Source organism: Mytilus californianus, unplaced genomic scaffold, assembly GCF_021869535.1.
Source record: "Mytilus californianus isolate M0D057914Y unplaced genomic scaffold, xbMytCali1.0.p SCAF_9, whole genome shotgun sequence".
Classification (NCBI taxonomy): Eukaryota; Metazoa; Mollusca; class Bivalvia; order Mytilida; family Mytilidae; genus Mytilus; species Mytilus californianus.
The window spans coordinates 71,044,605-71,188,783 of NW_026262745.1; the positions used below are offsets into that span (position 1 = coordinate 71,044,605).

At 31.5% G+C, this 144,179-nt stretch overlaps 3 protein-coding genes across 7 annotated transcripts; all 3 read left to right on the forward strand.

The window, feature by feature from the left end:
• Positions 1-2,306: 2,306 nt before the first annotated feature.
• Positions 2,307-52,599, forward strand: LOC127715045 (stromal interaction molecule 1-like). Of its 3 annotated transcripts, XM_052221062.1 has the most exons (16): positions 2,307-2,596; positions 13,899-14,020; positions 20,402-20,516; positions 23,461-23,572; positions 25,257-25,375; positions 26,333-26,507; positions 27,950-28,040; positions 28,790-28,876; positions 32,220-32,384; positions 35,499-35,599; positions 36,100-36,230; positions 37,866-37,958; positions 39,818-39,871; positions 43,789-43,878; positions 47,379-47,604; positions 49,267-52,599. In XM_052221062.1, the coding sequence occupies exons 1-16, from the start codon at positions 2,476-2,478 to the stop codon at positions 49,598-49,600; spliced, it is 2,136 nt and encodes a 711-aa protein (XP_052077022.1). In that variant the 5' UTR covers positions 2,307-2,475; the 3' UTR covers positions 49,601-52,599. The 3 variants fall into 3 exon arrangements, with proteins under 3 accessions (XP_052077022.1, XP_052077023.1, XP_052077024.1); XM_052221063.1 differs by lacking the exon at positions 43,789-43,878; XM_052221064.1 differs by lacking the exons at positions 39,818-39,871; positions 43,789-43,878.
• A 10,298-nt stretch (positions 52,600-62,897) lies between these two features.
• On the forward strand, positions 62,898-93,049 carry LOC127715048 (uncharacterized). Of its 3 annotated transcripts, none has more exons than XM_052221068.1 (3): positions 72,212-72,257; positions 74,262-76,200; positions 92,906-93,049. In XM_052221068.1, exons 1-2 carry the CDS (start codon positions 72,251-72,253, stop codon positions 75,830-75,832), a joined length of 1,578 nt encoding a protein of 525 aa, XP_052077028.1. In that variant the 5' UTR covers positions 72,212-72,250; the 3' UTR covers positions 75,833-76,200; positions 92,906-93,049. The 3 variants fall into 3 exon arrangements, with proteins under 3 accessions (XP_052077026.1, XP_052077028.1, XP_052077027.1); XM_052221067.1 differs by lacking the exon at positions 92,906-93,049 and adding an exon at positions 84,977-86,702; XM_052221066.1 differs by lacking the exons at positions 72,212-72,257; positions 92,906-93,049 and adding an exon at positions 62,898-62,943 and having other exon boundaries at positions 74,262-75,832.
• A 43,792-nt stretch (positions 93,050-136,841) lies between these two features.
• LOC127715047 (uncharacterized) lies at positions 136,842-138,664 on the forward strand. The gene has a single exon (XM_052221065.1). It carries the CDS (start codon positions 136,934-136,936, stop codon positions 138,566-138,568), a length of 1,635 nt encoding a protein of 544 aa, XP_052077025.1. The 5' UTR covers positions 136,842-136,933; the 3' UTR covers positions 138,569-138,664.
• The last annotated feature ends 5,515 nt before the right edge of the window (positions 138,665-144,179 follow it).

Sequence of the window (144,179 nt, forward strand, 5' to 3'; positions counted from 1 at the left end):
GTTGTTGAGCACTGTATGTTGCCCCCTATATGTCTTTTTGGGGTTGGGTTGTTGTCTCGTTAATTCACATGGTCTTTAGTTTTCAGTCATAGAAAATAGAGGGAGTGTAAAAAAATTAAAAGCAATTTTATTTCATTTGTCTGATCATAAAAGGTAAATTGTTTTTGTTGTTGAACAAGACAAAGACAGCTTACACGACACGTGAAAGATCGTTAATGAGAATATAAAAATCAATACATTCAATTTATTAATTCTACAGCTATCTTTCAGTTATTTTCTTACTATTCATAGCGCTATATTTCTTATATTTATTAATGTGTTAAATAAATCATATTGATAGTTCGATCCTCTTTTGACTTGGAAATAAACGTAAGCAATCAGAATGTCATTATTTTCAATTTGTGTGGAATTTTAGATAAGTTTTGGTAAATATAAAAAGAAGATGTGGTATGATTGCCAATGAGACAACTCTCCACAAGAGACCAAATGACACAGAAATTAACAACTATAAGTCACCGTACGGCCTTCAACAATGAGCAAAGCCCATACCGCACAGTCAGCTATAAAAGGCCCCGAAATGACAATGTAAAACAATTCAAACGAGAAAACTAACGGCCTTATTTATGTACAAAAAAATTAACGATAACAAATATGTAACACATAAACAAACGACAACCACTGAATTACAGGCTCCTGACTTGGGACAGGCACATACATACAGAATGTAGCGGGCTTAAACATGTTAGCGGGATCCAAATTGTGTTGTGCCGTTGCCCTACTGTTCAAGGTAAGGGGAGGGTTAATTGGCGCCTTTAAAACAGTCTAAGGAGGATAAGGAAATCAGATATCTATGTTTTAATTAGATTGGTTTAACCCTGCAACATTCTGTATGTGCCTTTCCCAAGTCACGAGCTTGTAAGTGGTTGTCGTTTGTTGCTGTGTAAGGCATATTTGTTTTTCGTTAATGGCTTAATTGTTAATAAATCAGACCCTTAGTTTTCTTGTTTGAACAGTTTTGCATTTATCATTTCGGGGCTTTTTATAGCTTGCAGTGTATGCGGTATGCCTTTTTGATCGTTGTTGAAGGACGTACGGTGAGGCTATAATTGTAAACTGAGTCCACGTCATTTGGTCTCTGGTGGAGAGTTGTCTCATTGGCAATCATACCACATCTTCTCATTGAAGATAACATGCAATGTAAACTATATGCGTCAGCGTGACTGCTGCCTCCTCAGCATGACCGAGGGTCTGAATGGGGGTCCTTCGTTTCTATGTCCTTAAATTTTTATTTTATTTTATTATCTTTATACATTTTATATGGCTTACCCATTATTCAATGTTCTTTATATTTTAGCACCGGCCATTATTTTCTTTTCTTTACTTTTTTATACATTTTGCTCTATTCTTAATATTTTCGCATATCCAGATCCTCATGATCTTGACTGAACCATGCATGATGTAGAACAAAAAACCAATATTAAATATAAAAGTTATAATGAATAGAAAATTTATCATAAAAAAATACCCCAAATCTGAGATTATTGTGTTATCAAGTTGTACTCTCAGCCGAAATCAACTTCGATCAGTACCGATCATGATCCATTTATCTCTTGACACTCGAAAAAGAACAGAGGTTCTAATTATTCTAATTAGATGATTTGATCACTTTTGAAAAAAATAAATGTATCAATATAAATACACCTTTATATTATATACTAAATTAGTATATAATAGTCCCAGATACCCCGAAGGATTGGTGGCATTTAAACAGTCTGAGAATAAAATACATAAATACATATAAACATCAACGTAGCATGTTCAAAAAGTGAAAATCAACATTTCAAATCTTATGAGGTGTGGAGCCTAGCTGGAACCGTATTATACTAATTAATAGTCCCAGGTGGAGCCTAGACCAGGGGCGGATCCAGGATTTTAGGTTAGGAGGCGCAAACTTAAAATTTTTTGAGGTAAAATTATCGAAATATTCTTTATTAAGCTGAGGACAACCCATGCTTTGCAAATTTTATTGGGTGCACGCCCGACACGCCCCCGTCTGAATCCGTCCCTGGCCTAGACGTTTGCTAACTACTGACGTTTTGATAAATGGAAAAGTAAGATACATAATTTCATATGATGACAAAATGAAATGAAATATATAATTCTTAGTTGATTATATAAATCCTGTTACATTGTATGATCAATATTATGATCAATATCATTTTTAAACTACTCTCACGTTAAGATTTATTAGTTTGATAAAATCGGTTCATCGGTTCAACTTTTAGCACTACCCAATGTATCAAATAAACTTCCGGTTGAAGAATGATACGTATCATCATCACTCGAATTCTTTTTTGAATTTTCGCACTATTTAAAGGATTTGTAATGAATTTATATGAACAAATACCGGATTTAAGTGCCAAAGATATTAATGTATTGCAGGATAAATATTAGAAATTACCAGGAGGGCAAAATATGATAACCAGAAGTTGGCTTAGATCGCCGGTGATAATCACACTGTTTATTGTTGTAACAGTTTTGTTGAACTCATTTTTGATTGTATGTGATAATTCAGACCAGGAAGGAATCAAAGAAGGTACAAAACTTTAAGGATCGAAATCTTTCTTACTCACAAACCCATACTCTGCTTCTATTATTGGCCACATCCCACATGCATGACATGCACTATTAAATTACATGATAAAGGAGGTTTTGTTGGTCCTGTTGTATAATAATGTATAGTCGAAGAATACAGCACATTAATGCTCAGGGTTCTCACTAGGATATCTTTAGGTTGAGTCCTGGTACTGGCCACTTTTTGAGATGTTGGCAAGTAGGAGAGAATGATTACGGGGAGGGACTGAATTTTTAGGGTTACATATATATATATATGCATGTAGGTGAAGACAGGAAATTTGAAAAATCAATAGTGCTGAGGTCTGTCCAATAGCATAGGGCTGAAATGAGATAGTGTTGTGATGCGATTGGTTAGTGCTACAGCAGGGTTCTCACTAAGGCAAGTCCATGAGTCCTGGACTCATGAAAATCTGTCTGGACTCACCATTTTCAAAACTGGTGAGTCCAAAAATGCATCAAGATTGTAATATTTTGTATAAACTGAACACACATATTTTAAAGCCGAAAAAAATATACATGTATGCTAGTTTCCTACCTCCGGACTGACCCTAAGTTTGATCGCTGACCCTTGAATATTTTATTTCCTTTCTTAAAACTTATTCTAAAAAAATTGTTAAAGAGCTTTCTTATATGACTAAGAATCCGATTATCACTGGATTATTCACTCAAATTTGTAATAATATTGTTATTATTCAAATTTAGAACTTGTCAAACCATCATGTGACCACTTATGCGCAAATTCCCAGATGCATATAAACATTGTAAGTGTAAAACGGGACCAAACTCTGAGAAAACAGGATTTTTTTTCAGATTTTGTTAAGATGCAAAAAAAAATATAAAATGAAATTCGACTGACCAACCAAAAATGGTTGTAGGCAGGAAACAGACTTTTTTTTGCATAACGAGAACATTCAAGTAATAAATTATCATAAAAATTTGGTAAATAAATACATGGAATATATTAATATTTTATCAAATTTATTTTTTAGCAAATAAGAAATTTAGGTGGCTTTATGGAAAACATGTACATTGTAAATGTAGGGTAATTCACTCTGAAATACATCTGTCTGCATGCATGTACATATGTACATGTATGTTTGGGTTGTAAATCAAAGTGAAATATCCTCCAATGATCTAATCACCTGTAACAAATGTGTAATCACCCTGTTTTACAGGTAATCATGTGATTTTTGACTGAATCACATTGTGTATATTCTGTAATATGTATATTTTTGGAATGGAAAAAGTATGTCATCCCTATGGTCATGATGGTCATGACATACATGTTCATGTATATCATGTAGCAAATTAGGTTTCAGTTTTATATGTCATTTATTATATCGATTACTAAGGATAAAAAACTGTCATATAAACAATGCATATTTAGAAAAATAAACATGAAAAATTTTTGTCAGTCTTTTAGGAAATTAAATACTGCATAAAATGATTGTAATGTTAACTATAGAATAATGTTAATGCAGGAAGTACAATAATCTATGTTATTTTTTAATGCTTCTTTAAGCTAGTTAAAAATATACATGTGCACTATATATACATGTATATAGATGAGGTGGATTTGTCATTTTTTACTGTCCTTTGAGCTCCCACTCCACTGTCCACTGTAGAATGGACAAAATTTGTTGGTGGTTAGCAATGGTTAGAAATGCCTTGACACGCTTAAGCTGTATAAGTAAGACACAGTATCATGATTCATGAGTATATTGTACAGTATCCAGTGTTCTCCCCAGGGCCTTTTACCATCATGGTAATGTGATGCTATATTGCTTGAATGTGATACTATCATGAGTGTATTGTACATGTACATTTGTAGATACATGTAAAAGTCCAACTGATACAACAGTACCAAATTGTATATAAAGTTGAAAAATGGGACCACAAATTATTCTTATGATTGAGATCTATACAAGTCATCATGTTCGGACTGACCATTTTAACTTTCAAACCAGATTTGTTTCTTCTGTTTGAGACAGCTTTAGACTTAAAATATCCTGAACTTTGATAACAATTCTATGATAAGACATCATGTAGGACTTATACATGTATATCATACATGTCATGTGAAGATTGGAATAATAGATTGAAAATGCTACCTTTTTATGTTGTACATGTACATGTAGTCTACAAAATCATTCTTTATTTTGATTTTTATGCCCCTGTCGTAGGCTATGGGGGCATTGAGTGTTACCCTTGACCATTCTGTCCATCCGTCCCATTTTCGTTTGTTTGAAGCTTGAGGGGGGGGGGGGGGGGGGCATTTGTGTCCTCAGACACACTCTTCTTTTACTTAGGTTTTAATTTAATCCATCCTTATACATGTTATACATTGTACATGTTGTATGTACATTTTAACTTTATAACTGTGGTGTTTCTGTTCAAATAAAAAATGTTTAGACTTTTCTGGTTTCTATAAAGTTCTGGAAGGTTAGCTTGTTTCTTCATGTTTGTATATCTACATTTGTGTTCTTAAAATATACTTTTAAGACATAATCTTCTGTGTAAGAAATCGAACATAAAAAGAATATATAATCCCATGGTTTTAAAGATTTCAAATAATCAAAGGCAATCTATTTGTGTAATTTCCATAAAACTTATTGATTTTTTGAATTCAAATGCAATATCTTAAAGGCATACATTAAATCTGAATGCTTTCTCATTAGCTCCACATATTCTTGATACTGGATGCTGGTAATTTTAATATATATTTTTAGGACAACAAAAACACTTTATCATGTTTATGTATACTAGACAACAAAAACACAAGAATAAACAAAAGAGTAATAAATTTAAATATACTATAAACATGATAAAGATTTAATATCATAATACAAACAATCAATAACTACAAATGTACTTATGTAATCTTTATTGTAATCTTATACATGTTATACACATGATATATATATACAGTAATCATGGTAATAGACAATGTGAACATGTGATAAAAAACCAGGATGAAAATGCACAGAAATGTAGATAAAAAAATTGAGAAGTGCCCTTTCACAACCTTAAAATGTGCCCTGCCCTCCACTCAGACACCATGCCCCTTTCAATTTCTACGCTTGAGCACTGTCAAAGAATATATGCTAGTAGTTACCAAAAACATGCTAAAAGTTCCCTAACCTATATATATATTGATATGAAATCATGCTACCCATTAATATTACTAACATTAGTAGCACAATAATACATGTACATGTATTGATGGCCGTTACCTTCAGTGTAGATTTCAAAGTGTAATACCACCAAATCATAGTTTGTCACAACAACCTGTTGCATACAAAAAGGGTTGGAAAAAAATATTCCCTTGAAACTGACAGTTGTAGGAAATTAATCCTACATTTCATTAAGTAAAAAATTTCTGAGTCATCAACATATATCTTGGGTGTTTCAAAGCACCATTCTTTTTTTTTATTTGGTGTTTCTATGAAATATTTTGGAAACTTGAGGTTACATGCATATGGTTACTAACACTTGTAAACAGGAAAGAAAGGGGTGGTGATTTGATTGGTTAACTTCCAGTGATGGTTATTATCTTATATGCAATGAAATGTTATGTGAAATTTTGTCTGTAGTACTGGACAGGATAAAACTTTTCTCATGTCAAGTATTTCTTTATTTGAAACAAAGATAAATTCTGCACAATTTTAACAAAGACTAATACATGTAGGGGAAAAACAATGGTGGTATTACACCTCAAACAGTAAAATTATAAACAGTGTATGAAAACGGTATCTTGTTCAATTCTGAACAGAAAATTTGTTTGAATTGTTTTACATTTGTCATTTTGGGGCCTATTATAGCTTACTATGGGGTATGGGTTTTGTTCTGACATTGTTGAAGGCCTTAAACTGTATTGTTGTTAAATTCTACATGTTCTATATATGTCATTTGGTCTCGGGTGGAGAGTTGTTTCATTGGCAATCATACGGAATCTTCTTACTTTTATACTGTACACAATTTTAATGGGAAAAAGGGAATTTATGTTGTGCTGTAACACCTATGTCCCAGGTTAGGGGGAGGGTTGAGCACTCACAAACATGTTTAACCCTGCCACATTCATTATGTGCCTGTCCCAAGTCAGGAGCCTGTACTTCAGTGGTTGTAGTTGATTCATGTCTGTCATATTTGTTTTTCAGAAATTGTTTTGTTATGAATTAGGCAGTTTACAGTTTTCTCAATTGAATTGTTTCATATTTTTTATGTCAGGGCCTTTTATAGCTGACTATACGGTATGAGTTTTTCTCATTGTTGAAAGTCATTCTGTTGCCTTTAATTGCTTACAGACCTAGGGTCAATTACATGCCAAAGTAATTGATTACATTTCAATTACATTGATTTTTAAATGTAATTAATTACATCACAATTACTTTGATTTTCAAATGGAATTAATTACAATACAATTACATTGCCAATGTAATTAATTACATTTCAATTACTTTTGTCCAAAGACCTGTAAGAGATACATTGTATATCATATAGGATAAAATCATAAAAATGACAAAAGACTAGAATGAAACTTTTATTCATGCACTATTTAACAGTGATCATGAAAACATTTGTACAAGTTTTGATTTGATGAAGTTTTCAAATTTCAAATGTCTTTGCTACATTTAATAATCATTAGATTTTTCTTATTTTTATGGAGAAAAAAAATTGTAAAGATATAGATATATATAGATACAAATGAAATATTTTTTATTCTTAATAAACTTTTTCTTAAAATATTTAAGTCTACTTCAAATTTTTTTTGATTTTTTAAAAGGTTTCTTATTTACCTCATGTGAGTTACAAAATTTAAAGTAACTTTTAAGCTTCTATTTATTACAAAAGAGCTTTTACTAAATTTTCAAACTTGTCTTTTGTAAAGTCAAAATTGTCATGTATATTGGACTCCATTCTTGTATGTTGTGACTGCTTTATTAAAATTTTGTTTGAAGAAAGTGTTTAGATAATATCCATCTGAACAGATTTTAACATAAATATATGATGGTTTGAAATGAAAACTGCCCATGGCATTTTAATCAAGGGATATAGATTTGTACTTTAAAATTAGTTAAGTGAAAGGAAATATCCTGAGGCTAAGATTATTATTAGTTGTTAGAACAGCATATTTACAAATTACATGTCAATCATGTCAATAAATTGGTATTGTTTTTAATTTTAAGATTTTTTAAGTATGCATGTGAAAAATTATTTAATTGATTAAATACAAATTAAAATGATTACATGCTATAATCATGATAATGATTATAAATAAAGTATTTGGGAATCATATTTTTTTCAACACATTCAAATGTTTATAAAGTATAAAAAAAAACAAAATACCAATTAAATAAACTAAATGTAGGGAAAATACAATTTACAAGTGCATGATGTTTGAGTGAATCAGAAAAGCCAAAAATGTTTAAAATTTTCCAGCAAATATCTAAATTTAATTGAAAGTAATTGAAATGTTATTCATAATCACATTGCAAAAAGGCAATGTCATTAATTACTTTCAATTACATGTAATTGAAAATATGCTGAATTACACATTGCATTGAATTACTTTCAAATTTGTAATTAGTTACAGCTGATTACAATTACATTATTAATTACCCCAGGTTTGATTGCTTACATCCACTTCATTTTTTAACTTTGGTGGATAGTTGTCTCATTGGCATTATACCACATCTCCTTATTTTTATAATGTTAGTTTGGCTTTAAATTGTATTTTAGAGAATTGATGTTCATCCCAAAAATATCAGACTTAATGCAAGACAGTCATGACAGTGTTATCACAGGGTCATGATGGTTATTGTTGTTTAATCAATACATATAATTATTATAAATATTAGAATGTGGGTGTGAAATAACAATGTTAGTTAATCTTGAGGTGAAATCACACCTCCATAATGAATCTCCAATCCTGCAAAAAACACTTGGCAAAAGCCTTGAACAACCCATGTGATATGTATCATGTACATGTATACAATGTACATGTACAAATGTATCATTGCTGTAAAAAAAAAATTAGGAATGAAAATTATGCATTTTTATACGCCCGTTTACGGGACGTATTATGGTATACCGTTGACCGTCTGTCCGTCCGTCCGTCCGTCCGTCTGTCCGTCCGTCCGTCCGTCGTCAACATGTCGGACATTATCTCAAAAAAGCTTTAACCAATATGCATGAAACTTTGGTGAATTGTTAATATCTATTGACGTGAGCTCCCTTTCGTTTTTTATAAATTTCAGATTTACCGTTTCTGAGTTTTGGGGTTTTATTCATTAAAAAAGGGGGGATTTTCCAGTTTTCCGACAATAACTCAAGAATGATTTCACCAACTTGCAAGAAATTTTGATGAATTGTTTATATCTATTGACATGAGCTCCCTTTGGATTTTTATAAATTTTAGATTTTACGTTTCCGAGTTACAGGGTTTTATTCATAAAAAAAGGGTGATTTTCCAGTTTTCCGTCAATAATTTAAAATGCTTTCAGCAGTTCTCATGAAACTTTGGTGAATTGTTTATATCTGTTGATGTAAGCTCCCTTTAGAATTTTATAAATTTTAGATTTTACATTTCTGAGTTATGGGGTTTTATTCATTAAAAAAGGGGGGATTTTCCAGTTTTTGGACAATAACTCAAAAATGCTTTCAGCAGTTCTCATGAAACTTTGGTGAATTATTTATAGCTATTGATGTAATCTCCCTATTTATTTTCATTAATTTCAAATATGACATTGAGAAGAAATTGAACTTTATTTGTTTATAGTCTGACAACAGATTTACTAAGTATTGCGCAACAGCACAGTGTATTGCACAACAGCAAGAAATCTTTAATTGAATATAAATTCAATTCATATAACCAATTTCAAGTTCTTTGACTACATTTATTCAGAAACCTATAATATGTCAAATATTTAATTACAATCCAAATTCAGACCTGTATCAAGCTTGAATATTGTGTCCATTTTTGCCCCAACTGTTCAGGGTTGGACCTCTGCGGGCGTATCCAGCTGCACTCAGCGAAGCAGTTTATTAAATCTTTAATTGCATGGTGTTACATCAGGGTTCTCACTAAGGCAAGTTCATGAGTCTGGAATTCATGAATACCTGTCTGGACTCATCATTTTCAAAACTGGTAAGTCCAAAGATGTATTAAGTTTGCAAAATGTTGTATCAACTGAGCATATACCCGTACAAGTATATCAACATTTTAAGACAAAAGTTTAAAGATTAATCTAAACCTAATGTTATTTCCTTGCTTTATTTTATCATGAAGACTGAAAGGATAAATTATATAGCAATAAAGGTTCATGTTTGCACTGTTGAACTCGCCATGGCCAAAAATGATGACATAGTACTCGCCTTCAAAACTCTGTAGTGACAACTCTGTTACAAGAAAATACATATACATGATATAGGGAACAGGGTCTCTAAATATAATTTTGTTAGCTTTTCTTAAAGGACAATGTACCACTACATGTAGTTCGCTTAGCAGCTGTTTTACTTTTAAGTCCTATATTTGTACGCGGTGTTTATGAACATGATGAAAGGTGTTAATTTTTACAAGTGTGGGAAGCTTGAACATGTTGAACAACATGATTTTACAGTTTATTGTAATACCAGTGAAATCATCATCATTTTTCAGTCATTATCTTTCAAATAATTTGAACAAATTAAGTACATGTAATTGATGACGTGTGAAATAGACAATGAAAAGTATTATACATGTATATTTCATCAACATATGCTTATGTTCTTTGGATGATAATCAGCATCATCACTAATTTGCAAATACTTTATCAACTTGTCAAGAAGCTACAGAATGGTGATAATGGCGTGCATCGTTTATCTGTTTTCATTATCCGTGAGTACTTGTACACAATGTTAAGGCCAAACATAAAAGAATACGGGGTAAGGGGGAGGGGAAGGAAACACATTTTCCATCTAGTGAACAAATATGCCATACATTTAATATGACAAGTTAACATTTTTACATGTTTGCATGGAAGCACAATGGCCTAGTCCAAAATTCATTAACCTAAGCTTTCTGAGTGAGGCCCCTGCTAATTTTTTCCCCTGAGTTAGACTTTTATATTTAAGGAGTATATAGGTTCCTGAATTGTACGGACATTATCATGATTATATGATTTTCAAATTTTAATTTTGTTTTTTCTTTTTCACTGACAGTCATTCCCAATGTCGCCAGACATGGTTTGGTCCAGTTAAAGTCATTTGAATTACTGACCAAATGACCAGTAACATTTTATGTGTAAATGTCCTGTTATTAGGAGAGTCTGATCCAGTTACAAATGTAAGAAGAATGGTTTCTGGACCAAATGTCCAGTTGATTTTTCAATGCCTGGGGAACAACTGCACTGAAAAAAGTTGATTGGTTTAAATATTCATGAATGCACTATTACAAAAAATATATTAACTAAACAAAAATATCTGTCATTAGGCATTTAAAGAGTAAAACATGGTTAACCCCGCCACATTTTTACGCCTGTCCCAAGTCAGGAACCTCTGGCCTTTGTATGTTTTTTTAATTTTGGTTCATTTATATGTTTCGGAGTTTAGTAGCTATGGCAGTCCATTTTCTCTGAACTAGAACACATTTTTGTTTAGGGGCCAGCTGAAGCCCGCCTCTGGGTGCAGGATTTTCTCGCTGTGTTGAAGACCCATTGGTGGCCTTGGGCTGTTTTCTACTCTAGATCTTTGCTTGGGTTGTTGTCTCTTTGACACATTCCCTGTTTCCATTCTCAATTTTACATGTAGTGACAGTAGCTTAGGTAGAATTTTTTTGGACCTAGATTAAAAAACAAGAGGCAGACGATAACAAAGGTAGAATGAAAAGACATAAGTCAAAGAGAGGCTGACAAAATAATAACAAAAAACCAAAAAGGACAAACAAAAGTCTACAATGCAACATTAAAAGTCTGTGCAACACAAACCCCACCATAAACCTGGTGTGATTCTATTGTTGCCTTTATACCATTTTTAGTACCAATTTCAGAACCAATTTTTAAAGTTCTGGAAAAAGTCTTGGTTAGACCTATACATGTATAGTAGGGAAAGTTTATTAAGCATGTTCAGTGAAAACCTAAACACAAGTATTTTTCCTTTTGGCCTATGCATATTGAACTAATTCTCCCCTTTCTAACCTACACCAAGTAGTTTTGTATAAAAACTGTTAACATAACTGTAACATGTCAAGATGAACAGAGCTTATATACATTTGAGCATCATTCATGTCATTACTGGATTAAACTAAAAACTTGCAAGCATTTTTCTTGTAAATGGCCCAAAATTATATATATATTTTTGGTTTTCTTTAATGAAATAAGGCCTTGAAAAGCATGTAGTTTTGCTATAAACCCAACGTTTGACCAATCGACCCTTTTTTTAAGTGCAGTCTACCTTACTCGTATGATTTTTGTCTTCTTGAACAACTACATGTACATGTATATAAGAATTCAATGACGACATGCCACTCCTTTACACTGATTAATTAAGTAACTTTAATTTAACTTCTGAAATACTATCTACATTGTATCAAAAAAGATATGAGAAATGAATACTTTGGTACCCCTTGTTCGTGTTGTTATATCTTATCAAGACTGTGTACCAAAGAGTACCAATATTTAATTTAAAAGGTAATTGATTTATAACATGCATTACATATCCACAAGAGAATACATTGAATATGTATTTTGATACTTTATATATCATGAACGTGAAGGGAGCAATTTTACCATGTTTACATTTATTTTCCAGATCAGAAATTTTTTTTCTTTCCACATTACTTGAAAGTGAATTTTAAATGATTTTTGTACTTTCTGATTTATAGTCTGCCTTTTCCACTCTTCCCCTCTTTCATCAACTACATTTAGAGGTCAACATATGTTCTTCATCAATATAGACAAAGGTCGTAAATGTCAAGTTCTAATTTGCCACTTAATATGCATCTTGTGAAATGTGAAGCTGTATATATTCTCTTTAAACATTTTTTGACAAACTAAATGTAGCCAAATTAAGCAGCTCTTTCTATAAAGCAATACATGTCTGACAATAATAACCACTAGCCTGGATAAATATTTACTTGTCTGGGCCGTCAGGGTTGAGAAAAAAGGTGAAAACTGAAAATCAAGTCCTGTTTAACAACTGCTGATTAAAAAATGATTTATTATCCCAATAAGAATCAGAATTGATTGCCCTAGGTCTTATAATGTACTTGTACATAGGTAAAATAGATATAGATTGAAATTGATACAGTTGTAATATATTACTGATATTTTACCTTGTTGTACATTGATTCAAGGTCGTCAATTTCATATTTATTATGTCAAATGGAAAATTTCAGTTGTAGATTCACAAATGTCAATTTCATATATTTATATCAAGAAAAAAGTTAAACATGTTAAAATGGAATATATTTCAATGACTACTAAGTTCAAAATGTAACAAACCAAAATTTTAATGTTTTGTATACAATGTGCCAATAAATATGTATCTTACATCATACATGTATATTACATGTATTTAGATAATACATCAGTCAAAAAAGATGTGATTATGTTCTTTTATGTTCTTTCACACGTATTAAATTTGTTTTATACATTTTATATCTTCTAACTGTGTAATGTTTTTGATTAAATAGTTTTCTTTGACAAAATACAAATAAAAATTGTAAAATTAGACATATTTTATTGGTTGAAAAGATTGATCTGTCTGTTTTGGTGAATGTGTGTTGTTCAGTTTTATAGTGTCCACTTTGTAGCTAGCCTAGCTGTCCTCTGTGTCACCCAACTGACCATGCATTTTTAAATTCCACCTTGATAATTCCTCCTGAAACCAGGAAATCAAGTATCCATGGATAGAAAACAGTTGTTTTCCTCAATCCACGAAAATTTGTTCTCACGAAAATAAAATAGCCACAATATTATAATTATACAACTATTAATGATTTTTGGTGCAGAATGATGCTTGCTTGTTGCATTAAACCATGTTTAACACCTCTAGCTACAATGTATAAATTGAATCTAAATTTAGAATGTTGCATATAACACCACTATAGCTAAATACAGATAGCGTGATAGGCTTCAAATTCATGAGGGAATTTTTTGTAGGTAGTAAAAATTTCTGTAAGCTATTCCAACAATTTCTTTCTCATATTTCCTGTTAAAAATAAATTTTCTCTGATTCTGTTTAAGAAGGAAAAAAAAATGTTGACATATAATTTTCTTTTTCAGAATGTGATGAGAAAGATCCAACATGTAGTACAGATAAACTGAGTTTGGAAGCCATTAATGAATTGCACCATATGATAGACGATGACCAAGATGGCAATGTGAACCAACAGGAAAGCAAAGGGGTAGGTTATAATTGTGTCAAAAGACTGAAAACTGGGAAAGGGGGGGGGGGGGGGGGTAGAGCCTTCAACTAATAACAGCATATGATAGACGATGACCAAGACAGCAATGTGAATTAACAGGAAAGCAAAGGGGAAGTTTATAATTTTGTCAATAGACTCAAAAGATTTCAAACAAATGATTTCAAACACACATTTTTCTGAATTTCGTCTGCTGCAGACAATCATATATAACATATATATATAAGGGAAGTATTGGTTTAGTTTATCTTGTACACAATGTTGTATGAAATGTTTGCTGAAAAATTGAAGTTATATGTATACATGTAAATCTATATTTTACAATCCCACTTGAAAATCTCGGGTTCACATTTTACACAATGTAAGAGTTTTAAATCCCTTCAAATCATTGACTTGTAACATCTTTACAGAATGATGGAAAAATGTTACCTTTTAAAACATCATGCACCCAATTCAAATCTAATTTGTCAAATCTATTTCAAATTGTTTATTATTGAATGCTAATCATGCATTAATCAAGAAATAATTTAACGAGGTGTAAATTTCATTTACATGCATTAATCTTAATAGGTATATGAATATATAAAGTTGTAAAAGTAATAAATATTGAATATAAATCTTATCAGGAATTAAGTACATATATATTGTGGTGTTATCAAGATGTGTGGGAATTAAGGGAGGCCAGGTGAATATATTGAATAATTGATCAATGTTTGGTGGAAGAAATTGACCATAAAATCCATGGCAAAAACATCTGAGCTTTATTATCACACACTAATTATGCTCTCAATTTATAACAGTTTCATATACTGTAAATTCAGAAATTATTGCAAGGTTTTGATTAATGCCAATGCAATAATCATGATAATCTGAGTTGAGTATCGCAATACCATGAATACTAAAAAATCACATTAACCATGTTAACAATTATTTGTATCTGGAATAATTAATAAGAAATGTATGATGAAAAATAACCCAACAAAATAAGGTTACCCATATCATGCGCGCATGGCTACGGTTAATTTTACTTTCACTGATATTTCAGTCTGAACTAATTATACTAACCCCCTTAGCCATGCATGCATGGCTAACCCTCCTATATTGGGTTAGTTTTCATCATACATTTCTAATCAATTTTCCAGAATTCAAAATTATTCCAGATTCAAATAATTACTTGTTCATTCTGATATTCATCTTTATTACATACATGACAATATTTATCTGGCTGCAGGTTTTCATGAAATCACAATGATTTATCTCTCATTTTTGTCCATTCTTTAGAAATCGCAATTAATAAATTCACACAATAATTTCTGAATTTACAGTATACATACATGTATCATTAGAAGTAGAATCAAACCTAAGTACATGTCATTCAGATTTGGTTGTCCATAATCAGGTTTTTTTTTGTAGTAATTCCTTTTCATAATCTCATTTGTTGTCCCTGTTTCCGCAAGATATTTAAAAATATTACATTTTAAAAGAGTATAATGTGAACTTGTTGATAAATATTCCGTATCAACTTCACAAATAATACACGATGGTCTTGAAGTATAGATTTTGCGTACTGACATTGTTTATCATCTTAATAATGTGTTATAGTATTCTTTTATTTATCTTTATTAATATTACTTTTACTGTTAAGTCTGTTTTTTGAGATATACATTTGACGTGACTCTGTGCTTATGTATCCCGTCATACTTTGAACGACAAAATTATTTTATTTATTAATATTACTTTTACATGTTTACTGTTGAGTCTGTTTTTTGTGATTCACATTTGACGTGACTCTGTACTTATGTATATCGTCATACTTTGTACCACACAATTATTTTATTTTATTTATTAACATCTCTTACTGTTAAGTCTGTTTTTTGTTATATCCATTTTACATGACTCTGTATTTATGTATCCTTAAGCTGTCATACGACAAAATTATTTTATGTCTACCTGTGCAAATTTCAAATGCGCGATTTTACGCCAGTACTTAAAACCTTCCATCCTTTATGGGTGGATTTTACATAGATAAATAAATTGTATAATTTAAGCAAAATGAGGATGTTAAATTTGATGTATGCCTTTTTGTGCTTCTTCGTTACATTTGTTTGTTTTTATAGTGATTAAGATGATAACACAATGTTGACTGCTGTACCCCTATTTTTGACATTTTTACCTATTGTGTCTGTTTGTTTTGTTCACGCATCGTTGTCAATATAATGGAATTTGATGCGACTGTCATACAAGAGAGAGGTTTAGCTAACTATAAAACCAGGTTCAATCCACCATTTTCTACATAAGAAAATGCCTGTACCAAGTCAGGAATATGACAGTTGTTATCCATTCGTTTGATGTGTTTGTTTTTTTGATTTTGCCATTTGATTGGGGACTTTCCTTTTTGAATTTTCCTCGGAGTTCAGTATTTTTGTGATTTTATTTTTTTCATAATAATATAAGATATTTCAATCATTTTATTTTTTCAAATAACTTGAAAGCAACTTTACATTAGTCCTTCCTACCCTTAAATGTTTGACACTTTTTTTCTAAGATACTGTAGATCAGAGCTTCATGAAATTTAACATCAAGCTTCATGTGAGCACGCTATATCATGTATATAGTGTGATTCAGTTTTAGACTCATCTCTCAACAACTTTCTACCGCCTCAGAGGTCTCGTGGTAGTGTGTTCACCTCAATTGTGGGAGGTCGTGGGATCGAACCCTGTGCTGGTCAAACCAAAGACTTTAATATTGGTATTTGCTGCTTCTTTGCTAAGCACGCTACATTAAGGAGTAAGAGCAAAGACTGGTTAGCTCGGAGTCAGAATAGTGTGTCTGGGTAAGCTAGGTGACATGTCTTCCTGCGGACTGTTACCTTGTGAACTAGCACGTTAAAAATCCGGCTCGGCATGTTGGTCTAGTACAAAGCAGGGCTATATTTCATATTATATTAACATGTTCTTGTCCTGAGTATTCATATTAATTTGCCGCTGGACAATAAGGAGCCACCCATCATCTATCATCATCAACAACTTTCTATTTAAAATTAATACTTTTATATTCTTACTCATACATTGTACATGTGTCATAATGGCCATGTATGAAATTTTTATTGCATTTTTCTCAAAAGCTACAAATCAGGCCTTTCTGAAATTTGGAATCTAGCTTCATTCTGAGGATGCTATAATGTGTGAAGCATTTTTGTCAGGGTTTAGCAATTCTTTTGGTCTGTGTTGGTTTTATCAGCTCTTCAACATTTGTATTCAATTTTGGATTTTCAAATTTATGGAGTGGGCTGCCCACGCTGGAAAGTTGTGAATGACAAACTTTTAATGAAGGTGTAGTACAGGCTAGGTGGTTTAAGACAGTTTAATGACATACATTCAACATTAACATGATTAATGACATTTGGGCTCAATAAAATAAACTGATATTTTAAGAAAGTTCAGTGATAATTGAGCCTGATAAAAATCCATAATTTTATGCTTACTGAAATTTTTATTTTTTTCTTCTTTAAAGCCCTATATCAGCATGATCAGATGATTCAAATCGGGCATGGATCCAGCCATTTTTAAAAAGGGAGTTCCAACACATGTGCAAGTCATATGAAAAGGGGGGGAGATTCCAATCATATTTCCCCAAACAAAAGCATTAGTTGTCGAACAAACAAACAAAAAGCTTGGAACCCCGCGCCCCTCCCCCTGGATAAGCCACTGCTAAATTGATTTTAGAGGTAAAGTAAAAGGTCCAGGACTTTTAGTTTTAGGATTTACAAATTACAAGTCCACTTTGGAAAGTGAAAGGTCAGGTGTAACTCTCGGGAGTGGAGGGACCAAGACTTTTAAATTTCAAAAGATAGATGTCCAACTTTGGAATAAAAAGGTCAAAGACCTTTGGACCTCTGTTTATTAGTAACCCTTCACATCTCCTTTTTTTTTTTAGATATTATATAAAATTGTGTCAAAACTTATATATATATATAATTAGGATCTGTTGAGATGATATTAAACTTATATATGAAATGGTTTCCTGATTTGTTTTAAATTAGACCGTTAGTTTTCTCAATTGAATTGTGTTATATTTTTCATGTCTGGGCCTTTTATAGACGACTATATGGTATGGGTTTTTCTCATTGTTGAAGGCTGTACCATTGCTTATAGTTGCTTACATCCACTCATTTGATCTCTGGTGGATAGTTGTGTCATTGCATTGGCAATCATACCACATCTCCTTATTTTTAAATTCTTACTTGTATATCGTCAACTTTTCAAGATAATATAGTGTATCCATTAACATGATTAAAAGGGTGTGATATCTTATTTAAAAGTGTCACTGTAAAATTGTCAGTGCACCCAGTCAAATTATAAAGTGAATCATAGACGACTATACGGTATGGGTTTTTCCTCATTGTTGAAGGCTGTAACGTTGCTTATGATTGCTTACATTCACTCATTTGAGCTCTCATTGTCTCATTGGCAATCATTTCACAAAAAATGTTAAACCCCGCCACATTTTTGCACCTGTCCTAAGTCAGGAGCCTCTGGCATTTGTTAGTCTTGTATGTTTTTTAATTTTAGTTCATTTATAGGTTTTGGAGTTTAGTATGACGTCCATTTTAACTGAACTACCCCCGGTAGTACACATTTTTGTTTAGGGGCCTACTGAAGCCCGCCTCTGGGTGTGAGATTTTCTCACTGTGTGGAAGACCCATTGGTGGCCTTCAGCTGTTTTCTGCTCTTCGGTCGGGTTGTTGTCTCTTTGACACATTCCCCATTTCCATTCTCAATTTTACTATATGGTATGGGTATTTCACATTGTTGAAGGCCACCAATGGGTCTTCAATGCAGCCAGAAAATCCAGCACCCGGAGGTGGTCCTCAGCTGGCCCCTAAATAAAATTGTGTACTAGTTAGGTGAAAATGGACGTCACACTAAACTCCAAAACATATAAATGAACTAAAATTAAAAAACATACAAGAATGCATGTATACTGGATCCATTAAAACATGTAAAAGGGTGTGATATCTTATTAAAGTGTCACTGTAAAATTTTCAGTGCACCCAGTCATATATAATGAATCATTGTACATGATACAGTCCAGGGCTCTACTAAATCACATATATAACATAACAATGTACACATATAGTCATCATGTGTACATAAAACGGAGGAGTCTTAATTTATGTAAATAAGCTGTCAATTTTATAACATCAATCAGGTAGTATTTACAAAGGAATACCATTATGAATTATGAATTATGAAATTATGAAAATATTTATAAGTTGGAGTATGAAAAAATATGTGTACATAAAACGGAGGAGTCTTATTTTATGTAAATAAACTGTCAATTTTATAACACCAATCAGGTAATATTTACAAAAATTGTGACAAATGAATACCATTATGAATTATGAATTATGAAATTATGAAAATATTAAAAAATTAAGAGGATAAAAAAATATTACAATGAATTACAAACGAAATGTAAATGTTTATTTGAATACATCCATAAATGCATTATTATATATGTAAATAGAAATCATATATAGGTGTTATTGAACAGATGGTATCTATATATATAGCATGTCAATACATTACATATGTAACAGATTGTTTTCATATACATGTACGTGAGTTAGGATAAGTACATTGTATAATATGTAATTTATGCAATTGGCCTTAAATGATAAGGTATTTCAAGAATGTGGAAAATTTCCTTCATATATATTACTAGTGGCTCAAATCAAAGAGACTGGAAATGAATGATCTACATGATAAACGCTTTTAGCTCTTAACAGATCTTCATTCAAAATTAATAAATGAGAGCCTTAAATCAAAAATATTTCATTCAAGTTCATAAACCAATGCTAACTGTTTGATTGAACCTTAAATCAATAATATTTCAATCAAGTTTAAAAACCAATGCTGATTGTTAATTTGTATTCCAAGAATTATGCCCCTTGAAAATATAAAGAAGTTAAAAAAAATTGGCCTTTGAGCAATTTCACCCTTGCAGTTCTTGACAATTTGGATAAAATATACATCAACAATATCTTGACTGTTCTTGAAACCAATAACGATCATGACGATCAAATCTTATTTGAGTTATGCCCCTTGAACATATAACTTATGTGAAATTGATAATTGTTATATACAGTTAAGAGGTCTCTTTTTGGTTTGGAAACCAGTGACAGTTCATTGTTTTTAATGAGTTTTAATTATGACACAATACTACTCAACTGCATTAATTTTCATTTTCTTAGAACAACCAGTATATCACCTAAACAATTGTTGAAAAAAATTGCTCACATGCATGTATAATTTGAAAATTGGAGTCTTCAAAATTGTTAAATTTTCTGTTTATTTTCAGTTTCTGAAAGAAGAATTACAGTACACAGGAGGATCTGAACGGGTGGCTATATTCCATAATAATGATTCCTTGATCTCTGTGGATGATTTATGGAAAGCATGGATGAAATCAGATGGTGAGAATATGGTGATACAACATTTATGTACAGTTTACTCAAAAATCACTCATGGGGGTGATTTTTCATAGTGAATGCCTTTGATTCACTTTGAAATATATCTCTTCATATCAGGGTTCTCGTTAAGACGCGTATGTATACGCGTCCTGAATGCATGAAAATTGAGCTGGACGCATCATTTTTAAAACCCTTGAGTCCCCGGGACGCGTTTGTTGTATCCCCTGAGTCCCAAACTCATCTTTTTGCCAAAAATATTCATGATTGTCGCGTTGTTTTGATAGGAAACTAAAACGGAAGTCAATGTTGAACAATTTATGTAATGCGTAGATGAATATTTTTGTTGACTGATAACTATTTTTTGAAATTAAACGTCTTTCATTGATGATCCTAAAATATATAATTCTGTTCAAACTGATTAATAAATATGTAATAGTTACTATTACAATTAGTTACCGATTTTTTTTAGAAAAATTTAGATTTAATATTTCCACGAGTTGAACTTCACGTATTTATCCAAAGAAAGTAACAAATTTTGAGAACTTGAAATGAAATGATATAATATTTCATAACTGTTGCTTCTATGCATAAAATACATCGTAGAACAATATTGATTTGAAATTTTACGGATAAGAATAATTCTACTGGTCTTCGAATGATTTAACATTTTTCTCGTATTGTGCATGTTGAACATCGGGATCGTAAACAAGGTGAAGAATGAAACAAATCCGATTAAAAACTGATTAAAGAATAATTACTATTTAGCCAAGCTCAATATTTTGAACAGTGTTCACTTTAGATTTGCATGTTTTTATATACATGAAATGCATGTATCTCTTCTTAAGTATCAAGGGACTTGTTATAACAATATTTTATTTTTTATTTTATTGCCTGTATTATATACTGTGGATTCATTATTATTCGTTGGATACCAATTTTCGTGGGTTTCGTGGGTACCAGTGAACTACGAATTTAAATGTTCAACGAATTACAAATTTTATATAGGCTTATATGAAGAAATTGACTATACCACGAAATCAAATATCCACGAAAAAGGAAGTTTTCCTCAATCCACGAAAATTGGTGCCCACGAAAATAAATGAATCCACAGTATTTAACCCGTAAGTGGCTGTTTTTGGGTGCTATGTTCAAACATTGGTCTACTGTCTTTCTACCTCCTTTTAGGTTTGCCTTTTGATATTGATAAAAATTATGACTTGAAGAGGAATGGTTGTAGGGTGTCATAGGGAATCACTGATTCACAATGAATCACTCCTCACAAGCAATTGATAACCTTTGATAATCTGTAATACCTTAAGGCATAAATTTGCCTTTGGTTGCTTATAACTTAGAGTCAAACCCAAAGACTTTAAAATAGCTAATTGTTGTTAATCTATGTTTAGCCTTTGACAGTTGGGATTAAGAGAAAACCAAACAGCCCACAGTCAGAGTATAATTTCCAAATAGATATAGGAAGATGTGGTATGAGTGCCAATGAGACACTCTCCATCCAAGTTACAATTTATAAAAGTAAACCATTATAGGTCAAGGTACGGCATTCAACACAGAGCATTGGCTCACACCGAACAGCAAGCTATAAAGGGCCCTAAAAAATTACTAGTGTAAAACCATTCAAACGGAAAAACCAACGGTCTAATCTATATAAAAACGAGAAACGAGAAACACGTATGAACTACATAAACAGACGACAACTACTGTAATCAGATTCTTGACTTAGGACAGGTGCAAACATTTGCAGCGGGATTAAACGTTTTGATAGTACCAAACCTTTTCCCTTTTCTGAAACAATAGTATAACATCACAACATAGAAAAACACACTATAAAATATCAATTGGAAGGCTTAACTCAATCAAAAAACGTAAATTAACACACAATGAATGAATAAATTTGACCTGTGACACCTGAATGCAAATACACAGTTAATAAAAAATTACAAGGGATAAATAATTAAAGTCAAAAGTAAATAAACAGGTTTAAACAAAGTTAAAGTATGATATCACTGTGAAATTTCAAACAATTTATAGAAAATCATCACTTTTGAAGAAACCTGCATCATATTATACACAGGTAAATGAAAATAATTTTGTTGTTAAGTATACTTCTTCTGTGTGTATAAAATCTTCCATTTAGGAATACCAAGAAATTTCTTTAATATCAATAAAACTTATCTAACACTTGGTACATATGGGGTGAATATGGTTACATTGTCTTCCTTCCCACTGCTTTTTGTCAGATAGGGCAACATTGTCTTTCTGCACACTTGTTCCTTGTCAGCTTCGAATTCTGATTATTCTTGATCCTTTCACAGTATGCAACTGGACAGTAGAAGTAGATGATGTGTAATATGCTCTTAATATTATTTTGTTTTGTGTTATCAGATTACAACTAGAGAGTAAATGATGTGATCTATTGTTCTGATTTTGCATATAAAAATAAGGTGATGTAGCTATATATAGTATGATTGCCAATGAGACAATTATCCATCAAAGTTCAAATAAAGTGGATGTAAGCAATCATAGGCAACCGTCCATCCTTCAACAATGAGTAAAACCAATACTGTATAGTCGATTATAAAGGGCCTGATATAAAAAATACGAAACAATTCCTTTCACAGTATGCAACTAGAGAGTAGATGATATCATCCATTGTTCTGATTTTTCTTGTTCTTTTCACAGTATACAACTAGAGATGTAGAGTAGATGATGTGATCCGTTGTTCAGATTTTTTGTGTGTTTTTCACAGTTTACAACTGGACAGTAGATGATGTGATTCATTGTTCTGATTTTTCTAATTCTTTTCACAGTATACAACTGGAAAGTAGATGATGCAATTTAATGCTCTGATTTTTCTTGTTATTTTTACAGTATACAACTGAACAGTAAATGAAATAATCCCTTGTTCTGATTATTCTTATTCTTTTCACAGTATACAACTGGACAGTAGATGATGTGGTCCATTGGTTAGATTCACATGTACATTTACCACAGTACAGTGCTACCTTTAGGGCACATAATGTGAATGGACGTTCTATGCCTAGGTAAGAAATCTGCATATTTAAAAAGATCTGAAAATACAATTTTGTCATACAGAGCTTAATAGAGTATTGATTTAAGATTTCTGTTATTTGGTTAGACCTAAATGTTTAAATATACACCAGTACACTGCTGCACATTTCTCAATACAACATTTTTTATTGAATACTAGGACAGAGAAAAAAAATTGTTTTTTTTGCATTGATGAACTGTGGGATGTTAATGCTTAGAAATAAATGTGTCGTGTCATATGGAATGATTTCAATAAGACAACTAAATACCAGAGTTCATTTGACGAAGATATACGCATTTATAGGTCACTGTACGGCATTCAACAATAAGAAAAACCCATACCTCGTAATCAACTATTAAAAGCCCTGGCATGAAAATGTGAAACAATGCAACAAGAAAACTAGTGACCTAATTTATAACAATACAATTTACAAAAAACAAATATGACAAACATGCATGAACCAACATGACCAACAAGTACTGAATTACAGGTTTCTGACTTGGGACAGGCATAGAAAGAATGTGGGGCGGGCTAAACATAAATGTTTCTTTATTGAATTCTAATGATAAGTTTGATGATAAAATGTTATAACTTGTAATAGACAAAATTGGTAAAAGTAGTTTACTGTCAAGCTGTTGTCACATAAATTTCAAACATAATATGCACATGTACATTAATTGTGAGGATAACTTTTTTAAATTGTATGCCAGATTATGCTTTTGACATACCACTTCACAGTTCACTAAGGAAGGAAATGTGATAGTGTGAAATCAGTACATATTTTCTCAGGTTAAAGTTTTTGGTTAAGTTTGTTACTATGAAATTTTGGTCTCATTAATCTCACTTTTCATATGTTGTTCATTTGAAAAAAAATAAAATTTCACCTGCTCACACTTTTTTATTCTTCAAAAAGTTAAAAGATCAAAACATTGATTTTGGTGTGGCTTGCTTCATGTATTTTGGGCTGTCACAATTTACACAAATACACAAATTATATAATCTTCCCAAATTCTAACACCTCAGTGGTCTCATGGTAGCTTGCTCGCCTCGAGTGCTAGAGGTCATGGGTTCAAACCCCAGCCAGTCAAACCAAAGACTTTAAAATTTGTATTTGCTGCTTCTCCCCTAAGCATGTGGCATTAAGCAGTAAGAGCAAACACTGGTCGGCTTAGAGTCAGAATAATGTTTCAGGATAAGGTAATATGTCTTCCTGTGAACTGTTACCTTGTGAACTAACACATAAAAAATTTGGCTCAGCGTGTCAGTGTAGTACAAAGCAGGGTTAATCAATATTCATATTACATGAACATGTTCTCGTCCTGAATATGCATATTAATTTGCCGCTTGACATTAACATGATAAATTAAACAGCCATCCATCATCATCAAATTCTAACAATCCACTACTGTGGATTCATTATTATTCGTGGACTACCAATTTTTGTGGATTTTCTGGGTACGGGTTAACCACAAATTTAAATGATCAACGAAGTACAAAATTTCCATAGGCCTGTATGCAGACTTTGGCAAAACTACGAGATCAAATATCCTCAGAAATACAATTTTCATCAATCCATCAAAATTGTCATCCACGAACAATAAATGAATCCACACTATATTGTATATTTAGAACACCCAAATAAACATAATAAATTGAAAAAAAAACTATATTTTCAGACTTGCTATCACTAAAGGGACCAACACATTGAAGACAGAGTTAGGAATCAAAAATGGAATTCACAGACAAAAAATATCAGTTCAGGCCATGGATTTGGTCCTCTTTGGACCTCCAAAAGGTATGTGCAATGCTCCAGATGACATTTGTAAAAGATATACCTGAAGTGCTATATGCATAACAGCTTGTTTTATTAAAACATATGGTGTTAAGGGAAGGTACATTGAAGATGGGGTAACGGACTACAAGGGCAATTTTAGAATTTTGTTTCTATTTTCAATGTTCCAAAGAGTATACGACACCCATTCATAACTCATTATTCTAAGTGCAGTTGCAGTAGATTATTTCAAGCAGAAATTAAAATGCAACTTTTGATAATTACTAGGTTCATCAATCACACAATTTTCATATTAATAAACATTAGTTTATGATTTTACATCACATTTTAATCACTTTTCTTATCGTTTGACAGTGTGCATTTGCAATAAAGCCCCACATCTTTATATTTGTCAATGGAATACTTCAAATTCATATTGCAAAATAAGTGCACAAATGAAACCTTTGCCAGTAGATTATTTCAAGCAGAAATTAAAATGCAACTTTTGATAATTACAAAGTTCATCAATCACACAATTTTCATATTAATAAACATTAGTTTATGATTTTACATCACATTTAAATCAATTTTCTTATCGTTTGACAGTGCGCATTTGCAATAAAGCCCCACATCTTTATATTTGTCAATGGAATACCTTAAATTCATATTGCAAAATAAGTGCACAAATGAAACCTTTTACTTTGTAGCAGAGGTTCATTGTATGTTTTGCCACCTTTAAGGTATGTGCTATACACAGCTTCAGCAAGTTGATTCTACATTTCTAGATTACCATATAGCTTGATTGGCTATTTAAGCTCAATTATGGCTAAAAAAAATTATCTCCCTTTGCACTCTCTTGGGTCAAAAACAGGTATTGATACTCCGACACCATTGACACCTTTAAAATGAAAAATAAATTCCAGAAATGGTAAAACACTCAAGTCAATAGACATATTTTGTTTGTTTGTTTGTTTGTTTTAGATGGTCACAATGTGTTGAAAGACATTGCTCTGATTTTGTCCACATTTGTTGTGGTGGGTGTGTCCTGGTTTGCATATTCACAGAACAAGAGGTCAAAATGTCAACTGGAGAGGATGCTGAGAGAAATGGAGATGTTACAGAAAGCTGATGACGAACTGAAAGATGTTCAGAATAAGTATGTTTTTGTTAGTCCATTACAGTCACACAACTTTCGAGAACAATTATCTTACTCAGACTTAGAAATCATTAGTCTGTTTACGGTCACACAACTTTCGAGTACAATTATCATACTCAGACTTAGAAATGATTAGTCTGTTTACGGTCACACAACTTTCGAGTACAATTATCATACTCAGACTTAGAAATCATTAGTCTGTTTACAGTCGCACAACTTTCGAGTACAATTATCATACTCAGACTTAGAAATCATAGTCTGTTTACGGTAACATAACTTTCGAGTACAATTATCATACTCAGACTTAGAAATGATAAGTCTGTTTACGGTCACACAACTTTCGAGTACAATTATCCTACTCAGACTTAGAAATCATTACTCTGTTTACAGTCGCAGAACTTTCGAGTACAATTATCATAGTCAGACGTAGAAATCATAGTCTGTTTACCATTGTTTACGGTCACACAACTTTCGAGTACAATTATCATACTCAGACTTAGAAATAATTACTCTGTTTACGGTCACACAACTTTCGAGTACAATTATCATACTCAGACTTAGAAATCATAGTCTGTTTTACGGTCACACAACTTTCGAGTACAATTATCTTACTCAGACTTAGAAATCATAGTCTGTTTACGGTCACACAACTTTCGAGTACAATTAGCATACTCAGACTTAGAAACCAACCAATCACAATACTAGATTTGATGTTTTAAGCACAAATTTTGTTCTCCAAATACTGAGTAAAGTTTAAATACTGACAGGTTAGATCAAGTTCATCTTAAACTTCTTGGATTTCTATGCACAAATGATAGAGGAGATTTTTATGCAATTAAATACTACTGTATAATGTGGATTCATTTATTTTTGTGGGAACCAGTTTTTCTTTGATTGCAAAAATTTACATTTTCATGGATATTTGATTTCGTGGTTTAACTGAAGTCTGCATATACAAAGGGTATAGAAAATTTGTATTTCTATCTACATTTTAATTCACGAATCAACTTTACCCACTAAATCCACTAAAACTGGTATTGTTTAATATTTGTTTAAATAATAGTGAATCCACAGTATTCCATGTTTTCATTTCACTACTTATAAATTTATAAGGTCATTCTTAGCTCACCTGGCCCAAAGCGCCCAATTATTCTCTGTTGTTAATTCCTTTGCCAACTTTTCTCTATTTTAAATATTTTCCTCATTATTCTCTAGTATTCTGTAATAAAGGGTCCTTTATATATTTCAGTTTAACTGTGATTTACAATTTCATTATTTCCAATGGACCATCTCAGACATGAAAATGCTATATGGGAAATTTTCTATTTTGGACTTTCTGATTGGTTTAGATGTTATTATTTACAATGATCCTATCAACTGAAAATATGAGGAGAAAAATAATTTCTTAACTAAAAAAAAGTAATTTGTTTGTTTACCCATAGATTAAGTGAAGCAGAAGAATTACAGCAGACGGTCACACAGGAGAAGACAAAGTTAGAAATGAAATACCAGGATGAAATAGAAATGGCTAAGGTATGTTGCAATGGGAATTGGTCAGTAGTTGTGACTTATACATAATTTCATGCTTATGTTACAGCTAATGATTGACCAATGCGATAATTAGATTGTGTTTATTTCTTTAGATAACAGAGTCGAAGCTGGGACAAATCCTCAGGTTTTAACCATATATGAAATACAAATTCAAAAATCAATTTGTTTTGTGTTGACTCGCTAACAATTTGATTAAGATCGATTTTGCAAACCTCCTGATCATATTTGATATGGATATAAAATATCTTTGTGATATCTTTTAACATTTATTTTAAATTGGATTTAAAAATTGTGAATTCTTGTACAGTTTAAGGTAAATACCCAAAAATCCTACCTCCTCAAATTTTGAAGTGCCAGGATGTTTGTAAATATATATGGACCTAGAATTTCTGGGAAAAACAGTTTATGAGATTCCAGTGAAAAAGAACCATTATTGTTTTACTAAATTATATTAACAATTTATATGGTGTAAACATGGTAAAGGACCTGAAAGTAGGGTTCATTTTTGAATCTTGGAAAATGGAATTAAGCTTTCTTATTCAGTAGTTTTACAAAATTTTGGGTTTAAAACTTTTATTCTAATATAAATAAAGGTTTATTGGAGTTTTTGCAATCAATATTTTTTAGTTGCACTGATCTATCACCAGATATGAAAAAATGTTCCGTTGCTAAAAATGGAATCATTAAAATGCTTTATTTCTGTGAATGCAATGATTGTAATCTGTTTGCAGAAAGAAGCAGAAAGACTCAAAATAGCAAGAGAGGGCAGTATTGAGGAAATATCTCGACTTAAACTGGCTGAAGAGGAACTTGTACAGGTACAGGCTGATTTTTATTTTTTATACGCCCGTTTAGGGGACGTAATATGGTATACCGTTGACCGTCTGTCCGTCCGTCCGTCCATCGTCAACATGTCGGACATTAACTCAAAAATGCTTTAACCAATAGGCATGAAACTTTATTGAATTGTTTATATCTATTGACGTGAGCTCCCTTTTGTTTTATATTAATTTCAGATTTACCGTTTCCGAGTTTTAAGGTTTTATTCATTAAAAAAGGGGGGATTTCATAGTTTTCCGACAATAACTCAAGAATGCTTTCACCAACTTACAAGAAATTTTGGTGAATTGTTTATATCTATTGACATGAGCTCCCTTTCGATTTTGATGAATTTTAGATTTTACGTTTCCAAGTTGCAGGGTTTTATTCATAAAAAAGGGGGATTTTCCAGTTTTCTGACAATAACTAAAAAATGCTTTCAGCAGTTCTCATGAAAAGTTGGTGAATTGTTTATATCTGTTGATGTAAGCTCCCTTTAGAATTAATTTAAGATTTTACATTTCTGAGTTATAGGGTTTTATTCATTAAAAAAGGGGGGATTTTCCAGTTTTTCGACAATAACTCAAAAATGCTTTCATCAGTTCTCATGAAACTTTGGTGAATTATTTATAGCTATTGATGTAATCTCCCTTGATTTTCAGAAATTTCAAATATGACATTGAGAAGACATTTAACTTTATTTGTTTATTTACTTAGTATTGCGCAACAGCACAGTGTATTGCACAACAGCAAGAAATCTTTAATTGAATATAAATTCAATTCATATAACCAATTTCAGGTTCTTTGACTACATTTATTCAGAAACCTTTAATATGTCAAATATTTAATTACAATCCAAATTCAGACCTGTATCAAGCTTGAATATTGTGACCATTTTTGCCCCAACTGTTCAGGGTGGGACCTCTGTGGGCGTATCCAGCTGCGCTTAGCGAAGCAGTTTATTTTGGTTTTTTGGGGGGGGTCCAATGATAATTTTTTTACTCGAACATAAGCTTTTACTTCCTGAATGTTACATTAGAAACTGTATTTTAAATAGATTTCTTTGGACTGTCCTATATATTTTTGAAAGATTTTTTTGTGGCTTCTATATGGATATTTTGTTAATAAATATTCTCGATGGAATTCTGGAATTGAACATAGAGTTATTGAATTAATTTCTGTGAATAAACAGAAGTTACACAACTGAATCGTCTAGTACCTTCTTCCCCATGCAAATTTTATACATACATATGAAGCAAACAAAATATTCTGTACAATTAATTCCTTACAATTGAAAGATGGAAAATGCAATACTGTTTCATCTGATCATTTTTGAAGAAAATATCTATGTGAAAAACGCTAAGTATTACTTTGTGTATTTAAATCTTGAAAGAAATGAGGGAATAAAGTATTGTAAATTCAGAAACTATTGCGAGGTTTTTATTAATGCGAAAAATGAGACTAGGTGACTATCTCATTATAACTCTCATTCTGATATCTGTTACATATATCTGTATGCAGATTATCCTGATATCGCAATAATTAATCTCTCATTGTTGTCCATTCATGAAAAATCGCAATAATAAATGCACGCAATAATTTCTGAATTTAAAGTACTGTGGATTCATTTTTATTCGTGGGATATCTATTTTCATGGAATTCAGGGATAAAGGTGAACCACAAAAAAAAATGTTCAACAAGTACAAATTTACATTTTAATGTTTATCATGTTTATGCAGAAATTGGCAATTCCATAAAGTCAGACATCCATGTAAATACAAACTTTCCACAATCCATGAAATTTGGTACCCACCAATATAAACCAATGCACACTAATCCAGTATTTTGTGTTTTTAAGTGTGAATATCTTGAAGAAAATGTCTAGTATGTGAAAAGAACTGCATTATGTCCATGTTGAAAATTAACTGTTAATATTAAAGGGAGGAATTTTTTCATGTGAAAATGTTGAATTAATTTGTAAAAATAGTCCAGAACTGTTTCGTAAGAAAAGTACCATATAGCGGGTTATTTTCATGGGGTGTTTATTTTCGGTTATTTTAGCGGACAAATGAAAATCACGAAAATAAATTTGATGAAAATTTATGCATACGTTCAGTACATTCCAATCATTTGCTAATAGCTATATATCATTTTGTGAATGATCTATCTTTTTCCAGTCGGGGGGGGGTCTCAACATGGGATTTTGGGTACAGTTGTGCAGCTGGAATTTAAAAAACACCCCCATTCATATATTGAATAATTGTGAAATCCCTACCTTTACATATATTTCACAGGGAAATCATAACCCATTCATATATTTATCAGCTCAAATAGTACCTATATGCATATACAATATATCACAATTAGTCAATTACTACCTATTGATATATTTCCTCGGTAAAATTGCACCACATTGATATATTTGACGTATCAAAAAAGGGACCCATTCCAGTGGCACATATGTATATACCTTCATATAGGAAGAGACCCCCCCCGTGTTTCCAGTCAACAGGTCAATAACTGTATTTGTTTGTTTGAACAACATTAATGCCAAAGGGCACGTTACATACAAGTATTTTATAAAGGGACATCATGAGTGCTAATTAAACAATGTATATGTATACCCTTTATGTTTAGTGTCAAATAATTGTAAGAGAGTAAGGTACTTTCAGACTGTTAGGTATTTTACTTTTCTTAATTAGTGTCAAATTATATATATAACAGTTGTAAGTCACTCATGGTAATTTTATAACCTAATTAGTACATCAAAGGTCCGGTCAATTTCGTAACTTTCGTAAAATCTATGTCACCGGTATTTTATTGAATAACTGTAACTGAATATATTCAATAAATAAGACGTCATTCAGCAAAGATATGTTTAACTGTTTTCTGCCTGCCACTTTTTTACAACTTTTTAATAACCACCAATTCAGTATCCGCCAAAATATTTAATTGGAAATTAAGAATCCACCAAAATAAAAAGTTTCAACTCCCTACAGCAAAGTTGGTCTTAGATGGATTTGGCTACTATTTTTAGGTCTTTTTTTGGTCATATAGCTCTTCAAATGTTTCGGTTGTTATACATCTGTACATCCTTGGCTTTCAAATATTTTTCTTTGACTGTTCCTGATAAAGGTAAATCCAGAAAAGCCCTTTAGATGCAAGAAATTTATAAATATAAAAATAAGAAAATGTGGTATGATTGCCAATGAGACAACTCTTCACAAGAGACCAAATGACACAGACATTAGCAACTATAGGTCACTGTACAGCCTTCAACAATGAGTAAAACCCTTACCACATAGTTGTATTGTTTTCATTTTTTTTTTGATTCATTGACAGGTTAGGGGAGCATTAAAGAGGGCCGAGAAAGAGTTGGAGCGATCTCAGTGGGCAACACCAGCAGCCCTGAGAAACTGGTTACAACTCACCTATGAAATAGAACTAGATTATTTCAACAGGAAGAAATTAGCAGCTGATGTACAGTTCAAGAGAGCAAGGGAAGAGGTATGAAATTTTGCTGATACAGTAGCTTAACCTGTTTTCTGTTTAAGAGAGCTAAGGTAGACATTTGATGTTTTGTTGATACAGTAGCTTAACCTGGTTTTCTTCAGTAAAGTACAGTCTAAGAGAGCTAGGGTAGATGTTTGATATTTTTCTGATACAGCAACATAGCCTGGTTTTATCCAGGAAATAACAGTTTAAGAGGATTAAGGAAATAACCCATCATATATACCAGGATTAACATTTTGTATGCCAGATGTGCGTTTCGTCTACAAAAGACTCATCAGTGATGCTAGAATTAAAAAAGTTAAAAGGGCCAAATTAAGTATGAATTTAAAGAGCATTGAGGACTCAAAACTCTGATAGATTTTGGAAACAGTTTGATATTTTGTTGAAATAGTAAGACAGCCCATAAACAGTTGTTAGGACTTTTTGTTTTGCTATGCATATAGAAATTTAGCTGACTTTTTCTTCAGTGTTTAATGAATTACAAATAAAACATGTCTTTAAATCCCAATCACCTTGTTCTCATGGAATTAAATCTGTTGAAATTTGCCATCAGACAAGGGCATATTTTTATAGTTTCCAGATATTTGCATTTAGAGTGGTTAGAATAATATCCTTTTGGTTAATTGCATAGCTTGACTAGTATCCATTTGGGTAATTGCATATCTTGACTAGTATCCTTTTGGTTAATTGCATAGCTTGACCAGTATCCTTTTGGTCAATTTGCATAGCTTGACTAGTATCCTTTTGGTTAATTGCATAGCTTGACCAATATCCTTTTGGTTAATTGCATAGCTTGACTAGTATCCATTTGGGTAATTGCATAGCTTGAAAAGTATCCATTTGGTTAATTGCATTGAAAAAAATGGCATCTAGATATGCTAAACTAAAATTTGACAATGTTTCACTGAAAAGGACAATTTAAAGGTAAGTAAATTTTTTGTTATAAATTTCACAGACAATGTCAATGTTCTTGCATGATCTTGCATGCATTCATATTTTTGTGTTTTATTGAATTTTCATTTCTATGTTGTTTGAATAAACTTTTAAAAGTTAAAGGCCAATGATACAGTGTTAAGAGATCTAGATGTTTTCAATTTTATACGAAAGTCACAAAATACAAATCTATTCAAATAATATTTGTTTATAATCTTTATTGAAATTGTAAAAGCACAGTCCTATTATATTAGACATATAAATCAGTTGGAATTCAATAATCTACATTGGAAACATTGCTCTTCATCTTCTTGCGAGGATTTCCTTTTCATTCGATCAGGTACAACTCCAGAATCCATGATTTATGATATAATATAAAATAAGGAGTTGTGGTATGATTGCCAATGAGACAACTATCCACCAAAGTTCAAATAAAGCAATTATAGGCAACCGTACAGCCTTCAACAATGAGGAAAACCCATAACACACTGTTTGCTATAAAAGGCACAATATGAAAAATGTGAAACAATTCAATTGAGAAAACTAACGGCCTTATTTATAGCATAACAATTTAAAAAAAAACAACAAATATGACAGACATGAACCAAAGACAACCACTGAACTACAGGCTTCTGACTTGGGACAGGCACATACATACTGAACTCATCAGATTGGTACAACTCAGAAAAACATCTAACAAAAACACAGACTAGACATGGTAGGGTATTTATACATCCCTAACAACAAAAAAGACACAAAGAAGGGATCTGAGAATACTGAGTATAATCATACTCCACTTATTTGCATAATTTATTCTGGAAAGTGGGCTATGCAACTAACCAAAATAGACTGCACTGCAATCACCTATTAATTTAAATTGGTAGAGGAAGTCATTTTCTCCCTTTGGATAATGGGAACTTTCTTAAAAGATGTCTCCCTTTAAATAATGTGAACTTTCTTGAAGATTGTCTCCATTTAAATAATGTGAAAATTCTGAAAGATTATTTCCTTTTGGATAATGTGAACATTCTGAAAGATTGTCTCCCTTGGATGATGTAAACATTCTGAAAGATTGTCTCCCTTGGATGATGTAAACATTCTGAAAGATTGTCTCCCTTTGGATAAAGTGAACATTCTGACAGATTGTCTCCAATTGGATAATGTGAACACTCTGAAAGATTGTTTCCTTTTGGATAATGTGAACATTCTGAAAGATTGTCTCCCTTGGATGATGTAAACATTCTGAAAGATTGTCTCCCTTTGGATAGTGTGAACATTCTGAAAGATTGTCTCCCTTTTTATAATGTGAACATTCTGAAAGATTGTCTCCCTTTGAATGATGTGAATATTCTGAAAGATTGTCACCCTTGGATGATGTAAACATTCTGAATGATTGTCTCCCTTGGATGATGTAAACATTCTGAAAGATTGTCTCCCTTGGATGATGTAAACATTCTGAAAGATTGTCTCCCTTGGATGATGTAAACATTCTGAAAGATTGTCTCCCTTTGGATAAAGTGAACATTCTGACAGATTGTCTCCAATTGGATAATGTGAACACTCTGAAAGATTGTTTCATTTTGGATAATGTGAACATTCTGAAAGATTGTCTCCCTTGGATGATGTAAACATTCTGAAAGATTGTCTCCCTTTGGATAGTGTGAACATTCTGAAAGATTGTCTCCCTTTTTATAATGTGAACATTCTGAAAGATTGTCTCCCTTTGAATGATGTGAATATTCTGAAAGATTGTCACCCTTGGATGATGTAAACATTCTGAATGATTGTCTCCCGTTGGATAGTGTGAACATTCTGAAAGATTGTCTCACTTCAGATAATGTGAACATTCTGAAAGATTGTCTCCCTTTGTATGATGTGAATATTCTGACTCCCTTTGAATGATGTGAACATTCTGACAGATTGTCTCCCTTTGAATGATGTGACCATTCTAAAAAGATTGTCTCCCTTTGGATAGTGTGAACATTCTGAAATATCCTACAGACAAATAGAAAAGCTTGATGAAAATATTTGTATTTTCAAAATTCTGAATTTCTCTTCCAGCTAAACTATACTTAAGGTTCAATGTAGAGATTGCCATAATGATTTGAACACAAGAGATGTACAGTTTCTACCTTTTAAATGATCCAAGCTTAATTTTTATTGGCTTTTTTTCAGTGTGAAAGAATGAGTAAGAAGCGAGTAGGAATTTGGGGGTCTTTACGGGTAGCTACCAGTAGCAGCATGGATGAAATGGATCACCAAATAGAAGAAGCCAGGTATTTAAATGTGTACTTTTAGCCTTTGATCTCATTTTTAGGTTAACTGCATATCTGTTAGTAAATTACATGTTAATATTGGCTGAGTTCAAACATTTTAATGGACACTACTTCAAGTTTTGTACATAATATAAATGAAGTTTTATTTTCTGTTGATGTAATACTTTAATTTCAGAATGCTTATAAAACATTCTGTTGACATATATATATATATATATACAGAGTTTTTTCTCCTACGTGTTTTTAAATGCCTTAGCAAAAACAAACTTTAATATTTTATAGCATTCAATTAGTATGGGAATGCCTTATGGAACTATTGCCCTCTTGTGACTTGTTTACTATTTGTTATTTTATATGTGGATAAAAATTGCAATAACCATGCTAAATATATGATAAAAGCAAAAAATAAAAAGTGGATGAAAGTGTTGTTTAACATATTTTAACACAATTTCTTTTTGAATTCATTGATTAATTCTGGCCATATTTTTTTTTATTTCCAGATCAGCATTAGAAGAAGTTAAACTTTGTTTAGATGAGAGATTACAAAGATGGCACAATATAGAACAGATCTGTGGCTTTCCTGTGTGTACGAATCCTGGCAAAGAGAAACTTGTACAGTTGTTACAGATAGGTAATGTATATATATGACTACCAATAGAACATATGAGTAACAGATACTGTGGATTCATTTTTAGCTCACCTGGCCAAAAGGCCAATGAGCTTTTCTCATCACTTGGTGTCCGTCATCCATCGTCCATCGTCCATTGTCTGTTAATTTTTAGAAAAATCTTCTCCTCTGAAATTACTGGGCCAAGTTTAACCAAACTTGGTAAAAATCATTATTAGGGTATCTAGTTTAAAAAAACGTGTCCCATGACCCCGGCTGTCAACCAAGATGGCTGACATGGCTAAAAATAAAACATACAGGGATAAAATACAAGTTTTGCCTAATATTTGAAACCGCTATAAATAGAGAAAATCTGACAATTGCAAAAATGTTCAGAATGTTGAGCTCTACCTATTTTCCATTTAAGTAAAAACTGTCAGACAACTTCTTATAGGAGTTATTGCGCTTAAATGATGAATTTTACCATTTTAAAAATGTTTTGCCTATTATCTCGAAAGTTATAATAGATAGATAGAAACTTTAAAAAGCAAACAATGATCAGCAAGACAAGATCTATAAACAAATTAACCTGACCAAAATCGTCAGACAACTCCTCATTAGAGCTATTACCCTTTAATGATGATGTTTACCAATTCTCATCACTTGGCATCCATCATCCTTTTTCTGTCATCAGCTCTTAACTTTAACAAAAATCTTCTCCTCTGAAACTACTGGGCCAAATTTAACCAAACTTGGCAACAAAATCATCACATGGGTATCTAGTTAAAAAAATGTATCCGATGACCCTGCCTGCCAACCAAGATGGCTGACATGGCTAAAAATAAAACATAGGAATTATAAATAGAGAAAATCTGCAGTTTCATTGATTTGTGAATTGGTGGTTTTGTCAAAGTTTGCATGCAAGCCTTTTAGAAAATTGTAATTTGTGAAACATTTAAATTCATGGTTCGCCTGTACCCATTCTGTGGTTTATCACAAATAGTAATTAAAATCCACAGTGAACAAACATGTACAGATGTTTACATACAGATAAGTTTACAAATGTTACATATGAATTATAAAAAAAAAAACCCAGATGTTACAGATAGGTAATGCAAATATAGAAAGTTTACAAATACATGTATTATATAATTACAAATCATAAATAAATATGTGTAGAAAAACTTGTACATATATTACATTGAAATAATATGTAAATATAATGTATGAGATGATGATGAAATATGCCAGAGCTTAATGAGTTTGTATTTGAAAGACAGTTTTTTTTACCCCCCCCCCCCCCCCCCCTCCCTTACAATATGAGAGGGGCATTATGTTGTAAGGTCTTCCTCTGTCCATCTGTTTGTATGTTAGAGTTTCTCCCTACCAATAATTGGCATCCCACAAATATTTATGAAATAACTTTTAAAGGGTTTTCACTGATCATAGACCAATAGACAAAAATAACTTCATAAATTGTGTGTGTCTAAAGTGGTCATCTTGACCAGGAAGCTCAAACCAAAATATTTGAAATCTAGGCATAACTTTTATCATGTTAATGAATATATTTTACATGGTGTTGAACGTAATTAAACAAACAAACAACATGTCAAAAAGTACATTATTTAAATTTTGCAAATTTTGAAAACTGTATTGCAGGAGTTCCACAGAATATATCAGTTGATTTAGGATTTAGGAATGTAGACGAAGGAGAATTAGATGAAGACATTCCCCCAGGTTATCCTGGAACAGGTGAGTAATCTCTCTTATAAAGTGGGTGTGGTTTAGATAGGAGGAATGTATTTCAGAAAAGGGGTGGAGTTACCTTATAAAGTGGGTGTGGTTTATATAACAGGCATACTGTAAAAGCAGAAATTTTCATGGAGGATTTAATTTCGTTTATTTCGTGGAAAGAATATATCCACGAAATTAAAACCCCAACGAAAATTTAACCTACATATAATATCACTTCTATTTACTGGAAACCACGAAATTAAATCCCCATGAAATATTATATATAGACCAAACCATGAAATTTTAACCCCACGAAAAATAATGTTTCTACAGTATATTCCAGAAAAGTTATGGAGTCGACAGAGCTTTAGATTTCATTGTTTTATAGAAGGAAGAGCCAAATAACAATCATGAGACTTAAGTTCAGAATACTAATAAAGGGTTCAGTTATGTTAATGCATACTTAGTATGATATTCCAAAAAGATTTTTGGTAGATAGAAAATATGTGTCTTGTAGTTACATATTAGTTTAGAAGTAGTGTATATTAGATTTAAATTGTGGATAAATCATCATTTTTTTGCCCCCGCCGTAGCGGTGGGGGCATTAAGTTTTACCCTTGTCCGTCTGTATGTACGTACGTACATCCCAAAATTGGTTTCCGTTTTCTAACTTCTAGTTTTAAATAACTCATTGCACTTGTTTTGGTAATTTATCTGTGCAAAATTCAAATGTTAAAAAGAAAATTTATACTTGGAAATGAATGCAGGCAAGTTAATGCTTTTAAAAGGGAAAATTTCTTTTTTATTTGATTTAAACTAAAAGTGCAGTAGATCTTTTTCATCTGTTTGTTGTAAGTTAAATATTTTCACAAAAAAATTGTTTTTCTGATCATTGGACATTATAAGGGTCATTGGTAGAAGGTACTTATCATTTAGAACAGTAATAGGTTAGTAAAGATTATAATAAAGAAAGAAATACATTCATATGTTCCTTTATAGGTTCAGGTATACTTGTAATGCATGCTTAAGGGATAAGGATGTAAATCAAAACAAGATTATAATAAAGAAAGAAACACATTCATATGTTCCTTTATAGGTTCAGGTATACATGTAATGCATGCTTAAGGGATAAGGATTAAAAAAAAAAAACAGAAATAGAGAAAGGAATTAGGATTAGATATCTGGGCCATAATTAACCTCATGGTTATTTAAAAAAGCAACTTATTTTCTATTTAATGCAAAATAGCAGAAAACGTCAAAAGAATTATTCATCTGGAAAATTTCTAAGGATGATTTAAAAAGATTTTATTGTTTTACTTTTAGGAAACATAATATTTGTCAAAAATAAAGTAAATATTAAAAAACATTTTATTTGAATTTTCTTTAAATAATTATGAATATTTTGATTATTGTCCAGATATCTAAAGTAGGTTGTGGAAACAAATAAGAAAATCTTGCCAATATTTCATAGTGAATCACATATCCTTTTACTCATACAGCAGTCCTGACACTTGTACATGTATCCAAAGTGTCATAACTTCAAATTTCCAACACCAAAAAATAGTCATATCATATGGGAGTGTATTTTTGATGGACTATATATGAGCTGCACAAGTTTTTTCTAGTAAGCACACTTAATAGATTATCTTCCCTAACAGACAGTCAAATTTGTTGTGAGCCATTGCAAGATTTTCCTATTTGTTTCCAATTATACAAAAAGTAGCATGAACATTAAGTGTTTGTATATTACCAAAATTTTACTTCTTTTTTTCAGATATGCATTTGTGTAAATATTATATATATTTTTACAAAATTATATGAAAATTTATGTCACATTCAAAGTTGATAAAATTGCACATTATATATTTTACTGGCAGTTTTTATGCAGCACACGGTAACTAATGGCATGGTTCGCCCACCACCGTACCCAGGTAGGCAACTTTACACTGGTTAGCATGTGGTGTTCCCAAAAAAGAGCGCATCTTTTTTCTGTCTTTGTAGCATTTTAAATCCACTTTTTCTAAAAGAAATCATTTTTGTTTTCTTAAAGGAATATAACACATCTTTGTGGTTTTTACCAGACTATTTTGTATGTGTATGTACTATGCTTTTTTTATGGCATCATTTATTATGCTTGTATAATTGTCTGTTATTTTTAAATATTTACTTGCTCACACATGGCTTCAAACAGCTGATATAATTTTAAAAGTCCTCAGACTTATGAAAAATAAATAATAATAAAAAGTGGTTAATTTTTGCAAACTTTGTGATTTCAAGGAGCAAACCTGCTTGCAAAGTTTTATTTTTGCATTATTTTGTCTCAGATTTTGATCATCCTTGACATGTTTAAAGATCAAGTTAACACAGGGTTAACATTTTCAATATTTTATCTTGATTGTGAAATAATTGAAAATTTACCCATTTTACTGTGTAGTCAAATTATTATCATAAATTGAATCATAATTTGAATAGTTTGAGCTGTAATCACTTAAGCTTTGATCAATGAATTGTTCTGCTCTCAAATAGTCCCTTTAATTGGCAATGAAATCTGTGTAAAAAAAAAATTAGATAGAGGTAATAGACCAATAATTGTGAAAGTAAGCTTACAATTAGTTGTTCCTGAATCCTGTATTATAATGCTGCCACTATACAGTTGCAATTTTGACTTCATAATTGCAGTAAAAAATAGTTTTAGTTCATTGCATCTTGAGGTTTGTCTGTTTATTTGCAAATCTCAAAGCTTTTATTATTAATTGCATTTTATTCATTTGTTAGAAATGGGGGAATATTTGAATTCTGGGAATTAAATTTATGAAATAATTTGAATTCTTGGAAATAAATTTATAAAAAAAAAAAAATTTTTACACCCTTTTTGTATATTACGATGATATGTTCAACTATTTTTGCACTTTTTATACTCTTAAACTTAAATATTCTTATTCACATATTACATGTTGTTGTCTCTATCTATCGTCCATTCATCTCAAAACACAAAACTTATCTCATTAGTTAGTCCTTCTCCATGTGATGTAAAAAGGAGACTTATTTCAAAATTTTTGCTTGCCATAAGCAACACAAGGAGTAAGGAATTAATAACCTTTTTAAGACACATGAGTTCGACCCAAGGTTTTGGTGAGGTTCATGTTGCTTGATCTTTTATTTTTTTTAAAGAATGTGGTGTGTTGTTTGTCTTTTTGTTGTTTTTCTTTTTGGTCATGGTATTGTCTTTTTTTGTTTTGATTTGTGGTTTTTGATTGTCCCTTTTTAATGAAGACAGAACATTCTGAGAAGTTAATTTTGCATAAAAATAACTGGGACAAGTCAGCCAGAGACTTAAAAGTTTGTATTTTCTGCATTTCATAAAGATCTGCAGCTCTTTTCACATAATATCTTACCAGTTTAAATACTTGCAAGTTATGAACATTTCAGTATAACTTACAATTAATTTTTATCATAATATTTTTTGTGAAACGAGTCTCTTGGCTTTAGGAGTTAGAGCACAGCTCAGAGTCAGAATAAAATATCTTGATTGAATGATCAATCATTCTGGAGACCTGTTAACTATTGTTATTAGCAAGCATTTTAAAAAATCCATCTCAGTATGTTATTCTTTTTCAAAACATGGTTCTTATTCATACACTATTTTTACAATTATTGGTCAGCATACTGTCTTCAACAGTATACTATAGTGTCTTTACAATATGTCAAGTTGTTAATTGACCCAATGGCCCATGTCCGGGAAAGTACTACATAAATTTATCAGAGACTACTCAAGATCTTACATAATACCAAATTCCCTTAATCACAAAAATAAATTTAAGGCTTTTATTATACTATGTAATCCACTTTAACCGTGATTGAATGTATTTTACCTCTTTTTTTGCAAAGCGGATTCATATGAATAAAAACAAGATATCGTGTATCAATAAAAACAACACAAAAAACAAAAAAACAAAGACATAAAGGAAATGTATATGGGTCACCATTCAGTGTTTAACTAAAGACTACCGTTAGTTCTAAATCTTATATATGTGTGCTTTTAAATTTATCATATAGTGTTATAATTTGAATGTAAAATTTAAAAAAAAGGTTAGTTAGTAATGGACAACAGATTTATAACTTTTAAAAAAAAGAAGAATATTTTGAAAAATTGCAGTCTGGAGCAGGGCTTCCAAAAAATATTTGAGCCAGCCGGACATTTTTTGTCTTATCCCAATTTCAGTCCCTTAAGACTTAGTAACAAAAGGCAAGTATTTTAATCAGTTGGGCTTCATATTAACAATGATTGACGCAAAAATGATTTTAAACTTGACTTTTGATATAAATTTGATGTTCTGACGTGAACTGTTTAATTGACGGTGCATCATTCGAATTGTGCAATATCAGCTTACTAATATCTGCCTTAGACCTATTTGTGGAAAATTACGCTGTCAAAAACTTAGCTTTCGATTTTAAAAAACACATATTTCTAATACCGGATATTGACTTGGCAATGGTAAACCATGGACCAGAGACGGATACGTAAAATCAGTGTACGTTCCAAAATGTATTTATAAGTTGGACAATTCTTGAAGATCATTGTATAGAAATTGAGTAATTTCCTTATTTTTTTTTAGTTGCTATATCTGGCATTTTAGTTAAGGTTAATTGCTTTTTTCTAGAATTTCAAACTGTCTGTTTTAGAAAAAAAGTGTGAACAAAAAGGTTTAACGAGGTTGATGGAACATTGTGTTTGCGCTGTACTTTACTTTACTTGAATTGCAGAAAAACATTTTATAAACTTTTGCACCAGAATCATCCCAAAATAGTTTTATTTTATTTTCTATTGAAAGGATTAGTGTACTTGATAGATATAAGAAGATGAGGTATGAGTGCCAATGAGACAACTCTCCATCCAAGTCACAATTTATAAAATTAAACCATTATAGGTCAAAGTACGGCCTTCAACATGGAGCCTTGGCTCACACCGAACAGCAAGCTATAAAGGGCCCCAAAAAATTACTAGTGTAAAACCATTCAAACATGAAAACCAACGGTCTAATCTATATAAAAAACGAGAAACGAGACACACTTATGAACCACATCAACAAACGACAACTACTGAACATCAGATTCCTGACTTTGGACAGGTGCAAACAATTGCAGCGGGTTTAAATGTTTTAATGGTACCAAACCTTCACCCTTATCTGAAACAATAGTGTAACATCACAACATAGAAAGACACACTATAAAATATTAATTGAAATGGCTTAACTCAATCAAAAGACGTAGTAACACAAATGAACATACACAGAATGAATAAATCTGATCTATGATACAATGTAAATACAAAATTAATAATAGTAAGGGATGAATAATAAAAGTAAAAGTATAATACCGCTGTGAAATGTTAAACAATGTCAGAAAAACATCAACCTTGAAAAAAAATTCCGCCATTTGCAATAATTTTATACACAGGTAAATGAAAATAATTTTGTTGTATTGTTGTTATCATTGGCAGTTCTCATGTCCATAGAGATTATTTGGCCATGGTTTATTGACATTGAATGTTTTGCATGGTTTACAGGTTATTTGTCATTTTAATTTCAATATTTACATGATACATTGTACTATCAAAATCATCCCTACCATGGATTTGCCTCGTTTGACCATATTTTTTAAGGGTAACAATTTGCGCTATCATGCTCTCGTGATCAGCCATGTGTTTTCTGTTAATGGCCTTTTTTATGAATATTTAGCAGAGGTTTTCAATACATATAATTTAAGTTTCATTTTCAAGCTTGTGTTAATATTAAACTGATTTTTTTTTAAATAATTATAATATCTTATTAATATATTATTGAAACAGCTGTAAATTGCCAACCAGCCAGAACAAATACATGTAATAAGAAAAAGTTGTTCAGAAGATGGTCAGAAACTAATATGGTGGCACAGCCAAGTAAGACTGGTTTCTTGTCCTACCAGTATAAGCCTTGCATTATGGGAAAGATGGCTTTGATCCTACCATTTTTTTTACATTTCTGTTTTTTTGGTATTGGAATGACATCTGTTTAAAGCAGCTTGTTTTTATTTAAATTTTGATACACATTTCCTAATAACAGGGAATTATTTGAATCTGGAATAATTTTGAATTCTGGAAAATCGATAACAAATGTTTGATGAAAACTAATCCAACTAAATAGGGTTAGCCATATGTGCGTGCAAAGCTAAGGGGGATTAGTTAGTTCTTACTGAAATATCAGTGAAAGTAACTTGAACCTAACCATGTGTGCATGGCTAACCCACTTAAGTTAGGTTAGTATTCATCATACATTTCTTGTCAACTTTCCAGAATTCAAAATTATTCCAGATTCAAATAATTCCTTGTTTAATGATTTCTTTGCCTAATTGTTTAGTTATATTTGCTTACATATTTAGGAAATGCTGCAAGATTTATTGTTTCTTCCTCTTTGAATTACCTATTTGTTTCTTGTTCGCTACCAGTTTTATCTTAAATAGCTGTTACTCAATAAATTCAACCCAAAGGCATAGCTTAAGTTCAATACAATTGTTGTGATATTTAAATGAATAATGAGTACTGTAAATTCAGAAATTATATAATTGCGAGGTTTTTATTAATGGAAAAAATCGGACTGGGATGGTATGGCAATGATAAGAACTTGCATTCTGATATCTGAAACATTTATCTGTATGCAGATTTTCGGGTAATCTCAATAATCAACTCGCATTTTTGTCCATTCTTCAAAAATTGCAATAATAAATGCACACATCAATATCTGAATTTACCGTATTCCATGAACAATGAACTAGAGGAATGATTATCGCATTTGCAATTATTTTTTGTATTGACATTCCTGTTCACAACTGTAACAAAATGATGAGATAATTTCAAAAAAGCATTAAGGTGGTACCAAACACCTTGACTAAATTTAATTTGGCTCGTTTAATTTTCGTAAATTTTTGACAAAATATTTACTTTGACCCTTTGACAAAAATATAAAAATTTCAAAAAACTTGAACCACAAACTTTATTGGAAAAATTTCATTGGATATATAGCAGTTTGACAAACACTAATTTTGACCATTGTGAAGCTTAATATTTCCTTAACCGTAGAACTTGATTAAAACGTTCAGCTGATTTTAAAGAGTTATCTCCTTGTAGTGTTATGTACCACCTTAAAAACAATAAGAAACAACACAGTGGTCAAAAATGACAAACATCAGTCCACAAAATACATTTGAAAAAAGACAAAGCAGCATGAACCTCTTATTACAAAACAGGTGTGAACTCAGTAATCCATAAATATGAACAGTTCATGATGAACATTTAACTTGCATTATTATCCACTGTTAGTGACTGTAACAAATAATAACAGTCTTTTTTTTTTGCATTTATCTTTATTTTCAAACAAATTGACTGTTACTTGAATTTGGCACTTATGGTTTTTCATAGTGATTTCAAATGTGTTCTCAAAAAGGGAAGTAGAATAAGTACAGAATCTATGTTTTACTTATAAAAAAATGTTACTACCTAACCAAGTATCCATATCCATTCAGGTGAAATTAATTATACCTAATACTAAATATAAAAGTATATAATAATGATGATATTACCTAAATCTGTTGAAAAATCAAAATAAGAAACTTAATTGATTTAATCAATTCAATGTTATTTAATTTTTTTTCTTTTTATTTGTCTATACTGGAAATTATGGTTTTACAAATCATTAGGTTAGTGGATACTGTAAACTCCGAAATTAATGTGTGCATTTATTATTGTAAATCCTTGACCACTGGCAAAAATTCGAAATCTAAATAATGCAATTGCAAATATTTTATGAAGGAAAATTACAACTGAAAATTTGAATGTTTTTATTATAGCGAATCTGATACTGTCACATTTTCCTTATTAATAGAAACACCGCAATAATTTCTGAATTAACAGTAATTGTTTCCTGTCATTTTTACAGAAAGCTCTTCATGTCTATTCTAAAAACTTTATATATCTTTATTCTCATACAGCCAATGCTTTACATTGGTCATGTTGGTACAGAGAAAAACAATTGCATATTCAGTATACCTAATATAAATACAGTGATGAGAGAGGCACAATTAAACTAATTTCATCTGATATAACAAAGCTTAGCAAGGAGGACAAATAGTATTATTTACACATTTGATATACATACAAAACTTCGTACGATCTTTATGATGACAGGACTGAAACATTCATGTGTTGAAGACCCATTGGTGGCCTTTGGCTGTTTTCTGCTCTTTGGTTGGGTTGTTGTCTCTTTGACACATTCCCCATTTCCATTCTCAATTTTATAAACAGAAAGAAGATATTTTCATTCTAGATTGTAGTCTCTAAAAACAATCTTGAATAAAAGTCATGAGTTGTTTTGGAAGCAAAAGCATTAGAGGATTTTTTTACGCCTGATTTTTCATTTTCCAAGGGATGACTTGGATTTGTAAATCCAGAAAAGTCTTGGGCCTTTCATTCTTGAAATACATTTGAACCGCTGATTGGGATCAATTTGTGAAACTGATTGACTGCAGATTTAAAAATAAAACGAAATTGAGCAATGAATAAGACATGTTTGCTAAGTGTTAATGTGATTCTCTTGGTGTTTTTTTTAAGTGTTAATGTGATTCTCTTGGTGTTTTTTTTTATTGTTAATGTGATTCTCTTGGTGTTTTTTTATTGTTAATGTGATTCTCTTGGTGTTTTTTTCAAGTGTTAATGTGATTCTCTTGGTGTTTTTTTAAGTGTTAATGTGATTCTCTTGGTGTTTTTTTTAAAGTGTTAATGTGATTCCCTTGGTGTTTTTTTAAGTGTTAATGTGATTCTCTTGGGTGTTTTTGTTTTTAAGTTGTTGAAGTATCTATGGGTCTCTAGTTTTTCAACTTGAGGATCATATTGGTTTTATTTTTACTTTTAAATCCATTAATATTTTAATTCAAAAATTAATAAAAAGATAAGAGAGATGCTACCATGAAGGGGGCATTCAAAAGTCTCAAGTCCAATAAACAGTTTTAAGGCCCAACTTCTATTTTCTTTGCTGCATTTGAAGAGTGTACCAAGCTTGATGATAAGAATTTATTTCTTTTCCATTGAATGCCTTTCTGTGTGTGATGTAAAAAGATGCATGCCAACATTTATTTTTTTTATTTTCTACAAGTCATTTTTTTCATATTTAAAATGATTTAATACCTTGATTATCTAAGAATCAGTTCTTGATAAAAAGTTGATGAAAAAGCCTGCAGGAATTGAAAAAAAATCAATGTTTTGTCTTAATCAAGTGAAGATATTGTAAAGTGATTGGTTGTACAACATAGAAAAAAAATATATAGGGGAATTTGAACTGCAAACATCTAGTTTTCATCAACTTCAAAATGTAGTTATTTTTTCATTATGTTTTATTTTTTTATTTTCAGGGTACCCTGTTCCTGGAACCAGTACACCAATGAGACCACACAATTTACCAAACAATCTGAAAAATTCTATGGGACATTTGGGTAGTTGTAACTCATTACCAAGGTCAAGGACACCAAAGAAGAGACATTCTGATGAATCCCATCAAAGTGATGACCAGTCTAGTAATAGTATGGAGACACCACCAGATACCAGTATACAAGATAAACCAGTCTTTCATTTAGACAAGTATGTAGTTGATTTATTCATCACAATGAATGAGGCTCCAGTAGGATACCCCCTTAAGTCACAAGATTGCTTTGAAAAGTTGCCTCTGGTCACTTTCAAGCGTTTTTGACAGGTCGATGTTTAAGAATAAACCTGTGTTAAAGGTCACAGCTCCTTTTAAGTCAGGTGGTAATGCCGACTGTCAAAACCACCAAGGTGGTAGGTTAGATTTGATCATTAAGCCATATGAATATGTTGTAAAATTAAAGTCTTGAGCATCATTCACTGAAATAAAAAAAAAAAATTTGTTTCATTAGTCATTAGTTTCCATGGTTTTCAATATTATCAACATAACACTGTATTTTTGTGGTTTTATGCCCCACCTAGGGACATTATGTTTTTCGGACTGTGCAGCCGTTCTTCCGTCCATCCGTCCGTCTGTCCCGCTTCAGGTTAAAGATTTTGGTCAAGGTAGTTTTTGATGAAATTGAAGTCCAATCAAATTGAAACTTAGTGTCCATGTTCCCTATGATATGATTTTCTAATTTTAATGCCAAATTAGAGTTTTGACCCCAATTTCACGGTCCACTGAACATAAAAATTTCGTCTGTCCCGCTTCAGGTTAAAGTTTTTGGTCAAGGTAGTTTTTGATGAAGTTGAAGTCCAATCAACTTGAAACTTAGTACACATGTTCCCTATGATATGATCTTTCTAACTTTAATGACAAATTAGAGTTTTGACCCCAACTTCTTAGTCCACTGAACATATAAAATGATAGTGCGAGTGGGGCATCCATGTACTATGGATACATTCTTGTTTCATAAGGTTTACCCATAATTACTGCTAATTCAAAAATGTGTGTGTGCATTTATAATTGCAATTGTTGAATAATAGACTAAAATCAAAATTTGAACTACAAAATTATTTTTTTATGAAATATTTACAGTTACAATTTCTGCAAATATTAAAAACATCATTAAATTTCTGAGTTTATAGTTTCAGTAGTAATTCTTTAGTATGGCAAATACAACATTTTAGAATTGTAGGGAATAACTGTGGCCTCTTTTGTGCTTTTCTGAATTTACCTTCATTTGGAACGTTAACACTTAAAGCCAAATATTTCAAAGCCACGGAGGTATAAATACATAAAACAGCCGAGGAGCTATATGACCAACAAGGATATAAAAAGAAAGCCAAATTTATCAAAGGTCAACTTTGCCTGAGGTAGTTGAAAACTTAGTTTTTGAATAATTTATTAATTTTTTAAACAGACAATTTTAAAAAATGTTTGTTATAAATCATGTCATTTCCAACAGTGTGCATTCACAGGTTAAGAATCTCATGCTATACATGCTTCACATTCCATGAAAATCCAAACACAGTCAAAACATCTGAAAAAAATACTATTCTGACGTTTTATGATCTAAGTTATTTAGGAACAATTCTGATATTTAAAGTTTGTTAGATAAAAGTCAGTTGATATCACTAGCAAAGTGAAACATAGCAGATATTTTATCAATTTTTTTATAATCTAAAGCTGTCCTCACAGTTATGAAACTATATTACACATTTTTAGTCATGATATACCCCTTGATTTTCTTTCTCCTTTTGACAGCCTGATCAAGAACCTACTCTAATTATCTAACATGGTCCTCTTTAATCACTGATTCTCTGTATTTGTAGCAATTCATCTTCCCCAGAAAGTCTGATTGAAACCAGGATACAGCAGCAGCATGCACCACCTTGTTACCAGCCCATGAAGGTCTCCCAATCAATGAATGTAATTGGGAACAGCAGGCATTACAGTGATACTATAGGAGGACTGGGTTATATACAGAACCAAGATGTTTTAAAACAGACCGTGCCTTTTGGAAAACGTAGCCAATCAGATGCAAATTTAGAAAAACTGAATAGTTCCGGTCATTTGCATACAAATCATAGCGTTGAGGAAAAGACTAAACCTAAGGACAAAAAGAAGCACGTGTTTAAATTCTTTCATAAGAAACATAAATCTTGAATCGATGATTTTTAAAATAAATTTCTACAAAGAGGTTGTAATGTGAGGTTCTGTAATGTATTCTGTTGTAAACCTGCCTCAGGCTTGCCTCAGTATGTGCTACTTCAAAAACTGAAGGATCATGGGTAATTATATTGTTTGTATCAGATAATGAAAATGATGTTACAGCTTCTGGTAAATATCTGCTATTTGTAATGTATTGAACCAATTGCTTGCAAGTGTGTTATGTTTACCACAATGCTTTCTTTTTATTTTATATACAAATAAGTAATTGTTTACCCACAATGCATCCTTAAAGCAGTATGGAGGCAGCATGAGGTTGAAATTTAGCATTTAGATAATGATATTGATTGGTTTCTTTTAAGGTAAAAAAAATCTTACTAGCAGATTTTGGATATTTTTCAAAGTGAATAAATGAAGATGCATTTTGAAGGATGAATGTATATTTGCAAATTTTGGTCAAGCTACTGAGAAGTTTAATTATTACTCTTATTCATTGGCTCATCAAAGGTGATCTCTATGAAGAAAAAATCAATAATTTTCTATTAAATGGTTTTTAGCTTTTTATGCAGTATTGTACAGTTTTTTAAAAGGAAGAAAAAAATCCTCTGCTTTTCATGAAAATGGAACAAAGTATATCTTTTTAATGATGATAATCCCTAAATATAGAATTATAGAAAAACTATAACTGATTAATGATTTTTTCAGTGGCAGGATTGAAGAATTGGGCATTAAAGTACACATTAGTAAAAAGCTTAAACTCTTGAACTATTTTGCTTAATCAATTTAGCTTTATTCAAATATGCTGAAAATTTTCTCAAATGCTTATCAATTTATAAGATCATAAGTCATGGAAATAGAATTTGGAAAACTAAAATAGTTTCAATTAGAATATACAAAAGTATTTACCTTTGCCTTCATAATATATATTTCATGAAAACTATGCTATATCTGTAAAATGCAATATCATGTTACATTTAGAGCTTTTGAAATTGAGTTATTCCCCTTGTGTTATATTGGAGATTCTGGTTTGGATTTTATTGCTAGTCTAAGAGAGCTTAATGTAAATAGATTTTGTAAATTACTAGTTTGGAATATATTATATATAATATCTATATATCTAATTTATTAGATTTCAGTCAGTAGAAATAAAATTATATATATCAGTTTATAGGAAGATTTTTTTTTAAATAGGGCTCATATTTGGTGCAACCAAATGTATTTCTGTGCAGTTCAATGTTGCTTAATAATTTAACATTAAGGACATAAAAAGTTAATGGCTTTATTGCCAAAAAAATAATAATTTGCTTACTAGGCGAAATAATGTGCTGGTAAAGAAAATTTTTCCTTGAAAAAAAAATTTGAAAAATGTTGGTCTTGGTCAATGTTCTTTGTTCTTGTGTTATTTGTACCGTTGATTTTTTATTACCAAAAAACCTTTGTTCCAAACATGAATTCCTGAAACTCTACCTCTTTTGTTGGTGAGATGAAGAATTTGTGTTATTTTGTGATCTCTACTCTGAATAACGAATTTTAATGTTTTAAATCTTTTTTCCTTCAATTTGAAATTCTGTTTTGATATATCTTGATAGAATTTACTGGTTATATTGGAAAAAAACGATTTGAAACATTTTGATATGTTTTGTCTGATTTTCATCACAATTATAGCTTTTTCATTTTGTATTTAAATTTTTCAACTTGAAGGAATAAATAAGTTTTCAAATCCATTATATAAAACACAAGTTGAAATAATAAATTAAAAACCAAAATTCACAAAATATAAATGAACCACGGAGACATTTTGTTGTAACCAAAATTGGTCCCAACAATCTAGACCACGGATTTGTTGTCTTTTGCTTTTTGCAGGGGTTCAGATATGTTGTAAGTTATCAAGAATTTTCATTATGTTAAAAGTTTTTAGTGTTGAAAAATAAATTGCTCAGTTGAAACATAGGTAAAATTAAGTTACCTAAGGCCAATTTCAAATTTGAATTGACCTTTTGCAAAAAATGGGTTAACACATGCAAGGTTTTAAGTTATAAAATATTTACATTTGCTTCAGGATGGTTTGATATAATATGCTCATTATGTATTGTTTGTCTGTTTGCAAGGAAATCTCATCACATTAAAAATATGTAGAAATGTGAAAAAAATTTGTAGAATTAATAGATTTATTTATATAAAATTAATGAATAAATGTTTTTTGAATATTTTTGCAACAACAGCATAGTTATCAACAGAAGTAATGTATATTATTTATTTTGTGACTCAAAATAATTTTAAGAGGAAACTTGAGATAACTTTCATTTCATAGATTTTGTTAAGATAGAAAAAGCATTAATACCCTAGTCTTTGATGAAATATGTTTTTTTTTAATGCATGTGTAATACAATCATTGTTAAAGGCAATATTCTTCTTAAATATATTTGCAGATGAAAATTCTGAACAAATTTATAAATTCTAAAATTTCAGTGTTTGGACATGCACATTTAATTTCACCAGCTAATACTCTTTCCAAGTAGCTTTGTCACAAAAAAATATATGTAAGACAGAAGCTCTGAATTTTTTTTTAAGTGAGATTTTTAACATTAGAAAATTTCATGTTTATGAGTATAGCCTTAAAGTAATTTCAACTGGCAATACTGCCAATAGTTTAGTTCAGGATCATTATTGGTTTGTAGATCAATATTATTATTTACAGGTATGATGAAATCTTTTTTTTAGGATTACATAAGAAACTGATTAAATGTAGTTACATTCATGAAATTTTGTTTACACTTTTACAGTTAGGTTTATATTTTCATGCATATATACACTTTGAATTTGGATTGTTGGAGCTTGAACATTTATTAGCAAGCTTTGCTTGTTTTGCTCAATTCCACCATTGATACTAAATCACATGCATGAACATGATAATTTTGTAATATTTACTAAGTAAATGCTTGCATATAAGGAGACAAATGTCAACTGAAAATTTAGAATAAATTGATTTATCTTTGCATAGTTTATATTTCACAATTTCTAGGGCAAAACATGTTTACAACTTTTATTTCCACTTTTTCATGTCCTATATTCTGATCTATTTAAAGATCTTATTTACACCAGGGGATGTTTTGGGATTTTGTCTTAATCAAGGAATTACCAGAAAATTAAAATCCTTCCAAAATGTTCTACTTTTATACAAGAGTCAATGCATTTACATAGTAGTTAGTTTTTTATATGGTTGGCTATATAACTGTATGATGCAAAAAGTATACTTTGTGCAAATACCTTTCTGCAACTTTGTGGAGAAATAAAAAGAATTAATAACTTTTTATAAAAAAGCAGGAAATATTCCACAGTTTATCATGCACATTTAACTTTTCCTTATAAATGAAATATATATGTATATCTGTTGTTCAGTTTATCAAATCACCATAAAAATTCACTTGAGGCAATATGACATACTTTTATTTTTTTTTGTCAAAATCATGAATTTGGGGAAATACTCCTTTGGTTTATAATTAGAATCATAATTTTGTGTTCATCTTTGTTTAAAGCATTTTTTTTCTTAGAAATTTCTTCTAAAAGTTTAACGTCTGTGTGTAGTGTTATATATAGTAGGAACTATATTCCTCTGAATGGGTATGAAAATTCTGTACAGCTTTAGTTATGTGTAGAGAAGTTGAAAGACAACGAAATATGTTAATGAAAATGAAATTGAAATGTTATATGCAATAGAATGTGGCTCAACGTGTTGTCTTTGGATTCAGGCTATGAAATGTGTACAGTAGTTGTCTTAAGTTATATCAATGTTTTTTTCTCATTTAAGGACATTTATGATGAGGGCAGATCATTTGTCGTCTTTTTTATTCACATCTGTTCTGGACTCCATGAAATTTAGGTCTTGACATACAGTATTTATACTTTTCTATTGTTTAAGACCTTAGGTTGATCTCTAAATGTTTGTTGGTTTATTTGGGTTGTTATCTAGTTGACACATCTACTTTAAACCATAGTATATATTTGTGGGACATTTGATTTTTCAGAAGGTATTTAGATGTTGAGTCCCTTTGTTTTTTTTCATAATTTTAATAAACTATCAAGAACTATAATAAATTAGAAAATCATCAAAGTAAACAAGAAGTAATATTACTTTTAATAATGTTTTTTTTTTTTCAAAATAAGAGAAATAAAAGTGTTAAAGAGTTTTTGGAAAAAGATAAACTTTTCTTCTGTGTGCTTTATAATAAGCTGATTTATTACTTGTTTGTTGATATTTGAATTTATGTAACATTTTCTGAGTTGACTTTTGTCTTACAATAATTATTATCATTTTCAATTTTTCAAAAGCACAATCTTCATTAAGAGTTTAAGAGAATCTTGTTTGGCTGTCATTCGGGTCTATGTACAATCTTCTGTTTAAAATATCATACTTGTCATTCATGAAAAAACACAAATTTTGAAACAATGTCGAAAATAAGTGTTGTTATAATTTTTTCGGGTTTATTGATAACTTATGTCAGATTCTGTTATTCATTTTGTAAGTTTTTGCACAATATTAGCTTTCAGCAAAGAAGACCCCCCCCCCCCCTTTTTAATTTTATAATTTTTAACTTGTGTCCTTAAAAATTTAATGGACTTGGTTCATTAGAAATAAACAGTTACACTCTATTTAAGTAAAAACAGTTATCTCCCTTCGTAACATTTCCTTCTTATGGATGATTAGCTAATTAGCCATGGAAGCTCGTCAATTGATTATACATCCTGCAAAATTTAAAATTTGAATATTTATAGTCTTAATAGTGATCTACTGTAAATTCTGAAATGTTTATGCCCCACCTACAATAGGAGAAGGGGCATTATGTTTTGTGGTCTGTGCATCCTTTCGTTCGTCAGTCTGTTCGTCCGTCCATCCGTCTGTCCCACTTCAGGTTAAAGTTTTTTGTCAAGGTAGTTTTTGAAGAAGTTGAAGTCCAATTAGTCTATTTATCATTGTGATTGTTGAGTGTTATGATTTTGAGATTTCAAGAAATGCTGCGTACAAATGATGCTTATAAATTTTAAACTGCATCTTTTTATTTTTGCAAACCTATCTTGTCGCATTGTAGGCCATTGAAAATATGCACTGCAAAATGTTGCCTGTTGCATGATTGATGGAAGGGAAACTACCTATTTTTTCTACACAGATAAAAAACAGTTTGTGTTTTGTAAATAAATTTGATTTAAATATTTAAATGTATGGAAAGTTCTTCTTTTTAATCAAATATGAAAATAAATATTTTACAGACAAGTGATATTTATTCAAAATGACAATTTTTTCTGTGATAATTTCTTTCCACCTTTTTTCCTTTCCTTTTTTGAATTTTTCATGTAAGTGTCATTCTAATCATTTTTTACAAAAAATAATCATGTTTGTTTAATTTAATTGTATACTTATCATTAACATCCCTTTTCACGGATCATTATCATTTTACAATCAAAGCTAACAAAACTTGTGATTGCAGTTGGAATCTTGATCTTGTTTTTTTTCATGCAATATTATTAGACAGTCTTCCTTTTTGATGTTTCTGTCTTCTCAAAAACTGCAACTGTTTATATAAAAAATCATTCCAGTCCTTTTTTTTTTAGAAATTGTGTAAATGGCTTCACATATCTTTCCTTTAAATATTCAGATATGTAGAAAGCTTTTTATAGCTTATAGTGCATCACTTGATATGTGTTTTGGATTCATTCATTAACTCGATTGTAATTTTCAAGTGTGTTCCAGCTTAAAGAATCATCATGTTTAGTCCCTAGATATTGATATATAACTTTGTTTGTGGTATCGGGAATAATTTATTTATAATAACCAAAACTAACCATTCCGTACATTTTGTTTATACATTCATCCTATTTTTCTACCAATTATTTTGTACAAATATATACTTGAGTAAGATTTTCTACTGTGCAATGTGATTTTGATATTTGCATAATTAATGTTTTTTTGTCAGCTAAATTGTAAAATGATGTAAAAAAATGTTGAGTCTTTTTTTTGTTTTCAGGACAGATAAGTAATTTCAAACTTTTGTACAGAATGCACCAATCAGCACTTTCTTCATTTTTAGGACATCTTAAGAAGATAGAATTACATATAGGGACATAACTCTGAATAGTTATTAACAGTTTAGGTCAACCATTTTGCATTTTTACATTCTAAGTTTTTTAGTAACACAGATTATTTTAATTCTGTTTTTTGTGAATGCTTAAAAAGCAATGATGAAACTCAATATTTAAAACGCATTACTGATTTATAAAGAGTTATCTCCCTTCACCATGATTAATACTGTTGATTGAACAACAAAATGTTTTGTGATCACAAGAGCAAATAATCGTTGCAGATAGAAGACTTCTAAAGAAGTAACTTAACTTAGTTATTTAGATCAGTGTATTTGACTAAGTGATGGTACTTCAATACCTGATAAAATGTACTACAAAATCTGAAATGTTAGGATAAGTGAGTTGATAGGTTAATTCTGTCAGTTTTGTAAGAGGTGTCTACTATGTAGAATTCTAGACAGTTATGTGGCTCCAATATAGTCAAATCTAACCTGTGACCTGAATACAACCTGACATCTAATTTATGAGGACCTGTGACCTTTAAAAATGTTAATAACGACGAATCAGATCAGTTTAGAACTGTATAGTTTGCTTAAAAGTTACCTAGTGACCAGCGGCAATTTTTAAATGTGACCTTTTGATCGATGTGTTGTCAATTCCATAATTTTAATTTGTTTCCCATTTTTTTGTGTACCATGCTGAAATTGCTTAGTATACATGTTTAAAAATGTCATTGAACGTTGACTGTCTTGTTTTTTTCTTTCCACTTTTCACCACCCATGTCCATAGAATGAATAATGTGGTTTTTTCATCAGTAATGGACAGATGTTCTATTTAGGTCAATTTCAAGTTGACCTACAAAACGTGGTTTAATCAATTATAAGTTTGTCAGATTGTTTTGGATTTATGAGTATGTTTGTCCCTTTGGTTTTACTTTTTGGTATCTTTCGCCTCTCTTTTATGGACAATAGGAACTTTATACCATAAAAATTAGGAGTTATGAGCGTTATCTATTTATGTTGATCAAGGTTATTTTGACTGTGTATGAGGACTAAACTTGGAAGACCTACTAACAAACTGAAGGACCGAAGGTTATGTTTGTAAGTGAAAAGTTGAGTTTACACATCATTTATTTTTGTTATCTCATCAAGAAACAAGACAAAACATTTAACATTGGAATTGTTACCAAAAAATGAATAATTAATAACTTTTTTAAGGCAGTGCAAAAGTTCTTTAGGAAAAGAATACAAATTATCTACACTTCTTTTTATTGACTGAAGTTTTCCTTTTTTTTAACGTGTTTTTTTTTTTCAAATTTAGTTTGAAGATATTTAGCATTGACATAACTACGGATACTGTAAAACTTTTAATTTCTGATGTACTAGTTATTGCTGTAACAACATATATAATAGTGTGTGAAAACAATGCACCCAAAAATATTATCTGTTTATGACATTCAATAACTTAAGAAGAAGAAAAAAATTGATGTGAAATATAAAATTGCAAAATTTTCTATCTTTCTACATTAAACTTTGAGGTGTTGAAGTTGCTTTTTATGGCATTTTTTGGCGGAATTCTCAGAAAAAAACTTTTAATAGTTACCAATCATATTTTCCTCTATACCATTAATAGATGATTGCACTATATTCATAAAAAATAAATACAATATGTATTGTAATATTTGTTTTACCACATTACTCAAAGTGCAGATGCAGAATAAAATATATGTTGTTGAATATTTGATTAAATTTCAGAATCTGATGTTATTGTTAATATCTGATATGTGATAAAAAATAATGTTATTTTTATTATATATCATGTATATTTGAAATAAATTATCATTCCATAAATGAGTTAAATGTACTTGTTCCAAATCAAGCATCTTGTCAATGGTTGTTAAGGCCTATTCATGGTTGTTCATTTGCAGAAGCAGTTTCAGTTAATATAAACAGATTTTTTTTATGTCTGCTGAATTCATCTGAAAATGGCCGTGGTTAAAAAGTGCTTTACATATTATATTGAAACATACTGAGCGCCTGTTTAAACCTTAAAACCTGCTGCGTTTTTTTGCACCTGTCCTAAGTCAGGAGCCTGTTGTTCACTGGTTGTCGTTTGTTGGTGTGGTTCATAAGTATTTCTCGTTTTTGTCGAGCCTGCGACTTTTGTCGCAGAAAGCTCGACATAGGGGTAGTGATCCGGCAATGGCGACGGCGTTAGCTAACTTCTTAAAAGCTTAATATTTCAGAATACCTGGATCCTTCATACTTTGTATATAGATGCCTTATGTTATGAAGTTTTCGTCTGTCATATGTCCATTGACCTTGACCTCATTTTCATGGTTCAGTGACTACTTGAAAAAAAAGTTAAGCTTTTTAGTATTCTTAATTTCTCTCTTATTATGAGTAATAGGATAACTATATTTAGTATGTGCGTACCTTGCAAGGTCCTCATGCCCGTCAGACAGTTTTTTTACTTGACCTCGACCTCATTTCATGGATCAGTGAACAAGGTTAAATTTTGGTGGTCAAGTCCATATCTCAGATACTATAAGCAATAGGTCTACTATATTTGGTGTATGGAATGATTGTAAGGTGTACATGTCCAACTGGCAGGTGTCATCTGACCTTGTCCTCATTTTCATTATTCAGTGGTTATAGTTAAGTTTTTGTGTTTTGGTCTGTTTTTCTTCTACTATATGCAATAGGTCTACTATGTTTGATGTATGGAATGAGTGTAAGGTGTCATATATGATTTGGTGTATGAAAATATTTTACGATGAACATGTCAGTCTGGCATGTTTTATTTGACCTTGACCTCATTTTTACGGTTCCTTGCTCAATGTTCAAGTTTTTGTTTTTGGTCTATTTTTCTAATACTTTCAGCAAAAGGTCAACTATATTTAAATTATGGAATGATTGTAAGGTGTACATGTCCAACTGGCAGGTGTCATCTAACCTTGACCTCATTTTCATGGTTCAGAGGTCCTTTTTTCTTATACTATATGCAATAGGTGAACTATATTTGGTGTATAGAAATATTTTAGGATGTACATGTCTGTCTCCCAGGTTTTATCTGACCTTGACCTGATTTTCACGGTTCATTGCTCAGTGTTAAAATTTGGTGTTTTGGTCTATTTTTGTTCAACTATAAGCAATAGGCCAACTATATTTGGTGTATGGAATTTTTATAAGGTGTTTATATATGTTCGCAAGGTATCATATGACCTGAATCCCTTTTACATGGCTCATTGGTCAATGTAAAGTTTTAATGCTGAACTTTGTTTCTTAGAAAATATAAGCAATAGGTCAACTATATTTGGTGTATGGAATGATTGTAAGGCTTATCTGTCTGTCTGGCAGGGTTTATAATACCTTGACCTTATTTTTATGGTTCATAGGTCAATGTTAGTTTTTTTCATTCTTCACTGCTATCTTTAATCACAATAATCAATATCAATGGTATATCACTAAGTTATTTCACTCTTAACCACAGTTATCCAGCATATCTTCATGTAGCTGATAATAACCTATACAATTAGTAGTATGAAGACACTATGATAGTTGTCTTCAGCAGGCCTGGCAGCAGCGTTCATACAGGCATCAGCAGCATCGACAATATCTCATTATTTACAGCTTAAAATTTATAATGTATGTCTGATAGCATTTACTTTCAACATAACTTCAATTAGAAATACACGACAGGCCAGACATTTCTGTGTGTCCACTCTTGTATAGATTAGACCGTTGGTTTTCCTGTTTGAATTATTTTACGCTAGTCATTTTTGGGCCCTTTACAGCTTACTGATTGGCGTGAGCCAAATCTGCGTGTTGAAGGCCGTGCTTAGACCTATAATTGTTTACTTTATATAAATTGTGACTTGGATGGAGAGTTGTCTCATTGCCACTCATACCACATCTTCTTATTTATATGAGTATTGACCTTTAAATAAATGTTTGATTTGTTTGAAGTGGCAATGATGTATATATTTTCGTTTGTGTGACCATTTCTCAGTTAAAGCTCCCTTGCTCTTCATTCTTTATATATTACATTAATAAATCTAAAAAAGTTCCGTTTTTGTGAATTATTTGCAAAGACTTCAGATTTGTGTAAATAAATTGGCTACCTTTTATATTGAATCGAACATTTCCAATGCCGTTGCACTTGGGTGCTTAAGAAGGAACAGCTGATTTTATTAAATGGTGACACCTGTAGCTTTACTTAAGAAATATCTGATGCTGTAGTTGAATTTAGGACTTTGTTTCATATCTGATTGTTAGATGTCTCGTGTTAACAATAGGAAATTAACAAATTCAATGACTGTTGGTACATTTCAAAATTTAAAAAAAGTTTGAAATAGATTTTCATTACAAAGGAAAGATAAAACATAATAGAACATAAACTAAGGAAGACCTTTAAAAACAACCAAGTAAATTACTGCAACAAAGTTAATCAAGTTTTAGGTATTCTTATGCGCCCATTTTAATATCGGACCTATTTCTGAATTGTTATGAAACTCTTAATTACTCGGTTTTTACAATGTAATATGCATGTGTGTGAGTTTAACTGTTTACATCTGAGCAAGGACTCCAGATTTGTGTAAATAGATTGGCTGCCTTTTCAATTGAATCGAAAATTGACAGGCATTGAAACTATTAAACATTACTTATACTAAGATATGATATTAACAGCGTCTGGTAACTTTTCTGGACCAAACAAGAGTTACTTAATACAGACATTTAACCTTCTAAGGTACGGCAGTGTGAGCTGTTGCCTTTACTTGACGTCGTCGTCGTCGTCGTCGTAGCTCAATTTGGGTTCGCTGTGGCAAAAACAAATGAAACATAAGGGTAAAATGCATTAATTGTCAAATTTTGAAAACTATGAAAAATAGAAAACATCTGACAGGACATAAATGATAATAATGTCAAGATCTGCCTACTTTCTGATTGCACCAAAACTATCATTTTAGGAGTTATTGCCCTTAAGGGCGTTTTTGACTAATTTACAAGCTTTTTCCTATTATATTTAAAATCATGATAGTTACGTAGAAATTGTGAACAACAAACATTATCAGCTAAACAAGATCTACAAGAACCCCATATATTATTGAAACCATCGGATGACTCGTTGTAGGGGTTATCACCTTCCATGATGATTTTTTACTAGTTTTGGGGTGTTTTCCCACAATAGTTTGATAGAAACTGTAAACATTAAACATTATCAATCATACAGACCCACAGGAATTGTAATTCATCCGAAAACATTGAATAACGCTTTAGAAGAGTTATCGCCCTTTAAAGACGGGTTTTTACTTATTTTCAGGTATTTGCCTCTTGAAAATACAATATAGATAGGTTGAAACGATTACCAGCAAAACTGATCGGTATACACCATGTACAACAAGGTCTAAACGAATGCAATTGTAATAGAAACCATTGACTGACTCCTTATAGTAGGAATTGTACTTAAAAGATGTTTTTTACGAATTTGTTGTTAGGTGTTTCTCTATTATTCAAATATTTGACAATAGAAGGGTTCAGGTTCATAAAAGCCTCTTGTATAAGTTGCGAATTCTTTTTACACACGCGTTTCCGAATGCAAAAACATAATTGTAAACTGTAAAATACAAAACATGACCATATTAATGATGATTACGGTTGGAATAATAGGTTTATAAACAGGGTAAGGATTAGGGTTACAGTTTGAATAGGGCTAATGGTTATACTCAGGGTAACGGGTTAGGGCTATTGTAAGGGTAATGGTCAGGGCTTCTGTCAGGATCAGGGTTAATGTTATAATCTGGATAGTATTTATTTTTACAGTCAGGATCAGGGTTAGGGTTAAGGTAAGGTAAGGATAATGATCATTGTCTGGTTAAGTGTTTAGATTATTCAGTATAAAGGTTATGGTTAAAGTCAGCGGTAATGTTATATGTTATTGATAATGCATATTTAAAGTTTTTTTCTTGTCATATATCACACCGAAACACACAAATGAAATACAAACCTTAGAGAGGTCTTTCGCTATGCAATTCTGACACTCCAAGGTGTATTTTACGACACGAAAAACCTTACAAATTGCATTATCTGACTTATATACATTCAAAATTCATTTTGTTTTGAAAAGATTATGACAAATTGCTTCTCGTTTTGTCGATCACATTAAAATGGCATATTCTTTTTTCTAGCATTTAGGTTTAACAATGCCCAACGAATACATTATAAATATAACTCAATAATCTAGATATAAAGCAATCACTGTCCAAATAATTCAAAATTTTACTGTTGTTGCATGAAGCAAGAATAAAACAATTGAGGTCTTCCAAAATACTGAATTAGTGTTTTACTCGCGTAGCCTATTAACGTTCAAAACTATAACATGTATAAATATCTCTGTAATTATTTTCTATTAATTTTTCTATTATTTTTAAAACTACATATCTAATTTTACGCTACAAATCTACAACTATTAGGGTACACGTGCTGCTTTATCTCTGATTTCATGAATATGCAACCGCTTAGTCAAAATGTAGTATGCGTGTCAAAATCGTACCATACGCGGTAATGATAACCCTGTACATATATACTGGTCTGATTTCTTATTCCAGTATTATTAAGATAAATATAATACAAATGCTATCCACATTAGAATAAAGAGAGATGGTATGATCGCCAATGAAATAAATATCCATCCGAGTTCAAATGACGCAGATAAAAGCAATTGAAGGTCAACGTACGGCCTTCAAGAATGAGAAAAACCCATGTCGTATAGTCAGCTATAAAAAGGCCCCGATAGCAAATAATTTATGTCTCAATTTTTAATTTGTTTGTGTTTGTGGATATTTGATGTGTTTGTGGGTGATACTGAAATTTTATAGGAACAACAATATCGAAAGTTTTGAAAATAATCAAATATGCTACGATGAAGAGAGTTTACAAATGTCTTTTAGTGGAAAGAAAACATTAGAAAATTGGTACAATATTTTCGTTAAAAAGACTAACTTAAAAAAGTAAATCTATAATTGAAATTGTATTATTACTTTAACTAGTCAAATATTTAGTGTGTAATTTATTTCAAAAACCCACGCAGGACGTTCAGGTTATAAATGTCTTTTATATCACTCAATTAAAGTTGAAGTGTATTTGTAAGGTAATTTATTTTTGCAATGTGAATTTTAAATGAACTATAAATAGAAAAGAAAGTAGACATCAGGGAAGTCCCCGTTACCAGGTAAATAAAGTTAGAGTTTACAACCAAAATGGCAGGTAATAACTGATTTTCTCCTTTCATTCCATTGGTTTCTATACCAACCACGGTTCCTTTACTGCATACTTTAGCTTAAACCTTTTTATCCCCAAAAAAACATATGTCTATATACGCAACATGTTGTAATGACTTTGCTGAATGATAGATGCTGACATGCTCGTCAGTACACATGTATTATGCCTTATGTAAAAAATATTCTAGTTGGAATGAAAACATGTAGGTCGAAAGACGACAAAGGACAGAAAAAAGGAAAACAAATAATTTCTGGGTATCTCATCCAACAGCAAGCAGCTACTTTAGGATCCCGGACGTTCTAAGGTTAGGTGTTCGTCATATAAGATTGCAGATTGTTGGAAAGTATGAATTAAACCATTTATAGTTTTTGTCTCCTCTTGTGATAATCTTTTATTATGAGGCATAAAAACGAAATGTTATCTGCAAAACAAAATATTTGTCAACTTATGTGCAGTATATATGATTGTGTAAGCCATCTGTTAATTATACTTTAAAGAATTGAAAGAACGAGACAAATAAAACAACACAAAACATTAAGAACTATGTTTAAAAACCAAACCAGGAATATGGCAGTTGTTATCTAGAATCCGTGTCTTTGTATGTTGGCGTTGGCATTTGTTGTAGGTTAGTGCTTCCGTTGTTTTCCTCTTATAGTTAATGTGTTTCCCTCGGTTTTAGTTTGTTACCCGGATTTGTTTTTGCTTAATCGAATATCTAGTATGACTATGGAACGACGGAATGATACTTTTGCCTTTATTTATCCGTTTTTAATGTTCTCTCAGTAAAGGACAGGTTTCAGTTTTGCCACAATGGACGTCTCGAATTTTCTTTTATCGTAATATACTAAAAAAAGGTGACCCTTTGGTTCTTAAGTAACACAAATCTCGTCTTACGGTTCATTATCGGCTACAAAATAAAAAAAAATTGGAATTACATGTAATGTCTTAACACGATGACTATCAATAGTTTGAACCTTGAAGATTCAGTAAATCCTTTGCCGCAAAATACGATACAATTGTTCAGTAACTAGTAACATCAATACACAATTCAGAATATTCTGTAACCAACACTTTTTTGTATACAATACAAACCGGTAAAAGCTGAAAAAAGTCTGACACGGAGAGTATTTGAACTCGACTGTACTAGTTTTTACTCGACCATTCTGAATTGGTCTGAAGTTACTTGATATTACTCGACTGTAGTCGGGACCTATACTCGACCCGTATCGTAACAATTTAAACAATCTGAATCTTATTCAACCAATAATCTATCGAGAGAAAAAAAAACAACGTCGAGATCCACTACCGGAACCCCTCTCAACATTACATACAGTCTGCAGTTAAAGTTTTGAAAACATTTATTAGATTCATAAACAATCCTGGATTTTTCTCACCTTAGACAGAAGCTTCTTACAATCAAAAGATAGTATCTAATAGAAATGTTTTTTTGTACAAATATATACTTGAGTAAGATTTTCTACTGTGCAATGTGATTTTGATATTTGCATAATTAATGTTTTTTTGTCAGCTAAATTGTAAAATGATGTAAAAAAATGTTGAGTCTCTTTTTTGTTTTCAGGACAGATAAGTAATTTCAAACTTTTGTACAGAATGCACCAATCAGCACTTTCTTCATTTTTAGGACATCTTAAGAAGATAGAATTACATATAGGGACATAACTCTGAATAGTTATTAACAGTTTAGGTCAACCATTTTGCATTTTTACATTCTAAGTTTTTTAGTAACACAGATTATTTTAATTCTGTTTTTTGTGAATGCTTAAAAAGCAATGATGAAACTCAATATTTAAAACGCATTACTGAACAGCAAAATGTTTTGTGATCACAAGAGCAAATAATCGTTGCAGATAGAAGACTTCTAAAGAAGTAACTTAACTTAGTTATTTAGATCAGTGTATTTGACTAAGTGATGGTACTTCGATACCTAATAAAATGTACTACAAAATCTGAAATGTTAGGATAAGTGAGTTGATAGGTTAATTCTGTCAGTTTTGTAAGAGGTGTCTACTATGTAGAATTCTAGACAGTTATGTGGCTCCAATATAGTCAAATCTAACCTGTGACCTGAATACAACCTGACATCTAATTTATGAGGACCTGTGACCTTTAAAAATGTTATTAACGACGAATCTGATCAGTTTAGAACTGTGTAGTTTGCTTAAAAGTTACCTAGTGACCAGCGGCAATTTTTAAATGTGACCTTTTGATCGATGTGTTGTCAATTTGATAATTAAAATTTGTTTCCCATTTTTTTGTGTACCATGCTGAAATTGCTTAGTATACATGTTTAAAAATGTCATTGAACATTGACTGTCTTGTTTTTTTCTTTCCACTTTTCACCACCCATGTCCATAGAATGAATAATGTAGTTTTTTCATCAGTAATGGACAGATGTTCTATTTAGGTCAATTTCAAGTTGACCTACAAAACGTGGTTTAATCAATTATAAGATTGTCAGATTGTTTTGGATTTATGAGTTTGTATGTCCCTTTGGTTTTACTTTTTGGTATCTTTCGCCTCTCTTTTATGGACAATAGGAACTTCATACCATAAAAATTAGGAGTTATGAGCGTTATTTAAGGAATGACTGTAATATTTTTTCTGTCTATGAAGAAATAACATAAAAAATGTGGTGCACACTGAATAATCCGCGTAGCGGGTTATTTTAAAGTGTGCACCATATATTTTATGTTATTTCGAATAGACAGAAAAAATATTACGGTCATTTCTTATAATTTAATTCTTAATTCCATTTTAAACCGGAGTAAATCATGAAAAAACGTTGATGACGTCAAGGTCACATGACAAAATTATATCTATGAGCTGATAAACAAAACAACGTCAGCCAATCAGAAGACGCCTTACATCCAAAATTAAATTATCTATTTATGTTGATAAAGGTTATTTTGACTGTGTATGAGGACTAAACTTGGAAGACCTACTAACAAACTGAAGGACCGAAGGTTATGTTTGTAAGTGAAAAGTTGAGTTAACACATCATTTATTTTTGTTATCTCATCAAGAAACAAGACAAAACATTTAACATTGGAATTATTACCAAAAAAATGAATAATTTATAACTTTTTTAAGGCAGTGCAAAAGTTCTTTAGGAAAAGAATACAAATTATCTACACTTCTTTTTATTGACTGAAGTTTTCCTTTTTTTTAACGTGTTTTTTTTTTCAAATTTAGTTTGAAGATATTTAGCATTGACATAACTACGGATACTGTAAAACTTTTAATTTCTGATGTACTAGTTATTGCTGTAACAACATATATAATAGTGTGTGAAAACAATGCACCCATAAAATATTATCTGTTTATGACATTCAATAACTTAAGAAGAAGAAAAAAATTGATGTAAAATATATAATTGCAAAATTTTTTATCTTTATACATTAAACTTTGAGGTGTTGAAGTTGCTTTTTATGGCATTTTTTGGCGGAATTCTCAGAAAAAAAACTTGGAATAGTTACCAATCATATTTTCCTCTATACCATTAATAGATGATTGCACTATATTCATAAAAAATATGCATATATACATACAATATGTATTGTAATATTTGTTTTACCACATTACTCAAAGTGCAGATGCAGAATAAAATATATGTTGTTGAATATTTGATTAAATTTCAGAATCTGATGTTATTGTTAATATCTGATATGTGATAAAAAATAATGTTATTTTTATTATATATCATGTATATTAGAAATAAATTATCATTCCATAAATGAGTTAAATGTACTTGTTCCAAATCAAGCATCTTGTCAATGGTTGTTAAGGCCTATTCATAGTTGTTCATTTTCAGAAGCAGTTTCAGTTAATATAAACAGATTTTTTTTATGTCTGCTGAATTCATCTGAAAATGGCCGTGGTTAAAAAGTGCTTTACATATTATATTGAAACATACTGAGCGCCTGTTTAAACCTTAAAACCTGCTGCGTTTTATGCACCTGTCCTAAGTCAGGAGCCTGTTGTTCAGTGGTTGTCGTTTGTTGATGTGGTTCATAAGTATTTCTCGTTTTTGTCGAGCCTGCGACTTTTGTCGCAGAAAGCTCGACATAGGTGTAGTGATCCGGCAACGGCGACGGCGTTAGCTAACTTCTTAAAAGCTTAATATTTCAGAATACCTGGATCCTTCATACTTTGTATATATATGCCTTATGTTATGAAGTTTTCGTCTGACATATGTCCATTGACCGTGACCTCATTTTCATGGTTCAGTGACTACTTGAAAAAAAAGTTAAGCTTTTTAGTATTCTTAATTTCTCTCTTATTATGAGTAATAGGATAACTATATTTAGTATGTGCGTACCTTGCAAGGTCCTCATGCCCGTCAGACAGTTTTCACTTGACCTCGACCTCATTTCATGGATCAGTGAACAAGGTTAAATTTTGGTGGTCAAGTCCATATCTCAGATACTATAAGCAATAGGTCTACTATATTTGGTGTATGGAATGATTGTAAGGTGCACATGTCCAACTGGCAGGTGTCATCTGACCTTGTCCTCATCTTCATTATTCAGTGGTTATAGTTAAGTTTTTGTGTTTTGGTCTGTTTTTCTTGTACTGTATGCAATAGGTCTACTATATTTGGTGTATTGAATGAGTGTAAGGTGTACATGTCCAACTGGCAGGTGTCATCTGACCTTGACCTCAGTTTCATGGTTCATTGGTTAAAGTTAAGTTTTTGTGTTTTGGTCTGTTTTTCTTATACTGTATAAAATAAATCAACTATATTTGGTGTATGAAAATATTTTACGATGTACATGTCAGTCTGGCATGTTTTATTTGACCTTGACCACATTTTTAGGTTCCTTACTCAATGTTCAAGTTTTTGTTTTTGGTCTATTTTTCTAATACTTTCAGCAATAGGTCAACTCTATTTAAATTATGGAATGATTGTAAGGTGTACATGTCCAACTAGCAGGTGTCATCTAACCTTGACCTCATTTTCATGGTTCAGTGGTCAAGGTTAAGTTTTTTTAGTTTTGGTCCTTTTTTCTTATACTATATGCAATAGGTGAACTATATTTTGTGTATGGAAATATTTTAGGATGTACATGTCTGTCTCCCAGGTTTTATCTGACCTTGACCTGATTTTCACGGTTCATCGCTCAGTGTTAAAATTTGGTGTTTTGGTCTATTTTTGTTCAACTATAAGCAAGAGGTCAACTATATTTGGTGTATGGAATGTTTATAAGGTGTTTATATCTGTCCGCAAGGTATCATATGACCTGAACCCCTTTTACATGGCTCATTGGTCAATGTAAAGTTTTAATGCTGAACTTTGTTTCTTAGAAAATATAAGCAATAGGTCAACTATATTTGGTGTATGGAATGATTGTTAGGCGTATCTGTCTGTCTGGCAGGGTTCATAATACCTTGACCTTATTTTTATGGTTCATAGGTCAATGTTAGTTTTTTTCATTCTTCACTGCTATCTTTAATCACTATAATCAATATCAATGGTATATCACTAAGTTATTTCACTCTTAACCACAGTTATCCAGCATATCTTCATGTAGCTGATAATAACCTATACAATTAGTAGTATGAAGACACTATGATAGTTGTCTTCAGCAGGCCTGGCAGCAGCGTTCATACAGGCATCAGCAGCATCGACATTATCTAATTATTTACAGCTTAAAATTTATAATGTATGTCTGATAGCATTTACTTTCAACATAACTTCAATTAGAAATACACGACAGGCCAGACATTTCTGTGTGTCCACTCTTGTATAGATTAGACCGTTGGTTTTCCTGTTTGAATTATTTTACGCTAGTCATTTTTGGGCCCTTTACAGCTTACTGATTGGCGTGAGCCAAATCTGCGTGTTGAAGGCCGTGCTTAGACCTATAATTGTTTACTTTATATAATTTGTGACTTGGATGGAGAGTTGTCTCATTGCCACTCAAACCACATCTTCTTATTTATATGAGTATTGACCTTTAAATAAATGTTTGATTTGTTTGAAGTGGCGATGATGTATAAATTTTCGTCTGTGTGACCATTTCTCAGTTAAAGCTCCCTTGCTCTTCATTCTTTATATTTTACATTTATAAATCTAAAAAAGTTCCGTTTTTGTGAATTATTTGCAAAGACTTCAGATTTGTGTAAATAAATTGGCTACCATTTCAATTGAATCGAAAATTTCCAAGGCCGTTGCACTTGGGTGCATAAGAAGGAACAGCTGATTTTATTAAATGGTGACACCTGTAGCTTTACTTATGAAATATCTGATGCTGTAGTTGAATTTAGGACCTTGTTCCATATCTGATTGATAGATGTCTCGTGTTAACAATAGGAAATTAACAAATTCAATGACTGTTGGTACATTTCAAAATTTAAAAAAAGTTTGAAATAGATTTTCATTACAAAGAAAAGATAAAACGTAATAGAACATCAACTAAGGAAGACTTTTAAAAACAACCAAATAAATTACTGCAACAAAGTTAATCAAGTTGTAGGTATTCTTATGCGCCCATTTTAATGTCGGACCTATTTCTGAATTGTTATGAAACTCTTACTTGCTCGGTTTTTACAATGTTATATGCATGTGTGTGAGTTTAACTGTTTACATCTGAGCAAGGATACCCGATTTGTGTAAATAGAATGGCTGCCTTTTCAATTGAATCGAAAATTGACAGGCATTGAAACTATTAAACATTACCTATACTAAGATATGATATTAACAGCATCTGGTAACTTTTCTGGACCAAACAAGAGTTACTTAAGACAGACATTTAACCTTCTAAGGTAGTCAGTGTGGGCTGTTGCCTTTACTTGACGTCGTCGTCGTCGTCGTCGTCGTCGTCGTAGCTCAATTTGGGTTCGCTGTAGCAAAAACAAATGAAACATAAGGGTAAAATGCATTAATTGTCAAATTTTGAAAAATATGACAAATAGAAAACATCTGACAGGACATAAGTGATAAGAATGTCAAGATCTGCCTACTTTCTGATTGCACCAAAACTATCATTATAGGAATTATTGCCCTTAAGGGCGTTTTTGACTAATTTACAAGCTTTTTCTTATTATATTGAAAATCATGATAGTTACGTAGAAATTGTGAACAACAAACATTATCAGCTAAACAAGATATACAAGAACCCCATATATGATTGAAACCATCGGATGACTCGTTGTAGGGGTTATTACCTTCCATGATGATTTTTTACTAGTTTTGGGGTGTTTTCCCACAATAGTTTGATAGAAACTGTAAATATTAAACATTATCAATCATACAGACCCACAGGAATTGTTTTTCATCCGAAAACATTGAATAACGCTTTAGAAGAGTTATCGCCCTTTAAAGACGGGTTTTTACTTATTACAGGTATTTGCCTCTTGAAAATACAATATATATAGGTTGAAACGATTACCAGCAAAACTGATCGGTATACACCATGTACAACAAGGTCTATACGAATGCAATTGTAATAGAAACCATTGACTGACTCCTTATAGTAGGAATTGTACTTAAAAGATGTTTTTTACGAATTTGTTGTTAGGTGTTTCTCTATTATTCAAATATTTGACAATAGAAGGGTTCAGGTTCATAAGAGCCTCTTGTATAAGTTGCGAATTCTTTTTACACACGCGTTTCCGAATACAAAAAAATAATTGTAAACTGTAAATTACAAAATATGACCATATTAATGATGATTACGGTTGGAATAATAGGTTTATAAACAGGGTAAGGATTAGGGTTACAGTTTGAATAGGGCTAATGGTTATACTCAGGGTAACGGGTTAGGGCTATTGTAAGGGTAATGGTCAGGGCTTCTGTCAGGATCAGGGTTAATGTTAATCTTGATAGTATTTATTTTTACAGTCAGGATCAGGGTTAGGGTTAAGGTAAGGTAAGGATAATGATTATTGTCTGGTTAAGTGTTTAGATTATTCAGTATAAAGGTTATGGTTAAAGTCAGCGGTAATGTTATATGTTATTGATAATGCATATTTAAAGTTTTTTTCTTGTCATATATCACACCGAAACACACAAATGAAATACAAACCTTAGAGAGGTCTTTCGCTATGCAATTCTGACACTCCAAGGTGTTTTTTACGACACGAAAAACCTTACAAATTGCATTATCTGACTTATATATATTCAGAATTCATTTTGTTTTGAAAAGATTTGAGGCAAATTGCTTCTCGTTTTGTCGATCACATTAAAATGGCATATTCTTTTTTCTAGCATTTAGGTTTAACAATGCCCAACGAATACATTATAAATATAACTCAATAATCTATATATAAAGCAATCACTGTCCAAATAAATCAAAATTTTACTGTTGTTGCATGAAGCAAGAATAAAACAATTGAGGTCTTCCAAAATACTGAATTAGTGTTTTACTCGCGTAGCCTATTAACGTTCAAAACTATAAATATCTCTGTAATTATTTTCTATTAATTTTTCTATTATTTTTAAAACTACATATCTAATTTTACGCTACAAATCTACAACTATTAGGGTACACGTGCTGCTTTATCTCTGAATTCATGAATATGCAACCGCTTAGTCAAAATGTAGTATGCGTGTCAAAATCGTACCATACGCGATAATGACAAACCTGTACATATATACTGGTCTGATTTCTTATTCCAGTATTATTAAGATAAATATAATACAAATGATATCCACATTAGAATAAAGAGAGATGGTATGGTCGCCAATGAAATAAATATCCATCCGAGTTCAAATGACGAAGATGAAAGCAACTGAAGGTCAACATACGGCCTTCAACAATTAGAAAAACCCACGTCGTATAGTCAGCTATAAAAAGGCCCCGATAGCAAATAATTTATGTTTCAATTTTTAATTTGTTTGTGTTTGTGGATATTTGATGTGTTTGTGGGTGATATTGAAATTTAATAGGAACAACAATATCGAAAGTTTTGAAAATAATCAAATATGCTACGATGAAGAGAGTTAACAAATGTCTTTTAGTGGAAAGAAAACATTAGAAAATTGGTACAATATTTTCGATAAAAAGACTAACTTAAAAAAGTAAATCTATAGCTAAAATTGTATTATTACTTTAGCTAGTCAAATATTTAGTGTGTAATTCATTTCAAAAACCCACGCAGGACGTTCAGGTTATAAATGTCTTTTATATCACTAAATTAAAGTTGAAGTGTATTTGTAAGGTAATTTATTTTTGCAATGTGAATTTTAAATGAACTATAAATAGAAAAGAAAGTAGACATTAGGGAAGTCCCCGTTACCAGGTAAATAAAGTTAGAGTTTACAACCAAAATGGCAGGTAATAACTGATTTTCTCCTTTCATTCCATTGGTTTCTATACCAACCACGGTTCCTTTACTGCATACTTTAGCTTAAACCTTTTTATCCCCAAAAAAACATATGTCTATATACGCAACATGTTGTAATGACTTTGCTGAATGATAGATGCTGACATGCTCGTCAGTACACATGTATTATGCCTTATATAAAAAATATTCTAGTTGGAAAGAAAACATGTAGGTCGAAAGACGACAAAGGACAGAAAAAAGGAAAACAAATAATATCTGGGTATCTCATCCAACAGCAAGCAGCTACTTTAGGATCCCGGACGTTCTAAGGTTAGGTGTTCGTCATATAAGATTGCAGATTGTTGGAAAGTATGAATTGAACCATTTATAGTTTTTGTCTCCTTTTGTGACAAACTTTTATTATGAGGCATAAAAACGAAATGTTATCTGCAAAACAAATATTTGTCAACTTTTGTGCAGTATATATGATTGTGTAAGCCATCTGTTAATTATACTTTAAAGAATTGAAAGTACGAGACAAATAAAACAACACAAAACATTTAGAATTATGTTTAAAAACCAAACCAGGAATATGGCAGTTATTATCTAGAATCCGTGTCTTTGTATGTTGGCGTTGAATTTTGTTGTAGGTTAGTGCTTCCGTTGTTCCGTTGTTTTCCTCTTATAGTTAATGTGTTTCCCTCGGTTTTAGTTTGTTACCCGGATTTGTTTTTGCTTAATCGAATATCTAGTATGACTATGGAACGACGGGATGATACTGTTGCCTTTATTTATCCGTATTTAATGTTCTCTCAGTAAAGGACAAGTTTCACATGTTTCAGTTTTGCCAAAATGGACGTCTCGAATTTTCTTTTATCGTAATATACTGAAAAAAGGTGACCCTTTGGTTTTTAAGTAACACAAATCACGTCTTACGGTACATTATCGGCTACAAAATAAAAAAATCTGGAATTACATGTAATGTCTTAACACGATGACTATGTCAATATTTTGAACCTTGAAGATTCAGTAAAACCTTTGCCGCAAAATACGATACAAATTGTTCAGTAACTAGTAACATCAATACACAATTCAGAATATTCTGTAACCAACACTTTTTTGTATACAATACAAACCGGTAAAAGCTGAAAAAAGTCTGACACGGAGAGTATTTGAACTCGACTGTACTAGTTTTTACTCGACCATTCTGAATTGGTCTGAAGTTACTTGATATTACTCGACTGTAGTCGGGACCTATACTCGACCCGTATCTTAACAATTTAAACAATCTGAATCTTATTCAACCAATAATCTATCGAGAGAAAAAAACAACGTCAAGATCCACTACCGGAAGCCCTCTCGACCAATCATATTAACGTATTATCTAATATCCAAATCATTAAAGAATTATTAGTTATTTTTCTTCCAGTTAACATTACATACAGTCTGCAGTTAAAGTTTTGAAAACATTTAGTAGATTCATAAACCATCCTGGATTTTTCAAAACTTAGTCAGAAGCTTCTTACAATCAAAAAATAGTCTCTAATAGAAAATTTGTAACAATTTTTTCCTCATTTATGTTGAGCCTTCGACTAACAGCAAAGTAGACGAGACACTGGGTTCCGCGGAACCCTTACAATTTTTTCCCCTTTTTAGATTCTTATTTTTATAAGAATTGTGTCCCTTGTGTAGAAATTCATTCAACAGGTACTATATAAGAAAGTTGTTTACCAGATAAGAACAATCGATGTAAGATATGTGGTTTAATGTTGACGCACAATTTTTTTCGGATTAGAGAATGCAGTCATTTATATCTATGTTTAAAACCATATCCTGAAAAATTAGACCAAAACTCGGGGTATGACAAAACTGACGCATAAGTTTATATCACTTGTTTTTTCACAACTATTTATACAAAATGTTAGGTTTTTGAGCCAGATTTGATGAAAAAATTTATAAATCTTAAGGCAATTTTTAAGACTGTGCGAACACACTCCTTCAATTTTTCTTTAAAGAATCAGCGACACAAACTGAATCAATAGCTTTGTATCATTATCTACGCCAGAACGTTGTTGGAACAGAGAAACATGTAAGAACAATCAGATTGATGAATAATGTTAGAGACAATTTACAGAGCAATACGACTTGGACATTTATTACCAGTGGAAGTTTCGGAGATGGACTACAGACACGAGGTAGTGATATAGATTTAATGGGGGTATTGAAACTGATTGAGGTCTGTGAAGACGCACAAACTTATTTCAATGCTAATAGAATACATTTTTCAATGGAAGTGGAAGATACACAGCCAGGTTTCGCTAAGTTACGTCTAGTGCACAGTAATGACAAGAGTATCTTAAAAGACTGTTATGATATCAATGGTAATTTCTACTTTTCAAATCTTTTATTTAAACAAAATTTTGCAACCGACATTTTTTCGACTATACATGGGCCATGTATGTCCGATAAAGCTGGAGTATATGACTTTGCAAGCTGTTTACATTGTAAATTATGGATAACACCAGCAAAACAATGGATAGGACGATCAAATAAATCATGGCCGAGATACGATATTAAACAGGCTATTGTAAAACACGGGGTTCTCTTTGTACCTGTAGGGGTGAAAGGATCTACACAAGAAGAATTAGAATGGCGAATATCATTTTCCGTTGCTGAAAAACTACTTATCTATTCATTTACACATACACAATTATTATGTTATGCAGTTATGAAAATTCTTCTGAAAGATGTTATAGCTTTAGACATTGATTGTAAAGAATTACTTTGTTCATATTTTATGAAAACACTTTTGTTTTGGATGTGCGAAGAATTGCCTTCATCAATATGGAAACCTGAAAACTTGATATCTTGTTTCATGAGATGTTTCAGGAGGCTTATATATTGTGTTGAATACTCACTTTGTCCGCATTATTTTATTCCTGAGAATAATCTATTTGAGAATAAGATACAAGGACAAGCACAGAAAACACTTTTAAATAAGTTGTCTATCCTTAACAGTTACGGTTGGCAATGTATCCTATTGTCGGATCAAGTCCCGAATTTAAATGAATTGGCATCGGATATACGTGAAGAGACAAGTTATTCATATGCCAAGAGTTTAGAAAGATTATTAAGCTTACAAATGTATTTTGTCCACTCTACGTGCACTTCTTTTGATTTTCTCTTGGAAAAAACTTTATGCAAGGTATTGTCAAGTAAGAGTTCAAAAATCAAATACTTGTACGCAGAATATATGTCAAAATTTTATTGCAAAAGTGAGCGAATTCTGCCAGAGGATAATACATCCTATAATAAATCTACTTATAAAGAGTACAATACTTATATAAGTACTCTTCTTCTTAACACACATCATGACGCTGTATCTGGATGGTTAATGCTATCTTTGTATTTCTACAAAAGAAAACAATACAATACAGCTCTTTACATTATTCAGTATTCTCTATCAAAATGTTCACCGGAAAAACTTCATCAATTCATGCAGTATTCAGATATTCATCATGAACTATTTAATTTACACGTATTCAGGAATATGCATATTGTTCAGTTATGGAATTTTTACTATTAGGTTTAGTGTACTTTATACACCCTAAGTTACAACCGAATGAATTACAAATGGGAGTACAACAAATTATTCCTCCCATAGTTTTTGCTCATGCCCTTCGTGTTCTATGTCATTATCATCTAAAGAATAGCAGACAAAGTTGGAATTTCTTACGGGATCTACACTTGACTATAGAGGACAACCGTTTTATAGCTCATCCCATGTTGAAAAGTACATCTTACTACATGCTGGGCATATGTTTTCAATTGTTAGGTGACATAGAAGCAGCGAGACAAGCTTTCGTGCATTCTACAGAATTGTTTCCCGATCAAAAATATAACAGAGCATTCCAACAATTGTCATTCATAAGCTGAATGTGTTTATTTTTTATGGTATGTCTACTATCGTTATGTTTGTTGTTTTTTTTTTTCATCAAATGTTACAGTATTTTTTATCAAATGCCATCAACAGTTATATTTCAAAATATTAATGTATACTTAGTTACTGTAAGTGTTAAAGTTTGTAGATAAGAGGAAAAAAAAAATATCAATGTTCAAGATATATAGACCTATTCATTTTATTCAAATAAATCACTACACCAAGACTAACATGCATCATTGGTGGTTTTTCGATTTGAAGATGATGATTATGTTGCTGCTTCTACTGCTGCTGATGATTGTAGTGATTTTGATTGAGTGTCTTAATCTGTATTCAAATATCAATCTACGGTTTATTAAAAGATATTCCAACAGGCCAGTTCGTAATTTATTGTAAGCCTGAGCGGTAAATAACATTATTTGCAATTTATATATATAACTAACCTGATTAGGGAACGGTAGTGTTATCTTTCCGGGAATGATTTGTTTACTATGTAGAATTTTGGATAGTAATGTGGCTTCAAAATGATAAAATCTGAACTGTGACTTTGGAGTATTTGGCAGGCTACCTTAATACAACATGACATCTGATATTAAAGGACCTGTAACCTTAAATCAAATTTTACATATGATCAGTTTAGAACTGTATAGTTTGTTTAGAAGTAGCCTAGTGACCAGAGTCAATTCTTAAACGTGACCTTCCGACCGACGGGGGTTTTCTACTTGAGCTTCAATTATTTCTATACAGATATTCTTCTTTAAAATTTAGTACTTATGACATTTCACAAGTCCACTGTATCCTCAAATGAAGGAAAGACTGAATTTGTAAGGATCTAGATAATTTACTTTTCAAATCAGTTTGTGGAATAAGCTGGTTACTGCAAATCATGTTACGTACATGTGAATTGAAGCAGACAATTGATTGACATGCAATGCTCCATATTCATAACTAACTTTTTAACGATTTCTCAGCATAATAATGTTTTCTATAAAGAAAAGATAAATAATTTGACTGATATATCACTGTTTAAATGATATTAATAATTTTATATAAAAAATGTCCTAGGCGTCAATCAAACAACAATGAATCAACACATAATTGGACACTGTGTTTAGTTGACCTGTAGATTGCACAACAGTGACATAACCATTTATACAATGTTAATTAGTTGAAAAAAGTTAACATCAATGATATAAGTATAATATAATAATGGTGTTGTAAATTTGAGTATGTTTCCGTAATTTTTGTGTAATTTGCTTAAATGTGTTGTATACATACTTGAAAATGTTATTGAAAGTTAATTTTTTGTTATTTATCACTCTACTTTTCATCATACATGTCCATAGAATGAATAAAGGATGTATTTTTTATTTGTTTTAGACGGATGTTCTTTTGAGGTCAATTTCAAGTTGACCTACAAAAACGAGTTTTAATTAGTTTTATCATTGTCGGTTTGTTTTTAAATTATGAGTTTGAATGTCCCTTTCTCATAATAGGAATTTTATGCAATAAAAATTAATGGTAACAAGCTGATAAATGCTATTCTAACAGACTTTATTAAGGACTAAACTAGGAAGACTCACTCAAAAACTGAAGGACTTAACTTTGAGTTTACACATCCATCTTTTGTTATCTCACAAAGGAAATAATAATTATTATCGCACCGCGGGTAAATTATGACGTTGTGATTGGCTAAACGCCATCACGTAATGACCCCCTATGGATCCGTAGGGGGTAAGTAAATTTCATAGGGGGTTCATGACATCACGTCTACTGTTAATGGTGACGTCATCTATTGATGTTGTTGCATTTCATTGTTTATTTTTCTACAAAAGGCAGCAGGAAAAGTCCCGTATGCGATAAATTCATTATACGGGTCACTACTGACCCCTAAGGACCATAGAGGGTGAGTAAAATCAGTAGGATATTCGGCCTTCGGTCTAACCCACTATGGATTTTACTCACCCTCTATTGATCCGTAGGGGTCAGTAGCGAACCATATAATTTATATTATACAACATTGGAATAAACAAATAATGTATAATAAATAATATTTTCAAGGCAATGTAAATAAATTATCTACATTTCTTTTTGCATGTTTTATGGACTGACGTTTTTCGTTTTTTTTTTTCTTCAAATTCATATTTAAGATATTTAGCAGTGACATTTCTGAAACTAAGGAACTGATACTGCCACGTTTTAATTTCTAATTTAGTAGTTATATCTTGAATATAACATATATAATAGTGTGTAAACAGTGCTTCCAATAATAATATATTTTGTAAGGAATTCAATAACATCAAACATATAAGAAATATAAATTTGTGTAAAATATAAAATTGCATAATTTTCTATTTTTAAACATCAAACTTTGAGAAGTTGTAGTTGCTTTGTAGAGCTTTTTTGGTGGAATTCTCAGAAACAATGGTGAATAGTTACCAATCAAATTCTTCTCTATACTTTTAATAGATAATTGTACTATATTCACAAAACTATGCATATGTACATACAATATGTATTATAATATTTGTTGTACCTCATAACTCAAAGTGCAGATGGAGAATAAAATATATGTTGTTGAATATTTGATTAAATTTCAGATTTTGATGTTCTTGTTAATATCTGATATGTGAGAAAAAAATGTTATTTTCATTATATATCATGTATATTTGAAATAAATTATCATTCCACAAATGAGTTAAATGTACTTGTTCCAAATCAGGCATATTGTCAATTGTTGTCGAAGCCTTTGTTGTTTTTTTTTCAAAAGTTTCAGATACGACATACAGTTTGTTTATATACGCCAGTTTACGAGACATATTAAGGTATACCGTTATCCATCCGTCCTTCTGTCCGTCTGTCATCAACATGTCAGATAATTACCCCAAAACGCTTTAACCAATTTTCATGAATCTTTGGATAATCATTTATAGCTTTTGACGTAAGCTCCCTTAAGTTTTTTTTATATATTTTATATTTTCAGTATTCGAGTTCTGGGATTTTAGTCATAAAATGTTTTCCAGTTTTTGGACAGTAATTCAAAAATGCTTAGAGTAGTTTTCATGAAACTTTGATGACTGGTTTATATCTATCAAAATAAGCTCCCTTAATTTTTTATAAATTTCTGGTATGACATTGAGGAGTTGTGGAACTTTATGTGTTGAAAAAGCAACGGGCATTTCATCGCTCATTGGGAAGCTCTTCATTATGTCTGCTGAATTAATATAAAAGGACTTTGGTGATAGTAATGCTTTACATGTCATTTGGACAAATACTGAATGTTGACCTTTGAATAAATGTTCGGTTCGTTTACAGTTGCAATGGTGTTTGCCATATATTTTTGTTTCTGGTTCTTCAGTTTGAGCTTCCTGGTTCATTTTCTGCCTATCTGTAATTAGAGTTTTACATTTCATTAAAAAAAGTAATTTATACCAATCAAGGTAAACATGAAATAAAAGGGTTGCCATGGCATTATCAGTTTGTTTTTCTCAGTTGGTAAAATAACATGGCGGCCGTGACTAAAAAATGAAACATAAGGATAAAATGCATTAATTGTCAAATCTTCAAAATTTATAATAAATAGAAAACATCTGACAGTACATAAATGATAAATATGTCAAGATCTGCTTACTTTTTGTTTGCACCAAAATTATCATTATAGGAATAGTTGCCCTTAAATGAAGTTTTATCTTGAAAACCATAATTGTTATCAAGTATAAATTGTGGGAGTTATTACCCATACATGACGATTTGTTTTACTAAATTTAGAGTTTTTGCCTCAAGGCTTGAATACTATAATAGTTAGATAGAAACTGTAAGCATAAAAAAAATATTCATCATACCAGACCTATAGGAATTGCAATATGTCTTCAAACATTGGATGAATCTTTAGAAGAGTTATTGCCCTTTAAAGAGGGTTTTTAACTTATTTTTGGGGTATTTGCTTCTATTCTTGAAAAATATAATCGATAGGTTGAAACAGTTAATAGCAAAATGATCGGTATACAATATTTACAAGGTCGTATACGAATGCCATTATGATATAAACCAATTTCTGACTCCTTCTAGTAGGAATTGTACTTAAAAGTCTTTTTTTCCCCTAACTGTAGTTAGGTTTTCCCTATTATTTCTATTTTTGACAGGTGAACGGTTCAGGCTCGTAGGAGCCTCTTGTTTAAGTTGAGAAATATATTCAGATATGCTTTTCCAAATGCAAAAAACAAAATTGAAAATTGTAAATTTATAAATATGACTATATAAATGATAATTACGTTTGAAATAATACTCAGGTCAAGGTTTAAAGACATGGTAAGTATTAGCGTTAAAGTTTGGATATAGATTAGGGTTATACTCTGTGTAACGAGTTCGGGGTTTTAGCCAGGGTAGGTATTATGGTTACAGTTTGGATATTGGTTATGGTTATACTCTGGGTAACGAGTTTTGGGCTATAGTCAGGTTAAGGATATACAGTGAAGATGATATTATCAAAATGCTGGACTTTTTAATCGACAACATATTTGTTCAGTTGGAGGATTGATATTTCAATAGACAGTCGGTTTCCCAATGTGTACTAATTGTGCACCTCTTCTGGCCGACTTGTTTTTGTACTAGTATGAAACAGAATTCATTCAGAACCTTCTAAAAGACAAAAAGAAAAAAACACCTTGCAAAATTCTTTAATTTTACTTTCAGATATATTGATGATGTCCTATCACTGAATAACCCACATTTCAGTCAGTATTTGCATCTTATATCCTAGTGAATATGAAATTAAGGATACTACTGATACAAGAAGGACTGCTTCATACCTTGATCTTTTCCTCAATATTGACACAGATGGATGACTTCACACTAAAATCTATAACAAACGGGATGATTTCAACTTCTCAATTATCAATTTCCCATTTCTCAGCAGTACCATACACTCTGCTCCGTCGTATGGTGCTTACATATCTCAATTGATACGTTATGCTCGTGCATGTTCACACTATACTGACTTCATATACAGGAGTGTGCTCCTTACGAAGAAACTGCTCCAACAGAGTTATGAAGAGGAAAGATTAAAAATGACACTCCGTAAATTTTATGGACACCATCACGAATTGGTTAATCTATACGATGTGTCTGTGTCTAAACTAACTAAAGTCATTTTAACTACGATTTAGATTGTGGTTTAACATCTATGTCATCTCTCTGCTAAGTACCGAACGTGATCTATTCCCGAATATGACTGTTATACCGAGTGTGAATTTGCATTGCTATACCACGTGTCTCGGTATTTTGTACATCCAACATTCATGTATTTATTTTTGATGTTTCTGTTATGGTTTCGGTTGAAGAATGTGTAATGTATCATAGTTTGTAATCCAAATTATTATAAAATTGCCTTTCAATACCATCATTGTCATGAAAATTGTTTGGACTGGTATTGTGATTGCGTGTTCGTTACGTAAGTACGTCACTGTCCTGTGGTGTCTGTCGTTGATGGAAGATGTTCGTTGTTGTTCTGCTGTTTGCATGTTATGTCGACTATTATATCATTTGTTTTTGCGTTTCTCTGTTATGGGTGTTATTGCGTGTGTTTGTGCTGTATTTCTGTCACGTAGTGTTGTCATTTTTGCGATATTGTTCAACATTGTCATCAAAGCGGGATGATTGGTTAGCTTAACCAGGTTCAACCCACTATTTTTTTATTTAAATGTCCTGTACCAAGTCAGGAATAAGGCAGTTGTTATCAAATAGTTCGTTTCTATGTATGTTGGCGTTTGTTTTTGTTGCACTTCAGTGTTCCTATTGTTCCTTTGTTTTCCTCTTATAGTTGATGTGTTTTCCTCGGGTTTAGTTTGTAACCCGGATTTGTTTTCTCTCAGTCGATTTATGACTTTTGAACACCGGTATACTACTGTTGCCTTTATTTAAAGATACTGGCAAGATAAGAGTTAGGGCTATGTTTTTGATAAGGGTTCGGACTATAGTCATGGTAAGGGTTATTTTCTAGATAAGAGTTAGAATTTTAGTAAGGATAAAGGTTATGATTATAGTCTAGATAAGGGTTGGGGTTATAATCTGAATAAAGGTTACAGTTATAGTCAGGATAAGGGTTTAAGGGTTATAGTCAGGAAAAGGGTTAGGGCTATTAATGATAAATGTTGGGGTAGGGTTATATGTTATAGATAAAAAGTAAAATAACAAAAATACCATGCATATTGTAAGGTTTTACTTGTCGTATAAAACACCGACGGGTATGAGGATTGTTCAAATGAAATATTAAATATAAAGACGTCTTTCTTTGTGCAATCCTGCAACTCCAATGTGTGTTATAGGACAAGAAAAACCTTACAATATGCATCATCCGACTTATATACCGTCAAAAATAATATTTTTTTCTGCAAAGATTTGAGGCAAATTGCATTTCGTTTTGTCGATCATATTAAAGTGGCATATAATTTTATCTAGCTTCTAGGTATAATAACGCCCAACGGATTATAAATAAAACTCGCTAATCTAGATATAAAAGTTTGTAATAACTGTCCAAATAAATCAAAATGTTACTGTGATTGCATGAAGCAAGAATAAAACAATTGAAATCCAACATAATAGATAAGTGTTTTACCTTGTTTACTCGCGTGGCTTATTAACATTTAAAACTATATCTCTAATTATTTTTTATTATTTTTCTATTATATTCAAAACTACATGTCTAAATTTACGCTACAAATCTACAACTCTACCTTTATTATGCTACTGGTGCTGTTCTTATCTATGAACATGATGAATTCATGAATAATCAACAGCATAGTAGGCGTGTCAAAATCGTATTATACGCGATGATGACCAATCTGAACACCCTGTTCTGATTTCTTAATCCAGTATTCACAAGATAGATATAATACCAATACTATCCACATTAAAATTAAGAGATGATATGACCACCAATGAAACTTATATCCAGATAAAAGCAATTAAAGGTCCCCGTACGGCCTTCAACAATGAGAAAAACCCATATCGTATAGTCGGCCATAAAAAGCCCGATAACAAATGTGTGAATTAAGCAATAAAAGCTAGAAAACATTTGACCGGATTTATACAATACAATTCACAAAAAACATACATGACAGATTTGAACCAATGAAAACCACTGAATTACAGGCACATGTATGTTAAGAATGTGGCGGGATAAATCAGGTTTGTGAGCGCTCTATCCCCGTAAACTTGGACAGGGGTGTTACAGCACAACATATGAAAAAACTGTAAAAATCAGTTTCAAATCGCTTAACTCAGTAAATCGGTGCTACCATCGTATTGTTATTTCAATTTTCAATTTGTTTGTGTTTGTGAATATCTGATGTGTTTGTGTGTGATAATGAAATTTTATATAGACCACAATATCGAAAGTGTTGCTTGAAACCTTTCGAATATAATCAAATATGCTACGATGAAGAACAGTTAACACATACTATTTAAAGGGGGAAAAAAAGAAAATAAATATAATAATTTCGTTAAATAGAAAAAAATTTAAAAAAGCAAATCTATAATTCAAATGTTATTATTGCTTTAGATAATCAATTGTTTGGTGTGTAATCGATTTTAGAATAATGTTTTGATATCCCAACGCAGGAAGTTCAGGTAATACATGTCTATTATATCACTAAATTAAAATAAAAGTGTATTTATCAGGTAATTTATCTTTAAATATCAATTGCATATGAACTTTAAATAAAAACGAAAGTAGATTTAAGGGATGTCCCCGTCACCAGTTCAGGGCATATAAAGTTCGAGTTTACAACCAAAATGGCAGCTAATAACGCATGTTTTCGTCTTCATTCCCCTAGCTTCTGCACCACTTTTATAACAATCTTTATCTTTAACCTTTGTCCCAATAAAAAATATGTTTATACATACTCATCATTTTGCAATGACTTTGAAGAATGATAGATGCTGGCATACTCGCCAGGATACATTTATCACGCCTTATTAAAAACAAATTTACTATTTAGAATGAAAAAAATGTAGGTCGAAAGAAGAAAAAAAAGAAAAACAAATAATGTCCGTGTATCTCATTCTGCAGCATTTAGTAAGCACAGGATTCCGGACGTTCGTAGGAAAAGTAATCTGCACAACAAATATTTGTGAACTTTTCTGAAGTATTTTTGATTTTGTAAGCCCTCTGTTAACTATACTTTGAACTCATCAAATAAAAGTACGAAACAAATAAAACAACACAATACATTTAAAATTATGTTCACCCTTATTTAATTTTCTCTTAGTAAAGACAGTTTTCAATTTTGGAATTCGTTATAATGGTTTTAAAAGATGACTGTGCTAATTTATCGTCCTTAAAGTTTCAGTAAAACCTTTGCCGTAATATACGACTAAAAAATGTTCAGTAACAAATAACATTAACACATGATCCAGATTGTTCTGTAGCAAACACTTTTTGTATACACTACAAACATGTAAAAGCTGGAAAAAGTCTAAAATGAACAGTAATTGTACTCAATATTACTCGACTGCAGTCTGAAAATGTACTCGACCTTTTCTTAACCATTTCAAAAATCTTATTCATACTCGACCAAGTCTGAACCTTACGAAACCAAGTCGTAACAATCTTCGACCAATTCTTAATCTATCTTTCATATTTTTGTCCTATTTCGATTTTTATTTTTACAAGATTTGTTTCCCTTTGCTAGAAATTCGAACTGCAAGTACTATATAAGAAAGTTATTTAACCAGATAAGAACAATCAGTGTGACATAAGTTGTTTAATGTTGACACACATTTTTTTTTCAGATTATGGAATGCAGTCATTAATATCTTTCTTAAAACTATATTATGAAAAATTTGACCAACACTCGAGGAATGACAAAAATAAAGCCTAAGTTTGTATCACTAGTTATATCACAACTATTTCCATACAAAATGTTAATGTTCAAGCTTGAATAGGTCACCTTTTCAAGCTTGAACATATGTGAATAGGTCGGGAAATCTATCAAAAGCATATGATAAGGTTAATAAAGTTCCCATAACTTCTTCATCTGACAAATACATTTCAAAATATTCCATTCACGTCTAGCAAACAAAAATAAATCAAAACATAATTGGACCCTGTGTTTAGTTGACCTGTAGATTGCACAACAGTGACATAACCATTTATACAATGTTAATTAGTTGAAAAAAGTTAACATCAATGATATAAGTATAATGTAATAATGGTGTTGTAAATTTGAGTATGTTTCCGTAATTTTTATGTAATTTGCTTAAATGTGTTGTATACATGTTTGAAAATGTTATTGAAAGTTTATTTTTTTGTTATTTATCACTCTACTTTTCATCATACATGCCCATAGAATGAATAAAGGAGGTTTTTTTTATTTGTTTTAGACGGATGTTCTTTTGAGGTCAATTTCAAGTTGACCTACAAAAACGAGTTTTAATCAGTTTTATCATTGTCGGTTTGTTTTTAAATTATGAGTTTGAATGTCCCTTTTTCATATTTTGCCTCTCTTAAATGGACAATAGGAATTTTATGCAATAAAAATTAATGGTAACAAGCTGATAAATGCTATTCTAACAGACTTTATTAAGGACTTAACTAGGAAGACTCACTCAAAAACTGAAGGACTTAACATTGAGTTTACACATCAATTTTGTTGTTATCTCACAAAGGAAATAATAATTATTATCGCACCGCAGGTAAATTATGACGTTGTAATTGATTAAACGCCGTCACGTGGTGACCCCCTATGGATCCGTAAGGGGGTTAGTAAATTTCATAGGGGGTTCATGACATCACGTCTACTGTTAATGGTGACGTCATCTATTAATGTTGTTGCATTTCATTGTTTATTTTTCTACAAAAGGCAGCAAGAAAAGTCGCGTGTGCGATAAATTCATTATACGGGTCACAACTGACCCCTACGGACCATAGAGGGTGAGTAAAATCCATAGGATATTCGGCCTTTGTTCTAACCCCCTATGGATTTTACTCACCCTCTATTGATCCGTACATTTCTTTTTGCATGTTTTATGGACTGACTTTTTTCGTTTTTTTTTCTTCAAATTTATATTTAAGATATATAGCAGTGACATTTCTGAAACTAAGGAACTGATACTGCCACGTTTTAATTTCTAATTGAGTAGTTATATCTGGAATATAACATATATAATAGTGTGTAAACAGTGCTCCCAATAATAATATATTTTGTAAGGAATTCAATAACATCAAACATATAAGAAATATAAATTGGTGTAAAATATAAAAATGCATAATTTTCTATCTTTAAACATCAAACTTTGAGAAGTTGTAGTTGCTTTGTAGAGCTTTTTAGGTGGAATTCTCAGAAACAACGGTGAATAGTTACCAATCAAATTCTCCTCTATATTTTTAATAGATAATTGTACTATATTCACAAAACTATGCATATGTACATACAATATGTATTATAATATTTGTTGTACCTCATAACTCAAAGTGCAGATGGAGAATAAAATATATGTTGTTGAATATTTGATTAAATTTCAGATTTTGATGTTCTTGTTATTATCTGATATGTGAGAAAAAAATTGTTATTTTCATTATATATCATGTATTTTTGAAATAGATTATCATTCCACAAATGAGTTAAATGTACTTGTTCCAAATCAGGCATATTATCAATTGTTGTCGAAGCCTTTGTTTTTTTTTCAAAAGTTTCAGATACGACATACAGTTTGTTTATATACGCCAGTTTACGAGACATATTAAGGTATACCGTTATCCATCCGTCCTTCTGTCCGTCTGTCATCAACATGTCAGATAATTACCCAAAAACGCTTTAACCAATTTTCATGAATCTTTGCATAATCATTTATAGCTTTTGACGTGAGCTCCCTTAAGTTTTTTTTATATATTTTATATTTTCAGTATTCGAGTTCTGGGATTTTAGTCATAAAATGTTTTCCTGTTTTTGGACAGTAATTCAAAAATGCTTAAGAGTAGTTTTCATGAAATTTTGATGACTTTTTTATATCTATCAAGATAAGCTCCCTTAAATTTTTATAAATTTCTGGTATGACATTGAGGAGTTGTGGAACTTTATGTGTTGAAAAAGCGACGGGCATTTCATCGCTCATTGGGAAGCTCTTCATTATGTCTGCTGAATTAATATAAAAAGGACGTTGGTGATAGTAATGCTTTACATGTCATTTGGACAAAAACTGAATGTTGACCTTTCAATAAATGTTCGGTTCGTTTACAGTTGCAATGGTGTTTGCCATATATTTTTGTTTCTGGTTCTTCAGTTTAAGCTCCTGTAATTATATTTTTACATTTCATTAAAAAAAGTAATGTATACCAATCAAAGTAAACATGAAATAAAAGGTTGCCATGGCATTATCAGTTTGTTTTTCTCAGTTGGTAAATTAACATGGCCGCCGTGACTAAAAAATGAAACATAAGGATAAAATGCATTAATTGTCAAATCTTCAAAAACTATAATAAATAGAAAACATCTGACAGTACATAAATGATTAATATGTCAACATCTGATTACTTTTTGTTTGCACCAAAATTATCATTATAGGAATAATTGCCCTTAAACGAAGTTTTATCTTGAAAACCATAATTGTTATCAAGTATAAATTTGTGGGAGTTATAACCTTTACATGACGATTTGTTTTACTAAATTTAGAGTTTTTGCCTCAAGGCTTGAATACTATAATAGTTAGATAAAAACTGTAAGCATAAAAAAAAAAAATCATCATACCAGACCTATAGGAATTGCAATATGTCTTCAAACATTGGATGAATCTTTAGAAGAGTTATTGCCCTTTTAAGAGGGTTTTTAACTTATTGTTGGGGTATTTGCTTCTAATCTTGAAAAATATAATAGATAAGTTGAAACAGTTAATAGCAAAATGATCGGTATACAATATTTACAAGGTCGTATACGAATGTCATTATGATATAAACCATTGTCTGACTCCTTCTAGTAGGAATTGTACTTAAAAGTCGTTTTTTTTCCTAACTGTAGTTAAGTTTTCCCTATTATTTCAATTTTTGACAGGTGAATGGTTCAGACTCGTAGGAGCCTCTTGTTTAAGTTGAGAAATATATTCAGATATGCTTTTCCAAATGCAAAAAAACTAAATTGAAAATTGTCAATTTATAAATATGACTATATAAAAGATAATTACGTTTGAAATAATACTCAGGTCAAGGTTTAAAGACATTGTAAGTATTAGCGTTAAAGTTTGGATATAGATTAGGATTATACTCTGTGTAACGAGTTCGGGGCTTTAGCCAGGGTAGGTGTTAGGGTAACAGTTTGGATATTGGTTAGGGTTATACTCTGGGTAACGAGTTTTGGGCTATAGTCAGGGTAAGGATATACAGTGAAGATGATATTATCAAAATGCTGGACTTTTTAATCGACAACATATTTGTTCAGTTGGAGGATTGATATTTCAATAGAAAGTCGATATCCCAATGTGTACTAATTGTGCACCCCTTCTGGCCGACTTGTTTTTGTACTCGTATGAAACAGAATTCATTCAGAACCTTCTAAAAGACAAAAAGAAAAAACACCTTGCAAAATTCTTTAATTTTACTTTCAGATATATTGATGATGTCCTATCACTGAATAACCCACATTTGAGTCAGTATTTGCATCTTATATCCTAGTGAATATGAAATTAAGGATACTACTGATACAAGAAAGACTGCTTCATACCTTGATCTTTCACTCAATATTGACACAGATGGATGACTTCACACTAAAATCTATGACAAACGGGATGATTTCAACTTCTCAATTATCAATTTCCCATTTCTCAGCAGTACCATACAATCTGCTCCGTCGTATGGTGCTTACATATCTCAATTGATACGTTATGCTCGTGCATGTTCACACTATACTGACTTCATATACAGGAGTGTGCTCCTTACACAGAAACTGCTCCAACAGAGTTATGAAGAGGAAAGTTTAAAAATGACACTCCGTAAATTTTACGGACACCATCACGAATTGGTTGATCTATACGATGTGTCTGTGTCTAAACTAACTAAAGTCATTTTAACAACGATTTAGATTGTGGTTTAACATCTATGTCATCTCTCTGCTAAGTACCGAACGTGACCTATTCCCGAATATGACTGTTATACCGAGTATGAATTTGCATTGCTATACCCCGCGTCTCGGTATTTTATACATCCAACATTCATGTATTTATTTTTGATGTTTCTGTTATGGTTTCGGTTGAAGAATGTGTTATGTATTATCGTTTGTAATCCAAATTATTATAAAATTGCCTTTCAATACCATCATTGTCATGAAAATTGTTTAGACTGGTATTGTGAAAATAATTGTATAAAGTTCGAGATTGCATGTTCGTTACGTAAGTACGTCACTGTCCTGTGGTGTCTGTCGCTGACTGAAGTTGTTCGTTGTTTTTCTGCTGTTTGCATGTTATGTCGACTATTATATCATTTGTTTTTGGGTTTCTCTGTTATGAGTGTTATTGCGTGTGTTTGTGCTGTATTTCTGTCACGAAGTGTTGTCATTTTTGCGATATTTTTCAACATTGTCATAAAAGCGGGATGATTGGCTAGCCTTAACCAGGTTCAAACCACTATTTTTTTCTTTAAATGTCCTGTACCAAGTTAATAATAAGGCAGTTGTTATCAAATAGTTCGTTTCTATGTATGTTGTCGTTTGTTTTTGTTGCACTTCAGTGTTCCTATTGTTCCTTTGTTTTCCTCTTATAGTTGATGTGTTTCCCTTGGGTTTAGTTTGTAACCCGGATTTGTTTTCTCTCAGTCGATTTATGACTTTTGAACACCGATATTCTACTGTTGCCTTTATTTAAAGATACTGGCAGGATAAGAGTTAGGGCTATGTTTTGGATAAGGGTTCGGACTATAGTCATGGTAAGGGTTATTTTCTAGATAAGAGTTAGAATTTTAGTAAGGATAAAGGTTATGGTTATAGTCAAGATAAGGGTTGGGGTTATAATCAGAATAAGGGTTACGGTTATAGTCAGGATAAGGGTTTTCGGGTTATAGTCAGGAAAAGGGTTAAGGCTATTAATGATAAATGTTGGGGTAGGGTTATATGTTATAGATAAAAAGTAAAATAACAAAAATACCATGCATATTGTAAGGTTTTACTTGTCGTATAAAACACCGACGGGTATGAGGATTGTTCAAATGAAATATTAAATATAAAGACGTCTTTCTTTGTGCAATCCTGCAACTCCAATGTGTGTTATAGGACAAGAAAAACCTTACAATATGCATCATCCGACTTATATACCGTCAAAAATAATGTTTTTTTCTGCAAAGATTTGAGGCAAATTGCATTTCGTTTTGTCTATCATATTAAAGTGGCATATAATTTTATCTAGCTTCTAGGTATAATAACGCCCAACGGATTATAAATAAAACTCGCTAATCTAGATATAAAAGTTTGTAATAACTGTCCAAATAAATCAAAATGTTACTGTGATTGCATGAAGCAAGAATAAAACAATTGAAATCCAACATAATAGATTAGTGTTTTACCTTGTTTACTCGCGTGGCTTATTAACATTCAAAACTATATCTCTAATTATTTTTTATTATTTTTCTATTATATTCAAAACTACATGTCTAAATTTACGCTACAAATCTACAACTCTACCTTTATAATGCTACTGGTGCTGTTCTTATCTATGAACATGATGAATTCATGAATAATCAACAGCATAGTAGGCGTGTCAAAATCGTATTATACGCGATGATGACCAATCTTAACACCCTGTTCTGATTTCTTAATCCAGTATTCACAAGATAGATATAATACCAATACTATCCACATTAAAATTAAGAGATGATATGACCACCAATGAAACTAATATCCAGATAAAAGCAATTGAAGGTCACCGTACGGCCTTCAACAATGAGAAAAACCCATATCGTATAGTCGGCCATAAAAGGCCCGATACCAAATGTGTGAATTAAGCAATAAAAGCTAGAAAACATTTGACCGGATTTATACAATACAATTCCCAAAAATATACATGACAGATATGAACCAATGAGAACCACTGAATTACAGGCACATGTATGTTAAGAATGTGGCGGGATAAATCACGTTTGTGAGCGCTCTATCCCCGTAAACTTGGACAGGGGTGTTACAGCACAACATAAGAAAAAACTGTAAAAATCAGTTTCAAATCGCTTAACTCAGTAAATCGGTGCTACCATCGTATTGTTATTTCAATTTTCAATTTGTTTGTGTTTGTGAATATCTGATGTGTTTGTGTGTGATAATGAAATTTTATATAGACCACAATATCGAAAGTGTTGCTTGAAACCTTTCGAAAATAATCAAATATGCTACGATGAAGAACAGTTAACACATACTATTTAAAGGAAATAAAAAATGAAAATAAATATAATAATTTCGTCAAATAGAAAAAAATTTAAAAAAGCAAATCTATAATTCAAATGTTATTATTGCTTTAGATAATCAATCGTTTGGTGTGTAATCGATTTTAGAATAATGTTTTGATATCCCAACGCAGGAAGTTCAGGTAATACATGTCTATTATATCACTAAATTAAAATAAAAGTGTATTTACCAGGTAATTTATTTTTAAATATCAATTGCATATGAACTTTAAACAAAAACGAAAGTAGATTTAAGGGATGTCCCCGTCACCAGTTCAGAGCACATGATAAAGTTCGAGTTTACAACCAAAATGGCAGCTAATAACGCATGTTTTCGTCTTCATTCCCCTAGCTTCTGCACCACTTTTATAACAATCTTTATCTTTAACCTTTGTCCCAATAAAAAATATGTTTATACATACTCATCATTTTGCAATGACTTTGCAGAATGATAGATGCTGGCATACTCGCCAGGATACATTTATCACGCCTAATTAAAAACAAATTTACTATTTAGAATGAAAAAAATGTAGGTCGAAAGAAGAGAAAAAAGAAAAACAAATAATTTCCGTGTATCTCATTCTGCAGCATTTAGTAAGCACAGGATTCCGGACGTTCGTAGGAAAAGTAATCTGCACAACAAATATTTGTGAACTTTTCTTTTAAATTTTTGATTTTGTAAGCCCTCTGTTAACTATACTTTGAACTCATGAAATAAAAGTACGAAACAAATAAAACAACACAATACATTTAAGATTATGTTCACCCTTATTTAATTTTCTCTTAGTAAAGACAGTTTTCAATTTTGGAATTCGTAATAATGGTTTTAAACGATGACTATGCTAATTTATCGTCCTTAAAGTTTCAGTAAAACCTTTGCCTAAATATACGACCAAAAAATGTTCAGTAACAAATAACATTAACACATGATCCAGATTGTTCTGTAGCAAACACTTTTTGTATACACTACAAACATGTAAAAGCTGGAAAAAGTCTAAAATGAACAGTAATTGTACTCAATATTACTCGACTGCAGTCTGAAAATGTACTCGACCTTTTCTTAACCATTTCAAAAATCTTATTCATACTCGATCAAATCTGAACCTTACGAAACCAAGTCGTAACAATCTTCGACCAATTCTTAATCTATCTTTCATATTTTTGTCCTATTTAGATTTCTATTTTTACAAGATTTGTTTCCCTTGGCTAGAAATTCGAACTGCAAGTACTATATAAGTAAGTTATTTAACCAGATAAGAACAATCAATGTGACATAAGTTGTTTAATGTTGACACACATTTTTTTTTCAGATTATGGAATGCAGTCATTAATATCTTTCTTAAAACTATATTATGAAAAATTTGACCAACACTCGAGGAATGACAAAAATAAAGCCTAAGTTTGTATCACTAGTTATATCACAACTATTTCCATACAAAATGTTAATGTTCAAGCTTGAATTGGTCACCTTTTCAAGCTTGAACATATGTGAATAGGTCGGGAAATCTATCAGAAACATATGATAAGGTTAATAAAGTTCCCATAACTTCTTCATCTGACAAATACATTTCAAAATATTCAATTCACGTCTAGCAAACACAAATAAATCAAAACATAATTGGACCCTGTGTTTAGTTGACCTGTAGATTGCACAACAGTGAAATAACCATTTAAACAATATTAATTAGTTGAAAAAAGTTAACATCAATGATATAAGTATAATGTAATAATGGTGTTGTAAATTTGAGTATGTTTCCGTAATTTTTATGTAATTTGCTTAAATGTGTTGTATACATGTTTGAAAATGTTATTTAAAGTTTATTTTCTTGTTATGTATCACTCTACTTTTCATCTTTCATCACTCATGTCCATGGAATGAATAAAGTAGATTTTTTTTATTTAGCATTAGACTGATGTTCTTTTGAGGTCAATTTCAAGTTGACCTACAAAACGAGTTTTAATCAGTTTTAGCATTGTCAGTTTGTTTTTAAATTATGAGTTTGACTGTCCATGTCTTATCTTTTGCCTCTCTTAAATGGACAACAGGAACTTTATACCATAAAAATTAGTGGTTACAAGCTGATTAATGCTTTTTTGACTGACTTTATTAAGGACTATACTTGGAAGACTCACTCAAAAACTGAAGGACTAAACGTTGAGTTTACGAATCAATATTTTGTTATCTCACCAAGGAAATAAGACTAATTATACACGATTAAAATTACAAAAAATGGATAATAAATACAATTTTCAGAGCAATGTAAAACCAAATCAGAATAGAATGCAAATTATCTACATTTCTTTTTATGGACTGAAGTTTTTCGTTTTTTAGTTATTTCTGTGATGACATATATACTAGTGTGTAAAAAACAGTGCACTCAAAAATAATATATTTTGTAAGAAATTCAATAACATCAAACATGTAAGAAGAAACAAATTTGTGTGAAATATAAAATTGCATAATTTTCTATCTTTCAACATCAAACTATGAGAAGTTGTAGCTGCTTTTTAGAGCGTTTTTGGTGTATTTCACAGAAAAAATCTTGAATAGTTAACAATCATTTTTTTCTCTATACTATTAATGAATAATTCCACTGTATTCATCGAAAAAATGCATATATACATATGATATGTATTTATAATATCGGTTCTACAAAATGACTCATACGTGCAGATACAGAAGAATATATATGTTGTTGAATATTTGATTAAATTTCAAAATCTGATGTTATTGTTAATATCTGATATGTGATAAAAAATTGTTATCTTTATTATATTTATATATATCATGTATATTTGAAATAAATTATTATTACATACATGCATTAAACGTACTTGTTCCAAATCAGGCATTTTGTCAATTGTTGCTAAGACCTTTTTCATAGTTTTTCAGTATTTTCAGATTCTACATACATTTTTTATACGCCAGTTTACTGAACGTATTATGGTATACCATTGTCCTTCCATCCATCTGTTCCTCTGACTGGTTTATATCTATTAAAATAAGCTTCCTTTACTTTTTTCATAATTTTCTGATATGACATTAAGGAGTTGTAGAACTTTATTTGTTGGAAAAGCACTGGTCGTATCTTGGGACAGCTCTTTATTATGTCTGCTGAATTAATATGAAAATGACTTTGGTGAATGAGTGCTTTACATGTCATATGGACACATACTGAATGTTGACCTTTAAATGAATGTTTGGTTTGTTTGCATTGGCAATGATGTTCGCCATATATTTTTGTTTGTGTGACTATCTCTCAGTGTAAGCTCCCTGGGTCACATTCTGTCTATCTGTAATTATTTTGTTTACTTTTGATTGATATAAGTCATTTTTACCAATCAATGAAACATGAAAAAGGTTTCATAGTTGTAACATTTTTAATCCTCATTTGGGGACTTTATACAAATGTTCATCATTCTTGCCTGATCATATATTGCTAATAATGCATTAAATCGCATTTTTATCATACATATCAAATAAAATTTTTATGGGTCAGTGTTAAAAAACTTTGACATGTTTGATAAGGAAACAACCTATTTGTCCAAATAGGTAGTCATGGTTTTCTGTCAAACTTATGTAAATCTTCGGTCATCCAGAACAAAACGCAAACTCACACACAAGACTACTAAAGAATAGACGCAAACATGTTTTGTAAGTTCTAAACTATCCCCTTGTACCTATAAAAAATGTGGAATGAAATAACACACATCAAAACGCACTGTTAAATTAATTTAAAACTCAATTTAAATTAACTCCGAGTCCGATGTTAGAATAGGTAACAGAAAAAACTAAGCAAAGTAACATTGATCAACTTGAATTAACTAAGGACTACATGCAGTTACTGACATGCCAGCTCCAGACATCAATTAAACTGATGGTTTCACCTTATCCAAATAAACCCCAGTCCCTACCGTTAGTAGTTAAACATTATGTCATCATCCATTATACCCGTACCATGCCAACAACTAGTTTTAGAATAAATATGTTTATTCTCGATCCAAAGACCTTATGAGTGAATCAATATTATATCCAATAAATGTCATCTTTAATGACTTGACAACATATCGTAACCATATCTCTTGTGATTAAGTCTGTTTAAAGGTTTTGTTATCTTATGAAGTGAATGTTTGCTTTGCTTTGTATAGAATATTACCATTAAAGAAGAAATACCTTAACGTATAATATGTCTGCAAGTCGACTTATATTTACGAATGATGTCCTTGTACCGATGATCAAATTTAATAAAAGATTTGACAAGTTTGTGATATATCGGAAACCCAGGTGAAATAATTTATCAACATTAGAGATTTCTTCAGCTAAAATCAAATACGTTGTTACATACACGAGCGAATCAAACAAGTTATGGTAACCTGGTAACGTCACCATCTAAAAACGGATGATTAACGAAAGGAAATGAAAAACCTTCTCTTTTATCGTTTTTGGTATTTAGCTTCCCGCTAAAGATATAGATATCAAGATAAAAAAAGTACAGTGTTCATTGTTAGCACTAGCTTTGCTGAAAGAAAGTTCAACAGAATAAATCTCGGTACTTAACATACTGAAATTGTCATATTTGAGAGTTAAAATATTCAAATATCTTAAAGTGTTAATACTTTTTTTGATCAGGTGTTGTTTTGATTGGCCTTTGGTGATTTTAGAATTGTGATTCATAACAATACAGGAACAGGTCCGAAATATCAATGGTGCAAAATGTCCCCATTGGAATTCCGATAACTTAGCCATATTCGGAATCGCCATTGCGAAACAAAATGTGTGGTAAAAATTTAAGTGCAGTTCTATCAAAATTTTTGAAATTATTTTAGAATGGGCAAAAACAAATATTTCCCTCATGCGAAGTCCTGCTCTGTTGTTCGGATTTGGCTATACTTTAGATTCTTTTGGTTGGATCCGCTCTTTAGCATTTGTATTTAATTTTGGATATTCAAATATTTTAATAGTCTAAATGCGTATCTGGTGCATTAAAACGGGCAGCATTTATTAATTAACGCAGATCCAATTGACATATTTTATTTGTTTGTCTTAACTTAAAAAGTGTCATAATGAGTTTGAACATATAAAATCCCATGTGACGTTTTACTTTCCCTTTTAAGTAGGTATGTGATTTCTTTCTTATTGTGATTAACAGGCAATGTGGTAGACAAATCAAAATATTGAACAGATTCGAAAGCACCAATATGAACATGCAATTTATCAATGATTACCAACAAATTTTTGATACTCCAAAAGTAATAAATTCTACTATTTTAGTAGACCTTATTACAAAAATAACCAGGTCTTTTATTGTACCAATTGTACTACAAGGTAAAATAAACAGTTAAGTAGTGCAGCAGTGGCTTGAACAGGAAATGAAATGTGCAGCTTCAAAAGCCAATTTATAGTTGTAACTTTCATGCTATTTGGTTCTTCCTTTAAAGAGATAACAAAACGTTTATGTTTATAAACGATGTCGTTTATGTTTAAAAATGGTGTCCCTCTCCAAAAATTTCGTCATTTGGAATGTTGGTGAAATTGTGATCTCCTTTTGCAAAACCTCAATATAAAACTTACGTCAGATAATATTGATATTATTTGCAGCCTTATGATCCGAGACAAACACAAATTATTTATAGAGTTCTTCTATCTTATGTTTGAAATGAGAAATAGGGCTGTTATGGTTGTTGTTAGCAAACAAAAAAGTTTTTAGTAGTTGTTACTTAGAACAAATTGAACAAGAACTTAGGTATGTCATAAACTAAATATATTCATATAAGATAGCAAAATAACATGTATATATACCGAAAAAAATTTAGACTGAAAATTTAAAATTGACCAGGAAAATCAAAGCATTAGTTCTCGTTTTTCACTTTTATCTAGACTAGATGTAGCCGTTATTTCATGTTTATATTATATCCATATATGATTTAGGTTGGTCAATATGGATACATTGTAATGAAGAAGGAACCCCAGAGAAGAGCTGCCAGGATTTTACTGGAAGCACTAATGTTAACACTTACTCTAAGTGTGAAAATATGCTGAAACTTAATGACGACAAAGGAAAATCAATAATCTTTGCACCCAATGGAACTCAATTTCGCCTGTTCTAATATCGTTACACTGGCTACCTATTCTTTACCGTTGACAATATACACTTCTGTTATATGTGTACAAATCCCAGCCTGACAAGGCTCCTAGCTACCTTCAAGATCTAATTTCGCCCTACAAATCCAGAAGATCCCTCAGGTCGGAAAACAGTATGTTCTTACAAACTCCGAGCGACGTCCGAAGGAAAAGCTACAGCGAGAGGCGTTTTGACAAGGGTCGCTCCTACACTCTGAAACAGTTTACCATCGTCCTTGCGGAGAAAATTCTTTAGATGTTTTTAGAAAGAAATTCAAGACTCACTTATTTCGAACTTTTTTTTAGGATTTCTTGTAGATTATAAAATTGAGAATGGAAATAGGGAATGTGTCAAAGAGACAACAACCAGACCATAGAGCAGATAACAGCCGAAGCCCACCAATGGGTCTTCAATGCAGCGAGAAACTCCCGCACCCGGAACGGAAAATATATACTTTTGATTGACTGCATTGATTTTAGAATGTTTTGTATATTTTGGGGTACATGCATTTTTCATTTTTTATTTGTGTTTTATTTTTGAATCTTTATCTAAAATTGAGAATGGAAATGGGGAATGTGTCAAAGAAACAACAACCCGACCATAGAGCAGACAACAGCCGAAGGCCACCAATGGGTCTTCAATGCAGCGAGAAACTCCCGCACCCGGAGGCGTCCTACAGCTGGCCCCTAAACAAATATGTATACTAGTTCAGTGATAATGGACGTCATACTAAACTCCAAATTATACACAAGAAACTAAAATTAAAAATGATATAAGACTAACAAAGGCCAGAGGCTCCTGACTTGGGACAGGCGCAAAAATGCGGCGGGGTTAAACGTTTTTTGAGATCTCAACCCTCCCCCTATACCTCTAGCCAATGTAGAAAAAACAAACGTACAACAGTACGCACAGTAAAACTCAGTTTAAGAGAAGTCCGAGTCTGCTTGTTTGATTCGGATTAATGGGTGCTTTGTATTTCATATTTAATGCATTTTCGTATTTAATTTTTTTTTTAAATGTGTAGCGCCTAAAGTAATTGTTGTAATTATTATTTATTGAAAGAGCTAAATCGCTTAAATATCAAATCTAGGATTTCTTTTCACAAATTGATTTTTGTTCATTTACTAATAGTTCTTTATTATAAGGCACACGCATACCTTAATAAGCTTTGTTGTCCGATAAAAAACATACACTGGATAAACGATCTTCTGCAAGCAATGTATAACACGCGATAATGTACAACCAGTACACTGCTCTAATTTCTTCAACCTGTATTAAAAGATAAATATAAAACCTTTACTACCGACTTTAAAATGGGAGATGTGGTATAATCGCCAATGAAACAAATATTCCCTAGAGTTCAAATTACGAATTCAAAGACAATAATTAAAGCTCTACGTACGGCCTTCAAAATTGTAAAAAACCATACCATATAGTCGGCTATCAAATGCCCCGATAAGAAAAAGTGAACCAATCAAACGAAAAAACTGTTCGACCTTATTTCTACAATACAATTTAAGAAAATCATATATGACAGACATGAACCAACGGGACCACCGAATAACAGGATCCTAATTTGTGAAAGGCGCATACGTGTAAATAATGTGGCGACATTAAACATGTTTGTGAGTGCTTAACACACCCAACCACCAGCACAATCACTCAGTAAATCGGTGCAACATCGTATTTTTGTTTCAATTTTCAATTGGTTTGTTTTTGTTGAATTCTGATGAATGCATGTGTGCGATATTCTTTATAGAAACAACAATATCGAAAGCGTGCGTAAAACCTTTTAGAAATAATAAAATATTCTATGGTGAGGACTGTTCGTACATTCCTTTAAAAGGAAAGTGAAAATAAGAAAATAAGCACAATGATTTTGTTATAAAGAGTTTAATTCAAATAAGTAAATCTACAATTGACATTTCATTATTTCTTGACATAGTCAAATATTTGAAGTGTGTAAATAATTTCCATTTTTTTTAAATATCCCTATACAGGAAGTGTAGGTTTTAAATATCTTGTATATCACTAAATTACAGCAAAAGTGTTTTGTTAGGTAATTTATTTTATGAACTATAAACAGAAACGAAAGTAGGTATTAGGGAAATCCCCTTTACCAGGTAAATAAAGTTAGAATTACAATAATAACGCATTTTCTCCATTCATTCAATTGGTTTCTATTCCAACCACGGTTCCTTTACAACAAACTTTAGCTTAAGAGCTTAAGATAGCAGTTAATATACAGTTAGGGATTAAAAATGTATTCTGATAAATTCTACCATCACCTTTTTCTTGCTTTCTTACGAATTATATAATTATGTGCATATGTATGTAATCAGTACCTTCCAAATACCGTATAGTGGGTTATTTTCGCGGTTGAAAAAATTCGCGATTTAGGGGCAACTAAGTGTACGAAAAATGTTGGCTGTTTTAATTTTGGCGGATTCTTTAATCCCAATAAAATATTTTAGCGGATACTAAAATGGTTGTAGTTAAATAACTTGTAAAAATTGACAAACAAGTGTCTATTATTATGGTTAAAGGATTGTTTTAGCTGAAGTCTTATTCATTGATTATATTTTGATAAGTTAACCAATAGAATAACGGTACTTAGATATTTGTCACAGGTGTAAACATTTCTTGTAAATGTTTCGGTTGGTTAGATACGAAATTGACCGGATCTTTGATTTACTTATTCGACTATAAAATTACCACTTGCAACTCTTATATAATTTGACACTTATCAATAAGGATAAAATACCTGACAAATTACCTTACATTTTATTGATTATTTTATTATGTAACCAATTAACTATTTAACACCTGACAGCCAGTGAACAATGGTCTTTTGCATTTATGTTGTTTTGAATTAACATAAACCATAATTGATCCGACGAACAGAAAAAAATAGAACATTTACAAAACATTTTATTTCTTATAAATTACCGAACGCATGCATAAATTTTCGCGGAATTTAATCTGGCAGTTTTCCCTCACCCGCCAAAGTAAACGAAAATAAACACCCCGCGAAAATTATCCACCATACGGTATTTGATTTCTGTGATTTTATAAAATTTCTTTTTGGTGTATCCATATCAACAATCTGTTTTAAACAGCCAAAAAATATTGCAAAAAGATATCACATATTTCCCCAAAAATTTGGCCACAAGTAGAATTTCAATCGCTTAGTGATACTTTTTCTGAAACTCTTTACATATATCTATCAAGAGATAAAAAATTCATATGTCTGTCGTCTCATATTTTGGTAAAATTGCTTCAAAAAGTTCGTGTAAAAAAATGATTTTAAACATTATAATTGTTTCTCGGCCTATGGCCGATCTGGCTATAAAAATACGAACAGTCAAACAGCAAATATCTCATAAAACATATAAAAATAATTTTGATGTTCTTATAAACCCACTTTGAAGGCTTAATTAGTCTTCACCTGCTTAAAACTATATTTTATTGCACAATAACTTTATATTGGAAAAATACACAATGGCCAAAATGCGAAAATACACGCCTAAAAAGTAAAATTACAAAAATACTGAACTCCGAGGAAAATCCAAAAAGGAAATTCCCTAATCAAATGGCAAAAATCAAAAGCCTAAACACATCCAACGAATGGATAACAACTTTCATATTCCTGACTTGGTACAGGCATTTTCTTATGTGGATTAAACCTGGTTTTAAAGCTAACTAAACCTCTCATTTGTATGATAGTCGCATCAAATTAAATTATATTGACAACGATGTGTGAAAAAAAAACCAACCAGACATAATAAGTAAAATGTCAACAGTGTTCATTGTTGTGTTATAATATTAATCACTATAAAAACAAACAAAGGCCTAACTGTCTATTGCTACCATTTTTTGCAAAATAAAACATTTGTCTGTATGCCTTGTATACGCAGCATTTCCTGAATGACAGAAACTGGCATGCTCGCCTGGATACATTTATTATGCCTTATTAGTAACAGTTAGAAAGAAAAAAATGTGAGTAGAAAGAAGAGGAAAAAGGGAAAACAAGTAATGTCCGAGATTCTAATCCTACAGCATAGAGTTATAAAATATAGAGAAATAAAAGGATCAAGGATCGTTCGTATGAAGATTGTTTCGTCAAATCTTTCTGAAAATTAACGCAATTACGGTCTTTAAGCTCTCTAGAACTTACCGTACCGATTTTCTATGTTCTAAGGTTTCCTAATTATCGTCAGGACGTGATTTGGACTTGTTTTCTAGTATTCGTATACTTTTTCTATACCCTGGAACGACGCTCTGCTTCCAGCTCTGGTGGCCAGGATTTGTCGCCATTGGAGTACTCAATGGTACTACAGTCTTACAATATTGCATCTTCTGCTATGGTTTAAATAAAACCGTTGAGTTTCAGTCGCCTCTTGTTACAAAATGTTAATATGCAGCATAAAAACGACAAGTTATCTGCTTTACTATTATCTGTGAACTTTTCAGAAGTATATTTGATTGTGTAAGCCCTCTGTTAACTTTACCTTAACCTTGGGAATTCAAAGTACGAGACAAATAAAAAAAAACCAAATAACATTCAGAATTATGTTCACCTGTAATTAAATTTCTCTTAGTAAAGGATAGGTTTCAATTTTGCCAAAATGGACGTCTGTTTTTTAAAAGACCGTCCACTCGTTGGTTCGTAGGTAATCATAATGGTAACGCGAATATCATCTTACGGTACATGATTATATCTGCTACATAATTACCAAATTTTGGAATTATATGTATTGTCGTAACACGATGACAATGTTTATTTTTCTAACCTTAAACAATGTTAAAGTTTCAGTAAAACCATCACCGCAAAATGCGATCCAAAATGTTCAGTAACTAATAACATTAACACATAATCCAGAATGTTCTCTAACCAGCCCTTTTATATACGCTACAAAGCAGAAAAAAATGGAAATGTCTGAAAAGTGCAGTTTTTGTTTTTTGCAACTGTACTGGTTTTTACTCGACCACTCTAATTGGTCTGCATTTCACTCGATATATCTCGACTGTAGTCTGAACCTGTACTCGACCTGTTCTCAACCATTAAAAAACAAAAATCTGAATCATACTCGTCCCTAAAGAGCTATGAGCAGTTTTCTTTAAACTTTGGTGACTGATTTATATCTATTACGATAACCTCCCTTTGGAATTTTATAAATTTCTGATATCACATTGAGAAGTTATTGAACTTTATTCTTTGAAAATGCGACGGGCGTATCATGCGCTCATGTCGCAGTTGTTTATTTATATAGATTAGACAGTTGGGTTTCCTGTTTGAATGGTTTAACACTTGTCATTGTTGGAGCCCTTTACAGCTTGCTGTTCGGTGTGAGACACGGCTCCGTGTAGAAGACCATACTTTGACCAATAATGGTTTACTCTTACAAATTGTGACATGGATGGAGAGTTGTTTCATTGACACTTATACCACATCTTTCTATATATACTGACCAAGTCTGACACTTGATAAATCAAGTCTTTACAATCTTCGACCAATTCTTAATCTATCTTTCGTATTTTTCCTATTTAGATTCTTATTTATAGAAAATTTGTTTCCCTCGGCTAGAAATTCGACCAACAGGTACTATATAAGAAAGTAAAATAGAACAATTAATGTTAAGAAAATTTAAGGCACGCCAAAAACGTCTTATAATGGCCATTTTCATTATTTGATACTATTTACCTTTATATGATGTGCACTTGTCATTTTGTGTTATGCAAATTTGATGTGGTTCGGCTTTCTTCGTCATATGATGTCAAAACATCCTTACATGTATATGATATGCTTTCGTAGTTGTTCTGGTCAATAAACATGATAACGATACGACCGATTTCTGTCTACGTCATAACTGATTCTGGTCTGCCTCTCCGGAATTACTATAAACATTGCTCAAATCTGTAGCTATTGTTTGGAAAATGATTGAAATTTTAAAAAAAAGATAAACATTGGCACGTTGATTCCTCGTTTTAAATAAAAATCACATGTTGTACAATTGTTGAAAAATTGGGTTTAGGTTTAATTGATGGGTCTAGAATAATCAACATACGGATACAGGTATTAACTTATGGGTTCTCGAATGTGTATTGGGCACCTACCGTTCAAATATTTGATCTAACAGATGATAATTTTTTTTATTTGCCAGAATACTGGTTCTGAAAGTAGTTCCAGCCTTGTATCAGCATCTGAAAGGATAATTTATATGAAAAATTAAGACTGTGCAATTTAACAGAAGTCAAATTTTCAATCATTTTGGAGGAGGATTGAGATCCATTAAAGAGGAGATAGTTGAAGTAATTCTCGGCTGCTGCGAAAATATAATAAAATAACTTTTATTGCAAAAAATGGCTGTACCGGCATCTGTATTCCCTCTTTGTGAATTGTCGCTTTATTTTTTTATTAATCTCCTATCTAATTGAATAACAGTCATTTATAAAAATGCAGAATAACATCCGGTAGATCAAATATTTGAACTCCAACTACTCACTTCACAGTTGTGGGCCCATAATTCATTAACTTTAACCATATGCTCATTTTTGTAGACCCATCGATTAAACCTAAATTCTGCAATTTATATTTTGACAATTTTCGAACAATAATATAACATGTAATTTTCTTAAAAATGAGGTACCAACGTGACAATGTTTATCTCTTTAAAATCTCAACCATTTTCCAAACGATAGCTACAGATTTGATCGTTCTAATCGTAATGATATTTGTTGACCATAATAACGATGAAAGCACGTCATATAAGGATATTTTGATATCATATACTGAGGTAACTGAACCACATCATATAATGTTACAAGTACATAATACCTGGCACAACCACATCTATAAAGAAGTTTCCACATAATGTAAGGGAAAATGCACATCATATTTGGATATTTGCACATCATATAAGAATATTTGCACATCATATTAGTATTTAGCCCATCAAATTAGTATATTTGCATATCATTTCGAGGTGCTTGCGCATCATATAACTGTGTTTGCACATCATATTAATATCAAAGCATATATTAATGAAACGAAAATGGGCAAAGCAAGACAGTTTTGGCTTTCCGTACGCACATTTTTCATATGACTTATTATCTCATGTATCTTTGCTTAAAACTATTTTTTGAAATATTGGACCAAAATTTCGGTTATGACAAAAAAAAAAAGCATAAGTTTGTGTCAGTAGATTTATCACAAAATATTAAGCTTTTTTACCAGATATGATGAACAAATAAAAGACTTTACAAACACACTAACACACTAATTTAATTTTTTTTTTATAAAATCAACAGCACAACATGCATCAATAACTATATATCAATATCTATGTAAGAACGTTGTTGGAACAGAGAAACGTTTAAAAACAATCAGAATGATGAACACAGTCAGAGACAATTTAAAGAGCAACGAGACGTTTACGGTAATTACCAGTGGAAGTTTCGGAGAAGGTCTACAGATACGTGGTAGTGATTTAAATGTAATGGTGGTATTGAATCAGATTGAGGTCTGTGAAGACACACAAATTTATTTCAATGCTGATAAAATACTTTTACAATGAAACTGGAAGATACACAGTCAGGTTTCACTAAGTTACGTCTAGTTCACAGTAATGACCAGAGTATTTTAAAAGAATGTAATAAAATTGGTAGTGATTTCTACTATTCAAATCTTTTATTTAAACAGTCTTTCAACCGACAAATTTTCGATTGTACATGGGCCATGTGTAACCGATGACAATGGATTATATGACTTTGCAAACTGTTAACATTGTAAATTATGGATAATACCAGCAAAACAATGGCTAACACGGTCAAATAATTCATGGCCGAGATATGATGTCAAACAGGCTATTGTTAAACACGGGGTTCTCTTCGTACCTGTAGGTGTGAAAGGATCATAATTATTATGTTATGCACTTATGAAAATTTTTCTCAAAGATGTAATAGAATTAGACGTAGATTGTAAAGAATTGATTTCTTCATATTTTATGAAAACAATTTTGTTTTGGATATGCGGAGAATTGCCTTCATCAGAATGGAAACCTGAAAACTTGATATCTTGTTACATGAGATGTTTCAAAAGACTTATATATTGTGTTGAGTACTCACTTTGTCCGCATTATTTCATTCCTGAGAATAATCTTTTGGAAAATAAGATACAAGGCCAAGCACAGAAAAAACTTTTAAAGAATTTGTATATTCTAAACAATTATGGTTGGCAATGCATCTTATTGTCGGATCAAATCTCGAATTTCAATGCATTGGCATCGGATAGCAGCAAGGAGACAAGTTATTTTTATGCCAAGAGTGTAGAAAGATTATTAAACTCACACATGGTTTTAATCGACTCTATGACTCCTACTTTTGAGTTTCTTTTAGAAAAAGTGATATACAAGGTATTTTTAAGTAAGAGTTCAAAAATCAAATACCTGTACATGTTTTATTTGTCAAAATGTTTTTACAGAAGTGCGCAATTTCTGCCATTGGAAGATGTGTCATGCACAAAAATTACGTATCAAGAGTACAATATCTATAAAAGTATTCTAATTACTAACACACGTTTTGACGCTATATCTGGATGGCTGATGTTAGCTTCGTTTTTCTACAGAAGGAAACAAGACAATACAGCTCTTTACATTATTCAGTATTCTCTTTTGAAATGTACACCGGAAAAAAATTCATCGATTCATGCAGTTTTCAGATATGCATTATGAACTATTTAAATTACACGTAGTCAGGAATATGTTTATTGTTCAGTTATCGGAATCCTTCCTATTAGATTTAGTGATCTTCAAAAACTCTAAGTTACAACCAAATGAATTACAAATGGAATTACAAAAAATGATTCCTCCAATAGTATATGCTAACTTTCTGTGCTTTTTATGTCATTATCATCTACAAAATAGCAGGCAATGTTGGAATTCCCTACGGGATCTAAAGTTGACTATAGAGGACAACTATTTTACAGCTAATCCCCTGTTGAAATGTACATCTTACTACATCCTGGGTATTAGTTTTCATTTGTTAGGCGACATAGAATCAGCGAGACATGCTTTCATGCATTCTATAAAATTGTTTCCTGATCACAAAAATAACACAGAAAATTGTCATTGCTAAGCTGAATGTGATTATGTTTCATGATATGTCTATTACTGTTATGTTTTTTTTTCCATTAAATGTATTTTTGATCAAATGCCTAAAAAGTTATATTCCAAAATAAATGTAAATATAGTCACTGTAAGTCTAAATAATTGTAAGTGAGAGGAAAACAAATGATAGTTATGTTCAAGATATTTATTCCTATTAATTTTGATTTAAATCAATCACTACATAAATACTTACATGTATGCAAGTTATTGGTGGTTTTCAATTTGAAGATGAAGATTCTGTTGCTGCTTCTGCTGCAGCTGATGATGGAAGTGATTTTGATTTTGTGTCTTAATCATTATTCCAGTATCAATGTACGCTCGATTTATAGATACATATCGTAATTCTTTTGTAAGCTTTAGCGGTAAATAAAATTATTTGACTTATTCGTATTCCCCCCCGTAGAGGCAAAAAACAACCAAGTGAACCTGATTTGGGAACAGTAGTATTATCGTTCCGGGAAATATTTGTCTATTATGTAGAATTTTGAACAGTTATTTAGCTCCAATATAGTCAAATGTGACCTGTGACCTTGTGTTGTTTGGTTGGTTACCTGAATAGAACTTGAAATCAAATATTAAAGGACCTGTAACCTTCACACATGTTTTAAATCTAATCAGTTTTGAACTGTTTAGTTTGCTTATAAGTAACCTATTGACCAGAGTCATTTTTAACATGTGACCTTCTGACCAAAGAGGGTGCTTTACTTGAGCCTGAGTTATTTTCTTACCGTTTTTCGTCCTTGAAATTTAGTATTTATGACATTTCACAAGTCCACTGTATCCTCAAATGAAGTAAAGATTGCATTTGTATGGATCTAGTTAATTTATTACTTTTCAAATCTGCTTGTTGAAATCATATTACATTCATGTGATCATGAAGTGAAGAAGAAAATTGATTGACAAGTATTTACTCGATACTAATAAATGACTTTTTTAATGACATCTCAGGTCAAGAAGGTTTTGTAAAAAGAAAAGATCAACAATTTGAATGATATCTCAATGATTTAATGAAATTAACAAATGAATTTCAAAATATTCCTTTCGCGTCTAGCAAACAATAATGAATCAAAACATAACTGAACACTGTGTGAAAATTGATCTACAGATAGCGCACGAGCGACAAATCCGTTTATACGATGTTTATAAGTTGAAAACGTTCACTACAATGATTTGAGTATAGTGTTATAGTTGTGTTGTCATTTTGAAAACCTAAATTTGGATGGGTAATGTTTGGTGTACATTGTTGAAATACGTTGTATATATGTTAAAAAAATGTATTTAAAGTTTATTTTATTTTCACCGACCCATGCCCATAGAATACATAGAGGTTTTTTTTTCATCTGTAATAGATGTTCTATTGCGGTCAATTTCAAGTTGGCCTACAAAAAAAACGAGGTTTAATCAGCTATAGCTTTGTCAGTTTTGAATTATACGTTTTAATGTCCCTGTCATATCTTTTGCCTATCTTAAATTAACAAGAGGAACTTTATATCATAAAAATGAGTGGTTACAAATTGTTCATAAATGTGTTTTTGACTGACCTTCTCAAGGACTACACTTGGAACACTTGTTCAAAACTGAATTTAGTAGTTATTGCTGTAATGACAAATATTAATGTGTAAAAAACATTGCACACAATAATGATATACTTTGTAAGGAATTCAATAACATCAAACATTTAAGAAGAAACAAATTGGTGCATAATATATAGAATTGCATAATATTCTATCGTTAAATATCAAAATATGAGAAGTTGTAGCTGCTTTTAGAGCATTTATGGTGTAATTCTCCGAAACAATCTTGAGTATTTAACATACACATCTTCCTCAGTGCAAAACAAATTGTATAGAAAAGAATGCAAATTATCTTCACTACTTGTTATGGACTGATGCTTTTTTTTTAATTTTTCAACGATATGTATATTCAAATTCAGTTTAAAGATATTATTAATTGATGCATGTAACTATACACAGGTATACTGCAACAGTTTGAATTTATCTGTTGGACTAGTCACTGACGTAATGCAATTATAGTGTGTGAAAAAATGTGCACTTAAAAAATTCTTTTTTATTCAATAACTTAAACCAAAAAGATGAAAAATATAATGTGATATAGTAAAGCTAAATTTTCCATCTTTATACATTAAAGAATTGTAGCTGCTTTTTTTGGGGTATTTTTTATGGAATTCTGAGAAAAAACATAGAAATACATATATATATTATATGTATGTGTAGTATTATTTTTACCAAATGATTCAAAGTGTAGATGCCAAAAAAAATATATGTGGTTGCATATTTGATTGAATTTCAGAATCTGACGTTATTGTTAATATCTGGTATGTGATAAATAAGTTATATATCATATATCATGTATATTTTTAATAAATTATCATTCCATATGAAAGTGTTAGTTTTCTTGCTACGAAAGGTGTATACATGTTTTCAAAGCGTCTCTTCATTCTAAATATTTTCAGATGTTAAATAGTCCTTTTGATGCTTGTCTTTTTCTTACAGATAATATTGTCTCGAATTTAGGTTTTTTAATGTTTGAGTTACATTTATTTGAAATTAACATGCCATTGAGAGATATACAAATTGGATTAATATTGTGTGAATGTCATGAAAGCTAAATATTGACCCCATAGAATCAATCCATAGACCAAATATCGTATTCGTTATCACCTACAGAGGACCGTACGGCTTCCAACATCGAAAACATACACTACTGTATATTATGCTTTATATGTCTACAACAAGACGAATATCTTACTCACATACACACAAAAACACATACACACACACACAAACAAATAAATATAATATTATGTAGAATAATATGATTTCCAGAGTATTGATACACTTTAACCAACATATTAAAAGTCCGTCTTACGAAAGAGCATTTAAATCATAGTTAGATGTTTTTGTCCTGATGTTCATGTACTATTTGCCACTGAAAGTTTAGCATAAGCCAAGCAATCAAAGATTTAAAGAAAACAGCAATAAAACACAATAAATAGTTTAGATTAAGGTACATGTTTAGATCAACCACGTGCCTGTCAACACTAAAATTTGGCGATCGTTCGATTCGGCCTCTAAATCGAACTCTTATTGGAACTGGAAGTATAACTCCAACTTTAACTCAAATGTTAACTCGAACTCGAACTTTTAACCTTACACGAACTATAACTCTATTTCAATGGTTAGCCACACTCTCATTTGCCAGCTGATGAAAAAACAGATCCATTTATTACAATTAAAACGATTTTTGAATATGGCGATGTGTCTTTTGGTTTTAGCCTGTATACATATTTATCAGATACATTTTAAGTTTCATCATCATATACACAAATTGATCGATTGATTGAACGGTTTTACATCTAAGTTATAGGTAAAGATTGTATATTCAGGCGATGGACAGGAAACATATGATGAACAATGATCATGAAAAGATTTATGAAAAATGAATTTAAAGATGATAGGACACAGAAAAATAAAATTGATTGCCGTTGTTCGAATGAATTTTTGAGCGGTGTACATGTATATGTACGGAAACTCAATCCGTCAGCTGAAAAATATTTCTATGATACGGCATGTGGTCAATATTCGTTTCTCCGATACAACAAATGTAATTTGAAAAAAAAATGAGATGACTTCATCTTTGAAAACTACTTTATAATAAACTGTTACTGTATGTTTAACGATTCGATATGAGGATGATAAAACTAATAATGAATAATCAAAATAGGTTAAAAATGTTAAAACACCATATTATAATTTAATGCATAAAGGGTTTAGTTCAACCAATGCAAGCGGTGCACGAACTGCTACTATGCGAGCAACGTCGTTCTATTACGTTGTATAAGGAAATAGTTTTAGTTCCCGCCAAAAATCGATTATAAGCTTACTAACGTTTTTAGGGGAGTGAACCCCCTTTTGATTGATGTTTTAAAATCTGCCCTTAAGCTGCTCTTTTTGAAACAGTTTGAAAGAAAAAAACATTAGTAGTAGTTTGTTTTTTTTATTTTATTTCGGAAACAAATATAATATTTAGTAACTAAAAATGGCGAAACATACACAAATGGCATGAAAAAAGAAAATTGAGACAAATTAATGTTGCTTAGGTATACATTTCATTGTATTTGCACTACCAGTTGAACATTTTGTTTTACATTTTAGATTTTGTTTGCAACTTGAGCGCTTTATTTCTGGTTCATAATAACGTCATTCTGTAACTATTGATGACGTCATATCTCGGTAACAACATCGGTGACCCTTTTTTTTCTCGCTTAACTTTCGTAATTATGATGACATGTCTGCATGCAACATTTTACTGAGTGTGATTTCTCTTCTATTTGGTAGCTACCTAGAAATTAAGTATCAAAATTGGCAACAATGGGCGCCCCATCACTTGGGTACTTTGATAAAATTATGTATCGGTATCGTCAGTTTTAAAACTTACTAAAGATGGGAAAACATTACATAGAATCATTGGTTATATCTTGATACTTTCTCATATAAATAGTCTAAACTGTAATGCAATAAACATTCTCTTAACAAGGGAAATCATCTTTTATAAGAGTATTTCAAAATTGAAAGGTGTAATTGATTAATTGCACGATGTATTTACGTCACTTACTGTTGGCTATTTCGTGACTGTTTTATTGATAGAGGAAGCCGGAGCTTAGGAAAACCAACATTCATAGTAAATCAAAGTTGGAGTCATATGCCTCAGCCTCTTGTTCAAACTTACAATTAGACACCTATTCAGTGATCATAAACCAATTTACTGTTTAAACACGATTTAAGCTTTATCTTCTAACAATAGCTAAGGACATTGATAAGATCACGAAAATACTTTTATGGGTCTTGTCGTTCTAAATTTTATTTACTTAAAATGTAGGTACCTTGTATTGACATTGAATTCAGTGCATATGATAAGTATGCATGTTTCTTTATTCATACTCGTCTTGTTGGGATGCGTGATAATTATAATTTTAGATGAACAACGCAAAATGTTAACGGCATAAAAAAGAAGCTAAAATAAATCACTAATCATGAATCATTTTGCTAGTAATTCACCAGAATTCCTAAAGGTGTAATACCACCAAATCATAGTACGTCACATCCGGTTCATACAATATTCTATCATGATGCGGCTTGGTTTGGATTTTTCGAAGAAATTTTGCTCGAATCGCTGTAGATGTCGTCTTACATTATACTAGATTTCTCTCAAACTATTCAACTTATTATGACAAAACTTGACAGGAATGCGTGAAATAACCAGTATTACAAAGGAAAAAAGTCACATTCAGTTTATTTAACAAAAAAGTCTTCTTTAATATGGGAAGCTGGACATGCACCTCTGACCTTGTGAGTACTATCATGTGTTAAAATTTCTTGCTATTTAAGTGAAATATTACAAATAATAAAATATCCTGAGTGGATTCAGTCTCCAAAACACAATTTATGAGAAAATTTCCTTGAAAAAGGACTTTACCTTGAATATTAGTTGACAGAACAAGCCATACTTAGAGTTTTGGGGAGCTTTTTCTCCTTATTTCTTATATTCTGCTATACTAGAAAATTTTTCCTAGGAAATACTTTCAAAAATATATAGTTTTAAGTAAATGAAATTATTTTGAAAGCAGTAACAACAAATTATTTACCAAAAAAAGAAGCTTTTAATGTCGCTCTCTGGAACGCTGCGTAAATTTAAGAATTACGTAAGGACTTATTGAAACCTCCCTGGAGACAGTTAACGTTTATACAGATAGTTCATTCAGCTTGAATACTTCAATTAATCATTTATTATAACATTTCTATCATAAATGAATGAAAGTTACCACTAAATTATTATTTATTGGCCTAAAAAGTAGAAATTTTGAGGAAATGAGAGGTATAAATGGACCAAAAGAGACCTTATAAGGAAGACAAAGAGGTCCATTAGTAGTATTTATCATCCTAAAGTCATCTTTTGTATCATATTCAACTGTTTGTAGGCAGATGAGATAAATATTTGATCATTTGTTGGTCCACCCTATATTCTATCATGATGCGGCTTGGTTTGGATTTTTCGAAGAAATTTTGCTCGAATCGCTGTTGATGTCGTCTTACATTATACTAAATTTTTCTCAAACTTTTGAACTTATTATGACAAAATTAGACAGGAATGCTTGAAATAACCAGTATTACAAAGGAAAAAAGTCACATTCAGTTTATTTAACAAAAAAGTCTTCTTTAGGTGTTATATCACCAAATCATAGTACGTCACATCCGGTTGCATACGAAAATAGGTCGAAAAAAAATATTCCCTTGAATTTGACGGTGGTAGGTAATTGATCCTACATTTCATTGCCGTAAAAAAATTTTGTGTTATAAACATATATCTTGGGTATTTCGAAGCAACATTATTTTTTTATTTGGGGTTTCTATAGAATATTTTGGAAACTTGAGGTTACATGGTTACTAAAGCTTGTACACAGGTTAAAAAAGGGAGAAAATCTGATTGGTTAACTTCCAGTGATAGTTATTTTCTTATATGCAGTGAAAAGTTATGTGAAATTTTGTCTATAGTACTGGACAGGATAAAACTTTACTCATGCCAAGTATTTTTTTTTTTAATTTAAACAAAGGTAAATTCTGCACAATTTTTTGAAAAGTGCAAATCTAACAAAGACTAATAGGGGAAAATCAATAGTGCTGTTACACCTAATATGGGAAGCTATACATGCACCTTTGACCTTGTGAGTACTCTCATGTGTTAAAATTTCTTGCTATTTAAGTGAAATATTACAAATAATGAAATATCCTGAGTGGATTGAGTCTCCAAAACACATTTTATGAGAAAATTTCCTTAAAGAGGACTTTACCGTGTATATTAGTTGACAGAACAAGCCATACTTAAGAGTTTTGGGGAGCTTTTTCTCCTTATTTCTTATATTCTGCTATACTAGAAAATGTTTCCTAAGCAAAACTTTAATAAATATATAGTTTTAAGTAAATGAAATTATTTTTGAAAGCAGTAACAACAAATTATTCACCAAAAGAGAAGCTTTGTATGTCCCTCTCTGGAACGCGGCGTAAATTTAAGAATTGCGTAAGGACTTATTGAAACCTCCCTGGAGACAGTTAACTTTTATACGAATAGTTCATTCAGCTTGAATACTTCAATTAATCATTTATTCTAACATTTCTATCATAAATGAGTGAAAGTTATCACAAACATTTTATTTATTGGCCTAAAAAGTAGAAATTGTGAGGAAATGAGAGGTATAAATGAACCAAAAGAGACCTTATAAGGAAGACAAAGAGGTCCATTAGTAGTATCTATCATCCTAAAGTCATCTTTTGTATCATATTAAACTGTTTGCAGGCAGATGAGATAAATACTTGATCATTTATTGGTCCACCCTATATTCTATCATGATGCGGCTTGGTTTGGATTTTTCGAAGAAATTTTGCTCGAATCGCTGTAGATGTCGTCTTACAATATACTAGATTTTTCTCAAACTATTGAACTTATTATGACAAAACTTGACAGGAATGCTTGAAATAACCAGTATTACAAAGGAAAAAAGTCACATTCAGTTTATTCAACAAAAAAGTTTTCTTTAGGTGTTATACCACCGAATCATAATACGTCACATCCGGTTGCATACGAAAAAAGGTCGAAAAAAATATTCCCTTGAATTTGACAGTGGTAGGTAATTGATCCTACATTTCATTGCCGTAAAATATTTCTGGGTCATAAACATATATCTTGGGTATTTCAAAGCACCATTATTTTTTTATTTGGGGTTTCTATAGAATATTTTGGAAACTTGAGGTTACATGGTTACTAAAGCTTGAACACAGGTTAAAAAAGGGGGAAAATTTGATTGGTTATCTTCCAGTGATGGTTATTTTCTTATATGCAATGAAATGGTATGTGAAATTTTGTCTATTGTACTGGACAGGATAAAACTTTATTAATGCCGAGTATTTTTTTTTTTAATTTTAAACAAAGATAAATTCTGCACAATTTTTTTGAAAAGTGCAAATCTAACAAAGACTAATAGGGGAAAATCAATAGTGGTATTACACCTATACACAGACTATCACTGAAATGCCTGCCGTGCATATATCTGGAAAATGATTAATTATAAACATGACACTGTTTTTAATTGTTGTCGTTGTTTTGTGTCTGCCATAATTGTTTTTCGATCACTGTTGTATTATAAATCAGCCCCTTTGTTTTTTTTTTCTTTGTAATTGTATCAGCTTAGAATAATTTTTAATGTACATATATTTTATTTTTGCTCATTGTTTAAGGCCGTACCTGGGAAATATTAATTTCTATAACCTTTGAGTTTGAAAAGATAGTTGTTTCTTTTGCAGTCAGACAATACCTCCTGATTTGTTTTTTTTATTAACCCGGGGTGATATATATTGAATTATTTCCTTTCAGAACAACATGACATTCTTTCGAAGAATCAACCCGGATGATACATTATTTTAATGAAATATGCTTAAAGTCAAAAGATAATGACCAGTGTGAGGTCATTGTTGTGCTTGATAAAATGCAGACTATAATTTATTTCAACATGTAATTCGTTTGAAAGTTTGTTTTTTTTTTCAATTGGGGATTTTATTTTTAAAAGTGTCATCTATAATAGGTTTTACAAAAAAATCGTCAATGACGCACGGTTTGACTTTAGAAACAAATATTTTGAAGTTTTGTAAATATATTGCGAAATTAAAGGGACATTATCATATACGTGAGATGAAATTTAATGTAAAACTTTTCATAACACTTTTAAAACAAGCCAGATTTAACATTTTAAACACATTCGTGTATAGGGTTTCGAAAATCGTATTGATTCACATAGAATAGGAAATCATACTGTGACCTACATGTATTGGTATTCGTTTTAGTGTTATATTTGTACATTTATCACGATTTCATGCTCTCTTCGTGTCAGTTTTTATTTTTTTACATCTATATATACCTTTTACTATATCAAATAATCAATTGATGAAATATTCTTATCTTCTATTGAATAACAGTCACGTATGGGATAGGGGAAATAGACCTCAATCCAGATTCTCTGTTTTAAAATAATGTTTTGCCATCCAAAAGAAAATTATTCTACATAGTTCATTTGTTAAAGATTTTTGAAAACATAATCACTTTTCTGCGATAAAAATCTCATTAGAAATAAGGAACAAAACAAGTTACTTGTATTTTTCATAGACCGTTACCGGAAGGTAACAATTCATTTGTGTCTTCATGCAGTTACAGTTATATTTCTATTGTGTCACGATAATGATTTATAACGTTTTTTTCTTATACTAGATTTATAAGCGAGTTTTTTTTTACATTCTAACTGAGCCGTAGGACGTATTAAAACCTGAACGCATCAAAAAGGAATATTCCACTTTAATGTGGTCGGTTTTACAGGAAGCTTTTTCTGCAAATCTTCGTAGAAAACATTAGTTTTTAACGGCATATAAGTCATATAATTCATATTTTAAGTTTTTTCTTGTCGTAAAACACACATTGGGGTGTGAGGTTTGCCTAAATATAAATCCTGACACCCCTCGATGTGTTTTACGACAAAAAACCCTTAAATATGATTCATCTATAACTTATTCTCTGCCAGAATCCAAACAGGTTAAATTCAAATTGAGTAAAATGACCGTTTAAGGTTAGTATCTTTTCACTTATTTGATATAAAAAGGTGCTTTCAGTTGTTCATACATTGTAATAGCTAAAGAAATACTCTATGATATCAATAGAAGACAGAAGCAACGTGAACGAAACAAGAAGAAAAGCTGAAATTTAAAACAATTGAAAGGATAATGTAGATCTGGAAATAAGTTGGAATTACCAAACGGCACCTTCCCGTCCGTGATATCAAAAGGTGGACACTAAACAGTAAATCGAAGCAATATTGCATTGACAATGGAAAAAACGAAGACAAAAACCAACCATCTATCACAAATGAAATATTATTTAAAGTAAAAATACTACTCCGCTTTATGTACATATTTTCAGCAAATTCATTATCTGATTGGTTGAGTGTATTCAATGTGATACTGAAAAAACATTATATTCCCTTCTTAGTATCACAAATCCATCTGATCATCCGGACTACCCCATACGACGTTATACTCGGTGATTTAACATAATGTTTTGAAAAAAAACTGGTTTTAATCGCAATATTATAGTCAATAGCATGTTCAAAATTATTTCAGACGTAACAGCAGAACATCAAAACACATATCACAAAACAAATAATTAACTTTTAAGCGGTACTGTTTATGCCTTGAATAGTTATAAAAGCACACGGATATTAAAAAATCTATGTGTTTTTTTTTCAGTCTAAAAGTTTTACTTCCATTCAAATGATATTATACGAAAAACGGAAACTGGGCAGTTTAATTAAATCTGTGGATATACCAATATCTTCAATAAATGAAAATTTTGCTGCTAAAATAAAATTTATAGTAAATCTTACCCATTGATAAGTGACTTATCAATTTTGCACTTACTTTCTTTTCCTATTTAGAATATTATACATCCTACAAAAGACATATAGAGTACACGAATTAATAATGTCGAGCATGTGACCTATACAAATCACTGACCGACACATTACAATGTTATCCAGGTGTTAAATTGCAATTTTAATTGTCAATTATAAGTGAAGGTAGTGTGTAGATTGTAGTGTGTCTTTCGATGTATATTATCTAATGTAGAATGGTATAAATGTTTTGTACGCAAACTCTGTATGTGTAATGAATATGAATGTATAACTTATGTGCAAACAATATGAAATAGATTTTCTTTTAATAATAGAGTCCACCGTTTATCCCTGGACAATGAATCATTGTAAACACAGGACCCCTTGTGTATACTTCCCTGGGTTGTAAAAGGTAAAAAATATTCAATTGATTTTTAATAAATGTATTTCAAGTCTTTATAAGAAAAATACATAGGTAATACATCTTTATAGTAGTTATCAAAGGTACCATGCTTATAATTTAATACGCCAAACGCGCGTTTCGTCTACATAAGACTCATCAGTGACGCTCATATCAAACTAGTTATAAAGCCAAACAAGTACAAAGTTGAAAGCATTTAGGACCCAAAATTCATAAAAATTGTGCCACATATGGCTAGGGTAATCTATGCATGGGATAAGACAACCCTTAGTATTTCGAAAAATTCATACTTTTGTAAGCAGGACATTTTTAAAAATGACCATATATTGTTACTCCCTCATATAACCCTCCTACTTTTACGATAAAGTAAGTATTAAATAATTAAAGGATGAAATTGAATGAGTAAAGTATAATTAATACAGTAACATAAATCCTCTTGAAAATCGCAACAAACTTGCATGTTATCTGTTATTTTGAGAATCATGATACAGATGAACAAATACAGTAACATTTGGAGTGAAAACCAAATGTATATGCATTCTTGAAATGTAATAGAAAATGAAAGGAGATGGAGCAAATGTACATGGGACTAATTCGCACACAATACAGAGAAAACATGGAAAATTATCAATGAACAGGGCTTTTATTCCTGTTCTTCATCTTGACAGTTTATGTAGGGTCTTCAACAATGAACGAATCATTCATACCCTACAACAAGGTCACGACGGCCCCAAGCGTCGACTTAAGCGGTACTATTGATAAATATAAACCACAGTTCACCTGCTTGCTCCCCACCCGCCTCGGATTTCCAATTTGTGCGATGCTTGTGTACGACGGTTCTCCAATCGAAAGCACCAGGGATACAAGAAAAATGCAGTAATTTTGAAAGACATCGATCGCCGCTAAAATATGCCTTGAAGTTACACATGTCGGGAGCGGTCAATGAATTACATAATTTATAATTACGGGCGAGGTTTTTTTCAACATATATTTGTCATACATTGCCAAACAAAAGACCAATAATTTTGAAACAACAAATGATAGACAATACATATAAAACTAAAAAACGTACGAATGCAATGTTTAAATAATAGAACGAATATATATTATACATACTTAATTTTTTAACATACAAAGTTAAACGATTTTAATGGCCTTTAAATGTTTGATAAGAATCGATATGAAACACATTTGATACAGCAATTTGTTCATTCTTTCATTTTAAAACATTAATAGATAAATTTTATACTCTTTTCCTATTCAATGAAATTCAAATTCTAAGTCAATATTTCGGCTTGTTAAAGTGAAGGGTCATATACTCTTTTATTGTCCATTTCGGTTACTAAGCCCCTCAGGTCGCGTGGGTCGACTTGATTTGGTTTACATTGTATTATTCATTATGTATATATTAGATTAATTATACGTGTAGAACAAACAATAAATCATTAATCCTACCAGACAGTAAAGATTTAACGACGGATTGGCATGTAAAGCAGTTAGTTTACTTGCAGGACTGTCGGATCTCCTATCCAACTAGTAACCCGCTGCTGAACAGAAAGACAAAGGGGAAAGAGACAAAATGGAAAAATGCTAGAATGAACGACTCATCTGATGGTTCGATTAGCGTGAACGTCCTGCTGTCAGTGTGAAAAAGTCTGCCCCACTTCAATAGGAATGAATATTACCTCACGGGCACAGTATGGAGAAAAAAGAAAAGTTTGATTACTGGAAAATCGACATAAAAACCAAAATAGCTGGTGTGGCGATCAAATTGTCTAAATCTTTACGAGAATATCCTAATGAGGACCGAAGAGGGTTTTGATTATTCCGATGAAATCATAAAGGCCAAATATCCAAAGGACGCCAGAATGTATGCACGCAAGATGGGCGAAACATTGAACTTAGGACTATCTAGAGTACCTGTTATGGCAAATAAGGACAAAAACTGAACTATTGAGGAGAAATATTTGTAAAGTAAAGGAGCTCAAGGATACGTCTATTCTAAACAGATGTTAAACCAATGTACAATACCTGTGTTTGGATTGATAAGAAGATAATTCTGCATTTGAAGGATGATTAAATATATATTTTTTTTTATTCTCACAAAAAAATCACAGCATTTTACTATATTTTTGTAGTTGAGTGTTTTAGATTGTATTTAGGTTTAGGTATTTATATTATCAAAAAGAAAAAGTAAAATCACAAATATACTGAACTCATAGGAAAATTCAAAACGGAAAGTCCCTAATCAAATAGCAAAATCAAAAGCACAAATACATCAGACGAATGGACAACAACTGTCATATTCCTGACCTGGTACAGGCATTTTCTTATGTAGAAAATGGTGGATTGAACTTGGTTTCATAGCGCTAAACCTCTCTCCTGTATGACAGTCGCATCAAATTCCATTATATTGACAACGATGCGTGAATAAAAAAACCAGACATAATAGGTAAAACAAAAACAAATAAACAAATATTTAACTAAGAAGCACAAAAAAAGCATAAATCACATTTAACAACCTCATTCATTGCTTACTTATTTTCATTTTAATTATGTATGTTAAATCAACCCATAAAGTATTGAGAGATTTTATGTACTGGGACCGAAACGCTAGATTAACATTAACTCTGGCGTAAAACCGCGTGTTTGTCGTCAGAATGTAAACGTAACACAGGTAGAGATATAAAATCATTTTGTCGTTCAAAGTATGCAAAAATTATTATAGAACAATAATACAATGGCGGAATGTTTAAATTACAGAGCCACGTCATATGTATCATAGAAACATAAAAAGTCACACGGACCAAAGCACACAAGTAAAAGTGAAAAATAATACAAACAACACAATGACGGGATGCATAAGTACAGAGCTACGTCACATGTATATCACCAAAACAGTAAAAGTAATATTAATAAAGACAAATAAAAGAACACTATAACACGTTATTAAGATGATAAACAACATCAGTACGCAGAATCTATATTTCAAGACCATCATGTATTATTTGTGAAGTTGATACGGAATATTTTTCAACAAGGTCTTGGTACCTTTCGATTAACTTTTTTAGAAAAAGGACGAGAGGTTCTTTGACACACACCTGGTTCAACAACTTTCTGCTTAGACACTGGTGACGTTTTACAAAGTCTGAGTAGGAGCTGCAATTTTGCAAAAAAAAAATTTTTCACTCAAGTCTTTCATTAAAAAAAGTATCAGATTTTGTTAAAAAATATATATTCAGGAAGTAAAAAAAGTATAGGCAGTAGAATAAAATAGTCTTTCTCGTTGGCTAATAAAAATCTACAGTTTTCTCCACCCTCGAAAAGAGATATTTTCGTGAGGAAATATGAATTTTCTTCGGTGAACAAATCTTCATCAATCCAAAACACAAGATAAATAAATGTCTCTTGTTCAAGTAATAAATAACACAGATCAATTGGATATTTCCGATGTATTTCTAGCTCAATAAAACATGGTTGTATTATATAACCGCCCCTTGTTGTATTACTGATTATATACTTGTATTTGCTAAAGAATTATTAAAAGCAAATTAATAAAACAGCGAAAAAACGAATAGAGGAAAACATTTATTGCATTTCTATCTTCAAGCTCTCGGAGAATCTTTTTAGCAGTGTTCTATTAGGTCCCATATTCCATTTGCAGCCGTCTGACAGTTTGGTCCAAATAAATTATACGGGGATGTTATTTTAGCTGCTACCATGAAACTGTTCACAGTGTAACGACAGGTCGAGAGATACTTTACTTTTGTATTTGTCCAGCAGTAAAGGCACGATAAATCATATTAATCTTTAAGGTATTTTATTCAATACAAATTAAAACATGTACATTTGAAATATGTAAGTTAATCAATTTAAAATTGCTCTTTGTCAGTTAGTTAGTGTAAAAAAATTGTTCAAATTAAAAATGTTCATGGAAAATTTAACATGTGTCAAACCAGTTTTCAATATTAATATTTGAGCGTTCCTGATGAAGTTGGATAGATAAAAGAGCTTCGGACAGATATAGTTTATAAAGTGTTGTCATTTTCAAAGCACGGGGTCAATACTGCTACTGATGGAGACTAACTGTGCACCACTTATTGCGGACCTTTTTTTGTATTGCTATGAGTTACAATTTATGACAAAAATCAGCAAAGACCCATCGAAACAACATCTGATACACAAATTTAGTAATACTTTTAGATATTTGGATGATATTTTGGCTCTCAATAATGACGACTTCAGTATGTATACTAAAGAAATGTATCCTGTTGAACTTACTTTAAATAAAGCTAATACTAACAATGACCACTGCCCTTTCCTCGATCTTGATATCTATATCATTAACGGAAAGCTTAATACTAAAATATATAATAAAAGAGATGATTTTTCATTTCCTATCGTTAATTATCCATTTTTAGATGGTGACGTTCCCTTGTCACCATCTTACGGTGTTTATATATCTCAACTTGTACGATTCGCTCGTGTATGTAACAATGTTTTTTTAGATTTTAACCAGAGAAATTTATGTATTACTGAAAAATTATTACACCAGGGTTTTCGATATCACAAACTAGTCAAAACATTTACTAAATTTTATCATCGGTATAAGGACATCATTCGTAAATATAGCTCAACATGCAGACTTCTTACACGTTCAGGTATTTCACATCCAATTTTTTATGGAAATATTCTTTATAAAGCACAAAAATGTCAGTATTCACCTCTGAAACTAACAAAACCTTTAAATAGACTTATTAAGAAGGGATATAGTTACGATACTGTTGTCAGGTCATTAAAGATTGCATATTTTGGCGTTAATATTGATTCACTTATAGGGTCTTTGCATCGACACTAAACACATTTATTTAAAAACCAGTTGTTGGCATGACACGGGTTATGTTCTTCTCATATATGTTATGATGGTATGATACTAAACCCCTAATGGGAAGGATTGTGCCTGATATTCATATGATGAAGACATAATCTTTCAATCAGTTTAATTGAAGTCTGGAGCTGGCATGTCAGTTAACTGCTAGTAGTCTGTTGTTATTTATGTATTATTGTCATTTTGTTTATTTTCTTTGGTTACATCTTCTGACATCAGACTCGGACTTCTCTTGAACTGAATTTTAATGTGCGTATTGTTATGCGTTTACTTTTCTACATTGGCTAGAGGTATAGGGGGAGGGTTGAGATCTCATAAACATGTTTAACCCCGCCGCATTTTTGCGCCTGTCCCAAGTCAGGAGCCTCTAGCCTTTGTTAGTCTTGTATTATTTTTAATTTTAGTTTCTTGTGTACAATTTGGAGTTTAGTATGGCGTTCATTATCACTGAACTAGTATATATATTTGTTTAGGGGCCAGCTGAAGGACGCCTCCGGGTGCGGGAATTTCTCGCTATATTGAGGACCTGTTGGTGACCTTCTGCTGCTGTCTGTTCTATGGTCGGATTGTTGTCTCTTTGACACATTCCCCATTTCCATTCTCAATTTTATCAGTTCTCGAGAGTATCATCAGCACAGTAGCTGGTGATCCGGTACATAACATACACGATTTATGACAAGCCTTTTTTTTATTGTCCATTTATAGATTTAGAGATTAATAAGAAACTAATTTTTAAACTTGCTCCGGCAAAGTTGACCGTAGATGGATTTGGTTAATATTTCAGGTCGTTTTTTGTTATGAGGTTCTTCAACAGTTTCGCTTATAATACGTATACGTGGGGATAAATCAAGAAAAGCGATTCGGACGAAAGAAAATTATAAAGTGTTGTTTTCACTTTTATAGTCATATAATCACGACAAATTATTTTTGGTAAACATCCGGTTTTATATTCATCAATTAAAAGCCTATTTACTACAGACAATTTATCATGCGGATAACTATGTTTGGTGATATCTGCTTTCATTGATCATTTCTAAATTACTTAATACTATTATACTATTATACTTGACGGTAACAACTTTTTTGTTCAATATTGCAAACCTTGATCCCATGTAGCTGGCATCCGTAATGACAGTATCATGAGCATCACCATAGTCACTGCCTTTGTATATCAACCATCTATCCCTTCCTTCTACGTACTGGTCAATTGTCACAACAACCCCGGCGTGGTGTAAATGATAATCGTGTCTCTTTTTACTTCGTCCAATTGAAGAACCCGACCATGATGAACCCAAAGGTCTGCAAATAAAGTAATTCGAATACATATCGTTCTGCGATGTTTGATAAAGACAAACAAATAATATCGTGGATTTTTTATCAGATCAACTATTTATTTAAAGGATATAAGCCGATAATAGTTCATTCTGTAAAAATATTTGACAGGTCCGGCGGCAGTCCAAAGACTTGTCCAATATTTTACAGAATGGACTGTTTCATGCTTATATCTTATTTTAAACCTTCTGCAATATGTCAAAAAAGGTGAAAAAAAAACAAACAAATATAAACTTTTGTTAAGATTTATTTTCATTAAAAGTGTTAATTGTTTTGTGGATAAATTTTATATACATTATCCTACATATTGGAACCTTTAAACTGTAGCTCAACTTAAACAATAGACAAAGTACAGTTGAAGATAAACAACATGTATAGCTACATGGACATGACGACACAGTGTAAGTGTATCCTGCTTTTTGTGTGCGCAAGGACTACTCTATATAAGAGGGACGAAAGATACCAGAGGAACAATCAAACTCATAGATCGAAAACAAACTGACAACTCCATGGCCAAAAATAAAAAGACAAACTATAGTACAGATGACACAACATAGAAAACTAAAGACTAAGCAACACGAACCAGACCAAAAACTGGGGGTGATCTCAGGTGCTCCGGAAGGGTAAGCAGATCCTGCTCCACATGTGGTACCCGTCGTGTTGCTTATGTTATTACAAATCCGGTAAATAGTCTAATTCGGTAAGTCACATTCGTGAAAAGGGAAGGGTATTGTAGTTACGACATAAGGAACATATCCGATGTCATCTGTGAAACGGTTATTCCATAACAGTCAAACAACTCGTGATGGCGTCCGTAAAATGTACGAAGGGATGATTTCAACTTCAACATTTGGAACTCTTGGATTAATAGCTTCCTTGTGAGCAGCAATCCTCTATCAAGGAAATCATGATAGGAAACACAAGCCCGGGAATATCGTATCAATTGAGAGATATATGCTGAGATATGCAGGCGCTGCTGGAATGTTGCTACATAGAAATGGAAAGTTCACAATTGGGAAGCTGAAATCACCTCTTTTGTCGTAAAGATTTGTTTTCATCTCTTTTGTCGTAAAGATTTGTTTTCAACCGACCCTCAATTTCTAGATGTAAGTCAAGATATGAGGCAGACTTAACTGTATCTGTAGTATCCTTCATCTCTAGTTCGATGGGATAGATTCGTTCAACAAAGTCACAAAATTTTGTATTATTTAGTGAGAGAACATCATCTATTTAGCGGAACGTAGAGCTAAAGGATATTGCTAACTTCTTATCTTTCTTCCTAAGAAGTTCTAGTATGAAGTCAGCCTCATAATAATAAAGAAACAAGTCGGCAAGAAGAGGGACACATTTGGTTCCCATTAGAATTCCGACAGTCTGTTGAAAAACACGTCATCCAAACGTAACAAATATCTTGTCAATCAAGAAATCAAGCATCTTGATAATGTCAGTTTCAGAGAATTTTTGTTTGAATCAAAGTGATTCTTTACAAAGTAGGATTTATCCCTCCCCAAGACAAGATACTTGTATCTACGTTTGCCATTCTTTTTAATGAAACAAAGTAATACCAACTCTTTCAATTTGTCTTTAGTTTAGAATGGGGAATACTTGTGTAAAGTGTAGAAAAGTCAAATGTTTTAATACTATTGCAAGATGAGAGAGTCTTAGATTGTATGTACTTTAACAGATCTTTGGATTTTTTTAGTATCCACATCTAATTCACGCCACTTCTAGAATAGGCAGTTTCCGTGAAAACCTTTACAAGCGTTTGGTGTCTTAAAATGGCTGAAGACGGACGATGAAAGTATGCAAAAAAGAAGAAAGTGATGTCGTAATTAGTGATTGTGTTACTTCAAACATTGGATTCAAATCAAATGGTTATTCAGATATATCCATTTTTAGTGCAGACAACGAAGAGGATATAGTTATAGCAGCTAACAATGGCAAGTTTTATATATTTATTTCAAAATGTAGTACTCTCATATTACTTCCTTATTCCTTCTGGTGTTTTTTCTCTTATTATAAGAATGAGAGAAAAAAGAAAAACACATATGAGGCTTGAAGGCAGGTTAACTTTGAGAAAAAGGTTCAGCCATATCGCGTGCACCGAAGTCAATTTTATTTCAAATATAACACTACAAAATATAATGATTAAGCACAAATGAAGAGATAACAAGCGTGCAATAAATTTAAATTATTTCGTTTAATATCCCCCCTTTTTTCTGTTGTTATGCAAGGTTCGATTCGTATTTTCGATTATTGTCGTATTGATGTCCCTTATATTTTTAATTCATGTTAGTGAAATATAATTTTGTCTCTAAAGTTCCTTTTGCAAATAACGCTTTTTTTTTTTTTTTTTGTCTTTCAAAACAAAGCATTATTAATTTATAATAATCGTTTTCAATCGATTGTACCTCTGAGATCTAAACTAAAGTGAAGTGTCTGAAACTGATAAGAAAATGCATTGGAAAGAAACAATTGTTATTTGTTTTTTGAAGTTATATATAGTGAAAAAAAAAAATTGCCCCCCCCCCTTTTTTTTAATCAATTCAATGCAGGAAAGTGTTTTATGTTAAAATTAATAGAACACAATCACAAACTGTTATAAAACCCATTCAGCAAACATATGATTAAATCTGGCACATACGTTTATTTATTTCAAGAGAGTATATCGGTTTAAAAAAGAACAATCACTACGAATAAAATGGGATTCAGACACATGCATGATTGATTTGTTTGGCAGTTTTACCTGCTTTCTATATTCATCGTCGTTGAGAAGCGAAAGTTAGCATTATATTCCTATACAGGAAATAATATAAGATTTAAATAAAAACCATGATTACGCCCACACCTGAAAATTATAATAATAACTATAATGTAGTCCCCTAGTTCATGAAGCAAGTTCTCAATTAGCACTTTATGCACAGGGTTGTTAATCAAATGCTTGATAACTATTTGTCCAAGGAACAATGTGTGGCTTGCGCACCAACACTTGGTAAAACATCTGCTTCTTATGAACGATGTCCTCTTGATTATGATAATAAAACTATTTTATTTGTGATCCTTGTATTGCGGCATGGTCTATCAAGCGTTATAGAAGCATTATTTGATTTTTTCGATTTCAATTCTAGCTAAAATTGATGTAAGGAAGAATGAGAACAACACCATAAGTTGGTTTTTATACCCAAAGACGGACGAGGATAAATCTTTTGCAAAAAGAAATGCATAAAAGAAACAAAAACAAAGCGTACAACCAAATTGATGCTAAGGTGACAACACGAAACGTGAGAAAAATGGCTGTGAAATAAGTATTGGCAGTGTTAAAATCTATATGAGAGCTGTTTTCCCAAGAAACCGTCTTGATGAGTGACAAAATTATTGTATCTGAAGGTGACTTTAATAAAATATGTGTTGTGTATTTGTCATGTGTTCTTTCGCTGTATTCTTTTTTGTATGAAAATAAATAATGTGTGAATTGATTTTTTTCAGTTCTTGGACTATCATTTACTTTTAAGAATCAAATATGCTATCTCAAGCTGTCCAATATTTTCAAGAAGATGAGGGCTATACTTAAAAATATTGACCAGTTAAAGGTAACATAATGGTTTTTTACAGGTAAATGATAGTCCAATCACTGAAATAAAGAACCGGTACAACAATAAAATGACGTCACAACAATTTGTTAACAAAAGTACAAGAACTGATCCTTTGGTTATTTTTATTCTCCCTATAAAAAAACTGGTATCTGTGTAAAACAGATAAAGGAACAGAACTCCGGAACACGGAAAATCTGTATTCTGTAATGATAAAGTTTATAAACGGAATGTAATGACCAGTCTGATTTTTAAATGATCAACACTAATGGATTCAAAGATTATCATCAACAGTCGAATATTCACATAATAACTCAAAACGAACACCATATATTATCAAAACATGCTTAAGTTTGTAGCTACCTACAAAATAAGTATCAAAATTGCCTAATATGGTCGCCCCATCACTTGGATACTTTTATTCATCGGTATCGTAAGTTTTAAAACTTACTTAGAGGGGAAAACATAGAAATATTGATATTATCTTTAACATGGAGTTGCATGATACTTTCTTACATGAACAGTCAAAAATGTGGAAAATAAACACGTTTTAACAAGAGCAAACATCTTCTATAAGAGTATTTCAAAATTGAGCATAATATAACTTGATATTTCTGTAAATCAGCTAGGTTTACATTATTTGTTAAAGTATCAAAAATAAATTTGATTTTATAATTTTTCCTTTCATGTCTTGAAACACATGTCATAAAAAAGTATTGCTCAACGGACCATGCTTTCAATCGCTGTAATGCGCAAGAGAATTTAAGAATAATTATAATTGCATGACATCAAATTCTCTTCTAAACCAATCATATAAAAAAAATATTATTTTTTTTTACTACTAGCATATATATTTGGTTTAAAACTTTTTTTCGTTTTTATTAGACCTATGTCATTGATCCCAGATATAAAACTATGAGTGAAAACTGTTTTGTAAGAAGAACGAAGCAAGTACAAATAATTTATTTTGGAGACTTTAGTACGGTTTTTCACATGAAATGTTTAAAACAGAATTATGGTGTTTAGCAACTTAAAACCGAGATGATGTAATAGCTCCCAATGCTTTGTAAATGAACCATAAGTCTATATAAATGAAATCAGGCAAATATTTTGAGTGCCGAGTTAACAAGAAACGACAATGGCACTGTAATCTGACCAAGCGACTTTCTCATACTTTTTAGTTCTTTTTTTTTATTCCCCATGGCTTGTTAATTTCACATTTTTACAAAATGGCTTATTCAATAACTACATAACTTGTACTCTGCTTTTGTCACCCTTGCATTATAAAGTTTCGTAAGGCATGCTTGATCAGCACAATCAACACAGAAAACAACTGTTTGGATAGATACCAAACAACTAATCAGCAACACAATTTTCAGCATGTTCGATTCCTGCTTCTCGTTCTCTATGGAAGATAAATCGGTCTAGCAATTCAAAACGATATCTATTTTGACATCTACCGAAGTTTATATACTTACATGACAACCACCGTGACCATGAACCAATTAACCGTTTTAACATTATTTACTAGTACGCATTTTCTTCTAACGATTATCAAGGTCATTTATTAGAATAAGATACTAGTTCTAAATTGGTCATTATAATCTGAAGTTTATTTAAGTTTGTTATAGGTATTAATCATATGTTAAATTGCGTTTTAAAATTTGATTTAGGTCATGCCAAGTTATTGAAACTCTGTCATATTTGATTTTAAAATGACACTGAAGGTAATGAGTACCACTGTAAATAAAGTCTACAGTAGTAAACTGCCGTTCAATAGTCATAAATCGATTTAGCGAAAACAAATCCAAGTAGCAAACCAAAGCAAAGAAATAAACATTAACTTTACGAGGAAAATAACGGAATAACAGAAACACTAAACTGCTACAAAAAACGCAAACATACATAGAACTATTGCCATATTCCCGACTTGGTGCATGACATTTAAAGAAAACATGGTAGATTGAACCTGGTTTTATGTCAAACTATAAGGTGTAACACCACTAATTCGGGCCCGGCCAGAAAGCACATACCAGAAAGTAGTACATATTTAACACAAAATAGTTCCTACGCATGAGTGTAACTTTCAAAATATGTAGAATATTTAGGTATTTTGGTATAAAATGAAAGCTGAATGACTGGTGATCATTGTAGAACACTTTTTGACTTATAATTTTGAATATTAAAAAAAAACTGCACCAAATTTTAAAAAGAGGGTACATTTTGCCTGTTTGTCAGATCTGAAGTACCTATTTTGGTACATCCAAAGTTCCGGGAACCAGTTCTTTCTTATATGCCATTAAAGGTATGTTGATTTTTCAGTACAAGACACCATAAAGTGTTGCTTTGACATGCAATGATTGTCACTTTATTTGAACTTAAGGTAAAAGAGCTGTGCCTGCTTGAAATTGAGGAATTTAACATAGAAAGCAATGGGGCCATAAATTAGCGGTGTACTCCTATTACAGAGAATCATCAGAAATTTAATTTTTAGAAGTTGTACCTATTTCAATGAAAATTAGTCACATTTGATGTCAGTTGTCATGTTTAATTATCTTGTTTGGATGAACAATTCTATATAAGTGAAATTTCAGTTTTTAAATTGACATAATAAGATATTTTAGCCTTTTATGGTCATACAACATGCATGCAGTTAAGACTTGACTCCAAGTTCTTATGTTTGCATAATTTGGAATTGAAATCAATCAAACATTATATTATGACTTGTTTATGGTAAAAAAGTAGCTCTTGGTCAAATAATCATATGATTTTTCAAATTTTATTGGTCTTCTTATAGCAGCCTTTTACAATCTTGGCAATTGGTATATACTCATATAAGAATTCCAAAATCTCACTGTACATGCAATTTTGAACCAGTTTAGTAAGTTATCCAGCTGAGGGATATATAAATTGCTCTTAATAATCTCTGTTGTACCACAGAAGTATGGTTAATACTAAAAATGTCCCTTTTCCATTTTGAAGAAAAAAGGAGGGACACTATTCTCAATTATGTCTTGGGTTTGGACTAATATATTTTTATTAAATGAACAACCTCTGGTAAAAATATGACTATTGGTAAGCACATTGCTATCCTAATAGAAATTAATAAATAGAACAATGATATTGAGATAAAAGAAAGTATATTGGCCATTAGTAATATCCATATGCAGTTTTCTTTGAATGACCCATATGTTACTACCAGTCCAATTTGAGCTTAAAATTAGTAAAATAGTATTTGGACTAAAGCTTTATATGTTTTTTATTGCTTGAAATAGATCATAGAATGATATAAAGTAAAGATGAAGTTAATAGAGCAGTTTGGATCCGTTATAGGTGTAACACCACTAATTCGGGCCCGGCCAGAAAGCACATACCAGAAAGTAACACATATTTAACACAAAATAGTTCCTACGCATGAGTGTAACTTTCAAAATATGTAGAATATTTAGGTATTTTTTATATCAAATGAAAGCTGAATGACTGGTGATCATTGTAGAACACTTTTTGACTTATAATTTTTAATATTAAAACAACTGCACCAAATTTTAAAAAGAGGGTACATTTTGCCTGTTTGTCAGATCTGAAGTACCTGTTTTGGTACATCCGAAGTTCCGGGAACCAGTTCTTTCTTATATGCCATTAAAGGTATGTTGATTTTTTCAGTACAAGACACCATAAAGTGTTGCTTTGACATGCAATGATTGTCACTTTATTTGAACTTAAAGTAAAAGAGCTGTGCCTGCTTGAAATTGAGGAATTTAACATAGAAAGCAAAGGGGCCATGAATTAGTGGTGTACTTCCATAAGCCGTGGTCACTTTATTGGAATTGTCATGTGTAGATGAATAGTGGTCAGCTAAAACAGAACCAATGATTAAAATTACAAATGTTGTATATGACCGGTGTTAAATTGAGGTGCTTCAAAAGGAACAGCTGTTCCTGCTTAAATGGGGCCACCTGTAGTGTTACTCGTGAAATATCTGATGACGTACTTAGATTTCGCACTTTGTTCCGTATCTGATTCGAAGATGTCTCTTGTAAAACCACAAGAATGACAATGACTGTCTGTTCAAAACAAATGTTCATTACAAAGGAAAAGATAGAACATAATAAAAAAAAATACACTTAGGAAGACAGTTAAAAACAACCGAGAACATTTCTGCATTATAGTTCAGGAAGTTCTAAGTATTCTTATGGGCACCAATTGCGCTCATTTTATAGAATAATTATTTTCTGAATTGGAAATCAGTAATTACAAATTTATATGCATATGTGTGAGTAGATTAACGTTTGTGCAAGGGATCCACATTTGTGTGAATAAATAGGCTGCCTTTTCAATTGAATCGAAAAATCTTGAAACTTAAAATAGATAGTTTGAAACGGGATAAAGATTAGGGTGACCGTTTGAATATGGGTTAGGGGTATACTCAGGGTTACGAGCTCATGATTAGTAGGTGTTTAAAATCGTACCATACACGATAATGACCAACATGTACACACTGTCCTGACTTCTGAAACCAGTATTAACAAGATAAATAGAATCCCAATACTATCCATATGAAAATAAAAAGATAGTATGATCACCAATGAAACACATATCCATCATAGTTCAAATGACAAAGATAAAAGCAATAAAAGGTCAACGTATAGCCTGCAACAATTAAAAAAAACCCACATCGTATAGTCGTTAACAAATAATTGAATTCAGCAATTCAACCGAGAAAACGTATAGTCTGATTGATGCAATACATTTTACGTAAAACATATATGACAGACATAAGACAACAAGAGCCACTGCATAACTGGCTCCTAATTCATGACAGAGACATGAATATAAAGACTGTGGGGTATAAATCACGTTTGAGAACGCTCAAATCCCTTCAACTGGGACAGGGGTGATACAACACAACATAAAAATAAACTGAAAAAATCAGTTGCAAATGACATGAATGATTTAACTCAGTAAGTACTAGTAAATACAGTTTTGTTTGTGATTGTGGATATCTGATGTTGTTGTGTGTGATTGTGAAATTATCGAAGGTGTTGCTTATTTCCTATAAAAATAATAAATATGCTACGATGAAGAAGATTTAACAAATACTATTTAAAGCAAAGAAAAGAAATACAGTAATTTTATCAAATAGACTAAATTAATATATAATCGAAATTGTATTATTTCTTTAGATAGACAAATGTTTGGTGTGTAACCGATTTCAAAATCCTGTTTTTTTTTTTTAATTATTTCGCAGGAAGTTTAGGTTATACATGTTTATTAGCTCAATAAATTAAAGTTAAAGTGTATTTGTGAGGTCATTTATGTTTGCATTAATTTTAAATGAACTATAAATAGAAACGAAAGTAAATGTTAGGGAAGTCCGCGTTACCAGGTAAATAAAGTTAGAGTTAACAACCAAAATGGCAGGTAAGAACGTATTTTATTGTCTTCCTTCCATCGGTTTCTACTTCACCCACGGTTTCTTGATAACAATCTTAAGCTTAATCCTTTGTGCTTATAAAACATATGTTAAGCTGGCATACTCGCCAGGATACATTTATTACCCCTTATTAAAAACTAATATTCATGTTAGAATACGTTCGTAGGTAAAAGGTAAAATAACAAAACTACCGAACTTTGAAATTCAAAACGGAAAATCCCGAATCAAATGGCAAAATCTAAAACCCAAACACATCAAACTAACAGTGTTTCATTGAATCTTTCTGAAAACTGACGAATAACATGAATAATTGTTCTTACAATATTGCATATTCTTGCAAGGTTTAAATAAAATAATACTGCTCTTGATACAAAATTTTAACATACAGCACAACAACGAAACTTTATCTGCATATCAGATATTTATCAACTTTCCTAAAGTATATTTGAATGTGTAAGCCCTCTGTTGACTATACCTTAACCTAAGAAATTATAAATACAAAACATATAAAACTACACAAAACGTCTGGAATTATGTTAACCTGCTTTTAATGTTTTCTTAGTAAAGGTTAGGTTTCAATTTCGTCAAAATCGACCCGAGTCTCAACTATACTTGCCTAAGTCTGAACCATTCTAAACCAAGTGTTCACAATCTTCGACCAATTTTGATTATGTCTTTCCTAGTTTTCATATTAATTTTCTTATACAGGTACCAACAGGTACTTTATAAGTAAATTACCAGACAAGAAAATCAATGTAAAACAAGAAATTTTATAGAACGCCAAAACTGTCTTATTATGCCATTTTTCATCATATGATGTGCATTTACGTTTGTATGATGTACTTGTCATTATATGTTGTGCACAAATGACGTGGTTTGGTTTACTTCATCATACGATGTCAAAACGATCTTTGGGATGTGCTTTAAACGTTGCTATGATCAATCATAATGATTACCATTAGAAATACTGTCTTCGTCATAACTGATTTCGATCTGATTCTCAAGAATTACTCTAAACCCAGTCGAAATATAAATTGCAAAGTTTAGGTTTAGTCAGATGTCTATAAAAATCTGCATTAGGTTAATGTTATAGAATTATGGGTCCTCGATTGTTTGTGTTGATCACTTAGGGTACAACTATTTGATAAACCAGATCATTTTCTGCATTTTTTTTTTTTTTTTGGAATACCGGTTAACTGTTTCTGATATAGCAGCTCTAGCCTCGTAGCAGGGTCCAAAAGGGTACTTTATAGAAATAATGAGACAGTATATTTGCCGCTTTATCTACTTAATTTCCTATACCAATTAAATGGCAGTCACTCTTCAAAGTATTTAATATCAATAGTTACCAAATTTTCTACACATGCATAAGTATACTGGTATGGATGATTGATTGATTAATTACTTGATTTATTAGTGTTTAACGCCACTTTCAGCATTATCGTGTTATTTCAAGGTGGTTAGTTTGTATTTGAGGATGTACGCTATAGTGCCCGGAGAGGAAGGAAAACGGAAAATATTGTCAAATAAAATCACAGTCGAATTTATCTGACTTCCTGTGTCGGATTATAGCTCTCAGGCTAAATGTTGACAGGCTAATGATACAATTGTTTGACCATTTTGACCAGTCTGCCTCATAGGGCCGCATGCATGGATGAAATTATGAATTTACGGTAAAGGTTTTTTTTATCATATTTTGACCGCAGCCGAGATATTCTATAACTAGCTGATGTATTAATTGATCTAAATCTTTATCGGAAAAATTTTAAATCCTATATTGATTTTTGTTTAATTGCGCTGTCTCATTTTCTATAAAATACTCATCGAAAGCTGATACTAGTCTGAAGCTGTTAGATCATAAACAGTAAATTGCTATTCCAAGATATGAAAAAGCAGAATATCTTCTAATTGATCAAATATTAGAACTCCAGGTGCTCACTACACAATCGCGAACTTTAACTGTTTGCATTTTATTGTAGGCCCATCATTTAAACCTTGACTTTGCAATTCATATTTTTACGATTTTCGAACAAAATATAACATGTACTTTTTCTTTAAAATGAGGTATCAACGTGACAATATTTAGCTTTTTTTAAATCTCAACCATTTTCCAAACGATAGCTACTTACTAGATCGTTCTAATCGTAATGATATTTGTTGACCATAACAACGATGAACGCACATCATATAAGGACGTTTATACTTGATATAATGAGGTCACCGAACCACATCATATAATATTACAAGTACTTAATACAATGACAATAAAGATGTTTCCACACCCTTTAAGGGAAAATCCACATCATATATGGATAGTTGTACATCATATCAGGCATGGGGCGAATTACATTGCAATGTAATGCATTATATTACAATTACTTTGACAAAACCATGCATTAAATTACAATTACAATTACATGCATTTAAGTAATGCATTATATTACAATTACTTTTGCAAAGTAATGCATTGAATTACACATTACATTTGTAAATGTTATTATTAAGTGAAAAAAATTTAAACATTTGAAAAACAACATGAAATCAGAAGAGATTCTAGCATATATATGCAATAACTATTTCTTATACATATTACATTAAGGTATCAAGTAAAAAGTCTTTTCAATACAACTATTACATTTTAACATCATTAGGGTTTCAATATATACATCTCCGTGTTTTCTTTAAAAAGAGATTACAGAGATGAAATTTAATATGTTAACTTCAATTTTATAAATATACATTTGTTTTATAAATTCCAATCAAAAATTTGTACAGAGGAATTTCTTTTCTAACTAAATTATAAACAAATAGCTTAATTTATGAACATTGATTGCAAAACAAACAAATTAGTGTATTATAAAATGTTCAATTTTCTGTTATTTAATCTTGACAAGGTTGTCATTGATGTTTGAACAGCAATAAAACACTTTTACAGTAATGCTTGTCAAATAAAAAAAATCAATATCCAAATGATGTTTTTAATTCATCCAGAAATCTTAAATTCAGTGAAAGATATATACTATGTGAAAAAAGTAATGCCATATCATGCAATGCAATGCATGAAATTACACAATTTTTCTCTCGAGTAATGCATTAAATTACAATAACATGTAAAGCAAAAAATGCTGCATTACACATTGCATGCAATTACTTGGAAAAATGTAATGCATTACCATGCATTGCAATTACAAATTTGCATTACCCCATGCCTGCATCATATCAGTACATTTTAATCATGTTCATATCATATAAAGGTGTTTGAACATCGTATTATGACAAGTGCACATCACATTAATATAAATGCACATTTTAATGAAACGAAAATAGGCATAACAAGATAGTTTTGGCGTTCCATATAATTTAATGTTGACGCACATTGTTCAGATCAGAGAATATAGCCATAAAAGCTATATTATGAAAAATTTAACCAAAAATTGGGGTCTGAAAAAAAAAACTAATTTAATATCACCTAGTTATGCCAAAACTATTTCTATGCTGAATATTAAGGGTTTTTTTTTTGGCCAGATATGACGAATAAATTAATAAATCTTTGGGCAATTTTTAAGAATTCGCAAACTCAATAATTTTTCTTATTTTTGTTTTTTACAGAAACAGCAGTCACAAATGCATCAATAACTTTGTATCATTACCTATGTCAGAATATTGTTGGAATAGAAAAACATGTAAGAATATTCAGATTGATGAACAATATCAGAGACAATTTACAGAGCAACAAGAATTGGACATTAATTACCAGTGGAAGTTTCGGAGAGGGACTAGTGATGCGCGGTAGTGATTAAGATATAATGGCGGTAGTGAAAAGATTGAGGTATGTGAAGACATACACATTTATTTCAATGGTGATAAAATACATTTCACAATGGAACAAGAAGATACACAGCCAGGTTTCACAAAGTTACGCCTAGTGCACAGTAATGACCACAATATTTCAAAAGACTGTATTTATATCGGTAGTGATTTTTACTTGTCAAATATTTTATTCAAACAAACATTTTCAAAGAACTTATGGACTGTACATGGGCCATGTGTGACCGATGTCAATGGATTATATGACTTTGCAAACTGTTTACATTGTAAATTATGGATAACACCAGCAAAACAATGGGTAACACGGTCAAATAACTCATGGCCGAGATTTGATGTCAAACAGGCTATTGTAAATCACGGGGTTCTATTTGTACCTGTAGGTGTAAAAGAATCTTCACAAGAAGATTTAGAATGGCGAATATCATTTTCCGTTGGCGAAAAACTTCTTATGTATTCGTTTACACATACACAATTATTATGTTATGCACTCCTGAAAATTCTTCTAAAAGATGTTATAGCATTATACATTGATTGTCAAGAATTACTTTGTTCATATTTCATGAAAACAATTCTGTTTTGGATAAGCGAAGAATTGCCTCCATCAATATGGAAACCTGAAAACTTGATATCTTGTTTCATGAGATGCTTCAGGAGGCTTATATATTGTGTTGAATACAAAGTTTGTCCGCATTATTTCATTCCAGAAAATAATCTATTTGAGAAAAAGATACAAGGGCAAGCACAGAAAACACTTTTAAAGAGGTTGTATATTCTAAACAGTTGCGATTGGGGATGCATCTTTATTTCGGACCAAATTCCGAATTTGGATGAACTTTTGGTTATAAGCAAAGAGACAAGTTATTTGTATGCCAAGAGTGTTGAAAGATTACTAAACGCAGACATATTTTTTATCGATTTTTTGGGTTCTTTTTTGGATTGTCGTTTGGAAAAGGTGATATACAAGATATTGTCAAGTAAGAGTTCAAAAATCAAATACCTGTTTACAAACTACATTACAAAATTTTTTTGCAAAAGGAAGGGATTAGATAATATTTCCTATAATAAATCTACCTATAAAGAGAACAATACTTGTATAAGTACACTGCTACTGAACACACCTCATGACGCTGTATCTGGATGGCTGTTGTTAGCTTCGTTTTTCTACAGAAGAAAACAATACAATACAGCTCTCTACATTATTCAGTATTCTCTTTTAAAATGTTCACCAGAAAAACTTCAAAAATTCATGCAGTTAACAGATATTCATTACGAGCTATTTGATTTACATTTATTTAGGAATATGACTATTGTTCAGTTATGGAAATTCTTGCTTTTAGGTTTGGTGTCCATCAAAAGCTCTGAATTACAACCGGATGAATTACAAATGGTAAAACATAACTTTTTTCCTCCAATAGTATATGCTCATTTCATTCATTTTCTATGCCATTATCATCTACAAAATGGCAGGCAATGTTATGATTCCCTACGGGATCTACAGTTGACTATAGAGGCCAACTATTGTATAGCTCATCCCACGTTGAGAGGTACATCTTACTACGTCCTTGGTATTAGTTGTCAATTGTTAGGTGACATAGAAGGAGCGAAACTAGATTTCATGCGTTCTATATTATTATTTCCCCATCAAAAACATAACAGAGCATTCCAACAATTGTCATTGATAAGCTGAACGTGATTTTGTTGATGTTGATAAACGTGTTGATATATATTGCTGTTATATTTTTATATCAAGTATTATTTTGATTAAATGCCTTAAACAGTCATAGTTCCAAATTAATGTTACTGTTAGTCTTGATGTTTGTAAATCAAAGAAAACAATGTATGGGAATCATAAAGATGACCCCGTCGACAAAAAAAGCGTGTTACCCTGTCCGTATAACTGTTTAAAGTCACAAAGCCCACACATTCGACAAAATTCATTAGGCGAAACCAATCGCAATCTTCGTCTCTAACATATCGTAGTGAAATCACCAAAAAAAATAACCAAATATGCGGAGGTGTGTATAAAACGTCCGTATAACTGTTATTTTCATGACATTTTAAAAGTTCAAATCCTGTAACTTCACCAAACAACAATGGAGCGGAACCAAACGTATACCCGATCTGTTACTGATTATCGTAGATTCATATACTAACAATCAGTATTAGGGTTTGAGTTGTGTGCTTCGTGTTATGATAAGACTAGGTTTACTCTCAAGAAAATACTACTGTACAGTTCAATATTACACTATTACATAGATACGCGACATCATATAGTTAATAGCGACGGCACATATAATAACGCTTTACGCTCCCGCAATCCTCGTCATCCTGGGGGCCACTGAAATGAAAATTACATGTACTAAGAAAAAAAAATTTTACAATCACAAAGAATAAAAAAGATTTTACTAATACTGTCTCTGTAATACACTTTTAACTAAAATCACAATTATATTTAAAATTGCATCTCGGTCATAGAATGTCATTGAAAGTGAACACCACTGTAACATGTGTAAAAGTCCATAAAACAGATTATACAGTCCATACTCACTATTTCAATCGTAAAAGTCCTTATTCTTCCTATCTAACTGTGACGGAAACGAAGAGAATATTGCGTTTTACAATTTTCACTTTTTGGTCCTTGTAATTCAAACGGATATGATTTAACAATTGGTCTGTTTGTTATACCAGTATCTGTTTTGGTGAAAGCAGATCGTATAAATCCATCTTTTCCACGAACCAAATCCTTCACGACAGCTAACCTCAACATAAGTCTTCTAGAATCGTTGTGAACTTAAACGATGTCTCCTACTTCAATAGTTTGAATGTCATTACCAGTTGCACGTGGGGATGTTAAATATTCATTCCTCCAACGTGTACGGAAATGTGCCATACGTTGATGTTGTCTCTGAAGTAATAATTAGAATTGTGGAAGTTTTCAATATCATCCATTTGATGTGGTAGCGAATCCAATCTCCTCCCGTTAATTAAGTGCGATGGCGTAAGTGGTTGTGGATCGGTTATGTCTGTTGATATATATGTAATCGGACGATTATTTAGCATATTTTTAACTTCACTTACTATGTCAATAGTAACAAACGATCGACCTAATACTTTTTTAATTGCATTTTTCGTAAGTCCTGTAAGTCCTTCCCACCGTCCACCAAACCACGGGGCTTTATTTGGGATACATTACCACTAGGTTCCGCGATCCACCACTTTTTGTTGAATTGATTCGGCTGCAGCTTTAAATGTATGAGCGTTATCTGACATAATAATTCTTGGAAGTGAACGACGAACCACAAATCTAAAAGCCAAAATAAATGACTCCTCTGTAAAATCCAGTACAATTTCAAGATGCACTGCTCGTGTTGCTGCACATGTAAAGAGGCAAATGTAAGTTAACGTCATAAAGTCTATCTTTCGAAAGCGGCGGTGGCTCAGGTGCGCGATAAGGTTTTCCTTTATTGCACTGTGATCATTTTTAAGGTGGTATTTCACACATTGACGAATCCTAGGAATCCAAAACTTCTGTTGAATATGCGCATTTGAGCTGTTTAGATTTGAGTGTAGATTTTTGTGATACATGTCCCTAATTATCAGCGATGTAAAATGGTTACAAAATTGAATACTTAGTATTATAATATAATAGTGCGTTGTTTAGTCTTCCTCTGCATCGCAATAATCCGATAATGTCCAAATACAGTATTACTTGTCTAATGATAGCAATTTTCTGTTTTGATATTGGGTTCAAACTATCAATCTCGGGTTGTAAGGTCGTCAGCTAATAAAATACGAATAAGTGTATTCTCGGCTTCTCCGATTTCTTGAATGCTGAGTGTTCCAATCGATCGCTCGCTTTTAAGGGTCTTCAGATTACGAATAAGTCTTAACACATATGATGTTATTCTAACCAATTCAGCTATTCTTGTCAATTTGAATACAACTTGCCTTTTGTTCATGTATCTCGAGATCCATAGATTACTCGGTATTTGTTGAAAATGTGTTACAGTATTCAACATTTCTTGTCCATGCTGGCCATTCTGCTTTGGTTGCGATCCATTTGGGTCCCTTTATCCAAAGTTCATTATTTATCAGCTGTTTTGCCGTAATTCCGCGGGTAAGATAATCTGCTGGGTTTTGGTCTGTTGGACATTATCGCCAATCACTGTTTTCAGCCAATTTTTTTATTTCTTTCAGACGATTAGATACAAATTTAGGTAACATTTTTGTTGACGATATCCAACTCAACACTATTTTACTGTCACTCCAAAAATATGTCTTCTGTGTGTCAATAAATCTAACTAAATAGTTCGCTAACCTGGTGCCTATCAGCCACTCATTAGTTCCAAACGTGGCAGAGTTATAATTCTTACCGAAGCGACTCTGTTTTTTTGTAATGATCAGACTAGAGGTATTCCCCTTGACTAAATAGGCACACGGGCCATAAGCTTGTTGACTGGCGTCTGTAAATATATGAAGTTCAGCCTCCTCTTGCGCATCAGATTCAAGTGTTATCTGGCGGGACATTTCTGTTTTTGTTGCTTTTTCCATTTCAACAGCGGACGATTTTCGACTCTTCTTTTAAAGTGCAAGGTAATAGTTCGTCCCAATTTAATTTCTCTTTCCATGATATTTGCATAAATAGTTTTGATGTCACAGTAATTGGTGATATTAATCCAACGGGTCAAAGATTTTTGACGACTGGCGCAACACTTCTCATTTTATTAATGGTATGTCATCATTTTCTGTCAAAGTAAGTTGATTATACAAAATGTTATCGGATTTTGTGTTCATGCACATTTCGGGTATTTAACTTTCTGATACTCGTCTCCTGCCTTTTCATGTATTGCTATATTTCGTAATTTTCATTTTTAGAATTCAATGATCTCAAGTTAAAACCGGCATCGTGTAATAATGTGCGTGCGATATTCTGAATAAATCTTGAGGAGAGTTGTCTCGTTCGGAAAGCTCGTTAGAAATTATCTACATATATGTTCCTTTGCAATTCTTTGAATGTTTTAGTTGGGTTTTCTCTAAAATGTTTCATCAATGTAGCATACAAAATAAAGGGTGAACAGGTTGCACCAATAAGTAAGTTATCAACAATTATCCCAGTTTAGAAATCATAGCATTTGGGTCATTGTCGCGTATTACTTTATCTTGCGTTATCTTCCAATAAAAGTCTTCTCCAATTAGACGAGTAAGCGTCTGTAATGGGGTGTGCTAGAGATAATCCACGTAGATAGTGTAGTCCATGCGTGATGTTTCTATTCTGGCTCTGATGTGGTGAAGCTATGGTTTGTACTTTCAGTACTTTTATAGGCATAATTTCTCTATTATTAGCTATTAACTGTACCGTGGTTTTGTCTAGATTTCTTATACCGTTAGTTTTTTGTCCAAAAAGAAACTATATTCAGATTTTTTCGGATCCCTCTTTCTGTAAATTTAATTTAGTGGCTTAGTCTGAGGTAATAAAAGACCGTTGTGCACCCTCGTCGAACTGTGTGTTTGCCTCCGCTGTATTGTTCACCGACATTACCTGACCTACTGCTGTTTTCAGCAAAATGGTTGACGTTTCTTGACTTACCGATGTGTACAACATTGAAGTTTCTGTTTTGTCCTTATTATCCAATTGAGGTGTAGTTTTTTTTGCAAAGTGATGAGTGATGTTTACGATGGCAAATTCTGCAGTCGTATTTAGAGCGACAATCTGAAACTTTGTGTGTACCAAAACATAATTTCTTCTCTTTAATAAGGGCTATTCTTCTTTCATGCTCTACGACATCCGTGCAGTCATTGGAAAAGTGATTCCCCTCAAAGAATGTGCATGCTTTTCTTTGTGTTGGATTTATTGTTTTTTTTCATACTATAATATTTCGATGTTTTTCCTGGTGGGTGATTTTGATTGAAATACTTTTTAACACTTGCTACAAAATTTACAGTATGATTAGCTATCGGGGGTTAATACATGTACTCAATATGGCGTGACTCCTGAATTGCAAGCTCTCTGCAAATAGCGTTTCGTTGTATATTCCAATCATCACTTCCGTTTTCTCGTGTAAAATTTTTTTCTGAAATCTGCCGGCAATTTCCCGAGAATTACTGGAATCAGTAATGAACCAAACATTTCTTGACATTGTTCTAATGATTCTAGACCTCTTATGTATCCCTCGGACTTATCGTACAAAGCTCTTAAACTCTCTAAACGCTCATCATCAGGCACAGACAAATCAAAAGGTGATCTCATGTATGCATTGATTATATTGTGGGCTTTTTTAATCTAATCAATTGAGATATTTAATATCTGTTCATCAATATCTAAAGTTTTCTGTTATCTTTTCAACTGCTTCAAGGAATGTTGAGATTTCCTCCGAGTCGAAAGGTGTATCACAGATGGCGTCCTCCAGTTTGTTAAAAAAAACTTTTGTCACAGCAGCTCTGTTCCCTGCTCTCACGGATTCTAATCTACTTATGTCCATTCTTTCCGTTATAATATAAGGTTTTGAGTTGTGTACTTCGCGGTGTGATAAGACTAGGTTGACTCTCAAGAAAATACTACTGTACAGTTCAATATTCTATTTAAACATAAGCATAAACATGGTTACAATATTACATAGATACGCGACGTCAAATAGTTAATGGCGACGTCATATAGTTAATGGCGACGGCATATATAGTTACGCTCCCGCAATCCTCGACAATCAGCTCAATATGTAAAGGCATTTTGCAAAAGGACGGTAAACACATTTGTTGCGGAATAATCGAATGACGGAATTAAGGAAAAGGATAAAATTATTTACTTTAATAAAAATGCATCTCTACAAGACTTAAATGTCTAAAGTTATTGGTTTTGTACAGTTTGAAGATGATGATTCTTTTGCTGCCTCTGCATATGAGGCAGATGATGGAATTGCTTTTGATAATGTCTCAATCATCATTTAGCTATCAAATCAAGGTTCACTTAGAGATATTACTACAGGTCAGATCATAATTTGTTGTGTTCGTAATCTTCCCCATAGAGGTATAAAACAAATCACCTGATAATTTTCCGAGAACTAGGTTGATCTTTTGTGTACCCTACTTCGATCAATGTATATCAACACGGGGATTCGATAAAAATACAGCATCTACCGAAAATATTTTCACAAGATGAGGTATTAATCAGGTATAACAATATGAAATGATTTAACATTTAAAAATAAATTCTTAGATTTTTTAAAATAAGTTATTCAGCGCGTTATTAGGGCGTACCGCACAAGTGGCCTTTGGTTTATAAAGATAGCAGTACAAGTACAAAG

Bases quoted from the DNA above. Each gene is read 5' to 3' on its own strand.
- LOC127715045 (XM_052221062.1), top strand. From the start codon at position 2,476: ATGATAACCAGAAGTTGGCTTAGATCGCCGGTGATAATCACACTGTTT. The intron at 2,597-13,898 runs GTACAAAACTTT...TTTCTTTTTCAG, and splicing joins CCAGGAAGGAATCAAAGAAG to AATGTGATGAGAAAGATCCA. The intron at 43,879-47,378 runs GTAAGACTGGTT...TTTTATTTTCAG, and splicing joins TAATATGGTGGCACAGCCAA to GGTACCCTGTTCCTGGAACC.
- LOC127715047 (XM_052221065.1), top strand. From the start codon at position 136,934: ATGGAACAAGAAGATACACAGCCAGGTTTCACAAAGTTACGCCTAGTG.